Here is a 142,832-nt window from a genome sequence, read left to right as displayed (position 1 = left end):
TATGCAACAAAAAACTAGGCATACATTGGTCCAGTATTCTCTTGGATATCTGGGAAATCTGGGAGAGACACAGTGGATCCCAAGACTGTAAACACAGCCAAGAGAAGCATACTGTGAACCTTGTTAAGAAGTTCTTAAGCTACATATTTAACTTTAAAATTATATCCAAATTTTCAAGTTCTAGGATATTGGCTTCTCTGGAGACAGTCTGGTCATGTCATACTTTGATCCTTCATTAAGTTCAGAGGAAAGGCTACAAAAGGCAAGGAAAGCATTTTGTTCAATAGCCAAGTCCACATTATTCCCATTGTATACCAGAGTCCACTCCACCCCATTTTGAAGTGAAGGAAAGGAGATGAAGTGCATAGACTCAAACCCTGATTTAATACTGGAACAGACTCATGCACTTATCATGAGAGATACATAAATGCAAAGCTTACAATAGTGCACAGTGCACTGTACTGCAGTATGTGTTCAGATATAAATACAGTAGATTTTTTTTGGAAATACAAATAAGGGGAAACATACAGATACTCCGTAGTCCAAAATTCTAAATTTTGGTCATTGTGTGTTTTTTTATGATTGAGCCAATATCCAGCAAAATTAGATTTAGTGTCCTTGCTTCTTATAAAATTACACAGAGGCTGCAGCTTTATTCCTCTCCAGGACAGTAAAAAGCAATAAAATTCTTGCAGATTTCGACAGCAGGCAATTCAATAAAAGGCTATGTATATTTTATAAGTACAATAAAGACAAGTCTATAGCTGGATCATAAATGGAGGTTTGTTTGGTTGGTTTGTTTTCTGCATGCATCAGTGCTGGGGTCTATTTTCAACACAGGATGGTCTTCTCAGCCATCCCTTTTTGGGGAGAAGCAGAATGAAATTTATATTTTTATAATGTATTATTTAAGCTTTGCTAAAGGGATTTTGAAGTGTGTGTCTGTTTAAAATTTAAAGGTGTTGTGGAACTGAATACTTTCCTGTTCTTGATGAGTGCTATAAAATTTTACAGTTTTTTTGTTACATTGCAACACTTATCTGTCTTATCACTATGGCATTCCCTTTTTTATGAGAAAACAATGAATATTTGATACAGACATAATTATTTCCTAGACTTCCATCAATGCTCACTGTTTTTTTTAATTCTTCAATAATATAATGGGGAGATGAATAGGTTGTTGCATTTCTGATCAATAGTGTTACAATGCATTTAGTGAGCTTCTGTCTGCTGAAATATAAAATTTAATACAAATGTAAAACCAAAACTGACAACATACAAATGACCCACCCTACATAATTACAGCTGTATCAATTTTTTCTTCTCACTTAGAGAAAGAAATTTTAAAACTATGAAGAAGCTGATTAAAGAAAAAAATATCCTCCCTATTTTCCTCTGAGACAAGTTCTCCAGCACTGAAAATCAGCAAGAGGTTTATCTGAGCAGGGTCTGTGGCATCGAACCTCAAGTTTTCTGGAGAAGGAAACTTTTCTATATAACTGCACAGAATCCACGAGTACCAGTTTTCCCTTCCCAGCAGTTTGATGGTTAAAGTCTAACTCATACAGCAAAGTACAACCAGTGTCATCTTACTAGATGTACCAAGAATACAAACTTTCAGAATATATGAACACTATGGGACAGACCTAAAGACTTTTTTTCACCATTAGAGTGAAGCTAATCTGCTGTTGTCCTCATAGAATTGAAGAATCTTGTCAGGCAAGAAATATAGAGATCTTTTGTTTACCAACACAAAGTGATGCAGACTATCTCCATCTAAAAATCCAAACAAGTATGCTTTGGAAAGACACCTGTGTCAGCCTATCAAATGTCAAGAAAAAATTCCCTTTCAGCTCACTTATTAGAACATTGTGTTTCTTGTTATAGCAGAAAAGGTATGAAATCCACTGCCTAAAAAATAAATTATGTAAATGAATCACAGCAGGGAGTACAGAGGAGTTAAAAAAACATACTATAATAAAAAAAACATTCAAGGGAGAAAAATTACGGTCTCTAAGCTTAGATGAATGATCATCCATGAATTTGACCCAAACTTCCATAACCTCAGGAAAAAGTAAAGCATACAAACATTAGTTAATGCTGTTTCCATTTGCTTCCTTTGTAAAACATGAATTTTGATTTAATAAACTAGCCTTGACCCTGCAGCCCTGCTCCTGCAGTCAGTGTTATCATATGAAGACTGCAGAACTGATCACATGGAGGAAATCCAAAATGCTGTTCATGATGCACCCATGTTTAATAACAACTGGCACTGTGGCAGATTTTACCTTTAAAAACATGATTTAAAACATTTCAGAAAATGCTGGAAAGCAGAAAAAGGGAGCAAAAGTAGCTGTTAATTCCCCAAATCCTGAAAAGTAAACCTTTACAGGAGCTCACAGCACAAGTCTCAATGCTAATTTGAGAAGTGCTCTCTGTCTCTTAAGCATATAGAATGATTTTTCTGTATTTCAAATCATAATCATATATGACTCACACCACAATGCCCTTCTCCCACTTATTCCATCCATTAAGCCAGCTGCCATGTCTTGCATCCCTTTTCCCACAAATATTTCTGCAGGAACAACCTTTGTTTATTCATTAATCAGCCCCATGGGATTCTGACTCTTAACAGAGTCTGCCAGTGCTAATTCAATATAAATGCTGAGCCAATATAATATTCCAAATCTTTCACTGACAGCGTTATAAAAAAGAGCAAGGTTGTATATAATCAGTAAACTTGAAGAAAATTCAAGACTTCATGACTGGCAAAGGATCAGGTGGGATAGAGGACAATGCTTTATTATTAATCCTGTTTAAGATGCTGTATCACATAAATGCAAAAATCCATCTCAGCAAAGAATTTATTAGCTTCCAAAATTATGAGAGAAAATGAGGTTTGGATTGTAATTCTCCACCCTGACCTCAGAATTCTACTCCATAGTTCAGAGCTGTACCAGATTATTTCCATTCCAGTTGGCTTCTATTAGACATAACAGAGGCAGAGTCCATTTCAAAGCAAGGAAAGGAGAGGAGTCTGGCAGGTGAAGTATCAGCAGCAGCATTTGAGCAGAGAAGGTAGAAGGAACTTTCAAGACTCACTGAGATTCCAGTTTGCAGCATGAATTTGACATTAGTTGGGATATCTTCAAAACTGAGATATGCTGTTGTGGGCTGCATGTTCCTGCTGGGGAATTGTGCTGTCATAGCTAGAGGATGAAGCCTTTTGAGTCAACTATCAATTGTGTGTGTGTTTTGACTCTTTACAGAAATATCTCATTTAAAAAGTGTGAGTACATGGTTTCTTTCCTATCCAAATGCTTAGGAAAGCTACCTGGCAGATCAAGCAAGGCGCAGAGTTAATAGTATGGTAGTTTAGAGAGAAAATCCACAATACCTCCCTACAAAACTGGTTTGTGCAATCAGTTGTGGTGGAAGTCAGATGACCCTTGTGAAGCTATACCTGAACAACTTCTACTAGTAGGGAGCACTTAACTCCCCACACCTGGAGCAACTGAACTCTTCTTGTCTCCTGAGCCCGCAACAAGAGCTGCCAGGGCAGCCCCTGCTGCTGTTTATGCCACTGGAAGTTGAGCTGAGTTCTCTTCTGCTGTGAGTTGATTTCACATCTACACTATAAATCATTATTCACTTTTTGCAACACTTTGCACTTCTAACTGTGGGATCACACTGTTCTCCATGCAGGCCAAAACATATGCTTTGGTTAACTGAGTGCTACTTTGTCTCTCAAAACTTCCTTGCCCTACTGCTTATCAATCTTGTGTAGTGCTTTATTTGGCCATGTACTCTCATAATGCCTAAAAGAGACAACTACATAATTGTGTTTTGTTAAGCATTATCTTTCTCTTTTTTCATTTCTGTATTAAAGTTTTTATTAGGGTTTCCATTAATGTCGGAAGGATATGTACTTAATATGTGAATGTGCACTACCAGACCTGAAAATACAGTCGATAGACCAAATTCTGTTCAGATACAGTACTTGCTAAAACGGGGATGGCTTCTGTCCAGGAGAACTCCGTCAACTCCTGTGGAACAGCTTGCTCTCCCTCCTACCCCAGGGTTTTAGCACGTTCTCTCGCTCCAGTTCAGCCACAGAAAACCTCTATGGCTTTCGCTCAGGTGAGGTTTTCCGGGGCACGAACGGACAGCTGGGACAGTTGATTTTATTAATGAAATATTTCTGCCGCACAGAATCTCGGCTCCGGTTCGGAACTCAGCCGAGGCCGCGCACAGAGCAAGCCCGGGCTGCGCCGGCGGCTGCCGCCAACCGGGAGGGCCGGCCCACCTGAAGGCTTTGTGATGAATTTTAAAAAATGAGATACTGTCCTCCGTTTTCTTTAAAAATGTTAAAGATTAAGCATAATTAATACTACATTTTTATCAGTTTATTTGGGACATTTTTCCGCAGAAAGGCGGGGATTTCGAGTCCGGCCGGAAGAGCCAGCCCAGGCGGGGAGCGGCGCCCCCTGCGGGCCCGAGCTTGAAGGGTGCAAAGGCTCCAGTGTGGATCGCTGGTTGCGGGACCATCGGAACGGCTGCAGGACACTGCCCGAGCCCCGGCACACCGGGCACCTGTGCGGGACACGCGGGACGAGCCAGCGACTGCCGAGGACAGCGGCCTTCAGTTGTACTGTCTGGAGGTCCCCTCCTGGCACTGCCCACAGCAGCGCTGAGAGAATTGAGCTAGGGAGCAGCTGCGGCGCAAAGGGAGAGGAGAGCACAGGACAGCACAGGACAGCAGAGCACAGGACAGGACAGCACAGGACAGGACAGCACAGCACAGCACAGGACAGGACAGCACAGCACAGGACAGCACAGCACAGGACAGGACAGCACAGCACAGGACAGGACAGCACAGGACAGCACAGCAGAGCACAGGACAGCACAGCACAGGACAGAACAGCAGAGCACAGCTCAGCACAGCACAGGACAGCAGAGCACAGGACAGCAGAGCACAGGACAGGACAGCACAGGACAGCACAGCAGAGCACAGGACAGAACAGCAGAGCACAGCTCAGCACAGGACAGCACAGCACAGGACAGGACAGCACAGCACAGGACAGGAAAGGACAGGACAGCACAGCACAGGACAGGACAGCACAGCACAACGCGGTTCTGGGGTGCGGATCATTCCGCTGAGCGCTCCGGTGAAATGCCTCCGGCCGCCAACGGAGCCAGCAGGGGGCGCCGCCCCGCCTGAGGGCCCCTGCGCGGGCAGGGAGGAGAGGGGGGCCGGGCTGTCATCACGTGACCGGGACGCGGAAGTGCCCGCAGGAAAGGGGGGAGCTGCTTCCGGTGCGGGCCGGGGTGGGTGCGGGCAGGATCGGGGCCGGGGCCGCACCGACAGCGTCCCGCTATGAGAGAGACGCCGAGACCCGCAGGTGAGACGCTGCCGCTCGTAGTCCCCGGGACGCTGTGCGGTCTCCGGGCCCGTTCCGCGGCTCCGCTCTGGGGCGGGGCGGCGCGCGCGGCCTTCCCGCACCCCTGGTCCGCAGCTCCGTCGGGCCGGGTCGGTGTCCCCGGCTGGAGCGGCGCCGGCGGCTGCCCCGGCCGAGCCTATTGGCGGCTCCGCGCGGCCCCGGGAGGCGCTGGGGCCTGTCCGCCCCGCGGGCTGCAGCGATTCCCGGGCGGGCCCCGCCGCTGCGGCCGCATCGCGGGAGCCTCAGGAGGGATCGGTGTCTGCAGGCCTGCGCCCCGCGACGGGGAGATACTCCCTGCTAGCACTTACTAGAAGTAATTTTATTTTACAGCAACTTAAGTGTGACTTGTATGTTCTATTCAATGCTCCAGCATGGAGATATTTTTTTATTACTATTAATTGAAGTAGAAAGACTTTGTTCTTTATGAGTTTGGAGTAAAAGTGCAAAACAAAACAGATCGTAGGAGGGAGTGAAACCCCTTTTGAAAACCGGCTTGCTTGACTTTATATGGCTTTGCTAATTGAAAATATTTTACTTACATTTTTTCTGCATGAGAACTTAAAATACAAAAACGTCTGCTATCATCTGGAAATGTTTTTGTGGTGACATGCTGACTCCATGCTGAAAGATGGCAGTTTAGATTATCAGTAAAGGTATATAAGTTCTACAGGTATCCATCTTTAAATTTTAGTTGAACACATCCTGAAAGCTTATTTTTTTGTAGGCAAGTATTGAAAAATAGAATCTTAAATCTGAGAATATTCTGAAGGGAGGTAAGGAACTGCCTCTGTAAAGAAAATCTGATTGTTTCAAAAAATAGACATACTATACACAGGGTATAAGGTAACTTGAAATACTTAAATAATTATCTCAAATTGTTTTAAGCAAAGTGGTAAGAAAAAATAATAGTTGAACTGGTAGGTGCAGTATTCTGTTGCTCACTGGAAAAGTATTGGTAGCTGATTCTATTCTGAAGAGGGCTGGTGCTTTGAGGAAAAGAACTTGAGGAGTGCTGAAGACAGTCAATTTAAAGGTGTCTACTGCGATTATGTGGGTGGCAACTTAATGGAATTTGACGAAGGAAACCACTTGCTGCTCCATGGCTCTTCAGGAATCCCATAGCACTTAATTTACACATTATCAAATAGAAAAACTGCTCAAATTTAACTTATTTTAGCAGCTAATGTTGATCTTTCATAGTGGCATTTAAATTTCTCTCATTTCTAATTATAATAACATGCAAATTTATCTCAAATTCAATTTAATATTTCAAGTATGCATTTGAAAAAGTTGTATTACTGCTTAAAGGGGTGTTAACTTTGTAGTAAGACATCTGGATTATGTGAAAGTACAGATCTGAAAATCTGGGAGCGCTTAGCTGAGATTCTGGCATGTAATTGTTATGTTGTTAAAAATACACAAGGAACGGGCAGGAAAAGTTCTGCACAGCAAAGGTATCAATTTCTTGATTGACATTTTAAATTCTGTATTATTTCCCTAAAAGGAATGTTATAACCCTAACCCAAATATCTCAGTAAGCTCAGAATTAAAAACTGTATGAGCTGTTCAGTCTTTCAGTTTAAACAATAGGGAAATGCATGAGAAGGGCCATAAGCCTCATTCTTAGTGGGGTTCTGTCTGTGATTCCAGTGTCATCCTGTGAGTTGATACAGTTGCTTTTGAAAAACTGTTTTTAAGTGAAATATTTCATTAATAAAATCAGTATTTGTTGGGGGATCAATGAGACGATTTTGTTGGCATTTGAAATACAAAATCTTTCATATCCTGGTACAACTGTGGGGCATCCTGGAGTTAGAATTCTACTGTATAACTCCATGAAATAATGATTTCATTAGCCTAAACTCGTGTTTGAAATACTAAGTCTATCCCAACTAGATAACTTGCTGTTTGTAGCTGCTGTTGTAGTTGATGAGTCCTCTTGGAGAGAAGAGACACAACAAAATATGCTGGCATAGCAATTTATGGCCTTAGTACAGCTTTCAGAAGAGGGAAATGAGGTGGCTTGACAGAAATACAGCAGTGGCAAAAGGTACTAGAAAATGCTGAGCTCCATGTGAGTCTGTTAAGAAAAAGGAAAAAGCATAGAATAGAATGAAAAGGTCAATACTTGGCTGAGCAGAATTTCTAATTTTTTTTTATTTTTTTTTTTCTTGCAGCACAACACTAAATTTGTAATGCAATGGAGTCTGGGTCAAGCTCCTTTCGAGTGGAATTTCCAGATTTTTCTAGCACCATTTTGCAGAAGTTAAACCAACAGCGCCAGCAAGGACAATTATGTGATGTGTCCATTGTGGTTCAGGGCCATCTCTTCAGAGCCCATAAAGCTGTTCTTGCAGCTAGTTCGCCTTACTTCTGTGATCAGGTTCTCCTGAAAAACAGCAGGCGAATAGTTCTGCCTGATGTGATGAATCCCAGAGTATTTGAAAACATTCTTCTGTCTACCTATACAGGCCGGCTGGTAATGCCTGCACCAGAAATTGTTAGTTATCTGACAGCAGCAAGTTTCCTTCAGATGTGGCATGTAGTGGATAAATGCACTGAAGTGCTTGAGGGAAACCCAACAGTTCTGTGTCAAAAGATGAATCATGGCAGTGACCATCAGTCCCCAAGCAGTAGTAGCTACAATGGCCTTGTTGAAACCTTTGAACTTGGCTCTGGAGGACAGACAGAATTCCACAAAGTGCAGGAACTAAGGGATGTTGAAAATGAAGAAGAAAGCTCTAAAGATGAACTGTCATGTCAGCTGACAGAGCACGAATACCTTCCCAGTAATTCTTCAACAGAACATGATAGACTTAGCACTGGAATGACCAGTCAGGATGGGGAAGAGGGAACTAGTGATAGTGCAGAGTACCAGTATACCAGACCAATGTATAGCAAACCCAGCATCATGTCTCACAAGCGGTGGATCCATGTGAAACCAGAAAGGTTTGAACAAGACTGTGAAGGCGTTGATAATCCTTATGATGAACACCAAGTTTCTGAATCCATGAATGCCATCCAGGCAGATCACTCAATCCAGTCTTCAGGTGTTGAAGATTTTCACATAGGTGACAAAAAGATGGAAGCAGAATTTGATGAACAGGCAGATGAAAGTAATTATGATGAACAAGTTGACTTCTATGGCTCATCTATGGAAGAATTTTCTGGTGAAAGGGCAGATGGAAATATAAGTGCTCACAGACAGGATCTTATGATGGCAGCAGGCTATGGTGAAAGCATCGATATGGCTGCCGGGATTAAAGAAGAAACGTCTCTCACTGGATTCTCCCATGCCGATAAGCTCTATCCTTGTCAGTGTGGAAAAAGCTTTACACACAAAAGTCAGAGAGATCGGCATATGAGTATGCACCTTGGTCTTCGACCTTATGGCTGTGGTGTCTGTGGTAAGAAATTCAAAATGAAACACCATCTTGTAGGCCATATGAAAATTCACACAGGCATAAAACCATATGAGTGTAACATCTGTGGGAAAAGATTTATGTGGCGGGACAGTTTTCATCGGCATGTGACCTCTTGTACCAAGTCCTATCAGGCTTCTAAAGCTGAGCAGAGTACTACTGACATGAACTAAGACATTAGTGCTAACGTCTGTTTAGTAGAGTGTCACTGTTGGACACGAGATGATTCACACAGACACAGCTCGAAGTGTGATGAAAGAAGAAGAAGGTTTATTGTGTCTTTTCAGTATTTATAGATTTTCAACAACGACTAGGGATTGGATAGTCAGGTCACCACTTTCCCAACTACACTGGTTGTGAGAGACATCTATCAAAAGGCATATCTTTAATGGAATGTATAAACATCTATATTTATAGTTACTTTCCTGGGAAAGTGGCTAGAAATTATGAAAACAATATTGAAAGGCCTGATTTTCAGGGCGACATCTCACCCTTTTTGTCTTTTAAAAAAGAAAAAAAGAAAAGAAAGATTAACAGAGAAAACGAACAATATCTTAAACAATCAAAAGAAAAATAACAGAGAAAACAAACAATGTTCTAAACAATATCAGAAGGCTTTTAGATTCAGGGTGATAGAGTAAGAAAAATAAACTAATTATGCAAATAATGTCTGGTACTTGCTATTGTACATTTTCAAAAAAATAATTTTAATGAGTATGCTGGTATAAACAGATCACATGTATTTTGCTTCCTGCAATATTACTTCAGGTGTTCAGTGTGTGAAGTGTGTATGGTTAATCTGAAAGGTGCCTGCAAAATGAGGTCTGAGATTGTAATCACAGTAGTATTTAGAAGCCATCTTATATTTCTAAGTCATCTAAATTCACAGTTAAACTCAGCTGTAAATTGACAGAAATTGTGAAAATACTTAGATGAACCAGGAATTCAGGTAGTACTCCTTAATGGAAAAAAAAAACCTAAGATGACCAAACTGGGTTATATGATACACATCTAAATGAAGAAAAAAAAAAGATAATTCTACTTCAAGGTGAAGACTGCCAACATACTTAACATGTATCAGTAGGTAGTGTGCATCATTCAGTAGCCTTTGTTGTATTGCTTAATGAAAGGGAGTGGTAAAGGTGGTTTGGCTTTCCTTTATCCATCTTCTGTTTTTTAATTTATCTTCAGTAAAACAAATGTCTAATTTTGTGCTGATTTCTATTTAGAGTCTGTAATGCACTTACAGTTTATCACTATATAAACTTCAGTATATATTAAGTATACTTATCCTTGCTTTTCTAGGGTCTAATTCTGTACGACTCTTGACTTCATTAGATTTTAATTACTACATTGTGAGAGCTTCTAGAAGTGTGTGTAATAAGTATGTCTTATTAAAAAAAGAAAGACACCAACAAAAAGTAAGATGTAAAATTTGGAACTTAGTCAAAATAATCAAATATTTAAAGTGTAAATTTCTGTTCGAATTTTTGTGGCTTACTACATTAGCAAGTACCAAACTCTGGATTCATGAACTGACTTGTTATTGGTACAAAAACTTCTTTGAGAACTTCAATCTAGTTTTAAAAACCTGCTTTAGGAAAATTACATAGTCAGTGATACTTATTTATACTTTTTATTCTTTACTATTTGAATAGTAAGAACTATAATACAGATTCTTGGTACTGAACTACTGTGACTAGTGATCACAAGCAGAATTGTTTACCTCCTCAAATGAAATTGCTTGTGGAAAAAGGTAGGAAGCATGTGATTTGGATCTTCTAATGGTACTGCAGAACATGGTACCATGCATGTCTGAAGTTGGGATTTTTGCTGAAAAAGTGCTCATTCATGGAGATAGATGGAGGGAGGAGTGTGTATAGTTCTAAGCGATGCTGCCAGCTTTGCAGATTGAGTAAAGGCATCAGTTGTAAAGGTGACAACAGGATTTTGGGGTTGAAGGCTTAATGCATCCAATGCAAAAGCAATTGCTTCTTAGTAAGCAAAAGCTTCTTAGTAGCTTACTGAAAAATTATAAGGAAAGAGCCTTTAGAGTGTACATAGAATATAATAGAAGGGTGATATCCAAGCACAGTGCTGTTCACATGGGCAAAAATGTTAAACAGCATTAAAGACCTAAGCCTGTCTGGCCCCAGTTTCTGTATTAGGCACTGCTGTGTGCAGGATAATGTACTGACACAGATGCCCCTGTATGGTGAAGCAAAACAACACAAAGATTATTATACTTCAGATTCTTTTTTGAACTCCCAGTTATAAATTGTCTTAACAGACAACTGAACTGTATCCTGAAAATGAATGTCTGCTGCAATCTTAGAGTTTTCTACTCAGTGAGCTGTAATTACTGTATTTTCTTTACTGGCATTCTACTTACAAACTTTTTTTTTTTTTTAAAGAGGCTCTTAATTATTAATCTTCTAATGCTTCAAATATTTTTTCATATGGAATTTTGTTAAAACAGATGTTCCCAAGTACAGTGAACCCATTGCTGGCAATGGGCATGAATGATCAGCATCAGAGTTCCTGTTATTAGCACTTAATTAAACTTTACAGATACCATGGTGGCCATGTTTAACCTTTGTGATCAAGGTACTAAAACAGGGATTTCACAGTTTGTTCACTAACACTGTAACCTGCTTAATGTATAGAAGCACTTTGTATTTAAACAAAACAAAACAAAAAATCAATAAAACAAAAAATAAAACAAGAACACCAACAAAAACCAAACAAACCATAAAACTTTATAAGTATGTTTTTTAAACTTAGAAATTATATTCCCTCTATGGTTTGTTTACACACTCTTAACAGTCCTTTTTAATACTAAAAGATACTATAATGCTTGCCTGTTTACATGAGGGTAAAGGAAAGGGGTCTTGCACTCGGTGGCCCTATTTTTCCATTCTCCAAGGCCTTACTACATACATGGAGTCATTTCTGCAAGTACCATCATCACATTTGAAGGAAGGCATTAGAATCATAGAATGGTTTGGGTTGGAAGGAGACTTTGAAGGTCATCTGCTTCCAACCCCCCCTGCCATAGGCATGGACACCTTCAGCTAGGCCAGGTTGCTCAGAGCCCCATCCAACCTGGCCTTGAACATGTCCAGGATGTTTATTCTCATACTCATTTCAAGAATGATCTTGTATATTACATTAGTTCTCAGTCCCTTTCCAATTTTCACTTTAGTTTTGCATAAAAAGGTTAAGGGTGCCTCTTCCCATTTAACCATAAAAAAGGCTGGACAGAAACACCAGTCTGAAAACTGGTCAAAAAAAAGTCAAACTCAGACCATCCTACAGAGCTGCCAGCAAAACTGTTTCTTTTACCACCTTGGAATGACTTTTATATGGGATATTTAAAGGTTTAACATTACTTCTATTTGCAGTTAGATTACTTTGAAATAAAGCTTTAAAATCAAATGTACTGCGAGAGACACTTTAAAGATTTTATAACAGGTTCAGTAGATCGTATTCTAGAACCATGTCCTTTTTTAATGACTTCGCATGAATAGTAACTTTTTAGTATTTGCCTCTTGCTGTTTTACCCCACATTATGGCATTGTCTTGAAAGTCCAACACATATTGCTCCACTGATTTTGTAGCACTTGGCTTTCTGCTGTCAATTTACACGAAACAAATTGATTGCAGGAAAATATTGATCTGATTGTCATGAGATCAGGTTGAGAGGATTGATGATTTAAGGGCAGCTTGAGATACATATCTAAATTCCTTACTTTTGCATGTCACAGGTGAAACAGTTGTCTTGTGGTGTTTTTCTTGAACTCAGTTTATTGCCCTTTGTCAAACTTCTAATCACCATTTCAGGTACTGGGGGGGAAAGATAAAAAATTCCTTAAACCATCTTCCTCAGGCTTAGCTTAAGTCTAACACCTCCCTGCCTTAGTAGTCTCAGTTTCCTTTGCTCTCACCCAGAGTTGTATTCAGCTCCTGCCATTTCCCTTAGTAAGGTGACAGGTCACACAGGAGGTTGGGCTCATATGTACACTTGATTGTCTGATGCTCTTCATTTCTTAGTGGGTGTCCTCTGGTGCTCTGGGCTGGTCAGTGTCACTATTCATGGAGACACTGGGCCACAGTCCTTTCAGGGATGTGTCTGTTCCAGCTTGGTTGTTCTGTGGACCTCCGTTCTTTCAGAGGTGTACCTGCTCTGGCAGGGCTTAGCTGTAGGCCAGAGTTCTCTTAGAAGTGAATCTCCTCAGGCAGGGAGTGTGTCCTTCTATGACTATGTCTATACATGTTCTCAGTGACTTCTTCAGGTGTTTTCCCAAGAGCAGCTCTTCATTTTCTCCACATGTACCCAGGAGTATCTTCTACATGTGTCTCCCTGCACCTCTTGCTAGCAGCTGCCACTCTTCCTTAATTATGTTTAAGCAGAAGCATTATGTGCACCTCTGGTTGAAATTTTGGCTTGCAATGGATTGTTCACATCCATTTTTTGTGCAGGCTGAACTTCTTTTGACTAGCACAGGGCAGCTCGCAACCTGTAGCCACGCGTCACCCCTGCAGTCCCTGCCACTGGTGGCCAGTTGAACATAGCAAGCCAAGATATACAGATGCAGCTTCTGTCAAGCTTCTGATTTTTGCTAATGGAGTGGTCTTGTTCGAGGTACGAAAAATTATTTCTTATGTGTGGGGAGGAGGGAAGCAATCCATATATATATATATGTATATATAATAATATGAATGCATATGTATATGATGAATTTAATTAGTCTTCCCATATGCTTCATTACTTTTGATGATGTGGCTGTTGGCTGTAGTAAAGTGAGCGTCTTCTGAAAACCAGCAGTATTGTACACCCAGGTGGCTTTCAGACTTTCCTGCTGCTTTGAAGCCATTCATTGTCCTAGTAGTGGTGAGAAGACTTAATGATACTACAGCTAAGTTCCTTATTATTCCGTTTTGTAACTATGATGTTAATTACCATGGAATCTGTGTAACTGCCATTCTGAAAAATTTGACTGTTAGCAGGGTTAAAATCTGCTTAGGTGTATATCAGACCCTTTTGAGGGAGAAGGTTCCTATTTCACACACCAGTGTTAGTTTGCAGGGCGCTTTTTTGTTGTTTAATTTTTTTAACTTTCCTTGTTAGTTTTCTTGGTGAGCAGATAAACGCTAGAAGTTATTGTCAGTACAGTTTTTGGTCACAGTTTTTTTCATCTGAGGCGTGTCTGAGGTTGAGAAACCATCCTGTATCATAAGCAAGGCAGATGGTCAAAGGCTGATATATTGAGTGTTCCAGTATTATTGATCCTGAAAGAATGGAGGCACATCAGGTTTTGTAATCTCAAGACTTTTGCATGGGTGCCAGCAAGATGACCTGTCTCTGAATTATGAGAGTCTACAGCAGTACACTGAGTGTTTTACTGTAACAGAATTAGGACCTTTCTCAAAGCAACAAAGGAAAGTTGTTTTTTGTCTTTTAAATGCTTAATTGGATAGCTTGGCTTCTTTAGCTATTAGCTGTAAACTGTCAGTGGCCTAGGGGAAGATGCTGGAAAAGAAAATGGTATATTTTTAATGTGATTAAATTGCAAGTTCAGATTTTTGCTTGAAGCCTGTGTCTGTCAATTGCTGCTCCTTTTTTTTTTTTATTCATGGGATTCCATATTTCTTTCAGAAATGTAACTGTTTATGTAAGTCAAGTGAATCTTCCTTAATGAGCTATAAGTTTTTATTCTAAACAAGTCATTTATAATAGTAAATTTGCATCTCTTGATATTTTGTGAGATGTTATGCCTGTATTGCAGAGGTTGGATAGTTTTCGTCTCTAAATATTGCTGTCCTAATTGTACAGCATGGTTTTAATTTAATGTTACTGTTCAATATTTTCTTCTTATAGAAGAGTCCCATGCCCCTTTTTTTCTATAACATGTTTTAATAAATGTTATCTGTCAACTTTGTAAACGTTTTCTTAAGCTTGAATGAAAGGAAAGCATGTCTAGTACTAGTATTTAATATTTCACTTTGCCAAAATAAGTGCTCAAACAAAAGTACAAATCCGAAAGTTGTTGATATATAACTTTATTAAATATATAAAAAAGTGTACCTAGTAATGTGTCTTCTTGAAGTAATGATAACATGCCAGCCTAGTCTAAGAAAACATTAAACTAAAACCTGATTTTTATGACACAATAAGTTTGATGAATTTGTGGAATTGGACACTTTGCTTTCTTTGCTGCTTTAGGTAATTGGCTCCATGCTACTTCAAATTTGCCAAACGGGTTTTGTTGTAACTGTTTTTTGCAGAATGGTGATCTCTGAAGTTACGATAGAGAATGTACGTGCTGATAGGAAAATTCCAGAATACTCACTTCATAGTAGCAGCTACTGCATGTCCCAAAAGCCTCTTGGTGCATTGGAAGTAGGTACAGATAACATAGATTTTTTTTCTTGTCTAAGTATGAAAGAAATTTCATGCTATAAAAAGTATTAAAGATTAAGTTTCCCTTACCTACTTGTGAGGGTTCCTCCTCTCCCTGACTAAATTTAGGTACTCATACTGAACACTTGATTTTGTCCAGCCTCCATCCGCTCAGTCCTTGTGGAATTGTCCCAGCTGCTGTTTACTACCTTAGCAAAAAATCATTCTTATTGAAAGCACATTCAGTCAATACCTGGAGAAGTCAGTATTTGTATAACGCACTCATATGGTACAAGAAAATTAATTTTCTATTTTGGTACACATTTACTGAACATGGAAGAATAAGCCCAGTTTTCTGCCTGTTCAGAATTACTTGTTTGAGTGTTTTTTATCTGAGTGAACAAATACAATTTGTCTCTGTGTTCTTGAACTCTGTTATTTGTGCCCTGGCCAGGACACTTCCCAGGCCGCTGCTTTATCTGATCAGCATTCAATGCCTAATGTGTGAAGAGTGTTCTGTGTCTTAAAGGGAGAGAAAGACATACTTCCGGAAGACAGAATGTGGTGTCCAGTTAGACGGGGTGGGTATCCCAGCAGGACCTACTGGCACCAGTCACTCTGTTATCAGGTAGTACATGAATTGTCTGGTTCATAAACGGAATCCTTGCACTACCTGACCTACCAGCATATGCAGGATAACTAAAAAAAAAAAAAAAAAAAAAAAAAGCAAAAAGCGCATGCTTGCTGAAGTGATTTCTGTGAGTGACAAGGCCAGTGTAATAGAGGTGAACTTTATAATTCTTTGCTTAATAAAGGTGGCAGTTCACAGCTTAAGTGGGGGGTGTCCTCCCCCAAAACCTCCCTCGCTGCATCTGCGACTGCCCATCCAGGATATGGCTCTGAGTGCGCGTTCTCTTCTGGAGCTGCACACCAGAGTGTTCTCGGAAGAGCTCTCCCCGCGTACTCAGCGGCTTCAGCCAATGCTTAAATCCTTCTGCTTTCGTGTGGAGTCGCACTCCGAGGGCGGCTCCGCCCTAGCCCGGCGGCGGGGAGCGCCCGGGCTCCGCGCCAGGAGCGGGGCGGGCTCCCGAGCGGCCCCGGGGCACCGCCCGCTGCCGGGGCGTCACCAGGAAGCGGAACGGCCGCCAGCGGAATCAGTTCCGGGTGCGAGTGGCTGCGGGAGCGGGCGGGAAGCGGCGGTGGGAGCGGGCCGGGCCGGCCGGGATCCGCCATGTGAGAGCCGCAGACAGCCCCAGGTGAGCGGCGCGCGGAGGGCGCTCGGCCCCGGGGCGCGCGGCGCTCCCGGATGGACGGGGCCACGCTCGGGAGGGGTCCCGGCGCCCGCCAGGCCCCGCGGGGGCGGCGACCGCGGCCCGGCCGCCGTGGCTCGGTTCGGCCGCCTGGAGCGACGGCAGTGGCTTTGTCGAGGCGGCTGTCGCCCGGCCGTGCCTCGGCAGGAGCTGTCGCGTAAGCAGAATCGTTGCCTCTGGTGCAGCTTTGGCGTGCGGGGAGGGAGGGAGGGAGGGCGGGCGCGCCTGTGTCGGGGTCCGCTGCTAACCCGAGCGAGGCGTAAAATCCTTGGCACGGAGGACTGGGGCGGAACGAACCTGGCCTCATTCGGGGAGGTGCTTATTGCCAGGAGTTAGGGGACCTTTCAGCTGCTGCTGTTCCGTCAGAGAAGGTGTAAGTTCTAGTGAAACCCCAATCTGTAATGCAAACGTCTTTCCAAATCCCGGCAGGTGTGCACAGCATGCAGAATTGGAATTGGCTTAGAGTAAATCAGAGTTGAGAGTGAATTTGGAACAAGCTAGAACAGTCTCAGAAACATTAATGTGGATGAGCCTGGTTTTCAAGGGGAAAAAAGTGATAGAGGGTTAGCTGCACTGCAGTTGCTGCATGTTACAGAATACTCAACATCTGGATCAGAATGTGCCTGTGCTTCGTTGCCTGTCCACAGACAGCTCCAAACACTTCCATCTATCCCAAGGAGTGTGCTGGGAAAAAAACCACAAAAACATGCTCTTCACAGCTATTGTAAATCTACTGCAAAAAATGTTGCTGGTATCTAGAGAGCATCGTTCATCATCAGTCACTTCATTGCCTAAAAGAAACAGGAGCCAAAAAGTCAACAATTTGATGAAAAATGGCTACTGTGAAAAAAAACCCAACAAACCAAAAAAAAAAAAACAAACAAACAACCAAAAAACACTACCAAAAAAAAAAAACAGAAAAGAAAGTGCAGATTAAAATGCACAATAGTGATGAATTGTTACCCTGGTAGTAAATAAAATCATAATATCAGAAACTTCAAGAGCTTTCTTCTCACTTGTGGAAGTCTGGCTATATAAATATATATATATACACATACACTCAGTTTCAAAATATGGGCTGGAGATTTTTATAATGGTAATGACTTCTCAAAGTTGTCAGGTATTCAGAAAATGTGGCTATTTAGCATTACATAATGGAATATCGTGAAATTTGTGCACAAAATAAAAGTTTTTGATCATTACTTGTAAGATATTTCTGGTTTGAAGTGAATGTATCACCGTCGTGCCCCTTTGTTTATTTATCTGGCACAATCCATTTGTTGATACTGTTGTCATAAACACATAGAATAGTTTGATTTGGAAGGCACCTTTTGATTTTGACTTATCTCCAGTTTTCTTCCTGGTAATTTTTTTTTTGCATTCAGAAATAGATACGTACCTGCAACTACTGTTGTGGTAATTTGATTTCTAGAGTCAAGATTTAGAGATTATTTCTATTGAGGTTTCTAATTCTTAGGTGAAACTGTTGTTATGCATTGCTGGTGTTTCATTTTTGCCCTTTCAATCACTTCCACACAGGCAAGCAGTTGTGAGGAAGACAGTTAAGAGAATGAGGGACGAAGGTGTCACTTGGACTTCAGTTTCATATCTGCTTTCTTTGGATATTTGCTCAAATAAGAGTGTCCTTTTTTTTCCCTATACAATTCTAAATATTCCTACAATATCTCTGCTTCACCATGCTGACCACTGAGAATGAGTTTGCTGTGTTGCTGTTATTGGCCTGTGCATATGTATGCATGTCCATGTATGTACATACAGCTAAATAAATTGATTTTATTTCAATGCTAAATCATCCACTCTTTCAAGTGACTTTCTGTTCATCATGTTGTGAATCTTGATGAGATAAAATAAATCCATTTAATTTTTTTGATGGACAAACTGACTGTCAGGGGTTCCTGCTTTGCTCCCCTGGCAGTTAGTGAGGTTGTGTCCCATAGCACTGCCAGAGCTCTCACCTGCCAGGCAGGAGCTTTGCTTATGGCTTCACTGCAGGTGTTCAATACTTTGGGTAGAACCTGGCCTGTCTGGCTGCAGAGAAGGAATGATGACTTTCACTGGTGTTCTGATACCTATGGATGCAAGAGTGTACGAGCTGTTTTCTAGTGACTACAGTTCTGCCTGTATTAACTTGCTTCTGTTTCTGAGGAAATGAGCATTTCCTGCGTTTTTATGAGGTAAAGTAATGAAGTTTTAAATTGTTGTGTAGTTGTTGCCTAACAGATTTTATTGTAGTCCAAGCCAGACATGAAGCAGACTGACTTTCAAGGCTGTTTTCCAACAAATAATATGCCACATGCAGCTTTTGTTGTGTGCTTTCCTACAGATAATTTGGGCAAACTGCCTCTATCTTCCTTGATTCCAGTGGGCACTTTAGAGGAAGTGAAGAATTAATGCAAAAACCAATTCTGTGTATTTGCATAGTGTTGCTTGTATTATTAGAAGTTTGTTGTACTTCAGAATTATCTCAGTTGTTGGGAGATTATGTGGGCTTCTTACCCTCCTTTAGTTTTGGGGTTTTTTAATGGCTGCAAGATTAAACCCTGTTTTTTATCAGTGGGGTAGCTTACCCTGCTTTGGAGATGGGATTTTAGTACAGCAGCAGTCTTTTGTGGCACCTATTTAAGGCCATCCAAGAGCACTATATGTTGACTTTTAAAGGATAATTAATATTTTACTGTTATGAGAGGAATAAACTGGTAAAATGTTCTATGATCAGTCGCTTCAAGATTATTTCAATAGTGTCTTAGAGACCCCTCCTAGCCTGTGACATACTTGATGGCAGTTTTTCTTTGATACAGATAATGTTAATTAGTGTGGCTGTTGTAAATCTGAAGACTGATGCAAATGCAGTCTGAAGGGAGTAAGATTGATGAAGACTTTTGCCCAGAAACTTCTATGATCACAGCTGATAAGGCTACATTCCTAGGTTAAAATTCTCTTGAATGATGATACGTATTTGCAGTGATGTCCTGAGTTCTCGAACAGATGGTGCAGATACTAGTTCCTACGAAATGCAAGGGAGTGCACTGATTTATACAAATACCTGTTTATTTTCTTGCCTTTTCTCTGTATTCTGAGCAGTAATGTATGGAGGGAGTATCACAGAATCATTAAAGTTGAAAATCATTAAGTCCTATTTTTAATGTGGTGTGATCACCACATTGTCAGCCAGACCAGAGTGACATGTCCTGTCATTTCTTTAGCACCTCCAGGGATGGTGACTCCACCACCTCCCTGGGCAGCCTGTTCCAATGCTTAACAACCCTTTCAGTGAAGAAATTCTTTCTGATTTCCAGCCTGAACCTGCCTTGCCTCAGGTTGAGGTAATTTCCTCTTGTTCTGTCGCTTGTTGCCTGGTAGAGGCATTTTTGGTGTCATGGAGTATTTTGTTTTGTTTTTGTCTTAATTTTCATTATGACCCTCCTAGCTTTTCTATGTGTTTCTGTTCTCAGATGTGCTACAACAGTAATGGTTTGTAATGTGGGTTTTTTTCCAAGGATTCCTTGTTGCTCAGCTAATTTAAGAAAAAGCAAGGGATCTTCTCTCACACCTTAGTGTGAATTAAAATGAGTATAATATGTGTCATTCATCTGGTGGTGGGAACAGTGAATCATACTTCAGTGAGTGAGGGAAATTAAACAGGTGCAGATTTAGCAGCAGAAACTAATACTATGTTGGCAGACACACATCTTCGTGTTATAGTTATATGATGCTTCTCTGCTGCTACTGTATGATGTGAGTAAAATTAAATAACTAATGTGGTTTGTCAACATCTATTCTTGTTATTTAAATTAAATAAGAGTTTTCTTAGAACATAATTTTTAAAGGAAATTTCTTTTGAAATCTAATAAGAATTGTTAAGTGCCTGTCACTCTGATGTTAACAGGTTGCTTCAACGAACGCTTCTGTTTGAAGACATAAGGCAGTGATCCACTACTATTAACGCCATTTTGTGGACTATAAAACCCTGGTAAATAAGTGTAATGCAGATGCAAAGAGAATTTACATGATTCTTTGGAGTGTGACTGCATCATCTCCTACAGAAGTAGGCATGAGGCTCAACACAGAGCCCTTCTATGACCTAGTGAACCTGGTGTCCAGTTTTGGCCTGTGCCTTCAGCCACTTTCTTAGATACATAATAGCTATGAAAACCTTAAACACTTTGACCTACTTCTGAGGAAAGGTTAAGGGAGGACCTGATTGTAGACAGGTGCCCAGACTCAAGTTTTACAGGGCTTTGCCCTGCCTTTACACTAACTCCCAGGCAGGGGTGAAAGCTAAAGCAAGACGAAATGCATTACGTTTTAAAAATGAGTGTACAATGAGTGTACTGCTGTGAGTTTACAGAATATTCTGAAGTTGGAAGGGACCCAAAAGGATCATTGCGTCCAGCTCAAGTTGTCTTAGTTCTCAGTACCTGCCAAATGCAAGAGTTTACATATTGCAAATAAAACTGTCGTCATTCTAAGCTGTTGTTCTGTGTGACTATGCTGAGCCTAAGTAACACATGTTCCCTCTGCATGTGCTGAGGTACCATGGAAGGTAATGAATGGGGCTTCTGACTGAGGATTATTTCTTTTTCTTCATCTGTGCTAATTCTGTAAGGCACTATTGTGTGTTAAGTTTCATTATGACTGCTGATTAACTTCAGAGATAATTTTTTTTCTTTAGAGCATACAGTGGATGTGTCCAAAGTTAATATGTGCTTTAAAGTACCTTCTTGCTTCAGTTAAATGCTATGTGCCTGACCCCAAAAGAGAAGAGGCTAGGGTGATGTTTCAACTTGAAGGAAGCTGTTAAAAAACTGAGGGGTTTTTACTAGCCTTTTCAAACTGTAGTGATCGTCCCAGACTCTTTCAGAAATGTTCCAGCCAAAAATGCTATTGTCTTGAAAGTGCTGCTGTTCTGCCAGCACTGATGAATAATTGAGTATTGGTATGGTACAGTACCCTGCTGAACATTATTTTGGTTAATGTTACTAGAATTTTATTATGGAGCTGCTAACTTGATCCTATATACAAATAAAATAAAACCTTCTTATGTATGGGAATATAATCTATGGATTACTTTTATTTTCTAGATAGTGATATTCAGGTCTTTTGTGAATAAATAAGATAATTTTTCTCCTGACTCTTATTCACCAATAAAACATGGTGAGTGGTGACTGCTTCTCTGATGTGTTTAATGCCTGGGTTTTCCTCCAGGTCTTGCTTTCCCAAATTGATACAAGGAAGTTGGGATGCTCTGGTACTAACCCTGCCAAAATTACTTCAGCCTCAGTGCTGTTCCTGTTACAGTTCTGCCTACTCCTGAGTGGGCTGTCCATTGGTAGCCCGGTCAGTTCCCCTCTAGCTGGAGATTTAAGGTTGTGGCTGAAATCAGAAGACGGGTTCCATTCTATCCACTGCTGCTGTGTTTCAAAATTCTTGTCATTTAACCCCAGCCTTCTACAGATGTTTTCAAGGTCACAGGAAGCATGTATCTGCAAAGGAAGAAACTAAGGTGAAAAAGTAGTCACAAGAGTGTGCTGTAGCTTGTTCTCTTTGTTTTTTAAGAGCAGATGGGTATATAATCTTGTTGTTCGCTGCCTTTTAGGCACAGTGTATTTGACCTGTTTGCTTGAAGGCAACACTGTATGTTTCCTTGATCCCTATGGCAGGTTTTTACTGCTTTTCTGCTACACTGATGAACAGACTTACAGACCTTTAACGCCATCATCCTCTCCACTCACTGACAGGAAGTGCTGTTTACTCCTAGCATCTTAAGCCAAAAAAGCTTCTTTGTTTCCCAAAAGAAAGATGAAACAACTCTGAGAACAAAGATGTACTCCTTTACTTACAGATATGTATATGCATATGGAGATAATGGGGTGTTCTAACAGTCGTGATGGGCAGGATCACAGTGGATTCCTATCTCCTTGGTGTCCTTCTGGTTTCACACTTTGTTACGTGTTTTTAATGTGTGGCCATGTCCCAGGGACTATGAATTCATCTACAGATGCCATGATGAACGTAATTTTTTTTTTATCCATCTTCTTTCTTCTCAGGTGCCTATCCTTAATTCGTTCCTTCTGTCTGGATCAGTGCTAGTGGTGACAATTTATATTTTAATATTTTCTCCAGGATTAAGTTATCTATTTTGCTGGGTAGGAGCCCTTAGGGAAGTATGAGACAAAGAGGAACACCACTGTATGTGACAAACTTTCTGTACATCCTAGACTGGAAAGACAAATTACTGCTTCTGGGGACTGGTCTTTTGGTTTGTACACAATCCCTGACCCAGGTCCACTCGTGTCACTTCAAGTCAATAAAAATGCTTCCTCCATTTAGCAGAGAAAGTTAATCAGGAGCGGCTGATGGTGCATCTATGCATATCTAATAAGCCTCACAAATTAAAAGCTTCCTATGCATATCTAATAAGCCTCACAAATTAAATGTTTCCTGTGTTGGGTTTCTAAGAAGCTTGCTGCCCTGTCAGACACAAGAGAAGGTGACAGGTTGAGAGGGTGCATTTCCTCCCTAGGGATTCTTTAAGCTGCCTTAAAACTCCTATTTGTAACACAAACATGCATCCAACTGCTGGAAGTCTTGTCTTCTGAATGTGACTGGGATAGTGGTTCTCTGTACAACAGTCAGGGATGCTTAGAAAAGCAAAGTTAATCTTGCCAAGTAACTACCCCACAGCTGAGATAAGTTATGTGTTGTGCTGTTTGATTTTTGACTTATATCAGCTCACAACTGTGAACTGTTTTGTAGCTTTTTTTGCTGAATAAAAGAATTGTCCTGCCAAAGCCATCTCTGAAAGGGGTTACTGCAGTCATCACTTCTGGTAGCCATCTTGCAGTCCTTATTTCTCGCCTTAGATATAAGAGCTATAAAACATATTTTTTCTTGCTTTTTCATCTCAGCCAAAAAAACTGAAATGAAGTCCCATTTACCCATTTTAATGATAAGTTAGAGAACATGCTTAGCAAGTCTAACAACTTGATTTTGAATGTTCTGTGAGAGTTTTTTGCCAGTTTTCTAAGTCAAACATAATGTCCAGTCAGGAAGCTGGCTTTCCTGTGTCTGCTGAAAAGAAGTTCCATTTGCGAATGTTAGTTTTAAGTGAGGGTCAGCTGATAGAGTTCCAGTGCTTCCTTTTAGGATTTTTATCTATTTCTACCTGTCTATTTTCTTTTTAGAATACCCGAATTTTCATAATTTGATTTAAATTGTTCATATGTCCCATTACAGCATGTAACATAATAGAAAAAAAAATCCACTAGTAAGTATATTGTGATACATTGGATATGCTTCCTTCATCTGAAGTCAATGGATGTTGAGATCTGTTTGTTCAATTGGAAAAGCAGGTATGGTGGCAATATTATGTCTTTAGACTTCTGCATTAATAAGAACTAGAATAGCAATAAAAGTCTGAAGGTGCTTGGGTGCTTGATTAGTGCTCAGTCTTGGAAATGGAAGGTAATGTTGCGGATCGACATTCTCAGGCTGATAATGTGTGTATGTGCATTTTGCAGTAGTAATCTCTGAAAAGTGCTTTTCTTTAGCTTTTGTTTGGAACTCTATACATTTCTTTAAGGCCTCTCAGAATGACCTTTCCTGGTGTTTGAGTACCTATGGCTTTTAAGTTAGGTTAGAATTTAAATGTCAGATCATTCTAGCTAGGAAATCACTGCTGTGTCCGATGGGCTTCAAAGTTCACGTCATAGTTTGTTAAAAAAAAAAAAAAAATTACATAAGAGTTTATTTTTTTTTTTAATTGAAAGTGAATGGGTGGCTCAAACACTTTTCTTTCAAACACATGCGCATTTCTTCAAACACACACGCATACACATGCCTGTGACTTTTCCTTAGAAGATTTTTCAAACTTCACAAAGTACCTTCCAACAATCATCCTTGGGAAATTTAACAATGTAGTTCCCTGCAAGTAGCACTGTAATACCTGTCTTGACCTCAGGGTTCTGAAGTGTTTACTTTGCCTAGTGCCTATAAAATTGATATTCTTTTGGAAGGTGGATTGTTCTGCACTTCTTGCCAGGGAATGAAATTGCAAAGTTTCTTTGAGGACAAACTGTCCCAGCGAGACTGTGATGTATTCTGAGCATTGTGAATGTTGCAGAGGGGTAATTCAAATTATAGAAATGCAAGAAATGTGTAGATTTAGACTCTACTTTTTTATTATATCGGGTATTGATACTAAATGTTTTGTTGTAATGCACCTTTAACAGATCAATGTGGTGATTTAACTTAAACTTTGCAAGCATTTGTTTTTGAAATGGAAAACTCTGTATTCATTCTCTGTTTTAAATCTTCTAATTTTTCTTTCAGATTACTCTTTACGTCTGTAGAAATGGACAGCAGCAGTTTCATTCAGTTTGATGTGCCAGAGTACAGCAACACTGTTCTAAGCCAGTTAAACGAACTCCGCTTGCAAGGGAAACTCTGTGACATAATCGTGCACATCCAGGGTCAGCCGTTCCGTGCCCATAAAGCTGTCTTAGCGGCCAGTTCTCCGTATTTCCGTGACCATTCAGCATTAAGCACCATGAGTGGCCTGTCTATATCAGTTATTAAAAACCCCAATGTTTTTGAACAGTTGCTTTCTTTTTGTTACACTGGAAGGATGTCCTTGCAACTGAAGGATGTTGTCAGTTTTCTGACTGCAGCTAGCTTCCTACAGATGCAGTGCGTCATTGACAAGTGCACACAGATACTGGAGAGTATCCATTCAAAGATTAGTGTTGGTGATGTTGATTCTGTCACTGTTGGTGCCGAAGAAAATTCAGAGAATCGCAATGGCGTTAAAGACAGCAGCTACTTTGCCAACCCTATTGAGATATCTCCTCCCTATTGCTCTCAGGTGCGACAGTCAACAGCAGGCAGTGATCTTCGGATGGAATCTACTCCAGGCAAAACTCTGCGTAGTCGTCTGCAAGAAGAAGGGCATTCAGACCGAGGGAGCAGTGGGAGTATCTCTGAATATGAGATTCAGATTGAAGGTGATCATGAGCAAGGAGACCTGATAGTAAGGGAAAGTCAGATTGCAGAGGTGAAAGTTAAAATGGAAAAATCTGACAGGCCAAGCTGCTCTGATAGCTCTTCCCTTGGTGATGATGGATATCACACTGAAATGGTGGATGGAGAGCAGGTGGTAGCAGTAAATGTTGGTTCCTATGGGTCTGTCTTACAACATGTTTATTCATTTACCCATGCCTCATCACAGGCTACAGGTGTGTCAGAAACCTTTGGAAGCCTGAGCAATACAAGTCCTTCAAGGTCAATGCTGAGCTGTTTCAGGGGGGGCCGTGCACGCCAAAAACGAGTACCTACAGGTCACTTGCATAGTGATGTCCAGGGCTTGGTGCAAGGGGCTGACAGTGAATCCATGGTGAGTAATCCAGGATATGAAAATAGTCCACGGGAAAGAAATGCAAGAGGTCATTGGTATCCGTACAATGAGAGGCTAATTTGTATTTACTGTGGCAAATCTTTCAACCAGAAGGGGAGCCTTGATCGACACATGCGATTGCACATGGGAATAACTCCTTTTGTGTGCAAGTTTTGTGGGAAGAAATATACCCGTAAGGACCAACTTGAGTATCATATTCGTGGTCACACAGATGACAAACCCTTTCGCTGTGAGATCTGTGGAAAATGTTTTCCTTTCCAGGGTACACTAAACCAGCACTTGCGAAAAAATCACCCAGGGGTTACAGAAGTGAGAAACAGGGTTGAGTCTCCTGACAGAACAGAAACATTTGTGGAACAGAAAGTAGATAATGATGCTTCAGCTTCTGAAGCCATGGATTCTAGTATGGAAATTCATGCAATGTCTAACACATCAGATTAAAATCTTACATCTAAGTGAAACACAGAAAAGCACATTACTAATGTATTTTTAAAGTATTTTATTCTTTCAGTAATCTTCAATTACTGTGTACAAGTGTAATAACCTTTTAATTTTCCTGACCTTCTGGAAATCAGTTAGAAATGGTTTCTGGAGAAGACTTCAGAAGTATTTTGTTTTTTAAGGAGGATGAATTGTTTGTGGTTTGTTTTTGAATATTTGAAGATGCTCAGAATATAAAGACAGTGTACTGAGGAAAGGCTAGGAAGAGTCTGCTGAAGTGTCCCTGCTGACTGATCTGGTGAGACACAAATGCCAATGGAGAAAACTAGAGTAAGATTGGCAGCTCTACTGAATGCTCAAAGAAGCTGTAATTTCCATTTATTTCTTAAGTCCTGTTACCGGTAATGAGTTAAACAGCAGTGGAAGAGAGAATATTACGGCTTTGATTCCTCTCCTGTCACAGTGAAATCTGTTCACTCTTACTAACTGGTTTTGGTAGTGAGTCTGTTTATATATATAAATTTGCTTTATATATATAAAATGCTTTCACTTTCCCTGTTCTGGTTGAGGTGAATGTAAAAGTATGTCAAGGCTTATACCATATGCCACTCTGTCAACTGTTAGGACTCCTCTCTGCTTAGGGTTTAGAACTTCAGACTTTGGGAGGATGGTTTTGGTTTTAAACCTGTTGTTTGGTTTTCATTTTATTAAAACTATTACTTTGTGTGCAAAAGTGAGCAAAGTGAATTACCTTGTTTTAATAGCTTTGCTTTATAACATATGTAAACCAAATGCCATAAACCTATTAAACTATGGTTAAATTGTTTAAAAGTTTTGTTAGTTGTCTAGAATGCAAGCTGGACAACCTGTGGTGCTGACCTTTTTATATATATAGAGATAGATATATCTATATATATACAGATACATAGACACACACACACACACACACACACACACACACACATATATATATATATATATAAAAAATAATAGCAAACCTAAAAGTAGCATTGTGGTCTAAAACGTGTTTTTACTGGCCTCAGAATCTACCTTCATTTCGTACTGTAGAACCATACCAGGTAATTAAACTTAACTTCATCACTCTTCATGGTTGGTTAAAACATGAGAGAGATGTAGTTTAAACCACAGTATTTCCAAGCAGTATTTTAATAGATCTCTTCACAGAGAGCTGTTTTCAGGTGCACGTTGACTTCCTACTTAAATCTCCAAGTGATCTGCCAGCACTTGGAATTTGTACTTTTTTTTGTACAGAAAGACAAATACTGTATGGGAATTTTGAGCAATATGTTATTTCATGTGTGAGTATTGCAGAGTTGCTATGGCTTCTCTGTTTTTTCAGTGTTTTTTTTCTCTATAAAGGAGCTACCAACAACTTTAAAAATACTCTAAATCTTTTTTTTTCACCAAATGTATGTTTTTAATATGGTGCTAACTTCATAATTTAGGTCAGTATAATATATAAAATGTGAAACATAGTCACAATGGTCAAGAAAAAAAAATCTCCAACAATAGACAAACAAAAGCCCTCCCTACACAAACCAACACCCCCCAAACCCCCAACCAAACAGGAAAAACAAAAACACACAAAAAAATAGAAAAACAAAAACAAAAAACACAAAACAAACAAAAAACTGACAACAAAACCCATACCACAAAAAAAACAATAGCTTAAGAGACCTCAAAAGCATGGACTGGCAAACACTACTGTTTAACGTTCTACCTGAATTCTACTTGATGAACAGAATTCATTATTAAACTAATCACATACTTCTTTAGAATACAGGTTTTTATACTGGTTCTTACGTTTTTTTAGCTGATACTGAAAATACATTTGTGAACGTGCTGTTTAACTCCCAAAAATTAGAAAATAAAAGCTAATTTCTAAATTATTGGAAAGAAAAAGGTAGGTTTGCTATCACGTAAAACTTTTTGGCCCCTGTGAAGCTGGGGCGTATTTGTGCAGTAGCTTTATTAAATACACTAGTTCTTAATATTGTGACAGTCTGCAATAAGAATTAGTCTCTCAAACATGGATTTACAATATAACCCCCACCTGCTTTATTGGAGCAGTTTCAGTTAAATTGAGTACGTCATTTGCTTCTTTGTCCTAAAACTGCCTAAATGAAGAGGCAAGGGGCAGGGAGATGTTTCTCTCCCTGAAGCAACAACAGAAATTTCGTTTCCAGTAAGGGAAGGGATAGTCTATGTCTAAGGCAGGTAGTCTGTATGTTTACCCACCTAAAAACATGGTGTTTCTGATACAGTTTTTTCCTTGAGTGTTTAAGTAATTAAATGCAAAAGGTGTGTTTTGGTAAATTAAGTTTGAGACATGCAAAATCCAAGAAATGTACAGTTATTCTTAACCCTTTATCTTGAACCTGTGCTGTGGTGCCTTTGGTGTGACTTTTTCCCTGGAAGGATGACTTGAGGATAGCAGGATATGGGTACAAATTTATATTTCTTGAATTTCTCTGTGTCACAATCTTAGCATTATTTGAATCTAGTTCTTTGTATTTGTAAATGTATTAAAATGGTTTGAGTTTACCAAAGAGTGACTTATCCAAAATTGTCTCAGACAAAAGCAAACAAAAAAAACCATCGCGTTGATTGTATAGGTTCAGGTTCAATACATTGTAACAGACTGTTAAGGGGCAGGAAATGATCCGTTTTTCTAGGAGCCGTGATTCAGCAGTGTGCAAGTCCTGCTTGCCCCAGCTCGGGCGGGGAGTGCCGTTCCCTCCGCAGGCGGGCAGCGTTCTTGCCTCCAAGCCATAGTCCAGCTCTGCGGCCCAGCAGCGCCCCGTGCGCGGCTCTCCCGGACACCGACGTCACCCTTGGCAGCAGCGGTGCCACTGTGCCTTGTCACATAGTGGGGTGCCAGAATCAGCGCTGCCACAGACACGAGGTGTCATGATGGAGTTTGTGTCACCAGCCCACCGAGCAGGAGGCCATTGCTTTAGCAAATGGTGGAAACCTTGTGCAGTGTCTGTGCGGTTCTCAGCACAGAGCTGTTACACATTTCATTTACAATAAATGCAGAAGTCAATAAAATATGTGAAGAAATATTTGACAGCAAAATAAGTAATGAAATTATACAGGCTGGTTCATAATTGAGTCTCTTGTTAATCTACCTTTTTAATTCTAGACAAATGTGAAAACAGTGACAGTGTCCTTTCCTCTAGATGCTTAACCCAAACTGTGAAAATAAAGGATTTTATACCTTTGCTTATGTTTCTGGTTTAAAACCATTATTTTAGTTTTCTTTATCAATTATCTTCCATATTATTTCTTTTAAACTTGTAAATACATTTAGAAAATAGCTTTGTAAATACTTACAGTGTATTAAAAGTTCAGTTTGGTCACTAAGGCCTCAAGATTGGCTCTGCTTTCTGAGTGTGAAATCTTTCTGTAGCATAAAGGATACTGTCAGTTCACTGTCAGCAGGGTAGACTGTAGGGCTAAATTGAAAGTTCTAATGCAGTCTTCCCCAGCATAGATCCGTGTTGTATGCTGAAGCCTTTGGTTTACTTCTAGACAAAACAATGAGGCCTCTTAATATGTTAAGGCTGAATTATGGGAAGAAGAACAGGAATAAAATCAAGGGCTGGGAAAATATTGAATAAGCTTTACCTTTAAATATATATATAATTTGAACTTTTGTATTAGTTTACTGTGATTCTTTTATTGTAATTTTTCTAAACAGGTTTCACATGAAACCATTGAAAGGGACTCAAATATGCAACACCTAATCTATTTTCCAAGGGAATTTTACCCTTGAATGGTGCTTTTTGACTGGTCAGGGTTATTTATTAAATTTTATATTTGAAAGTATTTGGGGAATTATGTAAATCCTTTATATGAATCTCTTTATTTCATTAATTGTAAATTTCATAATACTCAGTGATTAAATTGGAAGTTTAGTAAAGTCATTCAAAATGTTCAAACTTTATAATCTGTGTGCATTTTACATATATTTTATCAAGTGCCAGAATACTTGTATTTAATATTGTAGATTTAATACTACTTGCACATCCCTGTGGCAGCATTAACTTAAGTTACGCAAGTTTACATTAAAAAAATAAAAAAAGCTAAACGAATAAGTAAGCCTGGGACATGTGTTCCTGTATTTCTTCAGGGGATGTGAAGCCACGTATCACTGACTGAGCAGGTTTGCTTTTTGCTCCTGTAGTTCGCTCCTGCTATGGCAGATGCAGAACTGCTGACTCCCATTCCCACAGGCTGGGGTTTCAGCCTTTGGACTCAGCCCAGGAACCTCTGGTTCTAGATCTGGTTGGAGGTAGAGCTCTTGCACGATTTTAACAGTGTTTGTTTCTGACTGAAAATTTGTATTTTTAAATAACTTTTGTTTGTATGGTTATTTTTCAAGATGAATAATTGAACAGTTTGAATGACTTGACTTGGTGTCATTATCTTGCAATATAAACCAGGAACCTCACACCTCCGCACTTCATCACCACATGAAGTAAATGAAGCTAGCTAAGCTGATGCTGTAAGAATTAGTAACTTGCCATTAAGGATTATTTTACAGCATGAACTTTAAAATATTTATTCAAATGATATTTTACTCTTGTATTCACTTTGTTTTTAGATTTGTGACATGAATATTTCTGTGCTGCTTTATTTTGTTCTGATGAGTTTGTTTCTTGCTTGTAAATAGCTTTTTTTATGGTATAAAGTCAATCGGAATTGCTGTTTGTAAATTAAAATGCTTCTAGAGCAAATCTATGGTGTCAGTGTCTACATTTAGATATTTAATTACTAAGGGGCTTACATTTTAGGTGCTATTTACTGAAGTGTTACGAGAAGCATTTTAATACTGATCTACCAACTAGAAATCAGAAGTCTTTAGAGACAACTACTCTTGAAGTTTCTCTGTTTTGGCAGCATTAATTACTTAGTTCTGGACTAAGATTATCATTTGCATTGTGTGCTCCAAAACCTCATCCAATTTTTAGAGCAAAATAAAAAATCCAGCCAGGTGGTGGCAATCTATCCATGCCATTCCGAGGCAGGTCTGTTGAAGAGGGACACCCTGCTTCATTCCTACAGCAGCAGGTTTGTTTTATGTTCTGCCACATATATCAGTAGGGCTGATGCTGCTCCCAGCGAGTGTAGGTACACTCCTCCTCACCCACAACCTTGAATTTAACAGGAGCAGCTCCAGTGCAGCTGTAGGCCATGGTTGTCTTGACTGGCAGTGGGATTTGGAGTTGAGTGGGTTAGTCCCTGAGTCCCTGTTGGTGTCAGAGTAGCTATTCCAGCAAAACTTCCCTTCAAGTCCCCTTGTAAGGTCTGAAACTTCAAGGAATGCAGAATGGAGTAAACAAGACCTGACTATTAGGAGTGGGACAAACAAACTGCTGCACCGGTATCCAGGCCACGGACATGATCAGGTGCCTGGAGCATCTCTGCTCTGGAGCCAGGCTGAGAGAGCTGGGGGTGCTCACCTGGAGAAGAGAAGGCTCTGGGGAGACCTCAGAGCCCCTTCCAGCACCTAAAAGGGCTCCAGGAGAGCTGGTGAGGGACTCTGGATGAGGACCTGGAATGCCATGACAAGAGGGAATGGCTTCCCACTGCCAGAGGGCAGGGTTAGATGGGATACTGGGAAGGAATTCTTCCTTGTGATGGTGGTGGGGGGAGGCCCTAGCACTGGGTGCCCAGAGAAGCTGTGGCTGCCCCTGGATGCCTGGAAGTGTCCAAGGCCAGGTTGGAGCAGGCTTGGAGCACCCTGGGACAGTGCAACGTGTCTCTGCTTATGGCAGGGAGGTGGAATGCGATGAGATTAATTCCCTTCCAACCCAAATCAGTCTGATTCTATGAATGTTCTGAAATACCTGAATTTTTCTCGTCCTAGCTGGCACATCTAAATTCAGCATCAAGGAAAAAACAGACACAGAGATTGGATACTTGTTTTAAAAGTGCTATGAAATACCACTTTCAGCAAAGCAGAAAATAGAAGACAGATTTTGTGGAAGTTTTTTTGAGACAGCTAAGGAAAAAAATTGTTTAGGTTAAAAAAACAGTTCTGTTCACCTGATCTTTGTGCACATGCAGACACAGGCCCCATTGCTTAACTTTTTGTAATGCAAATTTCCTGAAAAAAGTTTGAGGGGAAGTTAGAATAGCCAATGAAAATGACATACAGAGTTTATACTCTTCCAGCAATAATTATGCAGAGAAAATGAAGCCAAATCCCATGGATGCTACGTTTCATGAACTATATTAAATAGCATAGTACATTTGTATTGTGCATGGGTTTAGGAAAATTTTAAATTGAATATTATGCCAAAAGTCAGTTGAATTATAGAAAGAAACATTTCATTAAAATTTAGGGAAATTATATGGCTGATGACATTGTCTAAAGTAACATTACTTGTCTATGCATTTTTTCCACCAGAGGGTGCTGGCTGATTTTAAAAAATATGTTATGTAGGGGTCATTTAAGGCACTGTACATAGCAGAAGCCTAAAATAGGAACAAAAAAAAAGAGATTTGCAGTCTTCATTATGACACCTTCAAGAGAAGGTGCTAGGTGATTCCATTGTTAGCAGAGCAGTGTTTATACTCAGGATTTCAGAGGCTGTCCTGCTGTGCTGCATGAGACCTGTAGAAATATCAGTAACTAATGTGTATTTTTCAAAGTCTGTAGCCCATAGACTGCTGTTTTAATGTCCTGGCACGGTGATGCAGGACAGAGCAGAAAGCATTTTACCAGAGAATTCTGTACTTTTGCTCTAGTGGGAACTGATGCTATAAGTATTAGAGGAAAATGTGCTGCTTGGCAGTACACCAATAGGATAAACTCAAATAAGAATAGTATATTAAATGATTGGAGATTCAAATGAAATTAATTTTCTATAGCCTCTCTAAGGGGGAGGGAAGTGTAGGGAAAATACCTTCTGCATAGTACCTTTGGCTTTGATATATTTATTGGTGTTGTGAGCATCAGGATTTGTAAGCAGATCTCAAATCTAAGTTATTTTTATAGTTTATTCTCAAACTGAAATTTTCTGCCTTGAAAGGCAGGCTCATACACAGTTGTGATATCTGAAAATGTTTAAACTGCTTTGAGTTTGATAGGCACTATAAAACCTCTAGTAACCAGGAGATCAGAAAGACACCTTCTAAATGTATTCTGCTCATCATGCAGTATTTCAAAGCTTCCTCTGCATACCCTCACTAGAATTTTGTTCTCTAATATGCGAACCTGCAGGCCAGCCTGATGGGCTGGGTGGAATATTGCATGTAGCTACGAGTCCACGGAGCCAATGTTTTCCTGTAGTGATGCCTCCAGTGTAGACACACACACTGTGCCTGAAGGTTGCTTTTAGAGAAGTTGTAAATCAGAAAAGGGAGCTCCATCCTTCTGCCTCGTAGCTTCAAGTACCACTCTCAATTACCAAGAAGCCCACAAAGCTCTGTTTGATTGCCTTGGAAGAACACAAACGCTCAGTGCCCTGCAGTATCATCACCCGGACCCGAAAGTGATCCCGGCTTTAGCTTGGAGGTTCCGAGAGGTTTGTCGGTGCACGGGGAAGGGAGAGCCATAGCCCGTGCTGCGGTGAGGGGACGCGAGCGAACGGCACTTCACTGACTCTTGTCCGGGAGCGGCCAGAGCCGCTGCTCGGGGCCGGGCTGCTGCCGGGAGGGGCGCTCGGGCTGTTCGGAAGCTCTGCCCGGACCCCGCGCCCCCGCCGCCCTCACAGACCCGCGTGCGCAGCCGCGCTGTGACCGCCAGGGGGCGCGCGGCGGGCGGGCGCGGCCAAGGACGGCGCAGCAGCACCTGCGCTCGCGCGCTCCCGCCCCGCCCGCGCCCATTGGCGCGCGCTCCCGTGCGGGGAGACAGTTGGCTGGCGCGCGCGTCAGTCCGCGCGCCCCGGCCCCGCCCCGCGGTCCCCAGCCGGGCCGGGCCTCGTCCTCGGCGGCGCTGAGGGCGCCTCCCCTCACCGAGAGCTCGCTGGGGGTATCGAGCCCCGAACAGGTGAGCCGCGGACGAGCCCCGCGTGCCCGGCAGAAAAGGTGGGACCGGCCGCCACATCCCTTCGTCCCTCCGCCTTCTGCCTTCCCCGCTCCGGGCGTGTGTTGCGGGCGGAGCTCTGCGGCGACGGGCCCGGACGGGCGCCCACCCTCCGGAGGCGCCACTCGCCGGAGGCCGGCGGCTCCCGGCCCCGCGAGGGGACAGCGTGGGCCGCTGCCGCAGCGCCGCCCGCTGTGGCGGCTCCGGGCGCCTCCTGCGCGGGGCGCGGCAGGTGCGCGGGAAGCGGGGGGGGGGCGCCGGGCTCTGGAGGGGCTGGCGGCGCTCCCCCGCTTCGAGAGCGCCCGACCATCCCCGGGCCTCTCTTGGAGAGGGCCCCGGGCCCATCCCCGCCGGGCGATGTCGCTCCGGCGCGGGGCCGGCGGTCGCCGCGGCCCTGCCCGCGCGCGGGGGGCTCCGGAGTCGGCCCGGGGCGCTGGAGCGGGGCGGGCACGTGCGGTCGGTGCCGCGCGGCGCCAGTGCGGGCGAACAGCGGGAGCGGACTTGGTACCGATATGGGGCGTGGGGGGAGCACAGGGAAACCGCCTAGGGTTGGCCACGTCCTCCTGTGTCTTTCGGAATAAATTTGAAAACTATTTGCATATCATGTGGATGAAACCGTGAGGGTCTTGTTAAGAGGCTTGACTGCGGTCTGTTTTCAAATCACTTCAGATAGCTTTTGGTCTAGCTTCTGCAGGCTTATGTCAGCCTGGGGCTTTGACAGGTAGTGGATGGAGAAGGAATGGATATTGAAATTCTTGGTTAGAGATGTACATCGTGCTTTCTGTCTGTGGTTTGTTGGTCTGAACCCAACAAAATAGAGCAATAGAGCATATGGCATATGTGTTCTTGTCATGCTAATTATTGAAAAAATTGAAATGTGTTGGTGTCTCTGAAGTACAGAAGGATATTCCTTGCCTCAGAAATCTTATCTATGAATGTTGCAATCTTTCTTTTACGTCCAACTTTGACAGATATTTTTTCTCTTGTTGATCATTCATGCCATGCCTTGTAGATATTCTTCATGTTTGTGAAGGACAGGAAGCTGCTGTAAAGGGCAGAACTACACACACTTGTTTGTTCATTTTCTGTATGTTGCCCATCTTGCATGATGTAGCACCAGTTTGAAGAAAAGTAACTACAAAACATTTTCAAACCTAGTTATGTTATTAATTTTTCTGTTTCATTACCTTATTTTAGTGAAGGGAAGACATCTAGAAGTTCAGGTGCATAGTAATTACAAGGTTTGCCCTTTACTAAAGTGGCACACAATGCAGGGCAGACAACAGGCATCATGTCTGTAATTTGATTGAAATGTGTAAGTGGATGCTAACACGTTTAACTTATTTTGATTCTTCTATGAACTAGGATTATTTGCTCGCTCAAGGAGTGCCTACTGCATGAGTTTTGGATGTGCCAAAAGAACACTGCTTTTCCAGCAAAAGATAGCTTGCTTTGATGCCAGTTGGAATTAGATATAATTATAGTCTAGAAGACAGACTTTTTTAAGGTGGAGATTCCCTAATGATGAAAGGAAAACAGAGACTGTAGTAGAGGTATAGTTGTAACACCAATTGATCTGCAGTGTTTTTTACCTTTATCAAAACAACATGGACTTTAATGGGGTTTTCATGTCAGTCTATATAAAACAAGCTTTGAGATTATTTTCTTCTCATTTGATGCATAATTTTATTAAACATTATGTTTTATAAAAGTTGGTATAAGGCAGAAGAGGAGAAAAGGGAAGGGCTATGCCTACTATAAATGTTACCAAAATGAGTTACCTAAGCAGTACTTTTCTCGGGTTTGTTGCTGATCATGTTTGGTGGAAGAGCTATGGCTTGTGTCTGTTTTGCTTTGTTTAGTTAAGCCTTGAAGAAAATGGTGTGAGGATGACTAGCATTTACAATTCATAAAGCACCTTGAAAGAAGTGAGTGAAACCAATAAACATTATGTGTTGGCTTGGACCTTGTGTTGATTGACAGTGAGGAGGAGTTACAAGCACAAATTCAGAGTATATTTAGCTATGAAATTTATAATAAATTGCTCTTCCCTCTGTGATGTATATGTAGTTCTTTTGAGTTTGAGAATTTATCATATACCAATGGAACTAGAATGGGGAACTAATAATGAAAGCTGTGAGGGAGAGGTAAGAATAAAAATACTAGAGTGCATGTTTCAGATGAGGAGTGCCCAGTTTGAGAAGAACTGAGTTGTAAAATAAATGTCACTGTAATCCTGTTTCCTGATGTTTACAGGAATGTTATGCTTTTAAACAAGAGATAAAACTGCTGAAAAGCCAGAGCTAGACCCAGCAACAGACTAATGGAGGTGTGCAGCAAAATGGGTTGAGAGCAGAGCTGCCTTATTCCACCGTAAGTATGCAATCGTATTTGAAGTCACAGGTATTTAATATTTTCACTTATATTTGATAATCAGAGATCACAGAAGTGCCTGTCAATTCTCTTCTGTTTAGGAAACTTGAGTTGTAGTAGTATTTTACTGTAATTTGAAGGTACATGTTTCTTTTCCTGTAACTGTTCCATGAAGCTTCTTTTAAAATATAACTTCCCTAAACATATATCTTCTAAGTTATTCAAGTTTGCAGACTTGTTTGAAGGGTAATGACTTTTGAAGGAGGACTTCTGCTGGAGAGAGCACTGCCACTCTGTCTTGATATGGAACTTTGATGTAAAGATTTCCAGACACGGATAAAATTCCAGTCTATGCAAAGTTCTTCAAATGGTTTCTAATTATTAGAAACCCTTACTGTATTTCTTGTCTTAATTTGTTTAGGTAGCCAGATGGAGATCTTGCTACTATCTTTACTTAGTAGAATGCCACTTTATTGTATTTCTTTGGCTTATACAAATAATGTTGATCATACTATTACTTTACTCCCTGATGCAGTAAGTAATGGTGCAGATAGAAGAATGGAGACAAGAAAACACTTAAGAGTAAATTTGTAAATAAAATAATTGGTCATTAGAGTGAACTCTGTAATCAGTGGATATAGTAAAGATGTGGGACATAATTAGAAGAATAGCATGGGACATTCAAGCCAGCATTGTAAGCTTCCTACTCATTCATGGTTTTAGCAGCTGAGGATCCTGTGAGATTTGAAATAATTTTTGACAGTCTTTTGTTAGGATATTTTGCATACAGCTCTTAAAGTAGAAAACGGAGACATTGCATTGATTATAATTTTGAAAAATAAGACAACCGTATTTTTATTCAACTTGTAGAATGTGAGCTTACTATTTTGGTGTAGTGAATGCCACAGATGTCTTTGTATCCAAGTTGTCCTATGACAGTTACTTTGAAAAGCTGAAATTTTAATTGTTGTAGGGCAGCATAGTGACAGCAAAGGGACTGATGACAGTCTAGTGTAACATGTGAGTAGTCAAGTAAAACATGTCATAAATGCATGACCTGCGCATTAGGTGTTGTTTTTAATGTACTGTTAGATATAATTCAAATCAGTTGTGTATTCATAAAACCCAAGAGTTTAGGACTTGGATTCTGAAGTTGTTTCTTAAACTCATCACAGCAGCTGTTTCTCTACTCACAGTCAAACTCATTTGAGTACATGCACTGGAGGGGTGGAAGCAGGAGAGTTGAGAAAATTTTAGAAAGGGAAGTCAACTTTGAATGTGCTTTTTCCTGAATTAGACTTGATCTATTGGCAGCTATTGGAAGACTGTCAAGATTCAGTTTTTTTCAACCTGTTTACTCAGGGACAATGCATGTTATTGAGGAATAGTTATTTGCTTGAGTGATTTCAGTTTATGGTCAGCTGAATTAATCCACATCCCCATGTTATTTCTGTTACATTTTTTGTTATTCATCATTAACTATAGTAAGAAGTTTCTCAGAAAAGGATGTGCATGAAACTGTTCATATGAAATTGTTCATAGTGTATTTTATCTATAGGTGGTACTGTTGCCTAAAGCACAGTGAAATATATTAGGGACTTCTGAATGGATACTGAAAATACACAAGCGCTTACTTTGGAAGATCTGTAAAAAGCCATCGCATTTCTGTGACTAATCATCTGTAGCCTAATTGCTTTGTTCTTAATAAACTGTTAGTTGGCAAATATTATTTAAATCCAGGTTTTCAAATACTCTAGAATTTCTCATGTTGTGCAAAATGTCCACCAAGGTCTGATGTTTAATTACTTGAAAAAGACTTTTTGAAATTAAGAGATTTTTCATATAAAGCAGTATGACTATTGACACAGCTCAACTGTCTGGTATCATATTTGTGTTTGTAAACGAAGTGTGTGTCATAAAAGGGCTCAGAGTGGCATACAGATAGTTATTTTCTGAAGGAAGTGGGGTTCACATGGGTAATTTCTATAATTATTCTAGGAGATATGATCCTTTTTCCCTCCACTTTCCAGGAATCATATGTGAGGGGTTGAGAAATGGGGTTTGAGAGAGGTGGTACTTACTGGATGGGGCACAAGTGAAGATACATTGTGTTTGTACTTTTAGGACAGGATGGATGCTGTCAAGAAGTAATTGGTCTTGCATCAGTGTTGCTCAGTGCTTTTGAGGTTTGTGTTTCTCTAGGTTAGCAAGTATCCACCTAGCACTCAGCAACTGCTACTTTGAAAGATGTAAGGAAATTCTCTTCAAATCCTTTCAGGATGGTTTACTCTGTAAAATCTTTGTCTGCAATGACAAACATTTTCTAAATTGTGCAAGCTCAAAAGGATTTTGAAATCCTTTTGCATTTGCTTCTTTTTTTTTGTTTGTTTTAATTATAAGTTGTGATAATGACCTAAAAGAAACCTAATGAGAGGTCAGGAAAAGGTATATAAACATCTAGGATACAGAGAACAAGCAGTGTATTGATTTAGATACTGTGATGGTATTTGCATTTTTGTCTTTATTACCAATAGAAGAAAAAAATGAGGCTTCTCCTCAGCCACCACCCTGCCCTTAAGAGAGCTGAACTTGGACATGATGTAGATGGTGATACAAGTTTCACATCAGTGACTGATTGCAAGCAGGGGGCAAAAATATAACCCTGTTACCATTTCATTCTGTTTTCATAATAGAACCCATTCTTCCACTAGTTAGCTGTGCTAACATACTTTTGTTTGTACTCTATGCCCGCAGCATCTGAGTATGACTTTGTTCTTGGTTCTTCAAGGAAAGAAAGGTTCTAGTGGTGAACATCTGGAAGAATAGTTTAGGAATGAGGAAAAGGAAAATTAATGCAATGATGAAAAACAATTCAGAACTGAATATGAGCTCTGTATGGTGTGTTGTAAATGTGTCTTTAGGCTGGATGTTGCCTGGGGATGTAGTAGTATAGTGTTGGTCTTGCTGAAGGTAAAAAGCAAGATTGTTTTAGGTATTCTTCATTCCCTTATCTTAATCAATGCCAGTTAACCATTCTGATGTCTGATTCCAAATTCTGAGAGGCATATCCTCTGAGGAGCAGCTGAGGGCTTTGTGATTATCTAGTTTAGAAAACAGGAATCTGAGCAGCAACCTCATTGCTTTATGCAGCTTCCTGAGAGGGAATGTGGAGAGGGAAATGGTGATCTCTTCTGCCTGGAATCCAGGGACAGCACATATGGAAATGATTCAAAGCTGCACCAGGGGAGGTTCAAACTGAACATCAGTATGCATTTCTTTAGCTGGGAGGGTGCTCAAATACTGGAACAGGCTTCCTAGAGATGAGGTTGGTGCCTCATGCCTGTCAGTGTTTAAGAGCCTTTGAACAGTGCACTTAATAACATGCTTTAACTTCTGGTCATCCCTGAAGTGGTCATGCAGTGAGACTAGATGATCATTGTATGCCTCATCCAACTGGAACTAATCTGTTCTAAATTTATTGTTTTAAAATAAACCAAATCCCTACTGGTTACTTCTGTTGGTTCAAACCAAGTTTATCAGTGTTGAGGTAGGGCCCTAGTGCACTTTGTTTTCACTGAACCAGGTGTCCAGCTAAATTGAGAAAGAACAGTTATCTTTTGGTAGAATGCTGAAGTATATTTTCTTAAAAGCATGTTGCAGCTCTCTGTTCATGATTCAGTGGTATTAGGAAAACCATAATCAGCTAAGGAAAATATTAAGTAAATGGTTTTTCAACCAAATCAGTGAAGCCAGTTGACTTATGGAGTCTGGAATGGCTGAATTAGGGCTGGTAAGAAACTCAGTATTTTTCCCTCCAATGGTAAAATCAATAAGAACAACGGTCATCAGTGGTTGCTGACATGGTTATTTTTTTATTTGCTGAAAGCAATGTGAACAGTCAGTGACTTCCTTAGATTGCTCTGCTAGCATTTAGAAATTAGAGCACAGGGACTTTGTTTGCCAGAAGTGGTTTTCTGTGTTTAAGAGTCTCTGAGTTTCTTGTGAATTGGGTAACTAGTACTGAGACTGAACTTAAGGGCACTTCGACTGCATTACATGCATGTTACTAACAGCAGTATAAAATTGGCATTTTTCTTTCGGAGAATGTTGCTTCTGTGGCATAGATAACAAGATTTTACAAATGCTGCTAAAATAATGGCTCTAAGGTTTACTTCTGTGCTTGGTTTTGATGATGGTATTTTTGTGGTTTTTTTCTAGTTGTTTTTGCACTGTCTTCAGTTTTGCTTCAGAGAGCGCTACAAATCTAAATGGGTTTATCAAATTGGCAAAGAAGAACAGACAATCTCTGATGATATGTATGTTTGCATCCTGATTTATCCACTTTGCTTCTGGCAGCCTATGAAGGAAATCTACTGCAGTGTGCCTGTGAACCTTCCGTGCAAACATAGAAGGTGTTTTCTTAGTTTTGACTTTTAGTATTGTTTGTGTAATGCATCATTTTAATGATTAACCTGAGAAAGTTGAAAGAAATTGTATGAATGAAAAGCTGTGAAAAGAGGCTAGTCTGTCAATTTATGTCATTTTAGTGACTTTTTGCCTTTTATTGCCAATATTTTGGGCCTTTGATAAGTTTTAGAATTTCAGAATTTTTAATCTTGTTGTTGTGAAATATGCAAGGGGAATATTGTTTCAGTATCTTTCTTTATGTTGTCTGACAGCCTCTTCATACTGTCGGCTTAATATTAGCTCCTGTGTTACTTTGTGTGCAGTGGTGCTTTCTGCAGGTGAGGAAACACTTCAAATGATCAAGTGGACTTGACTTAAAAGGATAATTGATTTCTATGACTGTCATGAAGGTAGCAAAACAAGTGGGTGTGTAGAGAAGTACTTTTTCACAGATGTGAATCTTGGAGAAATCTTTGCATATAGAAGAAGCAGTGCATTTTTAATGCTTGTGTTATATTTGGAACATTTTGGGGGGGAGGGTTAAGGCAAGAGGAATCTATTTTGATCCTGTCTAGAATGAAGTTTCTAGCCTTGCAAGATTTATGTATGTGCTGAATGTTGAAAGGCAAAAGTATACTAGTGCTTTTGGGTTTAGGTATTAAAGCATTTTTGTCTCACTTTGATATAATGAACATTAAAACTTGGTGTAAAACTGAACTTGAGCATGGTACAAGTTCACATACAGGATTTTTCTTTCCCTTTCACAGCATTATTGATTCCTCATGCCCTGGAGAACCTATTCAGAAAGGCAGGGATGGAGGACACAAGAATATTTTTGTGGCCTTAATGTAAATGCCACATGTTAAAGAAATTACATCTACAGTAAGTAGATTATAAGTGGAATTACTTTCCACTTGAGGATTGTAAGAACTATTAAGAAGAGCAACTCCAGACCTAGAAATATTTAGCAGCCTGTTAATGCTCAAAATGAGTTAACTTTATCAGAAGAAAAGAAATTGAATCTTGTCTTGTTTAGCAGAGAAGATTTTGGCATTATTTGAAGCAATATTAGTGACTTGTTTCATGGGAGATCCTGGGAAGAATTGTCTTTATAGGAATGAGAAGTGAAGACCTCATCATTCAAAAGGGAGTAATATAAGAGATTATTTTTATTCTTAGCTGTTTGCTTTTTCAGAATTTTTCTATTGGTGTGATCAGTGTTGTGGGAGAGAATGTGAGGATGCAGGGGGAGATGTGGCAATATCCCTTGCTGCACATGTGAGCAACTACAGATTTTGCTGGAAGAGTCCATGCATAGGAATCAGTGGCAGTGCCTGCCATGGGCTCATGCATGTGTGCTGTGGGGAATGATGACACAACCATGCTGTTTCCTCAGTTAAAGAGAATCAGACCTTCAGCTGACCTGCTAGTTCTGTAAGCAGTTTGTGGTAGTCTGTGGTTTCTGAGACTTTGTCCTGCCTAGGAGGGACTTTATATAAAACCTAATTCAACATAAATGGCAAATAATACACTTTTTTTCCCCCTGCATTTCTTGAGTTGAGTGGAGGTTAGGGGTAAGGACTTGGCATGGCTTTAGCAATATTCAGTTGTACTCCTTCAGAGTTGGTACCTGGAAAAGAGCATCTATCTCCTAAGTTCTTTGCTCTGAGAAAGAAAGATTAAATCTCTTGTATTGCTGGGTTATTTTCTCTGTGTGTTTCAGTTTTTTTATAAATTTTATTTATTCCACAAATAATTTGTTTTGCAGGAATTTCTGTTTTCAGCCAGTGCTGGCTGAGCTGAAACTTCCTGCATCTTGTGGAGAGCATGTATAAAAGGAATGACCTCATGGCCAATGTGATGGTCACCTCCGCCACTCCAGAGGTACAGTTCCTTGGGTTTTATTAGCTTCTGTATCAAAATGGAAATTTTGGCTTGTTTCAGCTTTCACAGAAGTCCTTTCCACTACTGGTAAAATACCACACCATTTGTAAGGCAAAGAAATAACATGGCAAGAGAGTAATTGTAGAACACTCCATGGCTTCTGGTGTTCACAGCTGTGTTTTTTTATTGTTGTTGATGATGATGATTACTCACTTTGTTTAGTTTTAAATAACATTTTTGACCTGTTACTCTGTAACTTAGAGCATGTATTATTAGTGAGCTCAGAGCAATGTAATCAAAATGGAGTCAGTCAGAAATAGAACCCAGAAATATCCAGCTGCATTTTTTCCTTTTTTTTCTTACTTTTTTTCTTACTTTTTTTTTTTTTTTTCTTCTTTTTAATTTACTGGTCTGCTTGTGAGAAAGTGCTCTAAGATTTTCTTCATTTTAATGTTTATGTCCTTTGGAGACCAGGCAGCTCTTTGGTGCTACTTCCAAAAGCTGCCTCATTCTGTGTTGAGCTGCTGTGCACAGTTAATGGCTGTTTGTCGCTCCATGACAGCCAATGGAGCACTGCTTGGGAATTAGCTGCTGTACTTTTTCTAGTTTTTTGCTTTCATCTAATATTATGATGAAATATTACTAATCAGCAACAGTAAAACTTGTCCTGTAAAGTGCACATTTTAAATGTGGGATTGGAGAAACTCTTTTTCAGCTTTAAGATGGACAATAATACTGCATATGTATTCCAAAGTCTTGTGCACCTGGATTTATAAAGGAGCATATTAATAATCTGTTATATATTTTTATTTTTGCTTTTCCAGACTTAATCAAATCTTGTGACAACCCATTTCAGTCTTTCATTGCCAGTTTTTTTGTTTTAGCACATTAAATAAATGAAGATCCATAGTTTTTAATAATTCTACAGGATTTACCAGATTGTTGAATATATAATAAACATCACTTATCTATACATAATTCTCTTCACATTCATATATTTTCAGTGCTTGTAACAACTGCCTTGTAACTAATTATTTATCATTGTAAGGACATTGCAAGCCCCTGTGCTTGGGCTTAATGTCTTTGGAGTGAGGAACAACATCAAAAATCTTTTGGAAGTCTAACAAGACTATTAATCTTGATCCTTTACTCACTACCCTCAGTAGATACTGAGGCAGTGCTTCTCATTTAGAGCACTGACTTAGCACTTTCCTGATACAACATAATTCTGTGTTTCTACTAATTCCCCTGTATTCCCTTCTTAGGTTTCACCTGTACAAATGTCAGGTTCTCCTAACCAGTAGTGTGCAGATTAAACTTCAGAATGTGTCAATTTTCCCATTGTTATAATGTTGTGATTAGAGCATCTTGACTTGGATCTACCTACTCTTTTCTTTGTGCGTTTAATTTTAAAAATCCTATGGAAAATGAACCTTCAAAATCTCAACACATTTCCTTTTGTGTGACAGTTCTTTAGTTTAGTCTATGATTTTTGAAATGGCTTGCTAAAGCTGAAAATGTCATACAGCTAAAATTTTATGTCATTGTAGTTTTTGCAGAAGGAAGTTGCAAGCATGAGTGAACAGTGCAAAACTAAATTCGATAATTTGGTGTCAAACTTCTTGAAGTTCATACATTTTCTTGTCATTGCGTAGTATTTTTGCACATATTTATTTCCTGATTTGTAGATGAAATTCATCATTCTGCAGATAAGCCTACTATTTTTTCTTTGTAGGGTAGTAGCAGCTCAGATTCTCTGGAAGGGCGAAGTTCAGATTATGCCAATAAAAGCTACGATGCAGTCGTATTTGATGTGTTGAAAGTAACTCCTGAGGAGTTTGCTGTAAGTACAAATGTTATTTTTGCATTTAAACTTGTATAATATTCAGGGCTAGTAGAGTACTAAAAAATACATGTAATTTTTTCTCTTAAAAAAAACCAAGTCTTTTCAGGAACACTGGAAGTTTATTTAAAACAAATTTCTACCTTTATCAACTTCAATGAAATAAGTCTGTCTTGGGATTTAGTCATTTAGTCCTGACCTGACACAGCATATTTGTTTTACTGTATAAAGTAATTTGAATTTTTTTAAGTCTTTTAGGAGATCCTAGCATAGGTTAGTTCTGGTCAGTGAGGAATATGTGTATGGTTTGTAGTTACTAAAGGACACATGGAAATACATCACTATCAGCTCTTGATATTACATGATATAAAATTCTATCTTCATTGCAGAGCCAGATAACATTGATGGATATGCCAGTATTTAAAGCTATACAACCTGAGGTAGGTTTTCTTAAACCATCTGCTTACATTTTTGGAATTCAGTGCCTGAGGAAATGTGATGGTTCAAATTTTGTTCAAGAATGCTCACCTTGCAGAACACTAATGTTTTTCTAGTCATATTCTCTGTTAGCATTGTGAATCTGTAATCCAGCATGAGTTACCTTGGTTTTTCATCTGTTGCCAAAGGAGATGACTGCGTTTTTCTGAAGTCTTCTTGTCTTGTTTTGAGTGGTGGAGTGTTTCTTCAGGATAAATTTATCAAGTGTAAAAGTTCTCTGTTCTCCTTTCTGCTGCTGTTTTTCAATTCATCCCTGATTTCAGAGTTTGACTAATGCCTCTGGCCATAATCTCATTTTTAGGTTGCATCAGCTGCTTGATAAGATTTTTAATTTGTGTGATCGTTTTTAATATTCAAAATAATAAATGCTGGGAATAAATCATCCCAAACCCTTAAAAGTTAGTGTATTACTGTCTTTTAAGATTTTAACCTTTAAGAAAGACACAGAAGGGAACTTGAGGCCTGATGAGGAAAAGCAGTCAAAGGTAACATAGACATTTGAAAATCAGTAATAAGAACCTGAGAAATGAAGAATAAAAATAGTTATCAGAATGTAACAAATTTGTGTAAAAATATGATGGATTTATTTACTGCAAAAGGTACAAGAATCATGTAATTCCTGCTTCAGGTGTTTTACTATAAGAACATGTGCTTGTGTCCATTGTGGCTTGTCTTCTTGTCCTAAGGCTGGAATATCATGGTTATATAAAGGGCAGCTCCTGCTCCCCCATAATGTCAGCAGAACTGCATTTCTGACATCAGTAGGGGCAGTCAAGTTTAGAAGGTTTTTAGTAGAAGCTCTAGCCACCTAATTTGCTCACTAACAAAACAAGTCGTCATTTATTATAATGGTTCAGAGAGGTTAGCACACTTGTATTTTGAGCAGGACAAATTTTTTATTTCCTTCCTATGCTATCTGTTTTCTGTCCTTCCTGTCAGATATTTTTTTTTTTCTCCCCAAGAACACCAGGACAATTTTATAGCTGAAAACACTTTCATGCTTCCAAAATTATGTGTGTGCTCCAGGCAACTGGGGAGACTTTTTTTTCCTGTGGGGAAAAAAATGGCAAACAAATAACGCAATAAGAAATTAGCAATACCCATAGAAAAATCTGCTAACAAAAAACTTTCGCTATGTACAAATTGATATACAGCTGCTTTTCCATGAGGAAATTTTATTTAGACAAATATCAGAACTAAATGGAGGGGGTTTTTATTCTAACTACCTTTGCCAAAAGCAGAGGTAGTGTTGTACTCTGAGGAGATGAACGAACTAAAAAATAAAATACAAAATTATAGATGTTCATTTTTAAAGCAAATTTTGCATTTACTTTAGTTGCTATGAAACCTACTCCATAGAATTTTACAGCAAAAAATACCCCAAAGCAGTTGACTTGCTCTTTTTCTTTTCCTTTGTCATTGCTTTATTTTGCCTTTTGGAAATGAAATTTCCTGAAGGGCTGTTCTGGCAAATAGATGTAACTCACTTAGGAGTGATTAGAAGGAAAACTATTTTATTTTCAGCTTTTGCTAGAATATAGGTCGTTGAATATGTAGCAGTTACCATGAACTATTAGCTGTGAATCGTGCTTTCTGATTTTCATTTTATTGGAATCATCAATATCGTTTGTTTGCCAAAAATAAACTACTTTTTCTATACTGAAATTTTGCCAACTGTAGGACTAGGTTTTCAGGCAATAAATAGTCTGTGTATTTGTCATGAACCTGCTCCTTGCTATTAGGTAAGTTATTAGACTAAGAAAGTTCACATATTCTGGTTGAAATTTAAGGTTAATCTTTTAACGTGGCCTTATGCATGGATGGAAATACCTAAGATTTTAGAGTTTTGGTTGCTAAGTCTTATCTCAAACACACAAACATCCTTTAAGCATGGTATTTGCTGAAGCTTTTTCCTGCTCTCCAACAGCTAGTACTGAAAATCACATCTGCATTTTATTTTGCAGAATTTAGAAAGAGGATGTCTAGTTAACAATTCTTTGTTCTCCAGCAGAAATAATTATGCTTAAGTTATAGATTTCTATGTAACTTTATTTAGATTTTTTTCCAAGTCCTGAAATTTCAATCTCCACAAATTTCACGGTTTTTCACACTTGATGGGAAAGTTTCCTGTGACTGTGTGCATTGAGGAAACTGCCAGCATCTTTCCATACCAAATGAAAAAAAAAAGAGATGAAGTGTAACTCTAAAACACGGTATATTGAAGCAGTATTAAAAAAGTTGGTGGGGGCATTTTGGATCACTCACTTTTATCAACCTTCCTATTTCGTCTGAATTTTAAACCTTTTTGCCATACACAGGATTTTCCATTGTTACTCACTAGTCCTCTTGCAACTGCTTAATATCCTTAGGTTACTGACCTCTTCCACTTTTCTGACAAAGGTAAATTTTGCTGTCCTTAGTAGAGTGTCTGAGACTTTTTTTTACATGTAAACATATGATTTCTAATATCATAAGACATGGACTGTTCATGTGGAGAGCCTATGTCCTGACATAAGCAAATTCGCATTTTTATTTACAGAAGTTTTAAGTGCTGGAGAGGGGGATTCAAAGTATGTTTGGAACTGGAAGTACTTTTCCTGCTGCTCACACAGGCATGTACAGATGTCTAGAGTATGTTGCATTTATCAGCATTACAAAGTGCTTTTCAGATGCAGAATTCTCTTTGGCTGACTCTACCTTTTTATGTGAAGGTGTCTAAAATTAGTAGTGTATGTTTGGAAAGTTGAACAACATTTTGATTGAAACTAAGACTTGTGGTTCTAAAAACAGAAGGCTGACTTAGAACTAGTGTTAAAGGGAACTCATTTCTGGTTTTTAAGGCAATTTTTAAATGTATTTCCTAGGAACTAGCCAGCTGTGGATGGAATAAGAAGGAAAAACACACCCTCGCGCCAAATATTGTTGCCTTTACTAGGAGGTTTAACCAGGTATATAATTTGATTACTGTCATGATCAGGTACTGTTTGACAGTTGTCTTTGAGTATAAACAGAACTGCTCATGTGAATTAAAACCTACTTTTCCAAACGAGGTTTAAGATTTTTAAATGATAGCCCCTGTTTCCAATTGTTTTGTCCACATTTTCATGTTATTCCTCTAGACCATTTGTTCCTGATTATTAGTTCCTAATTTGTTTTGCTGTTGTGCAACATTAGCAATTTTGTTGCCTTTTTTTCTGGGTTTCACTTGCCCATTCAGTTATCTTGGTGCTGTCTTCTCTATCTCTTATGGTGGTAATGTTTCAGAGCAATTGCAGTGATTACAGATGAGAGTTCATGGGATCAGAAGTCTTTTGTTTCCTTACCCTGTTTTCTTCCTGGAGCATTGTGAGAGTTTGCAAATATTTAATCTAATTGACTAATAAAGCCCTTTTTTTTTGTAATAAATTAAAGTTGCATGTGTTTACAGGTCAGTTTTTGGGTTGTACGAGAAATACTAACAGCACAGACCTTAAAAATAAGGGCAGAAATACTGAGCCACTTTGTGAAAATAGCAAAAGTAAGTGCAAATTTCTTACACTATAATTCAAAACCATGATTTCTTCTTGTTTGTTTGTGCACTACTCCTGTGAGCCCTTGTTGGATTGCAGAGAGTTACAGTTGTTTCAGCACATCTGTTATGTTGTACCACGTGAGTAAGATAAAAGTATGAGAACTGTTCTTTTCCACTTGGTTAGATGAAATTACCCAGTTCAGTGTGACTCATCTTGTACCTCTGCCTACCAAGTTTAAAAGTGGTTTGGGTTGTTGGTGACCGGTTGTGTGTTGGCAACATCAAATGTGGTTGTAAATTGTTCTGGTTTTTTTCTCCCTCCATTTTCAAATTTAATTTTTATGAAAAGAAATTTCTTGCGTCTAAAATAGTTATTGTGAGACTTGTTTGGTATTCCTGCTAGGAATACCAGTATATATATATCTATATATATATATACACCAGTATATATACCAGTAATTGCTGGTATAAAGCACTGCTGTTACAGATCAGTTATTTTAATGAGTTTGAGCACTGCATTTTACTCTTCACTTTAAAATAAACAAACAAAATTTAAAATATTTAAAATATTTACAAGCTGTGGTCATTCTGTTTTATATGACCCTGAGTGACACAGCACTTGGATCTAAGTCCCGAGTGCCAATTTTGTATGTGTGAAATTGTGTGTGTGTAGATAATTAAAATAATATTTTCCATGTAGTACAAAACAGTTTTTGTGCTGTGCATATTTCCAATCAATTTACTTAGTAGTTTTGTACTTACGGAAGAAAATTTATCTGTGTAAGTTACTGGCACAAAAAAATACTCCAAGTAATAGGAGAGTGTTCGACTTTGTAAGTCCTTGGTTGTTCTTAGAAATAAAAGTTGTGGTGCCGCACGTTGGGCACCACCTGAAGTAAGCCCCCTTTTGTCCCTCCCGAAGTAACCCTGGCTAGCTGTGTCGAGGGGAGGGCGGGGGGGTTCTTCACAACCAAGATAAAAGACCAAAGGGCTGCTTTTCCCTCCGGGATAACGTCAGATATTTATTCAGGCTCTGATCCGGGAGGAAAAAGAGAAAGAGGAAACATCTCCCGGGCATTTTCAAACCTTGGGAGAGGGGTGGGGAGACATATAACACCAACCAATTGGATAATATTTCAGGGACAGGGAGGGGAAGGGAAAAACACGTCACAGCTGCAGGGAGGGCTTACACAAAAATTAAGGAACGCCCAGGAATGTGCACTACCACAGTGGCGTTTGGGGTTTTTTTTAGCCTGAACAAGGGGGAACACTGCCCTCTTTCCTTCTCTTGCCTTTTTACTTTTCCTGCTTTTCCCACCATAAAGGCCAGATCTTCCTTAAATGCTTCTGAGCAGTGAGTAAATGGATCACTCAAGGATGAATCCAGCCTCTATTTAAGCATTACAATGAAGCTACATGGCAGCAATTCTCATTTTTCTATTTTACATTTTTATGTTTGTTGTAGCAAGCATTATCATCTTGACAGCTTTATTCCAAAGTATTATCTGCCTGAGATCATTGTATTTTGAGTAATTGTCAACACACAGAGTAAATTTAAAGTACATTGAAGTGAGGTAAATTTTTTCATATAAAACAGATTACAAAGGCAAACGATGTGTTGTTACTTCTGAGAGGGTTGTCAACATCTTTGTGTAATGTTTCTGCTTGATTAAATCTTTAATTTCCAAAATTACATGAATTTTCAAGAACAATGCATCAAATACTTTTTCCTATTTTATGTTCCTGAAGGAACAGCCTTAGTAAACAAACTGAAATCCAGTGCTGTTTGGATTTTCAAAACTGAAATGCCTCTTATATTGGTGGGTATACTTGTAAAATTGGCGACTTTTAAAGTGGTCTTAAGAATCTTGCACATGACAGCATTGGATAATACTTTGTCTGTAGTTAGATGGAAACTTTGTATTTTATTAATGAAAAAATCGTGGTTTATTAATGCAACTTTGATATTAACCAAGCCTACTTCCCTTTCCAATGTGCTAAAAGCTATTATTCCCTTTTTACAGAAGCTTCTGGAACTGAATAATCTTCATTCTCTTATGTCTGTGGTGTCAGCACTGCAAAGTGCACCGATCTTCAGGCTGACCAAAACTTGGGCTGTAAGTGTTGCCTTGACCCTTGTCCCTTCTGTTTTGTTTGAATTCTGAGGTTCTTTGGAAATTTGTCATTTTGTAAACTCTGGAAGAGGATGCTTTTATGTTCTTGTTTTTGTGGTACTGTGGTAGCAGAGGTAGTGGTCTGTTAAATGTTCTGTGAAAAGCAGAAGAACAGCTGCATCTATTTTCCTGTAAATTTCCTGTTTTCCTGTGTGTTCTAGAAGCCACTGGTTATATGCTCAAGAAGGCTTCTGTTGATAAGTAATCTTAGAATACCCTTGTACAGAACATGTATCAGTGTCCCCTTATCCAAAACATAGTGTGTCATTTAATACATTACCTAAAAGGAAGAAAAAAGGCATGTTACAAATATACCAGTATTAATTTTGTGATTATTATCTGATGCATTTCAGTTTTTATTTATTTTAGAAATGAAAAACATTGATAATTCTATTTTCAGAAACTCTGTCTCTGGAAGGCAGAATTTCTTAGCAAAACTTAGAGTAAATTTAAATATTTCTTTAAAGAGGAATATGCAGTTATAGGTTATTTCTACTGTATGTAATATTTAACTAGAAAAAGGTTTCGGTAATTCTGATCAATTAAGTATTCTACACACCATGGATCACATTGACTGTTCAGCACTTATAAAGATGGCTATACTTAAGTCTTAGATAAGTTTTTCAAGCTTTTAAAATGCTTGCAGTTATTTTTTAATTGCTCAGAATAAGGTTATGGTCTAATAAAAAAGTAAGTACCTGATATTTTAAGCAGCTTGTTGAAGCTGGAAATAAATAGGGAAAATTGCTTATGTATGAAATGAAGTATGTGAGTAATTTGACTTAGACCTAAAGAGGTGCCAGGCTCTTTGTAGGCACAGTAGTTCAAAAATACAATACATTGCAGTGGCAGTACCTCAAGCAATTCTCAGTGCTGCTAAAAAGAAAACAGCAATATTGTTCTGATGTAATATATTTTTATTCTTTTTATGTTATTTTTTTTATTAACAGCTAGACTTAAAAGCTAAGTAGTACAGGAAATGGAATTTTCCAGAGGAAAAGATATGTGAAGGAATGTGCTGTGGAGCAGCTGTCTGTTGTCAGAAAGGATACAATGCAAGAAGACAGTGTACAGTGCCATAATTCTCCACTCACTCCAACTCAATTGGCTTTTAAAACCATCTTAAAAATATTGCTGGGATTTCTTAAGCCAGCTGAAACAGGAAATGCATTCTTATAGCTACAGTTGTGTATTTTATGTTTACTTTTCAGCCCCCTGTGACTAGGATTTTTGCAGTATCATGCATTTTGTTATTCACAATCATATTTGTTTTTCTAGTTTTCTGTAATAAGTCTAATAAATAGAAAACACGGATTTAATATCACAATTATTTACTTTCCATATACTTTTTTCTGAAAAGTTTTGTCATACACCTAATAAGGTACTGTTGAAATGGCACAATTTGCATTTATTTAGAGCATTTTCCATTGCTGTTTGTACTTCTAAATTCAGAGGATTTTTAGCAACTTTGCTAAATTATGAGAATGTTGGTGACTGTATTAGAACACACTTTTTCTCTAAAAATTTAATATTGCTGAGGTTATTACTGACAAATTAGTCAGAAATAATGATAATGTTTTTTAATAGCTTAAGATCTACAGTAAATTGTAGGTAATTTTTTTCTAACAGGTAGTGTCCCATGACAGGTAGCACATTTTCAAACATTGTGTTGCTTTGGATGGTGATGGAAAATTTAATCTTAATGAGACTATGCTTTCCTTTACTCTGTGAAATTCAACAAGTTATTGATTCCTAGTTTTGTGTGGATTTGTCTTTGAAAATTTTATGTATTTTCTCCTTTTTCTCTGTAGCTTTTGAATCGGAAAGACAAGACCACCTTTGAGAAGTTAGACTATTTACTGTCTAAGGAAGATAATTACAAAAGGACACGAGAGTACATCAGAAGCTTAAAAATGGTTCCAACAATTCCATATTTAGGTGAGTGTGAACAATTACCTTATTTATCATTGACAGACGAGTGCTAATGTACCACGATGTGCACCTGAAGAGCACTATTTTGTAGAAGAATGGTTCACTCCATTTTATATTTGGAAAAATTAGTTCAGCTTGAGATTTTTAGGCTATACATATGTTTACATACTTTTGGAAGGACTTTTTCTCTCAGGTGCTGAATAAATATATGTGTATTTCAATGCAAACATGTATTAAAAGTGAGACCTACAGTTAAAATACTGTCCAGTCTTGGTATTGTCTCCTTTTCTTTTGTGACATGCACCAAGTAGCCATTTGATGAATTGGTTTTATGGTGAATATTTCACCTGGAAATATTTCTGCACAAAGGTTATTGTTAATGAAAATGGTCCAATATAATGAACTGTTTTCTGGCTTTATCAGTGATTTAGTAAGATACTAAACTGCAGCTAAAAGGAATAAATATTTTTAAATTGCTGACCCTGGATAACAAGAGCTCAAGAATTCTGCTTAGCCTTCCTGGGCAGAGTTGTTGTCTCTGTATTAGTAACCCCTAAATCCTTGGTAGATCTGCCTTCCATGAACACTTGCACTCTCACTATGAACAAACATAGACTTGCATGCACAGCCCCGAGATGTCAGGATTTCTTCAACTCTGTCCGATACCACATTCTTTTATCTGAATTGAACATGGTAATTTTTACCTTCACTGGATAAACCCTACCTTGTTCCTTACACAGCTTGAGGCTACTCCTGACATTATGGACTTAAGTCGTTATTTGTTGCCTTCACAGTAAATCTTCAATTACCTCTCTTCTAAAAGGAAGAGTCTTTGGATTACTTGATAATGCCTTGTACAGATGCCACTTGGCATCCTTGACAACTTGTCTGGGCAGTGTTTCAGTCCTGTATCCATTTTTTAGGGGAACAGTATGCACATGAAGTGTACTACCTGCAAAATTCAAGATAAAAATGCATATTGTATTTTACAGTTACTTCAGGAAGCTTTTTGTGCTCTACTTAATAATTTCTGACCTTCTATTACCTCAAAGTTTAGCAGCAATCACAGAGTAGCAATCATGCTATTGCTTATTGTAATGCTAAGATTATGCCTTTATTGGCATTGGTTTGCTTTTCCTTTTTTGTATTGAAAGTCAGAATTCTTTTTTCCCCTTGTATGTAACACGGTATGTAGATTTCCATCTTCTGTTTTACTGTTCAAGCAGTTTGTCTCATAAATCCTTCTGTAAGTCCTATCAGTCTGCCCTTCTGTTTTCTCCTCTCAATTAGTGAATATCAATAGTAGATTTTTGTTCCTGTTAATTCCTGTTTTCAGATCACTTATGAATAGGTCAAGCAGCATGAGTCCTAGTACAACTTGCTGTGGAAGACATTAAGCACTGCTTATGTAAAATATTTCTTATTTAATAAACTTGATGGCCATTCCTAATGGCCATACTTTATTGAAAACTTGGTATGAATTACTGAAACTGCTTTGTAAATAATTTCAGGTTTGAATGAATATTTAGCTTATCAAAGGAGACTGTTCAATTGAGACTTGTTTCAGTAAATAAATGTCTTCTCAAGGAAGACAGCAAGACAGCATTACTTACAGAACAGCTTCTTTATTCTGTTTAAATGAACAAGTAGACCCATAGATGATTTTAGCAGTAACTACTGAATATACAACAACTGAATGAGAGTGACAAGGTGTGAAGATTTGCAGAGTTCATGGGCATCCTGTTTTGTGCTTTAGAGCCTCTTGTCTCACTACAAGAAAGTTACTTAGTTGTGAGAGAACAGTTCTTGTTTCATCTGTGGAAAACTGAGATTGTTTGAAATGAGCTGGAGAACATACTGGGAAATAAAAACTGCTGCTTAAGTTTTCCAGGTACTCTGGTTTATAAAATTGGCTCACAGCCTTGTGTAAGAAATGTTTTAATACTGTCCAGTTATTAAAAAATCACCCCAAACCACTTTTGTACAAGATTTAAAATATTTCTGAAATGAACATGCGTGTTACAAGCCTAATAAAAGACTTGGATAAAGAAAGTGAAAGGAAAAAATCTGCATGTTTCCTTCCTAACCCAAGTTCAGCATTGAATCTGAAATTCCTGATGGTCATTAGCCAGTCTCCTTGAGACTTTGAATCCCCCAGATATTGTATCTTGTATTTCATACACGAAAGACCCTCTCCCTGCTGATGGCAAAGACTAGGCAGTGTTGCTGTTCTTGTAAAGTAAAGCTTTCCTTGCATTGCAAGGGGTGTAGTTGGACATTTTGTGTAACCAGATTCATACAGGAGACAACTGCTGGTATGTTTCCAACCTCAGGCTATAATATGAGATACTAATATATTCCTTACTGTGTTTAAAACTACCATTTAAGCATCCAATAGTTTTGTTTTCAGACAGGTCTTTCAACTTTAAAAAAGAGACCTTAAAAAAACCAAAACAACAAATCATGAGATTGGCAAGGCTGTGATGTGGACTGTTGGAAGTGTTTAGTCACAGTGTGATTTAAGAAAAAATAGCAGTCACATTGTTTTGAAAATTCATGAGTGTAATTGCTAGTTACAGCGTTTTCTTGTCTCATTGGTGGTGATCTTTTAGGTTGTCTCTGTATGTTGCAGAAGAAACAAAGTCATGTATGATCTCATAATCTATAGATTTGTTGCGCTGTTTTTTATCTGCTTGGAACATGACAGTGGGGGTAATTCTGAAAACTTTGAATGATAATAGAACAGTTTCAGGAAAGAATTCTTTGGAAATGTGTATACAAAATAATGAGTTGTCTTCTGAGGTAACATCAATCTTATGACAGTCTTTTGTCTAAATGCTATAGGTGGAGCCCCACTGTTTGATTCCTGATATGTAGATAATGTATTAGTTTGACAGCATTTTTTTTTCTCTTCTGAAAAAGACGGAGATATTTAAAAAATTTAGAAGAGCAACCTCAGTTTCCTATGGCACTTCTTGAAATGGAGGCTTAGAGGAGAATTGAAGTTAGAAATCTTCTCCATAGTGTTACAATTCTCTCTTGTATGAACTCACCTAATTGTGTTTTTGCTAATGATAGGAAAGTGTATGATATGGGATTTTTAGACTGCAGTGTTGCCAAGGATGTATATTTGGGGAGCAACGAAATAATGTAATTTAAACCTTTGGAAATAATTAGGGAAATGGGAAAAACTAAGGTCTTTCACAGTTTGTCGTACTACAGTAGGTGAACCTAGTACAAACTGAGTTCTGTTGTGTGAATTTTTTAAAAATACAAGCAGAGTGAAATTGGTGATTCTGCCAATGTACTTGCCAATTAACTTCACAGTATAAGTTCCATACCCCAAATGTTTAATTATTTTTGATACACCAAGCTGTGTTTAAAATAATTTTATGCAAATATGCAGATTTTATGTAAAAATTACTAAGTTCTGTTCTCACACATGGTATCTCCAGGTAATCATGAACAGACTTCTGTGCATTATCTTTTATAACTACGTAGATGAGTATCTAGGTAAATAACTCACCTTTTAGATAGAAAGGTTAAGAAATATGATTATTTTAACAAAAGACTGTCAGCTTGAACATGGGTTTAAAGCCTATTATGAGTGTATACTATAAAGATGTATTTCCAGCCATATGTCCAGCCACAGAAGAACAGCCATTCTAGGGAATGCCTCATTCTTGAGATCTGCACAATGGATAACTGAAGTTCTCTGCATTCTTTCTTCAAGCCAAGCATGAAGTAGCCTTAATGCTACTAATTGTAAGAGCACTGCAGCCAGGCTTTAGGGCCAATAGGTGCATTTCTTATTTCTAATCTAAAATTTAAATCTTTTCCAAAATTCAGTAGACAAACCCATGGAAGATGAAGTTTGAATACCGTTTGAAAAATTTGGCTGTTTTGTATAACCTAAAAAAAGTTGTTCCTCCTTGGGCTGTGTGGAATTCTGTATTTTTCTCAGCTGAAAATTGTTTTGGTTTTTATGTTGAAATATTTAAACACTTCACACACATGAACAGTGGTTGTGTATCAGAGTTTGTTTGAATCAGAGGCAGACTAATGTGAAGTAATCTGAACTACACGATGAAGTCTCAACATGTCAAAATAATATTTGTTACTTTATTAAGGGTTATAATATTACAGGGGTAATCTAATATATTAAAAGCCCTAGTTTCAGTTGTATACAACACATGCTACATCACACATCATACTGTGGTAAAGATGTGATGAGGTAATAAGGGAAAATATGCAAACACACACACAAATGCTCAATGTCATACAGGCTGACCAAAAAATATGTTGAACTTGTAGAGGCTTTTATGCTGCCTCTTTTATGCATTCTTTAACTTGTATTTTTTGTAGTAGTTGCTGTTTTTGTAATGGGTGTGCTAACAATCTGTTATAGAAACCTTTCTCAAAAGAATATTAGAATTCTGCCAGTCTGTATTTCATAAGTGTGACTGACTTCTAAATATAAATGAGTAAATCTATTTAGTAATTTGACAGTAATGTTATAATTGTGAAATATGTTAAAAATAACTTATTTTTGCTACTGATAAGTTCTCTATATAATTTTTAACTATAGGCTAAGGCTATTAAATAGCTTATAAATTGGTATCCATCATTTGCCTGCAAAGTTGGATAGACCCTTTAATTTATATCCAGCCATTTCTGGTTACAGAGGCTAGACAGCAGGTAATCACTGAAGTCAGGTTCAAAATACTGTAACAGTTGAGTAGTATAACGTGTTGGCTGTAGAGCTTATAATACCTGTTATAAATCTGGGTTAATTTCCATATGCAAGTAGCTACTTCATTTTGGTAAGAAAAATAATTTGTGTTTTTAATCTAAATATTTGAATTAATGATGAATTTTTATAGGAGCAGATTATTTAAATGCATATAGTGAAGGGAAAAGGCCAGATTTATCAGGACAATGATTTGAGTATCTGCTCTCAAAACAGAATTACATAGTGCTAACTTTATTCATGGTAGTTAACAAAGTTTATGTAATCATCATACTAATGTACATATGCCAGCTATATAGTTCAAAGGATATGATTCCTGTGTCAAATGATTGATTGCTTATAATAACAATAATAATAATAAAACTCTTGCTGTACAGTTTGTAATATTTCCTGTATTAGAGAATATTTATACATAACATACAAAAATACTTAGATGTGGTGGCAATATTTTTATCATCCAACTTAATTTACAGGGAATAAAAAGCAGGAAGTTTATCTACAGTTTTCATCTAAACTGCAAGTTCTAATAGTACTAGAAGGTGTTATGAATGTTATTACAGTTCCTTTTCTTCAGCTCTTTTTCCTGGGATGATTCTTGAAAATATAATACACAAGCCCTCATATCTTATCAGTAAATGTACAGTATCTTACATTCCTCATTTCTGAAAAGATAATTTCAGGTAATACCATAATAGCTTTTTATGATTTTTAGAACAATAAAGCAAACCAAGAGAAGAGTTATTTCAGTGAAATGTGTTAGGGTTAGGTCTTATCATCATAACAACTTTCTTTAGTGAATATGATCCTCCCCGGAATTCAGCCCAGTAAACACCATCCTGATATCGACTGCGGTAGTGTCCTCCACGATACCAGACTCCATTGAGATTTGAGTGAGCACATGCATTGTACCACCATCCTCCCTTCTGGTAATGAGCACAGTTACCTGCAAAAGAAATCTCCAGTTCAGGCTGAGAAGTAAATGAAGAATCTTAAAGCAAGAAAGCTAAGTACAAAACTTAGTCGTTTTTTTTTGGTTCGTTGTTCTGGGCTTTTTTAGTAACTGTATGTTTACCATGCAGATACCCTGTGGTACAAACTGAACTTAAGCTTTTTCAGGAAGCAACTAAGTACTTAAGTTCTACAGATAGAATTCTTCTTGTTACTTTCTCTTTCCTGAAAATCAGTGTGTGTTACTGTAGCAAATAACCCTTCATAGGATATTTTACAGACCCTTGTCTAGTGTAAAAACTTTTAGTTTTGGTGTTAGTATGTATAAGGGTTGACACATCAGTTTGTACTTCATAAGGTAGTAATTGACAAATACCTTTTAAAGTGATTTATTTATTTATTTATTTTATATATATGTAGGACCATAAGTATTTTTCCTTTAAAAAAAAAGATAAAAAAGGCAGGGGCAGGAATGTAAAGGCAAAAAATGACAAGGCAGCTGAGAGGAACCTCCTACCTGTATATACATCGTGGTCTCGGTCTAGCGTGGTGAACTGTTTGCCATTGTGCCAAGTGAAAGAATCTCCTGCATTGCCATTGTAGCGTCCCAGTCTTAGTTTGTAGTACTCACTCTCAGGCTCCAGTCTGAAGCTGGCATACTCAGCAAATACTTTTCGACCTGACCAGTCTTCCATTGTTATGAGTAGTTTGTAGTTGCCTTGATTTGTTAACCAGTAAATGTTTTCTAATCCAAGCCAATATTCTCCATCTATATTACCAAATCCTTGCTGTAAAGGAAGCAAGAGAAGCATGTTAATATCCTGCATTTGTGTTAGTGGTAAATCCAAGTGTATTCTTAAGTAGAAAACTGCAGTAACTTATTTTATAGAGACTTCCTCTTCTGGAAGGGTAAACACACAAGTTCTTTTTCAAGTAGGTTCTTGGCCAGACTTTAAAATCACCCTTTAAGTTAGCTTTATCAGTAGGTTTCAGAGGGTGGAAAACATTAATCAACTCTCTTGTCCTAACCTTGTATGTCTCCCAGTTCCTGAAAAAGTTGACAGAACCATCCAGCCGTCTCTGAATGACAGTCCAGCCGCCAGGGTCATGCCGTTGGTCACACCAGACCTGCATCAGCTGGTTTGTGTTTTCTGGTTTTACAAGATAAATGGAGCTTGTATCATGGCCATCTTCTAACGCTTGTAGACAGTCTCTCCAGGGCCCTGTGTCAAAACAGAAAAGCTCTGCATCAAACTGCTGTTGAGCATTTCTTTAATGCAGGGCAGTATCTGAGTTGGTAGGTTTTTACACTAGATTGGTTTCACTGAATAGCATATTTGCTTTTCCTCTTACTAAAGGATCAGTATCCACCAAGTGTTTTCAAACAGATTCATTTATTGTAACTTTATTTCTGGAACATTTCACAATGAATTATTGATAAAGGTAGATTAAAAAAAAAAAAAATTAAGGCAGCTGTACTGCTATTTTTACCATCAATTATATCTTTGAAGAAACTAAATATGAATGACTCCATAGATGAGCAAGAATTTCCTTTAGAAAACAAAACAGTAAGTTTAACCTTGGTTTTATATTGGAGAAATTCAGCTTTTTAGATCCCGAAAAGTGTCGCTGGCACAGACATTAACAGTGGAAGCAGCAGCATAAATTCAGACTGTAGGTCTTACTGCTGCCACCTTAATAAATTACAACATAACATGGAATTTAAGATTTATTTTTTTTTACATGGAATGCTTGTGAGAGAAACTTTATATAAATGAGAAGACTCTTAATATACTTTGCATTCACATAAATTGCCGATAACTCAGTCTTGTTTTCAGAAAGAGAATGCATTTTTTCCCTTCAGTTCAAGAGAGTCCATAAAGAGCTTATGGTTTTTGAAAGTATCTTATATTCCTGATTTTTCAAGAAATTTTCTCCAGTGGTAAGACAGAATCTGTTTTAATGAGTCTGAGAAATTCAGATATAAATGATTTAGAGTCTGTGTTGATATCTGCAGATAGACTCACCCAGCTGCTTTGATTCCTGAGCAGAACAGTGAAGTCAACAAGAATCCTCAGGATTAGAGATTAGAGCCCCTGGATTGATTCTTCCTGCCCACTGAAGGAGTAAGGCTTGTCAGATCTTCTGACTAGGAGCCTTACTGAAGCATATATTGCTATCAAGAGCAATTTCTGTTTTCAATTATTTCAGTCCTATGCTTTTTCATATTTCACTGTCCAACACTAGTAATGATACTCAGGAAATGAGTTAGAAATAAATTAGCTTTATAGAAATTATCTCAGTGTTTTGAAGACTAAAGTTTTTTTGGTATTTTTAACTATTTTAATTAGCAAATCAGTGTACAGAGAGGCAATCCAAGTCTTTGTTCTGTGGCCAGTGCTGTGTTCTTGTTGCCTCAGTCATAATCAGAGACTGTACCTGGAGCTGTGCTTATAAACCCCTTCTCCATTTCTTCTCTAACTGATTTCTGGTAGTTAAGATGTAGATGCCATGCTCTGTCACACAGTTGCATGGCTCATTATGAGAGGTGGGAAAAAAATGTTAATGAGCACTAATAATTCAAATTGCTCTGTTTTTTTTATCATAATGTGTATGTCGTGGCACTTACTAAAAATAAAAAAATAAAGTCATTATTGAAGAACTCCTAAAATAGTCAAAGAGCTTTGATTTTGTCTTTGTAAAAATATATATTTAGCAGTATGCATTGTAGCATTATACTGTTCTAATCTTGAAGTTTCTTTTATGGCATGTGGTAGTGGTGCTCTAGTGCACATGATTCTTTTTTCTGAAAGTGATTTAAGATGAACTATTAGAAGTATTTCAAAGTAGAATTTGCTACTACTTTTCCATAACAAGCCTTTTTTTGTCAGATAGTAACTTTTCAAAATTTTAACTAGGGTATTTTCCCTTGAAAAAGCGACACCCTGACTTTAAGGTAGGTTATTTTGATAAAACTGTCTCTAGGGAGTTGCAGAATCAGAGAAAGGCTTGGGTTGGAAGGAATCTTAAAGTTCATCTCATTCCACCTCCTTTCCACAGGCATGGACATCTTCCACTAGACCAGGTTTCTCCAAGCCCCATCCAGCCTGGTCTTTGACACTTCCAGGAACGGGGCACCTACCAAAAAAGCCAACAAAAAAACTACAACCAGAAAGCAAACAGTGTGGACAAAGTTAATAGTGAAACTGAGACTAGTAAGAGTGTAGTAAATCTGTTATTAAGAGAGAGTACTGGTCTACTGCTTTTTGAGAAGGGCTGTCAACAGATTAATAGAAGACACTATTTTTCTTGTATTTTCCTCCAGTTTTCATTGCACAGGTTGGCTGTGATCAGGTGGTTAGTACAGCCAGGAGTTTTGGCTAAGGTTGGGAACTCAACACATAGTTGGAAAGTACTATGGGTGGATTTTTTCCAGTGTCAGGGCAGTTGTGGTGGCGGGGTTTGTTTGTTTTGTAGGATGTTGTTTGTGGGTGTCTTTTTGGTTTTTTTTTCTAGTTCCCTCCAGACTCCTGACTAAAGCATCATTTATGGCATTAATTTTAAGGAGGGGTTTTGTTTGAGATGTGCTTTGTGAATGAACAACATTCTGGAGGATGAGGAAAAGATATTAAATGTCTCATGACTGAAAAGAAATATGAGGAGAGGGGAAGGAGGATACCCTGGAAATAAAAGCTTAATTAGTTTAACTTCAGTGGTTGGAAATTTACTTGAACAAATAAAAAGCTGCAAGTGAGAAAATGAAAGAATATTATGATCAATTTGTGCAGAAGAATATGAAATTTATTTTTCTGGTAAGTTATGTGATCTAGGGAGAAGAAGCAGATGTGAAATCTTATCTTAGGATTGTGGACTGCCAAAGGGACCTTTGGAGATCAGTGTGAAAAATTCCTGGATAACCAGCACCTCCACAGGTGAACTACAGGCTTGGGTGTTCTACAGGCTTGCAAACTGGTTCAGAATTAGCATTTTACTTTTCAAAAGCAGGAAAATGTATGAAGATAGATTAGCAAAAGTACTGTGCACCTGAAGTAACTTTTCTGTTCTGCTGTTTGATAGTGAATCCTCAGCTCCAGTTTAAGGACTTGAAAGCACAAGGAGGATGTGGACCAATTAACAAGTTTTCAAAGAGTGTAAGGGAACAAAGGGGAAAGGTATTTCACTTCCAGAAAGATAGGGGAATACTGTTCCAAGCTTGAACCTACTTTGAGATTCAAGTAAAAATGCAGTTATTAGAGAGGCCATGGTGTGTTGCTCCAAAGGAGTTGTAGTAGATCTGATTTTCTTCTGAGAAATTTTCCTTATATAGTACATCAGAACCATGATATTTCTGGCAGAGGTTTGCGTGCCACAATACAGGCTTTGGTGCACTATCTTTGGGAATTTGTGAAAATATTGCTTTGTAGCAAAATTTTTTAAAGACTTAAGAGACTCAGTGGTGACTTGCTCAAATTTCTTTCATTGTGAGTATTTCCACAGAGAAACAATATGGGGGTGGTTTGGTTTGGTTTTTAACATGCCACAGTTGCATTATTTGATAATCCTAAAAAGTTTGTTGATGTTCTTTGGAATAGTTTGCATATAGCCATAAAATATATTGAGTGTAGTTCCCCTGCATTACTCTATTTCACTTAGCTCTGAGTTCAGAGATCTGTGAGTCTCTTATCTTTTTTTGTGAAGAAGGTATGTGTTGTCCACACAGTGAAGAGGAAACCTTTCTTGTATGGAACCCATACCTCAACTGTTTTGGGTTTGGGTTTTTTTTTTCCAAATGTGGGACCATGGTGAAACTGAGTTCTTTACCTGGTATTTTGTTATCACATAGATCAGTTGATCTCTAATGTGATATCATCATCAAATCATGCTTGTGGCAGAACTCCTATGACTTTTAATAAGGGCTGTATAAAATCCCCTTATTCCACCACTTGCTTCCATTCACACCTGTTTAGAGCACAAGTGCCCCATATAAGCTACAGGGAAGATACTTATTCTTTTTTTTAATTACACAAGCACATTATCAGATGCTGTATGTTGTAATAACTTCACACGTTTACACAGTGTCAAACTCCTTCAGATGTCGTGAACTAGCAGCTCAGTCTTGAGCAAAGGTAAATAAAACTTAGATGACTTGATTAGTAAGTTTTTTCTGAAAGTCCTTTATCTCATACATGTAATATAAATGATGGGTTTGTCTTGGCAAAGTAACATGAGAAAATTCTGTGAGTCTAATGTGTCTGTATTAGACATTCACAGTAATTTTTTTTGCTTTCTGCGTTTCTACTACAGCATGTATGTAGAATTTGCTAGCTAAATAAATTCTGATTTCATTTCTGATATTAAAATTAAAATGCTGCCCACTGCATATTAGCATAAACTAATGTAAATGTATCAATAATATTACTTACCGGATGGTTTATCAGTTGAAGTTGGAATACTAGTAACTGCAGGCATGGTTGGTAAGGTAGGTGGCAGAACCTTTAAGTTCTGATCACTTTGAATCTCATTAGTAGATATCTGGTTATTAATGCGATTGTAAGTAGGAGGCTGGTACATTTTCATTGGTGGTTGTGGAGTTTGTGGCGGTGGCTTTATTGATGGCATCCTTTGACAATGTTCTTCCAGCTGGGCAATTACTATTGTCTGATTATTGGCAATTGACATCAAATGTTGATACTTGTGCTCTAAGTCTTTGTATTTGTTTGCAAGCTGTAACATGTCTGCAGTTTGGTTCAAAATCTTATTTTCAAGTTGAGAAAGTTCTAAGGCATTATCCCGTTTTCGGATAATTTCATGTAGTAGCTGCATGTAGAGTTGTGTGACACGAGAATTCATATTTCTGCTCTCTTTTCTTAAGAGTTTAACTTCATTAACAATTCCACCATCCACCTCTACCAGTTGCTGGAGAGTTTCTATTTGTCTCTTCTGTTTAAGAAGTTCATTGTTAAGTAACTGTAATTCTTGTTTATTTACCCTGTTTTCAAGCAGAACTTCAGGCTCCTTAGAATTAACACAAATGGCACCTGTCACTCTCTGCTGAGGTACAATAAAGGTGTAAGTGCATTTGTCCTGTGTGTCACTGGAACGCTTATATCTGTTCATATAAATGAATTCTTGAGCCTTTTCCTTTTCATTGCCTTCAAATTCCTGTGTTTCACTTGTAGTAACTCCCACAACAGTTGCTAGCATTAAACAGATGAATCCTCTTGTCATCATGATACTCTAGTTCTGGTCAAATACTCTTCTGCAAAGAACTTCCTAAAATCTGTTTTAAAATAAATTTAACAGTAACAAGTAAGAAATCAGTGTGGATTTACAAGTGATAATCTCTTCTAAAACTTACAAAATAGTACCTAGAAACTGTGTACAAATGAGGTATTTTTGTTGTCCAGCATCAACTGTTGACTAAAGTGGACATTATGGGGAGTAGTTGTACCTTTCTATGGTAAGAGCTGTAATTACTAGCTGCAAGTTCATCTAAAGCCTGCCAAGAACCATAAGAAAGTAAACAATAAATAACAAGGATTTGAAGAGTCCTTTCTTCCAGGCAAATACCACAAGTTTCCAAGATTGGCATTTTCATTTAAATATTAATTACACTTTCCATTTCTTAGAGTTAGAAATGCAACCTTTAAATGTGAACAGAATATAAGTTAATATGTATATTAATGCTGCTAAAAGTTCTAGGAAAATCAAACTGTTAATTTGCAGTATTTTATAACTGCATATACATTGCAGGAGATACAACTTAGGTGACATGTAACAGTTTTACTTTATTCAGCTGTAATGAACCTCCATTGCTTAAAAAAAAAAAAGGATAAACTTGTTTTACATTGCTTCCTAATAACTGTAAGTTAAAAACTCTACTACTCAGATATTATAGGCAGTAAAATCTGTTACTTTTCTAGACTAGTAGAATTTACAACTGAAACATTTACTATGACTCTCACTGTCTTTACACTCAGCCTAGTCATCTCATTTCAGAGTCCCTTCTTGAAAGGAGAAAAATAGCTGCATATGTGCCTTGTGGACAGTGATGATGCACAATGATGTAAATCAACTGGTACTGTCCACTGGCATACTGCAACAGTTGCCCTTTGGTGAAATTACCCTAATTTAGTTTTCCATGCAGATTGATAATTCAAGGTGGACAGCTGAGGCCTTCATAGTGTCTCAAAAAATAAGTCAATACTAGAACTTTGTAGGCAACAGTAGACTTGGAAACATGGGCTTAACATTGTCACTGCTGCCAGAAATCCCCCTGTCACAGACCACTCTCTTACCTGCTACTTGAACAGGACTTTGATGTTGTGTATTTCTAAAATTTTTTTGGTTTTGATTTTTAATACTTGTGTATGTGCAACCTAGGTTTCTTAAATAAAATGAATGAAAAATTCAGTATGGAGTTTTTTCAGTGTATAAAGACAGGTACTTTTTAACCAAGGTGGTGTTTCCATCCTGTTTTTCTTTGCTTGTAAAACATTTCTCATGAATAATCATTCAGTATTTAAGTATCTATCACCTTACTGTTTGGTCATCTTTAGTACAATAATTTTTTTAAATTACATGAAATGGTGATAACAGCTGTGAGAAACTGGAGTGAGTCCAGCTGAGTATACACAGCATGGGTAGCTGGAGGCTGACAGACATGATGAATGAAGAGTAGCAGAACAACAAGGTTTATGTAGCCTCCAGGAGACAAGGTAAAGAAACTACTTCAACTACTTAATGGGTGTTTGTAAAGAAGATAAATTCTTTTGGAAGTGCACAGTAAAAGTATATGGTGAATACAAATTACCTCAGGAAAAAAAAGTTGGTTTAATTAAAAAATTGACTTAATTGTGAAGGGTGACTGAGGACTGAAGCAGTCACCCAAATAGGTGGCAGAACCTCCATTCCTGGAAATACATGAAGTTTTGATCTAGGTAAGGCTATTAGCAGTCTGATCTAATGTTGAAACTAGAGTTGCTCTACAAGACGAAGATAAGGTCCCATCCAGTCTAGACTGTTTTATGATTCTAGGCAGCTGCTGACTTTAATTTCAAGCTAATGATGGATATGCATCCTTTATTATTCATACTGAGAAGAGATAGGGTTGTCATTTGTATTTTTCTGGTTTTGTGAAATAAACCATAGGTGTTTCTGTAAAAGATTCAAACAAAGTGACCAGGTCTTAATCCTTCTTAAAATTTTTGGTACATAATTTTGCCTCAGATTCTTATTTGGAATAAACTCATTTTCATTTTGCAAGTAGAAGGGAGTTGTGCTGTACAGAGCTTTTCAAAAATCTTGAAAACATGTCAGATGAAAATCTGGAATTTGACAGAGTTTCTGTAAGTAAAGTAATGCTATTTGGAGCCCTGGAAAATAGGGAACATAAATTCACCCCAGACAGCTTTAACTTGCATAATCAGCATTTGCACAGCAGGTCACACTTGGAAATCCTGGCAGTTTTCCAGGCCTCGTGTTCCTGCGCAGATGACTGGTTTTGCAAATGTCTCTTCCATATAGGTGTAAAATAGTTTTATTTTGTTGTTAGAATTTTAATATCCTTTTTTCCTCCCTCTAAACCTGTACTTATTGTGACCACTGAAAAGAAACTATTTTTTTCCTCAGAGTTCATGTCTGTCTGTTACAGCATCTCCTATCTTTGAGTATGGCTTTAGGGCACCCATACTTTTCTGAGCTGAAGAAAGAGCAACATCTAACAGATTTTTCTCCTGATTTCTTTAAAGAACTGTGTAGGAAAATAATGGGACAGAATTCATCAGCCTCATTATAACATATCATCTTAATGATCATCTGTTCCTACTGCCTAACCATGTGCGTGACCCCTCTCTAGGAAGCCTGTTCTAGGGTTTGACCAGTGGTTGCAGACGGCCACCACTGAATTACATCAGCATAATTAGACCATGCTGAATTGTTTCTCTGTCATGATCTTGCCTGCATTTCACCTTTTCTAAGATTCTTATAAGAAAAATCAGTGGAAGGAAAATCACATTGTTTGTACTGGGGCATTCTCTAACCAGAAACAAGAACCATACTGTCATCAGCTCTCCTCCTTCTTGCAGTCTGTATATGATAATTTTGTAAGCCTCTTACAGTCTGTACTTGTTTGATTAAAAAGAAGTGTTTAGAATGAGGTCTATTTGTTGCATATTGTGAAGGACTACATGAATAAATGGGATTCCTTCCTTTCTGCAGTTGGATTAAAACAAAGTTCACAACATGGTCATTTGAACAACTCTCAATGATTAATCTTTCAGGGACAAAAAAGCTTGCTGGAATGGAGAAAGTAGGGAGGGAAGCCAGAGAAACAATTCTGAGGAAGGATTTAATGCTTTTTTAGTACCTTACTCCTTGCATAGCAGAAAATCAGAGTCTTACATTACATTAGGATTCCTTCCCAGGTGAGAGGAAGATCATATCTGATGTCTAGGACATTAACTTTCAGTTTTCTCCTGTGCCCTGTACTTGCTGATAGTTCTTATACTTAACTGTTGCCGTCACTTGCTGATTACTCAGTTTCTTCCTGTTTTTCTGGCTCCTTTCTCCTTGACCTGTGACAGTATCTCTTCTGCTGTGGACTGGGAGGAAACTATTACTAGGGCCATATTTGTTCCTAGTGAAAAATTCCACTTGGGTAGCTGTAGACTTTTCAACCTAAAAGCAAACTCGCAGGGCTGGGGCAAATTTTCTTAATTACTGGAAATTCAGCATTGTCTGTCTCTTGTCCTCATGTATACTTGACAAAACTTTAACACACAAGCATGCCAACAAAAAACAGGTGACTGAAGCATACTTAAAAAGAAATTATTTTGATTAAACATCAAATGGAGCTTCTAATCAGATTGAAGTAATTTCATTATTTCATTTCTAGATTCTGGTTGTTCAAGATGCGTACTTGGAAAAGCACTTTTCATGGCAATTGAGTTGAGGCAAACTTGTCCTAGTGCAGATGCACCAAACTTCAGTTCTGTCTATGCCTGCCCTACTTAGCAGTATATTTCACTTTTTATTCAGGCAAAATACTTTTTTTTCCTGTTTGTCTTTTCCAGTGTAACTGCATTTGTATGAAAATGTTTGGCAGCATTGTTGTGTGGCATATAATTGTAGCAGCTTTATACTCCTAGCCAGCACAAGTGCTTTAGTTAAAATTTTGGCCTGTATACCAGGTGTTTGCCTATCTGTGTATATAACTGGAAGTAGGTTTGCTCATTCATTGTTTACCCAAGTAAAGATGTTTCCATGATCTGGTGACAAAAGAGGAAATAAACTTTCTGGAAGGGATGTTTCAGTGTTTGATTGCTTTTTCTGTCCAGAGAAAGCAACATAAATAAAATATTTCTTTGGCTTTGCTTTAAGACATTTTTCTGTCCTGTATTCTGTCTTGTTTATATGAAGCTTTTCATTAGTCAAAATGTATTAACTTTTGATTTTTACAAATATCTTGAAATTTATATTTCTGTATATTTCTGAAATCTGTATTTCAAGAAGATTTTAGTATTTTACAATATAAAATTATACAGATATTTTGCAACCTATTGTTTAATTATTGTCATGATCCTGAAATTATAAAGGTAAAAATATCTCTACATGAAAAATATTACTGTTTGGCAAATGTTCATTATTGTTTTCAATCAGCTTGCCTTAAGAGGGAGCATTAGAGGTAGCCATGTCAGCACTATGGTCTTTCTGGGTTTCAGCTAATTACAATATGCATCATATTGGATAATCCAAACTGTATAGCTATTTTCGTTATTTGTTGGTTTTGATGCCATGCCTCGTAGGATCTCATTTTTACTAAAGAGACTGGTTAACTGTCTCTTTCAGCTTTTATGAAATATTTTGCCTGTGGTATTCTGTGTACAAGTGAAGGTCTATCTCCATCAGATGAAAAATATGACTTATAATAACAATCACAGAATCATTTAGCTTATCTGAAAATGCTGCCAGTAGCTGTTCAATGCTATGGCTGTTTTTTGTTGAATGAAATTTGTTCATCAAAGAGACTCTTGCCTTATTACTCTGGAAAGAAATGTGTACATGAAAGCCTCTGAGTGTATATAGTGTCAACATTCTCCCATCTAGGTCTCAAGTGGTTTTGCAATGTTGAGTCTTTCAACCATTGAGAGATGGGCATTTTGTGTCTAGGAGTTTATACCATGTCCTTTTTATACCTGTGCTTTTCAGGGTTCTACAAAAAGTAGAGCTAAAACAGCAGGATGACTACTGAATGGTGGCCGAGCACTGAACTTTATTATGTGTTACTTAACATTACAAGTAAGTTTAAGGAGGAAAGGTTTTGATACTTAAGACATCACCTGTACTGTAGCATTTTGGAAAAGTACAAAAGCAAAAAAAATATCTGTGTGAATCTTGTGTTGAAAATCTTAACTAACACAAATGAGAAAAATAATTGCCTGGATTTCATACCAGAATAGAAGTTTTGTATCTTAAATTGCATTATTATGGGTTATTCCTACAGATAAGGAACATAACAGATCCAAGTACGTAAAAACAATAGAATTGCTTCTTGCTGCTGCTCTTGTATTTCTATGTGTAGTAAACTGCAACAAAGCCAGAGAAACATAGGTGTGACATTGTGATGCATCGATCTATGGAAAGACAGCTTTTGAACACATGATACATGACAGTCTCTCTACTCTTGGAAACTCCTTTACAGAAAAAGCAATTTTCTGTGCTAATACTCAGATGTTATAACAAGAGCATTTCTGGGGACTTGAGTAGCTATTTGGATTGCAGTATAGTTGAGTTTGCTGCAAAGATAAGAAAAAACACTACCTGTTTGGTTTGTAGAACTGATAGTGAGAACCTGGTATATAATGCAGTCAGCAGCAAACTTTAACAAGTTAGAGAAGATTTTTAGTGGCTTTTATGCTGCAGCTGAGGAGCTAAGGAGGCATTAGTTTACTGGGCTATGATAATTATTGTAAACAAGCTGATGTATGGGGTTTCCTACGTGACTTACTCTTAAGCAGAATGCTCAGAAACTGTCAAAATAAAATAGGATTCTCCATTTAAGTCATTGTATCTTTGGGATAACAACTGTTGTTTTTACAATAATCATTGTCAGTCAGCCTCCTTAGAAAGACTCCCAGAGTATTACACACCTTAGAAGTTAATTTCAGGATTGTGGGGGTCATTTTTTTTAATATTTCACTCCATTTTCTGTATAGGGTTTTATTTTTGTGGTGTGGGTTGGGGTTTTTGGAGGGGGGGGTTGGGTTTTTTTGTAATAGGTGACTTCCATTTAATTAAAGAGTGGATAGGCTAGGTCCAATACTCAGCATTTATTTTTGTCTCTATAGATTGCTATGACTGAGGAAGAGCTTACATTCTAGAGGCTCGATTGTTAAGAGTTTGTGTAGGTCCAGTGTGCCAGAACTGAATGCACTGTTAATAACTCTCACATATCAAAGCCTTTTAGAATACCCAGATAAGTGAAAAATGCACATGTAAAAAGGATAACACACACACTTTTGCATAACACTCACACTTTTTGAAATGGTTGCTTTGACTATGAGGAAAAAAATGATAATGTACATACAGATGAGCTCATTTGGCTATGCTAAACCACTGTTACAAAATTCAGCTCTGTGGGTTAATCAGGTCTTTTGTTATGATAATATTTAATAAAATGAGGCTAGGAGTTTTTGATGGGCTGTCTTTTCCTCCATACCTCTGATATGTTCTGTGCAGAGTCCTCAGGCACTGAGGCATATAAAGGAAGGCATGTTCACAAAAAGCATAGTGTTAGCTATAACAGCATTTAATCTCTGAAAGATAAAACTGCTGTATTTTATTGTGAATTCATACATAATTTGATAACTCTGCATTTTAAAGAAGAAACATGAACAGCCAGCAACACATCTTCACTGTTTAATACTTTTGTCTTTGATATTAAAAGGTGTTTTTAGATTAGTGCAGTTTTACATTTTTATTGCATTATAAAAACAAATGAAGCAAAGGTGTTGAAAATATAAAATCCAGCTATGAAAAGATTAGAAGGCTTGGTTTTGCATTTTTTAAAACAAATTTTAGGTTTTTGCTTCTACAGAATCCTTTGATAGCCAGTGTTTGTGGATTTACAGTTAGCTGGCATGTTCCAGGCACCAAGCCAGTAATACAATCTGGATTTCACAACACCATTGTGATAAAACAGACAAGCATGAATTTTTTGAATCTGCTTGCTTTTCTACTCCCTGCCCCTTGTCTTAGAGCTCATGCTCTGTTTTTACTCTTTCACACATTTTCTTCCATGGAATTATGTTCATTTATCCTGTCAATTATTACCTCTCAAAGGCAATCTTCAAACTTAATATGAAGTTTGCTCTTTTCTAAGTGGAGGGAATCCCACTGCTGCAGGGTTTCTTTTAGAATAAACTCACACCTTGACTTTTAGATGAAAAGTATTGCTGTGAAAAACTTAGTGATTTTGTTTTATTTTGTAAAAGGAAACAACAATTCACAGTGAAAATACAGCACAGTAATATGTACACCACATGTATTGAAAAAAAAAACTTAAAAGTTGGGCTTTAAGTTTTAAAGTAAATACATAGGAAAGGGCTGACACATAGTAGCATGTACTGTTAGTTATGAAAACATGATACTAAACAATGGAAAAATTTAACTCCAAACTTATGGCAGAATCACTTTTGCAGTTTTGCCACTAGTTACTTGCTTACACTGTAAAAAGTGCCACACTGGCATTAACCAATGAATTCCTTTAAGACACTTGGTTCGAATACATTCTCTTGTTAGATTTTCTGCCCACTTAAAACTGAAATTTTAGTTCAAGCACCAGTTTCATTTTCTTAAAAGGTAATACTATTTCTAATGAAGGGAATGGAAGACTAAAGCAACGCTTTGGAACGAGAGTATCTTCATGAGGTCTTGGAGAACTTTTGTTTTGAAATACTATCAGTTGCTGCAATGAAGTGCTGAAGATTATGTATCTTTTGTTGCCATGTAACTTTCTTCAAGTTTTGGCAATAGCTTCTTTAGTTACAAGAAGTACAAATTTTCTTCTTGATTAACTAGAGTTTTAGTTGTTTGTGGATTGTTCTTTGTGCTTTACTAAAGTTTTGTCACAGATGTGGAATGTAATTACTGAAAGAAAGCACTGCTTTTGTTGTTGCTTCCCTTAACAGCGGCCTCACCTTATTTTCACTTAATCCAATCACTACCAGAAAGTGCTCATACTGTGTGTGCTCATATGTGTGCATGCACATTGTCCATAATAGCCTTTAAACAGATTCATATTTTAATAAATGTGACTCATTTTACCCGTGAAAAATAGTAGTTAGATCGTGTAATAGTTTGATGCCTACATGAATGTACTCCTAAGTGCTAGTTTCTTTTTTAAATTAAGTTTTTGTGAAATACTTCAAATATTTACTTTATAGACTGTTAAAGTATCAGAAAGTTTTGTATTTCCCTAATCAGACATGAGTGTAAAAACGACTGACTGGAGGTTTCATAATTTTTAAGTCAGATAGTGCTTTAGAAAATAGTAAAAATTATTGGATGGCAATTTTAAGAAAGTGTGAAGATCGAAGTTATGTGCAAAAACAAGTAAGATTTTTTAAAAAATAAAATCGTATTACTGAAAATAATATTAAGGCTTTCACTGCCTGGCACGTAATGTCTCAGCTATCTTTACAACTTTTATTTTAATGTGTGGCGGATTTTTGTTTGCGCTCGGGGGTGTTTTTTGGTTTTTTGAAGTCAAAACCCAGGCTTGCTGCTTTACCTTAGGGAGCAGTCCTACTTTGATAAGCTTACATTGGCTGGGTGGCTCCGTACAGCGGGAGCTGCTCGGCCGGCAGCCCCGGCAGAGCCCGTCCTTACCTCGGCTGTCGCTCTGCTCCTCGGCCGCTCCTGTCAGCAGCTGCCGCCGCGGCCCGACCGCGGTGACATCGCCTCGGCGAGCCGCAGTCCGCGTGTGCTGTGCTGGGACCAGACGGGGCGGACGTGGGAGAGAGGCGCCTTCTCTTCCTCTTCTGCGCTTTTCTTGCTCGGGACCGTTCTGGGCTCGTCAGCCCGCGCCGCCTCCGAAGCGGTACCTTCCCTCGGCGCTCCCGGCAGTCCCTTCAGGCGGCCCGGAGCAGCCTCATTTGAACCCCTGCTCTTTGTGGCAGGCTTATCCTGGCCGGGAAGGGGGAGAGAAGGCGAAGCAGCGGCGAGCTGCGGGCGCTGGTTGGACGGGCGGGCTGCCCCCGCCCCCGGGCCGCCGCGGCACTGGGGCTGCCGGGAGGAGCTTGGTGCTTCGGCCACCCCGGCTGAGCCCTCCCCGCCCGGGGTGCGGTACACGGCCTCGGGGGCAGCCGAGTTCCAGCCGCGAGAAAACGCTAATGCTGCGGTTAAGGGGGAGCTGGGGAGACCGCGAGGAACGCGGTTCCGCTTTGTTAAATCTAGCGGCAGTGAGGGTGTGTAATCGCGGGACTCGGCCCCAAAATGTCGGGGGGCAGGGGGGGGGGAGGCACTTCCTGCCTTAGGATCTCGTCAGAGCGCGTTCAGGGATGTAGAGATGGATGTTCATCCCCGGCACTTGGGCCAGCGCAGCCAGCAGACTCAGTGTACCGCTGAGGGGCTCCTTTCTTAGTACTTCCTAGGTCATCTTTGTCAGACAACAACTCGAAAGCAGAAATAACGGACAATAAAATTGTTCAAATTCAAGCAAGCTCTTGAAACATTCTAATGCAGATTGAGAATTCATCATTTCGTTGAACCCCAGTGCATTTTTAATGATTCTTCATACTTGTCCTGGTAATCTAAAGCCTGTTTCACATTTGAGTGCTGGGAATTCATGCACTTTTCCTAGAACCTCTCTAAAAATTTGCTATTATGGAACTCTCTGTGTGTAGAATGTTTTTCGTTACTAGCTACTAGCTCCAGGTTTAAAAAAGATTTGTCAAATGAATGGATGTAGAATCTGCCTTTCTAACTTGTTGGGAATCCTGCAAAGAAATTAGCAAAATTAGAAGTGAAACTTTGCAACATAAAAATGTTACTTTTTACTACAGTTTAGGAAACCGAGTGGTTGTTTCAGTCCTTGTATATTATTGACATCATGAGAAAGCTACATCATATTGTAACAATGGGTTTGTTTGCAATTTTTCAGTCAGCTTCGAAGATATTTGGATTTTGTAGAATTGGAGGAAACCAATATGAGAGTGCTTGAATTAACCAGAGGACAAATAGAGAGGTTTAAAGATAGTGTATTAAAACTATTTCTGTTCAAGTTAAAACATGAACAAGTGGTTGTTATTATAATGATAAATTATTTCCATCATAAAAGTGAATGTCAGAACAAAACTCACATCTAGCTATATTACGCTATCAATTCAGTATGCCTTAGGCTTTTTATGTTTTTTGTACCTTTCCTGTATGGCCCGTGATTCCTTTAAGTTACTGTTATGTTAATTATTTTCTGTTTTAACTCAGAAGCTTATTCCATTCTGTTCTAAAGAGAGAGGACCGCTGACGGGAGTGGCCATTTCAGTGCTAGTTAGGAGCATAGTCTGGATGCTTCGGATTAAAGCAGTCCAAAGCTTTTCCAATGCACCAGTTTTATACTGAAAAAGATGGCTTAATAGAACCAGAAAGTGATAATTCTGTTTATTTTTGACAGATTTAGCAATATTCCCACTAAACTTTCTTTCAACATGTGTATGATTCACACTCCTTCCTTCCCAGGGTGCTTTTTCAGCCTAGGATACACAGAGCTGCTCAAGGGAGGGGAGTGGGAGCAGGAAGAGCGAAGGGAGTGTGTTGCCATGAGTGTTTGTCAGGATATTAGAGTGGTTGTTTCCTGTCGTCATTTCCTGATTGGTTTCTCCAATTCCTAACTACTTGCAGAGCTAGATAGGTGGTTCTCTAGCTGGATTACTACTTGGATGGAGTATCTAGTTTTCATTTTAGAAGGAGCAGTTTTACATTCTCTGCTTTTGCAAGAAAAAATTTTTATTATTCTGCAAGAAAATACAGGTTTCTAACTTGAAGTTATGCCCCGCAGCACTAAGGTTCTTGAAAAAAACAATTTCCTGAGGATGAGGTTGTTTATTTAGGCCAATATTTATAAACTATCCACAACCACTTTTAAGCTCTTTAACATATAGTTCAGGTCCATTGATTTTAGGGCACTTATTTAAGTGCAGTTAAATGCCTAAAATTTTCACTTAGTGAAGGAGCCTAGAGACTTTTCTTGTGGTGTATTTTTTAGTCATTAGCCTTCTCTTAGAGGTAATTACATTATAAATAAAATATTTGAAAAATCAAAAATAGCCAAATGTGTTTCTTTAACTGTCCTCTTTGCTGAACAAGAAACATATTTTTACACAGATCAGCCTTTTAATTGAGTGCTGAGTGCTTTTTTGTCTCTTAAAAGCTGTCTAAATAACCTGTTCCTATAAGATTTTGTGTATAGGTTATTCCAAGTAGCATATGACAAAGCTTATTTTTTCCACTTGTTGCAGTTTTGTCTATGGGGAAAAAGAAAAGTTGTGCCCACTTGATAGATGACAGGGATCTTTTATTTGGATGTGCCAGGTGTTTGTAGCATAGCTGAATTGTTTGGAAAACATTAGGTGTTTGCTCTTTGGGAAGGACTGAAAAGAAAAACGGGATTTGCCTTTGTGTGGGCATTCTGGTACCAAATGGGCAAACCTTTTCCTTGGATTTGTAGTACTGTGAAGTGTAGTTCACTGTTTTTTTAAGAGTCTTTAGGCTGAGTGTGATTTTCAAAAGATTTCATAGTTGATTTGTCTTTCATACTGAGAATCTCAGCAATCAGCTTGCATTAAAGTCTGTGGTTAGAGAATAAAGCATCCTACTAGCAGAAATGTACTAATATTATATCTAATATAATGTGAAATCTGACAGTTGTCTTCAGCAGGGTAATGCAATTGGCAAGGAGTGGTTTGAAAGACTTGGCTTTGACAATAAGTGAAAATACTATAAATCATCTGGTCATAGAAATTAACTTTGAGTCAGTGATCAGAAATTCAAGGTAAGCAGAAAGAGATAAGAATGTGCCAATCTTAAAAAGGTAAACTTCGAGAAATCAAACAGATTGTTTTTCCAGACAGAGTACAGTTCAATTGCTGGATTCATTTGCCACAAGATCTTCCGAACCCAAAAGTTAAAAAAGGAAAAGTGTTTTTGTAAGAATAGCAGGAAAAAGAAAAAAATTATGGATCCAGAGAAAAAACATTGTAAAGAAAAATTACCAGCCAGACTTAAACCTAAAAGTGTTTTTATAAGATTTGTCTCAGGAAGTCCCTAACCACCACTTGCTGCTGACAGGAAGCAACATCTGGAAAACAGCTATTGTACCTTTGCCTTTTTTCTATAGTCTTTTTTGAATCATTTTTTTTGCCTTTTGACATTGGATAGCATATGTTTAAAAATGTTAAAATGCATCATTCTTAAGGCTTCTGTAATGTATTTTTGTAAAATGTATATCTTCTATAATGTATTTTTCCTGATTCATGGGGAAAGTATTAGGAAATAGCTGGGTTTCAGGGAAAAAATTAAAAAAAAAAACAACTGACAGCATTCTGGAGAAGATCTGATTTCTTTAGGAGGAAAGCTTTGGTAGAAAGTTCCAGGCAGCTTCAAAATGTTTTAGCCTGTTTCAGTGGATAATGAAATGGTTTGCCCCAGTCAGAGATGATTCACGGTACAGCTTCTTGAATGTAATTCCAGTTGTGTTCTTGGTAATATTTTCTTTCACAAACTAGTATCTTACTTTTAAAGTTGCTTGGGTTTTGCTGCACTTATTGATCTGTTTTTCTATATTTGGCTTCATTGCTGCAGTGACAAATGTGGGATGATTAATTCCAGTGGTTGAATAGGATGAGGTTACTCAGGAAGGACCGTGGGATCAACATCAAATTTTAATTTTGTTCAGTTGATGTTGCTGAAGCACATTGAGCTAAAATAAGGTGCCTTCTCTAGCTCTACATTTTTATAAGGTAAATTTTGCTTATATCTCATGATAAAAGAGATTACTTGAAGTCCTTGCTTTATTCATAGTTAAAATCAGGATCTGTTGTCTGCTTATACATACAGAGCCTTCCTGCTGCAGCAAATTAGTCTGTATAACTGCTATGCTCCAAACTTCCCCTCAATAATAGAGATGCAGGTATAGGCTAGCACATTTATCAAACTTGTCATAGAACAGTAGAGTTGTGACTTGAAGAGACCCCTGGAGATCATCTGGTCACCTTCTGTGGAAAGCAGGGCCATAAGTTAGGTTATCCAGTGTCTAGTCAAGCCGCATCTTGAATATTTCCAGGAAGAAAAATTGCCATCCTCCTCTGGGAAACCTATTTCAACATTTAAGTGTACTCACAGAGTAGAAATTTGCTTATATGCAGATAGCATGTCCCCCATCACTTCTTGACCTCTTGCTATCACTCTGCAGAGAGTATTTCCATCTTCCCTGTGATGGCTCTGTAGGTACTGGAAGAGCAGTTGGGTTCCCTTCCTGCCCCTTCACTTCTCTAAGCTGAACAAACCCAATTCCTTTAGCCTTTTTTCCTATGACAAGCTTTCCAATCCTGTAATCGCCTTGACAGCCATCTATGGGATCATGTTGTAAATGCATAAAGTGTCTCTTGAGACATTTTGTAATGAATACATTTCTGTATTACAAATCACATGGTGTTGCTTTAGCAAAGGTTTGTCTTTTTTTTTTTAGAGTATCCAAATCCTACCAAGGTTAACCAGTATATACATTTGGTTTTGTAGAAAAATTTTCCAGCCCTTAATCCATGGAAAATATCCAGTCTTCTTGAAACCAGTGATACCACAAAACAGTTGGCTTTTTTGCCTATGAGCTAATCTCCTAACAATGGTGTCTTTGGTTTTACAAAGTGCTGACTGTAGTAATTTGGACTTTCTACCACATAGTTAATTGATAAGTTACTGTCCCTCTGTCCTCTGCTTTGTTTAGTGTGATACAACCACACTACTGTATGTAGGAAAATGCATTCATAAATACAGTTTTCTACAAATTGGAAACAGATCCTTGTCTCTTCTTGGCTCTCCTATCAAACCAGTGTCATTATTCAATTTGTGAGGAGTGAAAATGGAAAATAATTTCGTTCCGTAGTTTCTCTTCTATTACGTGTGCCACTTACTACTTGTCTTGCAGACCCTGCTTCCTGTACTGGAGGAATGCTCTATGACCAGGCATCTGTGTTACATGGCAGCCAATGTGCATTCAGGGACAGACTTAACAGAGCACTGTGCATGAAAGGATACATCAAGTATGCAGTAGTGGTGTGGTTTAACCCCCTATTTCTTGGTTTGTTAGGCCTACTATTTTACAGTATAGTTTTATATTTGTTATACAAAAAGTTTAAAAAAAATAAAAATAAAAGACACTGTTAATAATGATGCAAGTTTTCAATCTTTATCTGCACAGAATTTTTTATGATGAGTTTTGCAGCAGTGTATATTTGTGAAACAGTTTTAGGTGCTGTAAGTTTTGGATTATACCTTGTGACTGCAAATTGTCATAAACCCACAAAGAGATTTGATATTCTGAATGGTTAAGAATAGATGATGCTGCTCAGGTCAAAGAAATCTGTGACAGAACAGAAAACTTAAATCCAGGCTTTCTAACTTGCAGGGAAATGCCTTAGAAAACAGATTTCTCTTTGTTTCTGTTACTGCTATTTAAAGTAATACCTGCCCAGCTTTTCTCATTAGTATAATTTTGTACATGTGATTTACTGGACTGAAAGTGTTTTGTCTTTCATAGCATGTTGTGTCAGTCTTTCTTAATGAGGAACCAATTGCACACCGAAGCTGTTCATGAACATTTTAAAGCTTACATGCTCCAGCTCAACTTCTTCAGAATTAAGTGAAACCGAATAACCTTAGTTTGGGAGTACTTTTCTTAAGACCTGTTTGTTACTACCCATCAACTCCTACTGTTTATCTACTGTTTATCAGTACTATCTGCCTCAGTGCTGTTTTCTCAGAAGCCTTGAGTACCGAATAAAGAAAATAATAGAAGCTTAACTTTAAATCAAGACACAAGTACATAGACTTAGGTTTGCATCCTGCTGAACACTGCAGTTCTTCATAAATATTTTTTTCAGTAAAATTTAGTCTTGGAAATCGTTGTCTGGCAGATGGAGTGCTCAAAGTGTGCTGGCCTGGTGGCACTGACTGCTACATCTGAAGTTCACTTTTTTGCCATTCTAATGTTTCCATCTCTTTAAACTGTTACTAATATTACTGCTTTGTTTGATCTCTCCAGTAGAAGTTTAAGAGCTTGGTGTTACAAGTATGGTTTTCTTTTTGCCAACTTAAAAATAATTGGTCCCCTTTACACAGGGTGATTTACATTAATAAATGTAGTCCTGGATTATTTGGCCAGGCTTTCCTTAGCATGTGTTGTTACTTCCATGGGACTATAAATGAATGAACGCTGTTGTCTGCCTACAATATCCAGCTGCAAAATTAGTTCTGGTGACAATGGAGAAAAGTGAGTATCACTGGAAAATGACACTTGCCTATGGAAGAAGCTGCCTATGAGCTCACCCTCTGGAAAATATCCCAATGGCCTCACATCCTAGCTTTTTTCAGTGCACAGTAGCACAAATGTGAGCCAAAGTTTGAAAAGCTAGTGCTGTGTGTTTGCTTTGGCATGGGGCAACCCTGAGGCTTTCCTTTGAGAAATGGGTCTTGAAATCTTTTGCTGACGGGAATAATTTTGTCATTCCTCAGTGCAAAATAAGCTGATTCTTATCTATACCTACTATCACATCATATTTTGAGAAGAGTTTAAAATATCACTGCCCAGATTTAAAAGAAAAAAAAATCATAAAAATCTAATTATCCTTCTTGCTTTAAAGGAAGAGAGGGAGAGGAACAATATGGAAAAGGTGTAGCTTGCTGTGTGTTGTTTTTATATTCTAGCATATTACATTCAGTTTAATTTTTTTGACATCTATCAGTTCAGGTTTTTTCTTCCTGCACCCCCACTACCTGCCAAAAGCCCATTTCCTTACACTTTTATTTGGAATTTACAGGGCTTAGGCTAACACCATTTAATCCTTTTCAGTGCTTGTATACCTTGTTGGTCCTCATCTGTATGTTGTCCTGGAAAATAGATTCTTTGTCCTGAAAAGTGCTTACAACCACTGCTACAGAGTGGAAGTGTGTTTATGCCTTTAATATCAATGAGAATAGCTTCAGACTTGCTCAAAATAGCTGGAAAGTGGCCTTGACCCAGGCTGCCATAAGCAAGTTGCATTGTAAAGGCTGTGAGCAAATAGAATTTTTACAGCCGTAACTCTAACTACGTTTTGATGTGCCACTTGACAAGAGCTTGACAAGAGTGAAGGGCTGCTGTATGGAACCTCAGTCTAGGTAGGATCTCTAGGCCATTGCAAAACCTCAGCTCGGGGTCTCAGGATTTGCTCAATGCTAAACTGCTACAAAGCTATGCTAATACTAGGGAAATTGGAGTTCATCCCTCACTCTGAGGTGAAAGTGCCTGGTCCATGCTGGCCTTGTCTAGGTGTTAGGATCTCTCAAGTGTGTGGATGATGGCTGAAGCAGTTCCCAGTGTGGCTGAAACCCTTATTCAGATAAAGTTGAGAAAAGCTGAAAATAATAATTGAGGTTGTTTTTGCCCCTCTGAAATCTGAGACTGGGATGTGGAAACAAAGCAGGACGAAAGTGCTGTTTATGTTTCTCTAGTATGATATGTGAAATCAAGTATGTGATATAATAAACTGGTATGATTAATAGCTTATCTTCACAAGAGTGAAAAAGGACAAAGAAAGAGCAGGTATTGCTGCCCTTGACAAACTTGTAGAAAATTGTCTTCTAATCACATAAAGTCCTACTTTTTTTTCTTTTTACCTCTCTGCTGTTGTATATATTTTGATATTCTAGGAAAGCAAACCCTGATTACTCCCTCTTCCTTTAAACTCTCATATCCTTTAGCTTGGGAAATTACTCTAGCTGAGAAAAATAGAATCACATCGGCATACTTAATCAGTAGGTCCAGTGAGGAAGCCCTTGAGCCTACTAGGGGAATTTCTGGGCACATGCCCTGGAAGAGTCCACCACAGACTTCAAGAAAGCCTGAGTGGTTAGGATGAGGCAAAATGCTTCTCCCATGGTGCTATGAACACTAGGTAAATTTATCTCGTCCCCTATAGTCAGTGACCTTTGCCTTGCCTCTGTGCCCCAAGACTATTGGCCCCTGACCCTATACTTAACCTGAGACACTGCAAGAAACTGGGGTCTTTCTGTCACTGGATCCCTTCAGTGGGATTGCAGTAAACCTCTCTGGAATACGATACAACAGACCCTTCCCGTCTTTCTTTGCTGACCTGTCCATGGTGTGCGTGTGAGTTTTTTTACAGTGACTGCCTGTGCCAACCTGAGTGGCTTTCTCAAGAGATGCTTTGGACTGGTAGCAGTAACAATATCCATACGCCATGCTGCTACAGTCCAGAACTGCAAACTAGTAATACAAATCACAAAAACAGAAGGGTTTTGTTTCATTTTGTTTCAAGAAAAGAGAACAAATAAAACAATCACTCAAAACATTTGTAACTTTTGATGATACATCATTCTGTCATTCTAGAGGTAGAAATGTGTAGAGAGAGAAATGAGGATAAATTGAGAATGGTTTTTAGAAAATGCTTTTTGGGGTAAAAGCAATAAATACCCCAGGTTACTCTTAAGATAAAACTTTTAAGGTAGTCTGAGTCATATGAACCTCTGCTTTAGAAACTGTGCTCATATTTATGAGATATATTACTTCTTCAAGAGAGGATTTTTAATATGGGAAGAAAATTTTTGAAGGACTGATCTGTGTCATTGTAGAAGGTTAAACTAGACTGTAAAACTTGACCTGTTTTCTAAGCATCTTTTTTCTTTAACCCCTGCTTGACTGGAAATTCCCATTGGTTTGTATGTTGTTCACTTGTTAATCCAGCTCTATTCCACTCATTTACAAGGTCTAAATGTCCCTTTTTGCTTTAGTGGGGTTATTAAATTACCTTTGGTCACTGGAGCACTCTTCTATTTATCATATCAGTGGGTCTAATGGGCATATATGTTTCTTTCATAGTCCAAATTCACAGATTACTGGGGACTTGAGAGACAGTTTATGGCTTTATGGTTTCCAAGCAAAGCATTTAACAGTTCATAACAAACTGAATTTGTTCTGGCTTGTTGCCACCTCTTTGTCTGTCTCTTCAGTCTTTTCAATGACAGGTCATATGATTTCTTCATTCATTCCTCCCTAAGCAGTATAAGGCTTTTCCAGAATGCATGAATGAATAAGGTAAAAACCTAAAGAAATTGGGTATTGCAGCCCGGCTAAGGCTGGACATAACACAGTGTGATCCAATGAGCAACATACTGATCAAGATGGCAGAGATCTGAAGAAACAGATATGTGGTGAGCTCAGCTTGAGTGAGAAAAAGTCTTGCAAGAGATTTTCGTAAAGTATTCCTGAGTCTCAGGGCAGAAAAGTTAATGGAGATCTTCCACACTGGTGGCAGACAAAGGAAGCATTGCAGTGGTCTCTGGTCATGGGAGCCAGCAGCATTGTGTCTCCCCACTGTCAGCACCACTGGCTGGGGCAGCTCTCACTCTTTTTTTAGTGTCCTTTTTGTGATCCTGCAAATTGCTCATTGTAGGCAGTAGCCTAAGTATAAAATGCTTTTCTGTCTTTTTAAGGGGATAGAACTCAAGCATTAATTACAGAATTTTTCAAAATGCAAATCCCAAGCTCTCATTTGTTTAATGGGCCCAGATTGCAGTGGGGGTAAACAGCTTCTGGCTGCTATATTAATTAAAAATTTTGCAACTGTTTCTGTTTGAAACACTAGATGAATTGGTTGATTGATTTGTTTGTTTCAGGAATTTATCTCTTGGATTTAATCTACATTGATTCTGCATATCCTGCTTCAGACAGCATAATGGAGAATGAACAAAGATCCAATCAAATGAATAATATTCTCCGAATCATAGCTGATCTGCAAGTATCCTGCAACTATGGTTGGTAAATTTTGTTATGCCTATCAAGCCTTGACTAAAATTACTTTAGTGCAAAATTGTGGAAGCACATTTTGGCCCTGAGGGAACACAAGAGGCTAATGTTGGTAGAGTTGAATGCTAGTAAGTGATGTAGCTTCCACTACTGTGTAGCTTCAGTCTTAGCAGTAAATTGGGCAGATAAGCATGTACTCTAAACTGTAAGAGCTGTAAGAGAGGTTGTGTAGAGTTTACTGTTACATGTGGGGTACAAATGACATACTTTCAAGTTAAGCTATTGCATTTGGCTTATATATTGTTTCCGCCAGAGGCAAAGAGAATTATTGTAATATCTTCCCTTTACTTTGCAGTAGATATGATGTCTAGAGTGTGGAATGTGTTTGTTTGGCTATCATTTTGTTGTTAGCGTCCTGGTGATATATTTACAGAATGAAATACAAATATTTCCATCAATACAGCAGTTGTTCAACTGTGCTAAGATTTTGCACGGATGTTGCTCCTGGATGAAGTCAGGAAAACGAGGGGTTGTTTCTTTTTGTTAACAGGATTGTACTCTAAAAATAATTTCTACAGTTCTAGCCTGCTAGTGAAGCTGTATATCAAGAAATGTGCTGGTTTTGGTGTCTTAATGAATACTCAGCATACTCCTGGTGACTTAGCATGACTTTTCATTGCTTAAATGTATAACAAGCTGAAAAGCCTAGAGTGCAGCTAAACAATCAAATTCAGAAAATTTAAAAGCTGCCGTTTTGGAGAGCTTAAAAAAAGAAAGATTGGTAGATTGTGAAAAAAAACCAAGTTGAGATGTTAACTGTGTATGCTTAAGTATCCAGCCCTTATCCTTTTTTGTCAACTTTGGTATTTTAGAGTATTTAAAGGTAGAAACTAGACATAATAACGTATGATACTGATCAGCTAGATTATTCAGGTGTCATTTTCTTATTGTGAGTTTCATTTTGTCTCTGAATACTTTGGATGATAAAGAAACCTCATTATTTCATTGACCCTTTCTTTTTTACAGTTTTGGTAACTTCCTGCAGTCATATGCATTAATTTTGAGTGCTTTTGTTAAAATCTAGATGAAAATTAAAATATAACCTTGAAACAATATTCTGGGATAGTGGCTGCCTTTAAAACAGTTACCTTTATGAGAGCACAGAAGTTAAGTTAGGTTACTACAAGGCATGTTCCTGTCCATGTACCATGTGTCAAGAGGTTTTTCTGTCATTCTGAACTTAGTGTCTTTCATTCCTGGTATTCAGCATTGTAATTATTAATTAGTTATTTAATAACGTTTGTCTTCTCAGTTCTTGGACATATGAGACCCACTGATGCCTATGGCTGTAGGCATTGATTTTCCCCAGAACAATGAACAAAAAAATTCAAGCAGGTTTCACAGCAGATAATTTTTTTCCACCAGCGAGATAACATCTAATAAAATCCACCAGCCCTCATGATGATGAAATGCATCTGTATTTTCTTTAATAACTGAGAGCATCACTTTTGCTCAGTCAAGTCTTTAACACCTTTTTAGAGTCAAAGTAGTATTTCTGCCCAATTTATTTTTTAGGGAGGTTCCAATTCTGTTTCCATGAAGGTATCGTAAGAACCAGAAAAAAAAAAAAAACCTGAAAAAATAGTAATTTTGGATGACATAAATGTTAATGGTTTTTGTTTGTTTGAACACTCCACAGATCATCTCACAACACTTCCCCATGTGCAAAAGTATTTGAAGTCTGTCCATTACATTGAAGAACTTCAGAAATTTGTAGAAGATGACAATTACAAGTAAGTATTGTTCTTTTCTTCAGGCATTGGGAAATTTAACAGAACGATTACTTAGTCATTAATTTTATTAAGAGCTGAACCAAAAGCCCATGGCTGAAGATGTTTTAGGGGGTTTTCTGCTAAGTAAAATCCAGAATGACAGTCTTTCTTTATGACTATAAGCAGATTGACAAAGTGAAATATTCTAGTGAAAAGCAACAGTTCAGAATAGATGAAAATCTAGTCTTTATTCTATGACATGATTGTGTTCTGGGAATTTTGTTCAGTAACACTGAAGTCATCTCCAAGACGTCCAGCATTGACTCTGCTATTATGACTAATACATTAAGAGCATCTACCAATTTCAAGTAATTATTTTTAATAAGTTAATACTTATGATTTGGGTGTTTGAATTTTGGGGGTTTAAGCATGTTAAAGCAATGTTTACAAAAGACTTGGAGAAGAGTTAACTCACAGAGAAGTTTGAAGCAGATGCCAGAGAACACATTGGTGAATATGTGAATGTGCTCTAGTTAAAGGAAGTGATAATCCCTGGCCAGTAATTCTGAAAGAACTAGCAAAAATTAAGTCATAGGCTAAGGAACCAAGGTTTTAAATAGCTCAGCCAACCTAGATGCAATGCTATACAATTAGCTGTTGACAAATAGAGTAACTTTTTAGGTGAGCAGAATTTGAAGTATTCAAAGCAAATGTATGTTCAGTAATACAATGCTAGTATAAAATGTTTTAGCATATGTTTTAGAGAGCAAGGTTGGTAATGAACTTCCTTAAAACCAGTCTCGTTACCAGTTCTGTTAAATACTTCAGTTAAGAACTTTGTATCAGAATTTATGTGTACTTAAGACTGTTTGCTAATAAAACAGTGATCCAAGGGTTCATTGAAATAGAACTTGGTTTGGCTATCACAAAGGAAGAATCTGATGACTAAAATGATAGTGACACAAACCCCAAAATGTTATATAATTGTTCTAACATTGGTTTATGGTGTTGATCAGTAGATAGCTCTCACAAGTGAGATACAGCCATGAAAGGACTAATTCATCCCTACTGCTTATCAAATATACTGTTTCTATGAAAAACTAGAGTTGTTTATACTGCTTCAGAAGCAGCTGGTGAGAGCTTGCTAATAAACATGGAGTATGTTTATTACACTGTATGCAATTTTAGGATACATATGTGTGTATATTACATTGTATACAATTCTGGCCGTACGTGCTTGCATGTTTGAAGGTTTAAATAAATGCCAATACAATCAGATAAATAAAATCTGTCTTGTAACAGCAGATGTAAAGAACTAGGTTGGATTTTAGCCTAGGAAAGGAGAAGTTTGGATAAGAGAATCACAATGTATAAACACAGCTGGAAGAAAATGGGGAGGGTAAAAAGAAATTTAAATGAAATTGTAATGATATCACAAGGATAAAACACATAGAAAATATTGGAATCTGAATGTTAAAATATGGTTTGTAACTCTCAGAGTAATGGAATTATGGAACCTCTTCTTATTTGGAGTAGTGAGACAAATGATTAAATAATCTTAAGTTGAAAACTGATCAGTTAATGAAGTGAAGGCTACCAGTTAGTGTTTGGGGGAAAAAAAGAGCATATTTAGTAATCAGAAGACTCTGCATTACCAGTGTGGGGTCATCTACAAATGTGTATGAAGAGTGACCTGCACCAACCATTTACATTTTGCTGCAATTAGTGCCGGCACTGCTGGCATATAGATGCAACCTCCTGCTGAGATGGAAAAAAGGTGTCATCATAACAGAGACAGAACAACCCATGTTTTAGCATAACATGAGTCAGACAATTTGTTTTTTGGATTTTGAGTATAGCTGCAGTTGGTGGTAACTCCAGCTGTTCCTCTGAGCCCTGGCTCCAGCTGAGAGGCATGCAGGACTATACCTTGACCAGATCTGTTTATAGGAATTCTTGTGATGAATGCCTGTGGAGCTTTGCTTTCCCTGAGAGAATAGTTCTAAAAGAAAAAGCATTCAGACAAGGTGTTCTTTTGGAATGTCTCAAAGTATTATCAGGGCCTGCTTCAAATAGAGATAAAATGTCTAAAATTTGTCCCCTTGCTTAGGCTAAGCTTCAGCAAAAGAAGCTGAAAGCACTGGGTCATTCACTGCAGAAGCTCATGCTTGGTGAAGATTTGAGATGTTTGTGCTTTTGTGTCTGGTTGATCACAGATACTAAGAGTAGTGGTGTTTCCGTAGGAAAATAATTTGGGGGGAAAAAAGAAAGTATTTAATGTTTTCATAGCAAAATTTATCTGCTCGATGGAATTAAAATTCCTGCCAGAGTACTGATGGTAGAACATGCAAATACTTCCTTTACTCAGTCTCATGACATTGTATATGTTTCACACACACATTGTGCAAGAGATGCACATTTACCATGAGCAGTGCACACAGCCTTTGAAAAGGTCAAGAGTCCAAGACTTTTGTTAAGAGTAGTCTGTGATTTAAATCTCAGTGTTAAAATTTAACAAATGATCATTGTTTACTTATTTCCCACACGCTTCTGTGTTTCATTAAAGTTGTGAAGACAGAGAAAAATTAAACTAAGTAGTCATTGGTAAAGGTAAAGAACTGTAATTAGTAGAGGCTTTACAACACCTGGATTGAGTTAAATAAACTGTTCATGTTGTTCAATTTGATTTTTAGATGGCCATTTCCTGATGATGCAACAGTGTTAACACCATGTATACAACAGCTTATCTGCCCAACAAGTGAACTGTACCATTTCAGAAATAATTAATTTAACAAGTGTTTTCCATAAGCATATGATACCATAGCATAATACTTGTAAAAACTAGAAGCAATTCCATTTTAAATTTGAATGTTAATGTAACTTTAGCAGCAACCTTGCTGATAATGTGTAGTGAATATTTTAACAGAAGGTGGGCATGATATATTAGTAAAGGCCTGCCTGCACAAACCATCGTTTGGAATAAGTCGTGATATTAAAGGCTAAAGTCCTTGAAACTCTCCTGCAGGTGAGAGAATAAAGCAAAACAATATCCTTGTGTACAGGAGAAAAAGTGTAAACCTGTGTGTATTAGCCAGTAGTAACTTGCTTAGCCCACAGACCCTGTAAAACCCTATAAAAGGTGTGCTAAAGATAGAAATAAACGGCGTTCACTTTTACTTCTGTGAACGGTCGTGAATAGCTGACAGTCTCTCAATAATAATGCTTGAAGATATTGACATGTCTTAAAGATCATGTAATACTTCTTTGGATTTAGTTATTTGTGAGATTAATTCAATCAAGGTTAGTGGTTTTCTTTCCAAGCTTCACAAAAAGGAAGCAAGTGGAAAGGAAAAACTGGACTAAAGTCACAAAAGGTGTTAAAAAGAGGGAAAGATTTGAATCTTACCACAGGAAAGTTGCTGCAGCTTATATGCATTGGAGAACTTTGATCTCTTTCTACCATGTTTGTTTCATCAAAATAAAACTTTTTTTTTTTTAATTAATTTAAATTCATCAAAACTCATCACATCTAGCCTTAAAGAAAACTCTCATTCCTCTTCAATTTTTGCACTTGGTAAGAAATTTTTGGATTTTGTTTTGATTATTTGATTTCATATTTTCCTCTCAGTTTCCCTTAATGGATCCTTAGTTTCATAGGATTTTCTGGTCCCATGCCAGAAGAAACTGTAAGCCTCAAAAATGCGGAGAGTACTGAGTTTTTAGAGTGGGTAAGAATATCTTCCATCTTTTTCTTTGCAGTGACTGCTCTTTTTGAGCCAGGGACAGCATTAGTGCTCTCTGCAGAGCACTTCTTTGGCATGAAGTGCAGAACTATCTCAGTACCAGGCTGTCAGGGAGAGATGCTTTGATAGTTGTCCTAAAACGTATTGGCAGAATCCCAACACACGTTTTGCCAAATGAGAACCTCAATTACACTGGAAAGGAAAATATGGCAGCCACTTTATATAAACAAAGCTTTTCTCTACAATTTTTTGTGACAGTTCAATTGCTTCCTTTAGGTTTGTGCTTGTCAGCAAGTAGGAATGCTGCAGAAAACCTCTGACAATGATGTCATGTTCTAAAAATAACAGATCTTTCTTGGTTAGCTTGTATACTGTTTTCTGCAGAAGCTGCTCAGTTTTAGCAGTATGTAACATTGTGGCACAATGCCACATCCCCTCCTAACCAGACATACCTTGCAGCCATTCATATAAATTTTTTTGCTGACCTTTTGGCATCATTAGGTCAGGCCTTATATTTTCAGTTGTTTTTTGAGTGAAACCAGTTGTTATTTGTATTATAGTACTATTTGTCTGGACAGGACAAGACAGGACAATCAGGCTTCTATCTATGCCTGTAGTTTAGTTCTTCAAAGCATATTAGGCAATATAGTAATAAGATGACTTACAGAAAAATTAGTTCAAATTTAGGTTCAGAAAGGCAAGATGCTATGGGAAAACATTAGGGGAAATTTGCAGGCAATTAGAAAGCTATACTGACTCATAACAGCGCAGGTGAAGTCCTAGCTGTACCACGTTAGTTCCAGTCCAGTTCCAGAACTGGAATTAAATGGCAGGGTTTTAGTACTTATATTATTAGTAATGTAAGTAAATGTAATTTCCCAGCTTCGTTGCCCTTTTCTGGGCATGCCCAAGTGCCTCAATTTCTTTCCTGCAGTGAGGTTCCCAGAGCTGGATCCAGGATTCAAATTTTGGCCTCACCAGTACAGAGGGGCAGTCACTTCCCTAGACCTGCTGGCCACAGTACTTTTGATACAGGCCAGGATGCCGTTGGCCTTCTTGCCCACCTGGGCATACACCAGCTTATATTCAGCTTCTGTTGACCAGCACCCCTAGGTCCCTTTCTCCTGGACCACTCTACAGCCACTCTTTCCCATCCTGTAGCAATGCATGGGGTTGTTGTAACTGAATTGCAGGAACCAGCCCTTTACCTTGTTGAACCTCCCATTGTTGATCTCAGCCTGTCTCAGTCAATCCAGCCTGTCCAGATCCTTCTGCAGAGCATTCCTACCCTCCAGCACATCAACACTCCTACCCAAGTTAGTGTCATCCATGAGCTTACCGAGAGTGCACTTGATCTTCTTGTCCAGATCATCAACAATGATATTAAATAGGACTGGGCCTGATACTGAGCCATGGGGAACCCCATCAGGGACTGGCCCCAACTGGATGTGGCACCATTCCCCAGCACTCTCTGGGCCCAATCATCTAACCAGGTCTTTCCCAGTGAAGAGTGCGCCTGTCCATGCCATGGGCTGCAGCCTCTCCAGGAGAATACTGGGGGACACTTAGGTACAGTATCCTTACAGCAGAAGCTTCCAGCAATCTACTGTTGCTTGACCTACTGTCACAGGACCTACTGTTTAAATGTTAGACAGGCAGCCCAGAATGTTCCAGCTATGCCAGACCCATCTTGTTTGGTACACAAATAATGGTCAGAAATGCCCTAAGGAGCAGCTTTGAGGGCTGCACTGCTTTGTTACAACTAACATGATCCTTGTTTCAGCAAAGAGGAGTAAGTTTTGTTCAGCTTCCTCATGGAGCAGTTAAACTTCTGTGTAAGACTATTCTTTATCTTCATTCACTTGCTTGATATAAGAAAAATTGTGTAACAGTTGCTGTACTGTCCTAGCAATAGTTCCATCCTGTACTTGGAGAGCATACTTCCATGAGAGAGAACTATGATGTTCAAGACTGACTCCCTATTTTATTTTCTGCATTGTGTTAGGTTCCTCTTTTCCTGCTTACTGGGGAGGTTACTCTAAAATGAGCTGAATGGCCCAGTAGCAGAGTGTTATTTAAAACTAGGTTGAAATAGAGGTCTGTGCATCTTACTTTCCAGAGCAAACCTGCCTTAACATGTTCCAGAAAATATTTTGAGTATCAGGCTTAAAAGAAACAGAAATTGTTCAGTCATCTTTCTGCTATCCAAGAACAAAGCCTTCACATACTCTTCCTGTGCCTGTTCTGTAGAAGCTTTGTCTTAGTTTAATGGTAGATTGGTGTTTGTTAACTCAGCAAATCTCTATGCTGATTTTTTACCTAGAGATTTTACTTTTAGCTTTAGTTTCACCTTAGATTGTTAATACTAACTCCTCAGTTTTGAAATTTCAGTTTCTTGTGAGCAGTTTCTGAGGCTGATATCTAGGATTTATCCTGACATGTCTCTTAGCTGAACTCTTGCAGTATAATTTTGGAATGTTGAAATTGTCAGCATTTGGACTATGCACTAAAACCAGTCTTCCTTACTATGGTAAAGCAAAGATTTGTTTTTTTGAAAATAATTCCTGAAACAAAAAAGAAATCCTAACAGTACTGTGATATTAGATTAATATAGTGACTTCTGAGATGAATTTCTGATGATTCACAGCAGCAAACACAAAACAGTGTCTTTATGCCTTATGAATGGTTTATTAGGCATGCTGGAACCAAGGTAGTTTTTTATTTAAAGTAATGCCAGTGGACAACATTGGACAGTCAGCTGTGAGAATATTGTTAGGTGTGTGAGGATACGGATGGTGCATGTTGGTGGTAAGCACATCAGGTCCCAAAGTCTGCAGTGATCTCTTGAAAGTATCACTCTAAGCCTCTCAGGGGCCACAGATCCTGGCTCCAGGTGTCCTTTTCGGGAGACAACTGAGCATGTGTGTGCATGCATGGAACTTGTGCTTCTCCATGGAAAACAGCGTCAGAGGAATTGCAAAATTGAATTTGGGTGATGACAAACAAGCCAGGACTGGTTGAAACTGTACTGACTGTCAGTATCTCTTCTTTGAAATAAAGAATACTTTTGATTGTTTCCAGCCTTCTGGAGGAGAGAGGAAATAGAAGAGAAGGTGGCTCAGGAATGACATCTCATTGTCAGAATATATTCCCTTTTCTCAACAGTTTAAATATAACGTCAGCATGAGTATTTTATATTTACCAAAATATATTTAGGCTCGCATTTATTTGTTCTTCTTTTAATACATCCTATATTTTTGTAGGTTGGAAATAGATAAATTGGATTCTAATTTTTCTTGAAACATTGCAGAATTCTGGCATCATGGAAGTCGACATCCAAACTGTGAGAGACTTACGGCTAAGCTTCAGAGTGCAGTTTAACATAACCGAACAGATAACCAACATTATCTAACTTCACATATTCTGGGGAGATGACCAGTGGAGAGTGATGTAATCTCATTTTATAGCACTGAAGACTCATCTGTTGCTGTTAGTGAATTTCTAAGTGCAGCACACAACACATGTGCTTACTAGATGGTATAATCATAGCACACGTCTCCCTAAAACCTTGTTAAAAACATAAAGGTGTTAGGTCTTTCTTCCTGTTGTTATGTTCCTCTTTTCTTCCTTACAAGAATAATTTTATACAGACAGAGAGAAATAGTCTAGTGCAAGTAGTTGCATGGAAGTTGATCTCACTTGCTTTTGTCATTAAAGAAGGTGTAAGAATGCACTTGCCTTAAATCTGTTAGCAGGTCATAGCACTTCCTCTGATGTAAATATTCCTAGGCAGTATTTCACCTGTGCTGTTTTTCAAACATATAGGAGTTGTACTGGATCCAGGAGCTTGATGTGCAGTAAGCTGATGAAGTCTGTAAAAACCGTGATGTTAGACAAATGATTTCTGGCCTTATCAGCTATGTGAGGCAGTCCTGTCATTCTTGCTATAAAAAAATATGTTATTCTGTAATAGTTATCTGAAATTATAAACTGGACCTGCTTAATGAGCATAATTCAGTTCAGCATGCTTAGCAATAAATATGGTCTCTAATCTTTACATTCAGATTTAAATTCATTTTATTCTAACCAAGCAAAAAATTTCCAGGAGGAATGCATTACAGATCACATCACTGTAAAATAAAGAAGCTATTGGCTTGCGTGGACTGAACTACAATCATATCTTTTAGCAGTGGACTTATTAGATGAATGTTTCCATAGTGAACAAATAAACTATGGCTATTGTCACAGAGGACTAATAAAATGGAGGACCTTCTGTGATACAGGGTAAGAAAAGAGCTTCAGAGATGAGTTTGTCAAAGCTGGCAGAAACTAAAAAAGCCATTTTCACGTGTGGGAAAAGACCAGTAACATCTCCCTTGTACAGACAGACACAGAAGAAATTGGCTGTTGTGGAACAGTGATGGGTTATCTGAAGGAAGGATTATGTGCTTCCCTTTGGAGAAAAACTGTGAAACAATGTGAAATGCCTGCTTTGCCTGGGAGTTTTGGTTTGTCAAATATGGACTAACCCAGTAAAATGGGCTTAATACCCAAATTTCTTTGGATCCTTTGGATCTATGCCTATTCCATTAAAATTTACTTCACGATGTAGTCCTTCGTGCCTTTTTGTCAGACTGGTACAGAGCAAAAGACCCATGAATGTCAAAAATGCCTAAACTTGAGAAATGGCAGAAGTCATGTGCTTTGGGAGATTGAGATTTGTTGGAGTGCTCAGAACACAAGAGTGAGTGAGTACATAATAAAACACATGGAGCAAGGCAGCATGGCATATACTACTTTATTCTAATTACCTTCTTTCACTATTAAGTGTCACTTTGCCCTATTAAGCTTCTTTTCTGTAAGTCACAGTAACAAAATAGCTATTTCTGTGTGCACATTTCAACATGGTAACTGTGAATTCACTTTCATGTTTAGAGGGAATTAAATGTTAGGTTTGTATCTAAATTACTAACTTTTTGAGTTTTTTTTTTTCCCAAGGTGAAAGACTGTATGAACTTGCATTTTTAAACTGAGAGAGAGAATCAAATAATGATTTCTCTTTCTGCTTTCATAGACTTTCCTCACAGTATCTTTCTTGGTTCTGACAGGTAGAGATTTACTTAAAAAAATTATTGTTTTGTTACATCACAGAATAAATATCTACACTTCCAAGAAAGTAAAATTACTAGTTAGCACTGCCAAAATAATTACTTCTTCAATTTCTTTCAACTTTAATTGAGAAATTTTTTTTGTTAATTTCTCTAAAAACTTGTTTTTCCAGATTATCTTTAAGAATTGAGCCAGGTAACAGCTCTCCTCGACTGGTTTCCTCCAAAGAAGATCTTGCAGGTATAAAACATCATTTGAAAATTTGAGTAAGGAAATAATTTTAATTACAGAAATCCTCCACTGAAGTATATGGGAAAACCCAGAGGTACATCAGTAGTATGAGTCAACAAGAAAGATTGCTGACTTGTATAAAAGCAGTCCCAGTACAAGGGTGTTTGCCAGTGTTGGAACAGGTGTCAGATTGTGGGATTTTTTTTACAAATGCTTACATTTTTGTCATTATTTAATAAGTGAATAAAAAAGAGCCCTCTTGCAGTACAAAACATACCAATGCAGTGAACAACACAGGAAATTCTCCTTTGAGGTTTCTGTGTGATCACATACATTTGAGACAATTTCATTGTGGAAAGCAAGACAAAAATTTGTAGCAACAATAGCTTCTAGCAAGATCTGAAAAACAAGAGTATCATCCATATGTTGACAAAAACTAATCTGCTGTTTCTTGCTATGACCAGAATAAACAAACATCAGGCTGTGTGAAATATACTTCCTGTTATAGGAGCCGTTGTCTCAAAAGCTGTTCTGTTTTAACCTCTTGAACCTGAATGGCCAATTTTCTGTCTCATTATGTAAAACCATGTGTGAATGTAAAAACTCCAAGTCCAGACCACATCTGACATGCAGTTTCAATTGGCATTCAAAATGTCTTTTTTTTCTCACCAATGAAAGTAAAGTAAATGAGAGAAAGAAGAAGGAAGATGCTAAATATAAAACAAAGAAAAATCCCATGGGTTTTTCCTCTGCCTTCCAGCTCTTTATGTTGGCTGCTGTCAAGTGACCAGTCATTTATAGGGAACCTCTTGTTTGTCCTAGTATTGTGATTGCTATTCCCAGAGTCAGATAAACATTTGACCTGGTCTTCAATTTCTTTAGGAAGGTGCTTTCCCTTTTCCTGCTTAATGCTCAGTATTATTAATTGCTGTGTTAAACATAAAGAAATAGTTCACAGGATATTTTTTTATTAACCAGATGAGTTCAAAAGTAGTTCTTTATGAATGCTTTCTTCATACAGAAATGCATTTGGAAGTTAACTTCCTCACAGGAGCCATCACACTGTTGTTCTCTGTATCTGTGTCTGGAAAGGTGTTGAGAAGGCTTCTGTTAAGCAGTGCCCACTGCATCAAGGCTATCTCTCCAAACCCAACCCCCTGCCAAAAAGACCGGTAGGCTGGGGATGGGCAAGAGGTTGGGAGGGTACATAGCCAGGATGTTGATTGAAGCTGCCCAAAGGGATATTCTATACTATATGACACACTCATCAATAGAAGTTAAGAGAAAGGGGCGGGGGGTGGGGCAGCGAGGCATTTATTATTAAGGTGTTTGTCTTCCTAAGTGTGCACTACAATGCTTGGGTTAGGCCATGGCTGCTCACTGCCTACTGATGGGAAGTAGAGGATAAATTTTTATTTTGATTTCTTTTGCTTCTGCACACAGTCATTGCTTTCAGTCAACCCACCACATTGTGTCACATTTTCTTTTGCTTTTGTGAGGATTTGCTTTTTCATACTAGAGACTTGAAACTAAGTCATTGTCTCTCATATGATTACATATGTAAAGCAGACAAGTAAACTTCTTTTGTTTTCTGGCTTTTACTTTGTATTATTCACATCTGTATGCTCAATCCTTGGGCTTTGATGTTAACACTTCATTTGTATGATTATGGAATATAATTTCAGTCATAGCAGCATAATATGTGATCATCACCAATACTCTGTAATTCTTAATCAAGGGCTGAGACCTTATTAGAATTCTAATGGAAGGCAATTAAAAATACAGTTCCAAAATTGGAAATGAGAACTTTAAATTTGCCTAATCCAGGCAAGGAATACAGCATGATAGTGCAGTGAGCTCAGCTGGAGTTCACAAAAAATGACTGGGACAATGTTTAGTATTACCTATTTCATTGAATATGTGATCCTATAGTAACTGGCAGTATTAGGAGAGGGTGAATTTTCCCTTCTGAATCATGAAACAGCGGCCTTAAGTGCTCTGTAAGGTTGCTTTACTCAGAGTGAGAACTAATGTGATGACTAGAAAACAAGTGCTGAGTAATCCCTATTGCTCCATTCTTCTGTTAGTATTTCCTTCGAAAGCTTGACCCTTTTTTGGACTGCTGTATTTCTTGCTCAGCTAGAGAGTTCTCGCTTACTGCCAGTTGGACAATGAATGCCATCAGCATTTCATAGTACCCACAGGAATTTTTCAGTGAGCTGCACCTGTGTGGCTGAAAAAATGCTACTAAATGGAATCCAGTACATTTTACTGAAAACTTTATTCCTGGAGAAGGTTTATTAAGTAAGTTAGCATGAATTCAAATTGAAATTTAGCTAAGCATGAAGGCAATAATTTATTATTTATTTAACAACATTAAAAAATGGGAATATAGGCATATGTTAGTCTTCAATAATTCTGAACTAAAACACTCAAATATTAGTAATGGGATATTTGAACATGGAGAATTAAAAATAGCACAATTACAGGTATTGCTGTCAATTTTATTTGGATTCAAATTATACCTTGAAATTAATTTCACTTCGGACATTGTATGCCAGAAGTAAGTCCTTTGCAGTTGGTAAGCTATAATGATAATAGATGATCTCAAAATACTGTGTGCAGTAGTTTAATGTTCCAGTCAATAGTTTAAGGCATGGGAGTCTGATAATAATGATTTAAAATTAAAATAAATGTTCTTAGCTGATAAGGTCAGTCATCAGTTCAGTTGTCTCGACAGTCCAAAAGTTAATACCTTACTAATTGCAATAAGTCTAGTTGAGTTCTGCCTGTGACATGCTGCCTCCTTAGAGGTCAGCATGTGTTTCCGGGGACAGAAAAAAAGCTCAATGTCATTGGTAATGACTCCAAAGTCTATAATGAGATTAAGTGCAGAGAATAGTGTCATGTTTGTGTTCTAAAATATAATTGCATGTGTTCATGATGGAAATGGGTTTTACTTGCCAGCGCTGTGAATTTATCTTCTACACAGTTTTCTGTCTTTAAAAAAAATATTGACAGTTTACTGTAGCCAGAGACATTGTGGGTTTCTTTTTTTCCCCTTGAAATATCTGTATGAGTGTGAGGCTTAATAAAAACAGTTAAATCCTACAGCATTTCTATTTGCAAAGTGCTGGAGAAAACCATGTGTCCATTTTCCACTTATTTTGCCAACTAGTTTTCCAATAAACTCAAGCAGGAGGCAGGCATCTGATTAAAGTGACTGTCTCACAAGCTATGTTTCGTATATTAGTGGCTAAGAGGGTCTCATTTAATTAACAGACGTATATTGTGAATAGTGCTTTCACAGGAAGATTTCATGTCTTTATAAAGCTGCAGAGATTCTTGTCCCTCGCAAGTAGCATTTAAGAAGGAGCTTTAAGCAGTTTAGTTGAATGCTTTCAGGAACAGTGTGATTCACACAACTTCCTTGGCAGCAACCTAAGTCTGTTCATTCTGTCTTGCTGTGGCTTGAGAGAGAGAGAATGTAGCTGGAGAGCTTATAGTAAGCTAACTGTTCACAGTTTCTAGTTGAATTAGCTGTAAAAGACATCTGTGTTCCTGCAGTGTTACCTGAAAGGTGCTTGTCATTTATGGTATGGCTGTTAGGTTGTTTGGGAAGGTATAACTCAATACATTTTCCCAGAACAAAGGAAAATATTTAATGCAATATATGGTAAATGTAAGCCTTCTAAGCAACTGAAGTTCCTCAGAATTTGCACACTAAGTGTAGTGTGAAACTAACATTTCAGTAGAGAAATGTTCTGTTATGGATACTCTCTCTCATCATGTTATTTGGAAAAGTTCAGGGTGCAGTGCTAATCAGAACAGAAAGTGGTTACTCATTCTCTGGAATATAGCATATTTATTCTGTCTTGAAAAACAATATAAAAAAGTTAAAATAATGGTAAAATAATGACCATATCCAGAAAATTGTATCTAATACTAAGTGACTCAAAGACCGGTCTTAACAATTCTGTGATTTTTAATAAACCCCTTCATTAAAGTTAACACCTGGCATTAGATTTTAGCATCTGCCAGGCCTCTGCTGTGGGTAGCCCTTATTTGGGTGTGTTTGTTACGCAGCAGCTTGGGATGGATCCTCACCCCGTCCTTTTTCTTTTTTTTCTTTTTGTTTTTTTCCCCCAAGTAGGTCTTGGTGTAATTCTTGAGGGGAGAATAATTAGACCAGAGGTTTTATGTTACCATCATACCAGGAATGTGGAGTAATTAATCTGAAACAGGTATATTCTCCTCTTTGTTACTGGGGTAAACCCCATTGTGCCAAGCCCATTCAGCTTTGACAGTTAGCTCATAACAAACTTAGAATATATATTTTAATTAATTAGAAGAGGTCAATTATTGGATGTAGAGTATGCGATATATAGGAGTTGAAAATGTAGAAACAGAAGGAAGAAAGACTGGGGATAATTGCACATTTGTGCAAGGGCACATACCCTCTGAAGTAGCTATACTACATTAGTGATATCTCTACAGCACTTCCAGCATTTTAGAATAAAAAACCCACACACCATCATTTTCCATGTAAACACTGAGTTTGACATTTAGTTTTGCCATTTGTTTTACTGGTTGCTTTGGCAACCAATAAATAATTTGTACTAAGTGCTTTAGCAGCCAGTCATTCTGTGGAAATGAGGATTGTCTAATCCATGTGCGAGTTCTTGGTCACTGTGTACCATGTCTGCTTTTCTTACAGAGGACTTAGGATAGAAATGGAAGAATTAAGTTTCCTTCACAAAAATTTACAGATCATCCAGAAAACTTTACTCTTTGGTTTACTTTCTCTTCCTCTGTGATCCTTTTCTGAGAAACTTTTACAACGCACTGGAGTATTTTTGAAACAAATCCATACCAGACAAATCTGTGGATTCACATGTTATCAACCACTAAATCCAACTGGAATTAGTGTGCTGTGGGTTTTCTCTTAACATACCAAAACCTCACAAAAATTGTAGAAGGATGTTCTGTCAAATGTGAAGTTTCCAGGGAGAGAATGATTTTGCTCAGTTTTTAACTTTATCGCTTTCTATTACTTTCTTTGACTTCCATTCCAAACAAGTCTAATGTCCTAGTTCATTGATGATTATTTTAACTACCAAGCCATTATTCTGAGGAATGTTACAAATATAGACCAGCCAGAGGACAAAGGACTTTTCTGCCTTGTTTTTTGGAGGCTTAGTTGGTTTGGTTTTTTTCTGGTTTTTACTCTTTTCTCACAGCAGTCACCTGAAATTATTTCTGTAAAACGTTGGGGGTTTTTTGATGAATTGGTTCATCTGTTTGGTTGAACCTAAACTTCAGTTTTCCTGCAGCTATGCTCTCACAATGGATATGTCTTCATTGCCAATGTTGATGTCACCCAAGCCCATATGCTGCCTTGGAGATCCAACTGCAAAAACTTGAGCATTTTTGCTGAAGTTGTAAGTCTGGGGTTTGCGCATTCCACTGGTGCAGAATAAGTGACACAAATGCTGACAATTAATGTTTCCATAAAAGGGGTACTTGAAAATATCACTTCTATCCAGGAAGCATTTGAAGGAAGTACACTCAGGTGTGCTTACTGTGCAGTCAGAAGTATATGTGTGTGTGAGTGTGAGTGTGAGTGACAGCTTTTGGGGAGATTGAAGGAGCATGGGGAGGTGCAGCCAAGAATGCAGATTCTTGGATTTAGTTTGCTCTTGTCTAAGAAGCAGACATAACATATATGTCTCTTATATGTTGTATGCATTAGTAGCCTTTTGTTGAATTGTAAAGAATACTCTGAAAATTAAAATTGTTCTTTTACAATAGCCATCATTCTAAATGTAATTTTCTATGTCATTCTTTATTCAGTGCACAAAGTTAATCTAAAGTTATTTATTGTGTGTTTTATAACTAGATCTTTCTCTTTGAAAGTTTAAATTATCACACTGGTTACAATGGAAACAGAGTAATAAAAATTTACAGTGAGGATTTAATTAGAGAGTCTGTGGCTTGGAATGTCTTTATTAAGTTTTAGAAACAGAGCTGGTAAGTTTTACATCTTAACTGCTCACCAAAAAATAGTGAATAGTTGAGACTGTTCTATCTTCCTGTAAAATCACTCAGTTCTTCATCATATAATATGCTGCTCATTTTCAGTTTTTAGTTTGCATATCTAGTACTGGTATATTGATAGCTTTTTAATGGAGAAAAATTGTGAACTGTAACTCCCTCACCCTGCTGCTTTTTTTAAAAGCTCTGGAAACTGTAAATGTTCACATGTTTTACTGAAGGATTGCAAAAGTTACATTCATTTGTAACATTTGAAGGATTATTCATGGAAAAATTATGCAAAGGAAAAAACAGTGAGCTCCTTTGGGATATGTGTAAACTTTTCCAAATGTTCTTGCCACAGATCTAGGAACAGCACTCGGCTCGCTCTGATGAAGTTGTCTCACGTTCCCTAACGCAAACAAATTTTTAATAACATTTTTATATTTTTATACATCATTCCTGTGCATGTCAGCATAATCTTGAAAATGATGCTGAGAAATAATGAAAACCAAACTAACCCTTGTTCATGCCAGCTGACTGGAAAATCCTGCTAAGAGTTCTTTGTCTCCATGAAAGGCAAAATAACAGAATAGCAATCATGGTAACAGTATGCACTAGGAGTGGAGCCAGAAGAGTAAAGACAAGAGTTAGCAGTAGCAGATGACTTCACTTATTGGAAAAAAGGGGCAAAATAACTCAATCCCAAATGAATTTAAGTATTGGAATTTTGTTATCAGCAGTATCAGGCATAACTTCCCTAGCTAATTGCTCAGCAGTCTGGTATGTTCATAAACATCCCTTGGTCTGTGCAGTTTTCATCAGTATCTCACTGCTTACCCTCTTTGGCATCCTTCTTGGCATGGGCTTGCTTTGTCTCTTACTCCTTTACAGAAACGAGGTCATCTGCCCTCAGCCCCATAACTCATGCTGACACTCACTGCACCCCAGATTTCTTGCTGAACTGAGTGTAGCCAGCTGAGGAGAATTCTATAAACGTCACCATTCTTCTTCATAGACATTTGGCAGCAGAACAGAAACAAAGACTTTGTAAAGATGTTTAAGTTCAGATTCTTAATACCTCAGCACAGGGCTAACAAAGCTAAACTGTATAGATTTCTTTCTCTTATCTTGAAGAAGAGGAAGATGCAGAACTATATTGAAAATGCTCAAATATTGAAAATGCACAAATGATATTTCTGTTTTCATCTGATCCCACAAAGCATTCTGTCTTCTGCCATTGGGATCTTCACTGAAGACACCTAACTAAGAATTTGAATAAGTCACAGAATCACAGCATAGTTTGAAGATACCACAGCGAGTCATCTAGTCCAAGCTCCCTGTTCAAGTAGGGTCATCCTACAGCACATGACACAGGATTGTGGCCAGATGGTTCTGGAATACCTCCAGTGCAGGAAACTCCACAAGCTCTCTAGGCAGCCTGTTCCAGTGGTCTGTCAACCCAAGTACATTTCCTTCTTTCACAGGACTGATGCAAGCAATTGTGATTGCCATATATAATAGCAAAGAAGCCAAGCTGGACTGTTGTCTTAAGTAGTAAGACTCTTATACCCATTTCTATAAATTCTGTCACCCTTGACACATCACACCTTAAGCCTGGCAATATTTTTATGTGAACTGAAATTTTATTCCCTAATATTATTTTCATATTATTTATAATATTCCATAATATTATATTATAATCTGAGATGTGGAGTACTTTTAGACATTCTACATCATTTGTTTTAGGGGAAGGGGGGCAGTTTAACAGACTTTTTCTGTTCTAAAGCCATTCAGGTAATAAAAGCTCTTACTTATATCAAGCAATTATCATCTTTATAATGATGAATCTTTAAATAGTTTTGTGTTGCAATCATATTAGAGTAAATTTCAGTCCATGCTCCCTAAAGAGAGGGAGAAAAAAAAGGGAGTATAGAGGGAAAAGTCTCAAATAGTTAATTCTTGTTAGATAATATCTCTTACTCTTTGTAGGTTTTGATAGTAACATTTAAACGTACCTGGAGTCAAATCCAGCCGACTTTCGTTTTGTAATGGCTTGATTGTGTCAGCACTGGACTTGTTATTTTGCTGTTCTTTCTGATAAAGTAATTTTGATGCAGTCTCATGCTTTTGTTTTGTTGTATATCAGTGTTTTGGAACAAAATTAATCAAACTGCTTTCAGGTCTCTGATTCTCCATGGTGAGAAACTTAAACGTTTAAACTATTATATGTTACAAAATGTAACAGTTATTTCTATGTGTGGCACAATGTCTGTGTGAAAAAGCACTGCACTGTACTGGTAATCCTTTAGGCCTGTGCCTTAAGATTGCTACTCTTTCACAAGCTGTGTTTTCAGTAGCTTGTTAAAAATAATACTTTAATAGCATTCAGTGAACTTAAAAGAACTTAATGTCACCCACTTGAAAAAAAACAATGTAAATCAAGCTTGAGGACTGGCACCAGAAACACCTGAATGGCACAGCAGGAAGCAATATAAAAATGAGCAAATCCTGCAGGCAACTTAAGGGACAAGTCTTAGAATGGGCACATTAGCACTGAAGTTTATGCTGAGTTTCAAATTAAACTCTTGCTGAAATGCTCATAATTTTCAGGGAAATTCTCTTTTAGCTGCCACTGTCTTTATCATGGGTTTCAGTTCCAATATATTTTAGGCTTCTTAGCAGGTAATAAATACCTCAGTAGTCCTAAGTACCTCCTGTTCACAAGTTGATGGAAAGGCACTGCAAATAAAGCATGTAGAGCAAACTCCTTTTTTTGGGAACCTAGTCCATCAGAAGAACTGGAGGTTTTCAAACTAAAGAATTTGTAATATTTTCTGAAACTTCTGAAGGCATTTGTTTTGTCTCTGCATAAATTTTAATTTGTAATGAAAACCTGTGGTAAAAGATTTAAATGAAATGTATATTCTTGCTACTAATGCAGCAGATAAGATTTTTCAGACCTAGTGGTGAAATATGAATCCATACAGTTTTTTCATTAAACAAGGCAACACATAATTGCACTCACAGTCATACTTTTTCTGTCCTAATTTGTGCTTCACCTCTGTGGCAGAAATGAAAGATGAACTACTTTGGTTTTAGGGAAGAAGCTTCCAGTGTTGTGTTACAGTCCAAATGGATCAAAATTTTAGTTGTACGGGCAGCAAGAACTTTGTACTTGGCCCCTCCAACATCCCAGATGTGTATCTCTAGGTGAACCTCTAGATGAAATAATGACTTAAAGTTCATTTTTTAAAACTGCACGTGGCCATTAGGTATAAGACCTTCTCTGAAGCTGCATATGCCAGTGACTGATGCTATGACTGTTGTGTTTCACAAATTCAGTTGTGTGATGGTAGCAAAGACAGGCAGGCAAAAATGCTGTCCTGATGGTTTATATGAATGAGGCAGAAAACAGGCTTAAAAACTGTTTTGTCTTTGTTCTACTAAATTGATGGTCTGATGAATAATACTACTGAAGGTTCCTCTAACAAATTTGTCCCTCCTTCCTCTCTGTATTGCTAAAAGGAGATTTGTCTTTTTGCTTGTCTTGGGGCTCCATTATTAATTAAGCAGCATAATGAACTGTTTGCTGCAATGTGCAGAACACTCTGTGGATTAAATATTTCCCCTTACTGCTAGAGAAAACACTTTGCAATTTTTCCTAGTTACAATCCAGTTCATGGTCACATTCCAGAGTCTGGGCTATGGGAAAATAAAAATACAAGTAATTTGGAATTAATTTTTGTATTTCATACAACTTGTTATAAGTCTATATTGCAAAGTGAGTATGGGCAAGAAAGCATCTTGCATTTATTTGTATCTTTTTTTTGCCTCTTACTGGGACAAACTCATTACTGGTTCTCCTATTTCTTCCTGTATCTTATGAATCCTCCTCAGTTCAAGGCAGAGGAAGTTGATATCAGGGTAGAGAGAGTAGCCTATATTACAAATAGAAGCAGAATGTCTCAAGTAGGGAGAGATCCATAAGGATCATTGAGTCCAGCTTCCTGCTCCTTGCAGGGCCACATAAAACTGAATTATATCACTAAGATATGCCTAGTACTCTGACAGGCTTGGTGCCATGACCACTTTCCTGGGAAGTCTTGTCTCTCAGAACCATTTCTGTAAGAAGTTCATGTTCACATCCTGTTGTCAAACTGTGCCGTGGAATGTTGGTGTATTGGATTGGTTTTGAGGTTTTTTTTTCTCTTTCAGTTTATTACTTATTTCATGACAGACACTTTTGTAAAGACTCTGATGATGATTGTACATGGCTTTTCACGTCACAAAATTTCTTCTTGCGTCAACTTCTTAATGGGTGGGTTTTGGTTAGAGTCCAGAAGCTGGCTAAGCTGAGGTTTCTGGAGCCTCCAAGAAATGATTTTTGTAATGTAGAGGGAAGTCTGTTCTCCTGCTACCTGGACTGTCCCAAGGGGAAAGATGTGGGTCAGATGGCGACTTTCATTACCACTGTTCCCACTTTCATCACAAGCACCAATGCCACAACTAAATGTTTAAAAGTGAAATCTCAGCTGTTTGCTGTGAAGCCAAGAAGAGCCTGGCATTTACCGAGGATGATGATAGTCCGTGTTTTCCACTGTATTGCAAATGTCACTGTATTTCCATTGTATTGCAAAACCAGTTTGTCTATGTTTTCTGTGAGGCCTCATAAAACCTGTAAATTGAGAGGAGGAATGATTGCAATGAGACATCTCTAGAGCTCCTAGATGTTTGAGTCTGGCCATTAGGAATATGAAAAGCCCTTGATTTTTCTTACATGCTCAAGCTGTGAGTCAGTATGAGCAGATTGTTTACAGTTTATTCACAACATGAAGGTGTGAACAAAATTCAAAACACCTGTGAATGTTCCTGTTCACACCTGAAGTACAAACTGACTTTATGGCTCTGCATATTTACACTTTGGCATAGTCAGCTGTTATAAGGATGCCAAGAGTTTTTTTAGTGCATTATTAAAAGTATGAGCAAAACTATTTTAAAAATTACTCCAGGGAGTTCAAGATAATGGAGATGGATTAATAACAAAAATGGATGGTGTAGCCCTAACCCTAATGTGCAAGAAACAGTGCTTCAGAAATGGTGCCTTTTGGTTATCTGTAAAAATTAATTTTAATCAGTTCCTAAACACACCAGCCAATTAAATTTCTGGGATTCGCATCAGTTCAGTGTTAAATAATCTCTGTCTTTTAGGTCCATCTGAGCTGTCAGCAATTATGAAATTCAGCAGGAGACCCACATGTCCTGATGCCTCGGTAGCAGCAAGTCTACCTACGCCTCCCGTCCCAAGGCACCGGAAGAGTCACAGCCTGGGAAACAAGTGTGTAATCCCAGCTATCTCATGCTTAGGCAGTTACATGTGTCATAAAATTTTAAGATAGCAGCAGAGAACATGCTAGCATTTGTCCTTTCCATTTCTTGTATTGCAAGAGCGTTTTAGGCTTTACTATGTATTCTCTAGGTTTTCTCTTGACACTTTGTTATTTTTGCTGACTCTATTCTCTGCTAGTGCCAGACACTGGCAATACTTGAAAATTCCTTATCCGCTTTGGTCTCTGGATTCCTGATGTGTCTCCTTTTTCTGGGTTTCTGCTTTTGCTGCCACCAAGGATGTTCAGGTTTTGTATGGACAGGAGTCAAAACATTTACAAGTTTCCAGCTGCAGAAATTTAATAATTGTTACTGACAAAGAGAAGTAAAATCTGAAACTCATTTTGGTAGTAAAGGAGCATATGTGAAGTAAGTGGTAGTGTATAATTGCCTTCTCCTTAATATCCTGCTGATGAGGCAGAGGCTGAGTGGAAATAGTGCGAGCCAAGGATTGCTGTTACATGACATAAGAGGGGTTTAACGTTTTTCTCGTCTTCCATGTTCCAGTATGATGTGTCAGTTGAGCGTCGTGGAGAGCAAAAGCGCCACCTTCCCGACAGAGCGGCCGCGGCACCTGCTGGATGACAGCGTCCTGGAGTGTCACAGCCCCACGCGCGGCCACCCGCCCGGCACGCGCCTCGCCAACGGGCTCTCCAGAGGTACCGTGAGCCCGTCCCACCGCGCTGCAGCCTCACACACGGCTGAAAGCAGAGAACTAGGAAGATCATTAGTTCCCATGCAAAGACTGATTATTTTAATGGATGAAAGTAGATAAGGACTGCTGCCTGGTTAATGTTACCTCAGCTTTCCTCAATTATCTACTGATGCTTTTGGTAAAAGTGGGATGAAAGAAGATTGGTTTTGTAGATGCTCCGTGTGTGACACAGTGTTCATCAGCTTTTACCGGGGGAAAAGTGGATATATATTTTAAAAGCTACCTTTACACAAAGAAAGCTTTAATTTTAACTATATGTTTTAGAAGATGGAAGAATTGTTTGGCAGTACTCTCTGAGACTTAGAAAGATAAAATGAACACGTTATATTATTATAATTAATTAAAAATTATTATAATATCAGAAAAGTGATCAAGAATCTGTGTTCTAAGCAAGAGAAAGTCACCTTTTAAGAGACTCGGGCTATTTCTAGAATAGAAAATTCACTGTGAAAGAAAGCACGTTACTTGACCAAGTTAGACACTGAGATGATCTTTGTATTTCTGAAAATATAGGCACAGCTCACTGTGTTAAAACTGAGCATTAGAAGATCAGTCCTGGGAAAATTAAAACTGAGCTAAATAGTTGTGCCAGAAAAGGAGGGACAAGTGGGTGGTGGGCTTGAAGGAGAAATAGGAACTTTAGTTATTAATATCATCATATATATATTTTATTAACTCCTAGCAGCAGCATATAGCTGACATATCCTCTACTAGAGGTGTGTTGGTGTCTTGAAAATAAACCATGACACCATACCTAATAACTTTAATCGATGGACATTATGGTAGAAATATTGTCTTGCAAAGGAGCTAGATTTTATGTACCTGAAGTGCCTAGCTTCTGAAGTAGAAGCATGATGAAAATTAAAGTAATGGTATGCAAACACAGCAGTAACATAAGTTAAGTGAGATACTGTAAATAGAGTGGCTCATGTAAGCCTCTTCCAACTACAGGTTTTACCATGAACTCTAAACACTTCTTTTTCAAAACATGATTTGAGTAAGCGGTGTCCAAGGTACTATATAAGAGTATTCTGGTGATCCACATACATTGGCTTTGTATTTTCCCATGGGTGGTTTTCTTACTCCTTCTCTGTACTACTCTCTTTCTAGATAGCAGTGAAAGCTCAGAATTTAGTGAGGAGCTGCCGTCAGGGCTTGAAAGGTGAGTTAGTCTTCATGTACACTCACTGAGCACTCTACAGACTTAGCTAAGAAATTCACAAATGATCCCTAACATAGGTAAGCCCTAAATCAATAGTTACTTTTATCAAATTATTGATTAGTTAGGAAAAAAATGGCAAACATTTTAAAATAAAGCACTGTAAAGGTATTGAACCTGAAAAGATTGGGAGCTATCTGTCATGTTTACCAAACCCTAACTGTTGAAGTCTCGAACTAGAATATCCCTCATCAGATATTTGCATTCACAAACAGGGGTCGTTTATATGCCACGCTGGGGCCTAACTGGAGGGTACCAATCCGGAATTCTCCTCGGAGTCGAAGCTGTGTATACAGGTACAGTTCAGGGTCTGCCTCTTTCATTGTATGATGCTAAACTTCAATTTAGGTCTTTATGCCTTCCTAGTGTAATGTATTTTGTGTCCAAATATCCTTGTATGACCATAACAATTTATGAAGTCTCCCCATCCTGCTTGTAAAAACTCCTATTAATGCTAAAGCAGGGTTTTGGCCCATTGACATGAAATTCAGTTTAGCTATTGATTTAACTAATGATGTCTGGTTTCCGTTTTGCAGAAAACTAGGCTTTACTTAGGGTTTCATGAAACCTTTACAGAAGCAGATTTCTCATGAAGGCCATCTTTGACTCATGTGAGTCAACAGTGCTAACTGCTTGTGTTTGGGTTCTATCAGTTGTATCTCTTTCTCAGTGTTGTATGTGGGAAGTTTTATGTTCATTCTGGAAAAGGAAAAACTATTGTAATCTCTGTACAATAAATAACTTATTTTTAATAATTATTTGATTTATTTTTATGTAGTTTTCCCAACTGTTTTCCAATTAGGCAAGGTATTTTCATTTAACGTAAAATAACATTTGTGGGAACTCTTACTGCCAAAACTGTAAGCCAAAAATTTCCAGAAATTCAGGTAATTTCTGTAATTTACCAGAATAAAAAAGAAAATTGCCTGTTTTCCCTTTGACTCTGGGTTTCAGTATTTATTCTGTTTTATTTCTTATGTCTATGCCCCCAGAACAGAACCTTCTTGAAAGATCCTGGTTCCTATTTGATAGCTAGGCTAGGGAAACACATATTCTAGAGTCACATGTTAGATGACACAATATACATAAAGCAGTGCAGGATAGATGTATTTGGAGCTAAATTATATTACTTACTTAATGTCCTTATTTTTCTGCTCAAATACATAGAGGAATGCTTTGTCTCTCCAGCCCAACAGGTGCATGCAGCTGCACAGCAGGTGGTTCCACAGGAGTCATTACCATGGAAGGGCCGTTAAGAAGAAAAACACTGCTCAAAGAAGGCAAGAAACCTACTGTAAGTGATTGTAATTATAATTATTCCTACAGTCCTAATTCATTAGTGGCTGTTTTAATTTTCAGGATTAGATTAAACCTGCAGCTTGATACCACACAAAACAATGATTTAATCAATTGTAATTTTCTGATCAAAGTTGTTATAACAAGGTTGTTACCTTTGTGTGTCATTTGTTGTACAGCCACTTTGCTTCTCCCTGCATTTGCAAGTCATGTTTCTAGCTGTGACAGCAGAGCAGGAGTGAAGCAACTGTGTAATTAGCAAGTAGTGTTGTGAGGGCAGAAATAAATCTTGAGACACTGCCTGATGACCCAGAGCACCCTGATACTTTCCAGCTAAACAACCCTGACAAAGGCAGATATTGCAGGATGGATAATGTCTGCATTACATTTCTGTGACAGGTTGTAGATTAATAACTTTTAACGAGTTTGTAAATTTGTAGATACTTGCAGTGACACTCATAAAAGACAGAAGAAGATCTTCAATACAGAATTTTCAAGGGAGGGTACAAATTCAACTGAACATATTTCTACAATATATTTTGGTGCTTCTATGGTGCTGCATTAAAATGGAAAGGCTGCAGGGCAGCCATCCGTAAGACCAAAGTCATGGCAATTCATTTTTAACCTGAATTCAGGGGTTTCACATAGTTCTAGTCCTATGCATTTGATAATTTATTTGTTTTCTGTAGAGTTGATTGATGTATTTCACATGCAACCCAGTTCAGTTCAGAGCTAGAAGATGTGAAGAATTGCACAGTTATCAACTCAGTAATTTCTTTTTTTTCATCAAGAGTCTAAGATCTGTACAGCAGAAGGCAGAACACTATTCTTCTCTAAACAATCAGTACTGATACTTTTATGAGATACCCAACTAAGAAGGACTGTATTCTCAGGCATCCATCAAGATTTAGGTAGCTAGGCTGATTTACACAAGGAGACACTCTTTATCTTCATTCCTTGTTTCTGAAATTAACTTCGGTAGCACTTGGACTTGCCTGTGAATAGATTTTTGAAATGTCAGAGATATGCAGCATTTTTCCTATTTTTTTTTTCCTTTTCCATTCAGCTCTCCTCTTGGACTAGATACTGGGTCATGCTTTCAGGATCAACTCTTCTGTACTTTGGAGCAAAAGCTTTAAGAGGCACTGAAAGAAAACATGTAAGCTTTAAATTTATTTTAAAACCAAATATTGAATACTCATAAGTAGATCTGGAAAGGCATCCAAACTGTATTTTTTGTTTCAGGGTAAGCCATATTTCTGCACAACTTCTGCAGTAAAAAGTTATTCTCTGCTACAGTCTCAGCTATCACTGACTTGTGTGTCTTTTCCAGTATAAATCTACACCTGGGAAAAAAGTCTCCATTGTGGGCTGGATGGTGGCACTGCCTGATGACCCAGAGCATCCTGATATTTTCCAGCTAAATAATCCTGACAAAGGTTTGTATTGAAAGATAATGTCTGCATTACATTTCTGTAACTGGAAGTAGATTAATATCTATTAATGAGCTTGTAGATAACGGAACTTGCAGTGGCACTCATAAGAAGAGGGAGATCTTCAATACAGAATTTTCAAGGGACGGTACAAATTAAATGGAATGTATTTCTACAATATGCTTTGGTGCTTCTTTGATGCCTACGGGGAGATTCCTTTCTTTTGACAGTTACTGTAAGTTTTGCAGAAATTCCTCAGCCAATATGAGATTGCAGCATGTCCATGTGTCTCCAGACATTGTTCTCCAAGTCTCTGAATAGTTTCCTTAAAATCAGTGTCCAATCTTGACTTACACTGAGGCCAATTAAAATATCAAACCATTTACCAAAGTCTGCTAAGCAATTATTACTTTTTAATAATTAACAATAATTAATTTTGCAGTGCCATAACTCTTTTCCCTTGATTAAACTTCAAAAACTTCAAAAAATAAAAAAACTCCTGGAGTTATTTTGCACTTTGAGTGGTTACTTACAGGTTCTTGAGGCTTTCTTCAGTTTCCATGTTTTCAGCTTAGGTGCTGGATATGGAGTCCCATATACTGTGTGAAGTGCATCATCTGGGTGTTAACTAAAATGCACAAAATATTTGATTGCAGGAAACAATTTGCAGTAGGACATTGAAGAAAACTAAGTTTACAAATATGAAAAACTTTATCAGAAGCCTTGATGAGAAGAAAGCCAGGATTAAATTAGATCTGACCTGCGGCGTATGAATGATGCACAGTCTCCAGTTGTGGTATAACCAGAAACATTTATTAAAAGTGTATATAGCTTTTATAATATTTTCACTATCAGATTAGAATATCATGTGCCTGGATAGCCAATAACTGTTCATGCGTCTGCTAACCAATAATATAAGGGATCACATTCCTAATATTCACATCAGTCTTTTTTTCTTTAAATCAAGTGCTTGTATAACAATTCTTTTCTGCAAACTACTGAGGTTCTGATGCCTGTTACAGTTTAGAAACTTTATTACATCTCTCCTGCCTTGATGAATAGTCCTTGTTCTTCGTAACCAAATGGTCTTTGTTCTCTTATTAGTAAGTGTTCTTTGTTTTCTTGCCCCACACCGACCTACATGGTATTTTCTGTGGCTGTAATTTGGCCTTTCTGCCTATGAGGCTACATATGTTCTCATACTTGTTTCACCCAAGAATTGCTGGGCAACATGCCTCACATGGGCTCTGTTATACTAGCAGCATTATGTTTGAGCATTTGAGGTGCAAATTAATTTAAGAGTTTACTTCAGGACTTTGGCTTTTGCACAGAAATCAAAATCCTTTGAAACTATATGTCTGTCTGCAAATTCAGAGTCGTTTATTTTCTTATTTTTGTAGGCAATGTTTACAAGTTTCAGACTGGTTCAAGGTTTCATGCAATATTATGGCATAAACATTTGGATGATGCGTGCAAAAGCAACAAGCCTCAGGTAAGATTATGAAAAATATTTCTACCCGCTTTTTCCTATTTTCCAGAAAATCCTTACTAGAAAAGGTACCTCTTTCAATCTGTGTGTATACACATTCCTGTGGGGAAAGACATAATTCTTCATTCTGTACACTGACCCATTTTTTCAATAAGAGAAAGAAAGATTATTTAAAATTAGAGAATTCAAATCAAATCAGGTTTTGTTCCAGTGTGGCTATTAGTTTGGTTACCTTAAGAGCATATAACCTCTAATCTCAGTTGCTTCAAGCAAGATAACCTCATCTCTTCTTTAGAAGGGACTGTCTTATGGAAAATTAAATCAACCATACTAGGAGGGACTCGATGATCTTAGAGATCTTTCCCAAATGTAATAATTCTATGAGTAATTTACAATTTCTTCCAGGTACCTGCTAATCTAATGTCATTCGAATAATTTCCTCTCCTACCTGGTGTGACTTCAAGTGCCAAACTGAAGAAACAAATTGTTATTCTCTAAGGAGGAAGAGGAGAATGGTTTTCCTGACATGAGCGAGCCACAGATATTTCAGCACTTTCCTATGTAACTTGAAAGTGATTCTGACACAGCTTTTAAAAGCAGAAATTGAATGTTGTCCCTAGGACCAGATAAAGTCTCATGCACTGAGTGAAAGCAGGCAAGTTAGATGGACAGAAGATAAATCCTGACTCCTGCAGGATTGTAGAGCCCTCACCTATTTGTGGTCAGAGACTGCATGAACTGATATTTGACCACAAACTGAGCATCATATCTTCTGCCTATTCTTTTTTAAATGGTTCTTTTTATTGTTAAGCTGCTTTGTGTGACTGAAAAATATTTGGCCCATGTTGGGTTTCAATTCTTTCTAATGCACAGAATGATTGACAGTGTTAACTTGCTGCAAAGTGTCAGTTAGAATAGAAAATTGTGGAACAACATTTTTATAATGTAAGTGCACTGAGTTGCTTAGAAATGTGGCTGCCTCAAATTTTCTATCAAATCTCTGGACAATTCTGCTGTTCATATTTGAGCTATTTGGAAAAAATGTATTTTGGCATAGGACAGTTGGTCTTTTTTTTTCATTCAGTTATTTTGCTCAGGAATACCCTGGTAATGGATTTAAGGCTGTTTAAATTTATGTTGTGCTGAAATTTGTCTTTCATTCTTTTACCAGTGGCGTAGTTGCTTATAAATTTGGTGTTTCAGTTCAGTCTGAACATTGTTCATTTCAAATCCCTCAGCACAAGGAAGCAGGTAATCAGGTGTTATATATGACATGGTCCTGGCTCCATATCATTGTTTCTGTTCTGTCCTTCTGTGGATGACTTGGCTCCACTCAATTCCAGTAAATGCTGCAACTTCAGGACATAAGTACTGGTGGATTGTACTGCTATTATAAAATCATGGTGGCAGTGAAAGACTATCTAACAGTGGAGCACGTACAAAGAAGTCTCCACATCAATATCCAGAAAACAAATGAACAAACAAAAGAAGTATTTCTGGGCCTTCCCCTCTGAAGGAACTCTCTATGGTGTGTTCCTGCTGTGCCCTGGCACTCCTACAGTCAGAATCCTTTTCTGTTCATACGTAAAATTCATCACTTTTTCTGTTTGAAACTCTTTTGCCATATAGCATCATTATTCAGACTTCTTCAATCACCAGAAAACCTCTTCTGACTTTCCTAAGATTGCATAGAGGAGAAATTAACAAGTGAGCCTCTAGCTTACAAACCAGGAACACAGTAGAAGTTAGTTTAAGTGAACAGAATCTCTACTAGAACAAGCTAGCATTAGCAGTATGTATTCTGTGGATTTCCATGTTTTTCTACATTTTTATTTTGAAACTTCTCTAACAATAAGGAGAAAAAAATACCTGTGTTGTTAAATGTAGGTCAAAAGTAAATTTTTTGTTCTTTTGAGAGTTCATGTTACAATCCTGAAAGCATAATACATACCAGCTTTTCAAGAAAACCAGTTCCTGATGACAACTGTATTTAGATCCTGGGACATGGGAAAGTCTATGTAAAGTTGACAAAGTTTATTTGATAACCGAGGAACTGTGTGAAAAGAGTGGTAATGCAAAATGTATATTTGTATAGTTCTTTTTTTTTTTTTTCTAATTTAAGACAACTTTGAACTAGGAAAAACATGGTTATGTGCAAGGGCAGAGCATCTAACACCATTAGAGATGGTGTAGAAGCTTTTGAATGTGTTAACATCCTGTCACCACTAAATGATTTCAGACTGTCAGACTATGATCTAGTCCAAATTATTCTGCACCTGTGGATTTTTGTGATTAGTCATCAATGAGATTAAAGACCTTTTTAGTATAGCACAGTTGTGAAATTGCTGCCCGGTACTGAGAAATTCAGATTGATGGCACTGAAAGAATACAAGTAAAACATCTAAAAACAATTTTAAATTAGTCTTTAAGTATTAAAGAGTTTGTAGCTGCTGATTAGAGGTGTTATGATGTCATTCTAGTACTTCTATGGTTAACTGAAAGCTACTATTGAAATACAATATGTTGCCTATCACTACTGATTATTATAGCATTTTCACAAAAAAATATCACAAACCATACAAGTTTTCCTCCATCAAAGAGAACAACTTCAATAGTTTTGTAAAAGTAAACATTATGTCATAATAACTATTTTCAGAATTGTGGCAATACAATAACTGTGGGTAATATTATTAGTTTATTAAATGTGCAATCTTGATGTAATTCAGTGCCAAAATGCATGTTTTTTCCAAATAGCACTAAAATGAGGCAAAGAAACTAGTTTTCAAACTGAGACTGACTTGTCACATTATAATGTTAATCAATTTCAACATTTTGGTTTGTTTTGTGTGGAAACTGTTGCACTATTTTTGGCTGTGTTTTCCAGCAGTCCACTGCATGCCATTTGTGTAAAGGATTCTTTCTATAATTCTTGTGAACTGTCTCACCTGTAAGAACTCTGGCATTGGAATCTAGGATTTTGGCAAAGTATTTTGTTACCTCAGTCTTGTATCAAGTTGCTGCATTTTTCAGTTTGTTACATTGATAATAATGATTGTTTTGCTAATTAAATACTTTAATGTAAAAACAGTTTGTTTACTACAACAGTAATAGCATTTGGTTGTAAGTTTAAAAATGTGCAGGGTATGTATGCTGTTGACAATAAAATATTCTGAAAAAGAATAGTAGAGATACAGAAGGAATGTTTTAGCTCAAAGGCAGCATGTATATTTCATTTGTGAATGAATGGTAATATAATTGAACAGACTTTATAGAGCATACTGTCTAGTCATTTAGTAGTATAAATACAACAGAATCAACATTTTTAGGATAAAATTGTAAAAGCCTCCAAATCTGCAGCTTTTTCTAGTGAGATGTGGTAAGTCCAAAGAAGTAGAGCAAAGTTTACATTTCTTTGCCCTTGAAATTTAACTCAGCAGGTTTGCAGATGACACCATACTGAGTGGTGCAGTTCCCACACCTGAAGACTGGGCCTGGACAAGCTTGATGGGGCTGACATAATTCTAATGAACAGATAAGAACAACTCTGCTGAGAAGGACTTGGGGGTGCTGGTATATGAGAGGCTGGACATGTCCTGGCCATGTGTGCTGGCAGCTCAGAGGCCAGCCATGTCCTGGGCTGCATCAAAAGCAGCAGGGGCAGCAGGTGGCAGAGGTGATTCTGCCCTTCCACTCAGCTCTTGTGAGACCTCACGTGGAGTGCTTCATCCAGCTCTCAAGTCCTTGGTATAGGAGAGACATGAACCTGTTGCAGTGGGTCCAGAGAAGGGCCACAAAAAAAATCAGCTGAAGCATCTCAGCTATGAAGAAAGGCTGAAACAGATAGAATTGTTTCCCCTGGAGAAGAAAATGTGCCAATGAGGCGTTATTGCCACCTTTCAGTACTTGAAGGGAACTTACAAGAAAGACGGGGACAGATTTTTTAGTAGGGCCTGCAGTGATAGGGGAAGGGACAATAGTTTAAAATTAAAAGAAGGTTGATTCAGGCTAGATACATGAAAGAAATCTTTTGCAGTGAGGGTAATGAAACACTGGGTTGGCCAGAGCCGTGGTGAATGCTCCATCCCTGGAAGTGTTCAAGGTCAGGTAGGACAGGCCTCTGAGCAACCTGGTTGAAGATGCCCCTGCTTATGGCAGGGGAGGTGGACTATATGATCCAACTAAACCATTCTATGACTTTATTTGCTATGCAAAGTAAGTAAAGTCCAGATTATCACTGGCAATGAAGGTCCTTTAATTTCTGCAGAAACATCAGTTCATGAACAGTTGTCTGAGAGAAAAATGATGTGAAGATGATAGCAAAGCAAGCTAATATAAAAACGTTACTTCTGCAGCTGAACAGGAAAGCATATATCCTTTTCCTGAAGTTGACTCCTTTTCCTGTTATTCCCAAGAAACAGGAAGAGTGTTTAAATACTTTCTTATTACTTAGCAGTCTTGGGAGTAAGTCAGATCTATACAATTTTCCCTCAGGATTATGTCCAGTGTTTCATTGTAAGTATTTTATAAAGAAAGCATCTGTAAGTGTCTCTCATATCTATCAAATGGTTATTTTCACTAATAGCATCAGTTAAAATGGGAAAATTGACTGGAATTCTTCTCCTTTCCATAGGTAGCAAGATAGAAAATAAACAAATTGAGCATGTTAGGAAGGAAAATTAACAGTCACAATATCCCAGGTTGACACTGTTATGGAATCAAATTGCAGGGGGGAGAGAGGACTACCTTCTGCATTGCTGTATTTCATTATGAGGTAACGTGCTTTTGTCATACAATACCCAAAGAACTGAAGAGTCCGTTAAATGCTCATTATGTCCAAGCATCTTGTCTTGTAACTTGGGAGAGAAAAAAACTAAATGAAATATTAAGTAACTTTGTTCCTACTCTGTTTGCAAGGCTGTGCTAGGTGTGCAAAGGAGGGCACTAGCACACAGTGTTAGTTTTTCTTCAGGAATAATTCATGGTTAATTGTGATCCATTACTCTGAAGATCTGTCAGTCAAATTCAGAAAATATATCTTGGAGAGCGTTTAAAGAAAAAAGAAGTCAATGTGTACAGGTCTCAGTAGACCCCAGATGTAAGGGCGTCTCAGATAATTATATCACAAAGGATGGAAACACCCATTTTGCATCAGCTAAAATACAGTGGTCCATAAGAAAGTGCCCATAGTCATGAACTGGATGATGTATCCTTTGTATTTCTTTGACAGACTTTGTCTGTAGCCATATTCTTTCTGCCAGAAATCAGGTTTTAGGAAGAATAGACTGTGGTGGGAGAATTATTTGGTGTTGCAAATGATTACTTGCTTCAGATGATCCACATTTTGGGTTTGCAAGCATGATGTAACTGAACATAAAGCAAACAAGGAAGGCCAGAAAACAGATTTGTTCTAGCACAGATATAGAGAAAAGTTCATAAAATTCTGCAGAATAAGAACTGCAAACAACCATCTAGCTGAATTATTTTAAATACAATTTGTTAATGATACTACTGTCTTAATAAAATACAAAATATAATTTGTGAATGCAAAGGAACACACAGGAATGCTTGGAAACACTGAAAGACAGTTGTAGTAAATGTTTTCCATTTCTTGTAATAATACAAAACTAGAAAATAAAGACACTCTGTGTCTGAGATCTCTATAACTGAAACAAAGGTCTGTAACTTATGGCCTTTGGCACTAGAAAAGAAAATCCCACCACAGGACTCCTACGAATGCCAACCTTGTATTTCATTGTAGAAATGATTCAGCGATCATGTCTATCTCTAAAAGCAGACAGGACTCCAGTTAACTACTGGATTTTTATGGTTGTGTAATTATCAATTTCCCTGTACTTTTTTGTTTTAATTGACTTGCATTTTGAAAATATAATGACTAGAGCTTGTGTTTCTCCTTTTCACACAAGTTAATTTGACAGTCGGGGTCGAATCCGGAGACCTCTTCGAGAACAGTGCACCACTGCTGAGGTCCTTCTTTTGCACTTATGCGGTCTCTGCCGATCATTTCCAGGCTGTGTGGGAGTGTTCCCCCGGAGCACAGCATGTGAAACCCGGGTTATCAGCGCTCTAGAGCCGCTGGCGTCCTGTTCTGCGGCGGGGTGGGCAGGCCCTGCTTCCCAAAACGCTCGGCCGGCATTGACGCATCAGCGTCCATTCCCGGTCTTAGATGGGGCGTCCCCGGCCGATGCCTCGGGGAACCTGGAAAAGTGGCCGAAGAGGCCAGAGGGGCGGCTGGAAGTCTGCGGCCCGCCCGGACTTCCCTTCGTCCGCGACCGACTCCCCGTCGCCCGCCGAACGAGACCCTCGGGGCCGCTCGCCGAGAGCCGGGGCCGATGGCGTGCACAGCCGAGGCACCGCTACGGCTCGGAGCGCCGAGCAGCCGCCCCGAGGTACTGCAGCCGGGGCAGGGTTCCGCGGCGTCTCTGCGGCCAAAGCCGCCGCCGCCTGTCCGGGCGGGACGTGAGGGGACCGGGCGCTCCCGCCGGCCCCGGGCCGCAGGAGCGTGTTGCGTTTGCTTCTGTCGGTACCGCAGAGAGAGCCGGCTACGAGGCGCGAGCATTCCGGTAACGCCGGCTCAGCTTCGCACAGCTTCGGCGGCGGGGAAGGGCGGGTGCCGCGGGACGGGGCGCGCTGCCGGCTGTGTGCCAGGGTGGTAAACGGAGACCGTAGTTGAGGTCAGGCAGCGGCACCTGCTCGGGAGCCTGTAACTGGCAGCGCTCACAGGAGAAGCGCGACAGATTCGGGATTTTATTTCCACACAAGAAACAGGTGATCAGCTGTAGCATTATTTTTAAGTAGTGGGGTTAACCACCTAACGGTAAATTAAAGGTATATATTAATTATCAAAGCCACGTTTTTCTGAATCTCTGTCTGAATACCTACTAAGGGTCGAGTTTAGATTTGACGAATGCAAAACCTCTCCAAAGCATAGTTCCACTGTGTGTTGTGGGTTAATCCTGGAAGGCAGCTCAGCCCTCACCCTTGCTCTTGAAGTGGGGATGGGGATAGAACCAGACAGGCAAGCGTGGGTTTTCCTCTGGGCTTTGCCTGACATAAAGACACTTTAAAAGGTAAAGCAAAGCTGCATAGAAAACAGAATGTGTAATCTATTCATCATGTCCCTTTAGCCGGCACGTTTCTAGCCATTTCCAGGGAATCAGGACTTCATCAGGTTTAGCAGTGATTTGGGAAGCCATATGCTGTCATGTTGCATGTTTCCCCCTCTCCTTCTTACCCCAGCTTAGATGGCTGACCATGGCATCATATGATGTTGGGTGGTTTGGTTCAGCAGTCCCAGCTGTGTTCCACGCAAACTTCTTGTGCCATGCAACTCCTGGGATGGGAGCCACAGGAGAAACAAGAGATGGCCTTGACTCTCTGTAAGTACTGTTCAGTGATAGCTAAACATTGGCGTGTTTGAAGCACTTGCTTTGGTCACAAAACACAACACCCTGCTAGGAAGAAAATTAACTCAGTCCCAGCTAAAAAAGTACAGTGTGAAAGAAAAAAAGTTGAAATAACAGTCTTTTAAATGTCACACAGTTTTTATTTTGCCCAATCTGTTTCATATTTCAAAAGACATGAAGTTTAAGTGTTTGCAATAGGAGGAGTTTGGCTTAGGGATGTACAGCACATTATTAATGGAGAAGTTTCTGAGTGTATACAGGGAAGTGTGGTGTTTGTCAGTTCTAATGGCACAAAATAAGTAAAACAACTGTATATTGACTGTATAGTGTTGTATGACAACACTATATATTGTTCTGACTTAGTGTCTTTGTATTTAGAATAGAAACAGACAGTTTGAATTTTTTAGAGTAGTATTTTATTAGTGGAAAAATACTGCCTTCAGTTTAATCCTTCAAACAATGTGCTCCTGACTTTGACACACTAGTATCCTTCCTCTCTTATAAGATCCAAAGAACCTTTCTGAAAAAAGGAAGCTATCAAGAGATTGGCAACAGGCATCTGAGATAAAGATGGTAAATGATTGTTAATATTTGTAATTCTTATTTAGGCACCAGTGATCTGTGGTTTTGCTTTTGACAAAAATCATAAACAAAAGGATAGAGAATAATTTTTTTCAAAAATTGTAAGTTTTGTAAGGCTGTGTTTTCAGTGGGGGGTTTTTAGTTAGACCCTGGATAAGCAAGGATTAGGTTGTTTATTATTCTTATACTGCTGAAGCTAATACTTCATATTAGCAACTGAAACTCGGCACTCACCTCTTGTCGGTTGCTCTTTACCCTTACCCTAGACTTAGAGATAAAAGTAATAAGATGAGAGTTATGAAAATCTTAATGCAATGTAGACATTGTCAAGATACTGAAATGAGCAACATAAAAAGCCTTCAGCTGTCTCCGTGCAAACAAAACAAATTACAAAGGAAGGTCACAATGCAAAGAGTATGTGAGGGAGATTAATTATTACTCAGGAATGACTCTTGAACTAAATTAGCAATTGATACCACCTTTTGGTAAGAACAGTGCTAGTTGTGGGGGGTTTCTAACAGAAAGATGTTAGAAAAGATGATCTGAAAATAGAAGCTAGACAGCAAAGGTGTAAACAATGTCCAATTTGAAGGTGATTAAAAAAAACTCCATTTCAAAATTCTAAAAGGACAAGCTATTGGAAGAATCTATAATGGGAGATTAATAAATCTGCTGTGAGTGTAGTGGTACAATGTGGCTTCAGCATGAATAATTCCTTGGTTTAGGATGGGGAAAAAAAGAAGATTTAGATAGATGAAAGTTTGTAGGTGCATTCTTGGTCCCATACAAGGTTTTAGAGTAAATTTTAGGACTATGACCAATGAAATAAGGAGAAACAAGATTATTTTGAGCAGCTCAATCTAGTGAGAGATGTCTCACCTACAGCAAGTGGATTTGAACCAGATGATATTTAAAAGTTCTGTCCAACCCAAGCCATTCCATGATGCTAACCGTGTCAAGAGCTCTTTATTATGACCTTGCTGCAGAAGAAAACACATTGTGTAACTGCACTTGCTTGGCTGATTGGGCAGATATATTAATTGTTGCCTGATGACAAGCTCAGATGTATCTGTGCAATATGTTGCATCTCCAAAAAATATCCTAGCATGCATTGAGAAAGAAAATTTCCAACAATGAGGGCTTGTTAGCTGCCACATACAAGTGGATAAGGTCTTTTCTAGTCAGACATTTCTAGTCTCCTGTACTAGAGAGTAAGGGAAACTGGGCCAACTGCACAGAAACGATTGCTGAAGGAAGATTGTTTCTTATGACATGGTTTTACCTTGCATTCAACTGTTTTGTTGAAAGAAAAGGTAATGAAGACGAGGAGGTGATATTACTGTAGTCTATCAGGGTGGTGGGGAGGAAGAAAGCCTGTTTATAGTTAAGGAGAATACTGCAAAGTAGCCATTGATACCATTAGCTAAATTTAGTGTTAAAGCAAATATGCATAATTTGTGTCATGGTTAGTTGCATATTAATTGGAATTAAAAAATGCGAGATTGAAATAAATTGTTACTATAAAAGAGACTCATTTAAATATACTGAAAGCCATTTTACCCTCTCTGTAGTGAGGAAATACAAATGTGTTCTTAATTACACTGTCTTTATGTATTATATGACTACATATTTGTACTGTTTATTTCAGGAGTGCAAAATTAATGAGTTGTATTGGGGAAACCATGAATTTCACTTGTCAAATAATTACATATTTCATTTCTTTAATATTCGGTGTTCTGATGTGTCTTTGAGTTCTTGATTTTGCTTTTTCTTGGCTTCTAGAACTTGCTGTTGTTTCATCTCTCTTACACAGTTCCTAATCAGAATCTGTATCTGCATGTTCCAACTAAGCCTATAGCATGTTATGAAAAATTGTTTGTCCAAGAAATACAGATATATATATAGTGTATTTTTCTAATTCTTTTTAAGTATGTGTGCAAACTGGATTTATATTAACATGCAAGATTAATTTTCAGAAGAAAATTTAAGTAGCCTTAAAAAATTGATGAAAAATGTTTGATTTGCTTCAACAACTCACTTACATACTTGTAATTTTAATTAAGTTCTTGCAACACAACTCTGTGCTTTGCTCAAGAGAAGGAGAACTTGTTTTTCTGGTAGGTGTGGCTGCTGTTACTGACATTAAAAGAGCAGCAGCTGTGTGAAATAAAATGTGCCAGGAAGGGTCTTAGGTATTGTACCAGTTTTTTTTTTCTCTCAGTATTGTTCTGTATTGAACAATTATTGCAATTTACCTTAAAGGTATTTAAGTTTTTATCTGTTTAAAATAAACAATTAGTAGATTATTTTAGCAAAATAACTTAAAAGTGAACGGAGGACTGAACAGAACTTCACTCGGCTATCTGCTTTAAAAGGTACCTTTTCCTTTCCAGTGTTTGCTGTTCAAAACACAGTTGAAAATATATTTTTTTTTCTTGTTATTTATTGCTAGCAAAAGTAGAAGAAATAACAGGTAATAAATTTAGTTTGTTATTTAGTGTTTCATGTTTCTTTAATTAAAAAATATTTATTTTGTAAGACAGACCAATATTTTAAGTATAGGTAAAACCAAGGGTAAGAATGCTAAATTCGACTTCCTCTATGTTGTAAGAATGCTAAAATATATAACATCCTTGGAATAAGAATGCTTGGGGGAAACCTGTACTTTAGAACATTTCATAAAAAGACTTAAAATGTTTGAATTGTTTTCAGTCACAAATCTCCAGCGGGAAGTCATATGGCAATAGCAGACTCTTACTTTGTATTTGAAGTTCTGCTCTCAGTTTTAAGGATTTATGGGGAGGGCTCTCCGTTTCAGAGATAGAAGAGTCAGTGATTTCTGCTACTCCTTTTCTGCTTTGTGCCTAGTGTGACGTAGTGAGATTTTTGGTGCCCCTATGACTCTTGTCTGAAAAACAATTTATTGGGAGCTAGCAAAGGCTACTATAAATCACATCAGCCTTGGTATATGGGACATTTTCAGGGGTGTATTGTGACTGTAGTTCTCCCTAGTTCACTTTTTCATGAAAGAGCAGTTGTGAAAATATTGTACATTATTTTGAAGGCATGGGTAATTATTTTTCACCTTCTAGAAACATTTTAATCATCTTGTGCAATAACATCAGTTCATTCCACGCTGGCATTTTACTCCACACTTCCTGCTGGCAGTTGGGGAAACTCTCTTCTACCTATCCAGTTTTCTGATCCAGTTTTCTGATATGAATTTGATTAATCTGGGACACTTTTTTCCCAAGAATCTCTCTGGTACAAGCAGGCATTTGAGGAGACTTGCTGTCACTTTTCTGTTTATGGACCATATCTGAATACCTAACGATGAATTTGTAGAGAAAACTTTTGTCTAGGTTCCACTTGCAGAAATGAGTGCTTCAGAGTGCCATAAATTCCACCCACTCAGGCATTAACACTTGCTGGCACAAGTGCTGCTGAAGACTTCAGACATCCAGGCACTGGGGACTGCCTACCTGTTCCTGCAGCAGCAGGAGTTTTAAGCCGTAACCCCCAAATTGTGCCAGGAGCTGAGCCAGCATTAATGCAGTGTGAGGTCCAGATCTCTCATAAGCGTTAATATCAGATAACCTTTCCTGTAACTCCTGCCGTGTACATGGCTACGTAGGGTAGAGTGGCTAATTGAGACTGATTTTTATACCTGCATAGATTTCACCTGCCTTCTGCTGGATTGTATGAACTGACTTTCCTCTGTGTGTATGGTCTCATCTGTGGTGATCTGCACGTTGGGTAACTCATAAATTAGTGATTATATCTGGACCATTGTACGTAATCCCCACTCAGCATGTTTATTATGAACTTGATTAATTCTATATACTTTTAATTTATCTGTCTCTAGCTTGTCTGTGAGAAGTCTGGTTGAGTTTGTTTTTTTTTAAATGTAATTTACATACACACTGTGTAGGTGGAAAAAAAGAAAAGCTTTGCTTTAAGAATTACTGTCCAGTTATTAAATTGGATATTCTAAAATTTAGATTATTAAAAAAAAATACTCCTTGTATTGCTATATATAGATCTCTTATGTTATTCTGCAGATCCCTCCACTGTACAGAAACTGCTCCACACATCTGACAAATAAAGGACTGTCACATACAGTATCTTACATATCATTAAAGATGTGTTCTGTGACTGATTTTTCATAAAAGCACAGTCTCTGAGTAAGTCAGTGCACCATGATAGAGACTTGCCGCCAGTTTGTTTTGTGAAATTCTTTCACAATTCTTTGAACTGTGAAATTCTTGAGCAATGATCATGGGTCAGTATTATCATGTCATACGATGTCTTTTCTTTTCTGCAGATGCGGCAGCATAAAGTACAAGGACAAAGAAATGTACATGCACATTTAGATACATACAAAATGTTGTGTGCTGGGAAAAAATCTTACTTTGCTGCTGCTGTGTGCATTATTACTTTAACTTCAATGCTTGCAGTTTCTTATCTGAGGTTACAGGGACTTTCCCATCAGCCAAAAGTAATTCAAGAAGGCAGAAGATGTAGAGGGAAAATTGCCAATAGCACAATAACAGCATTAAAAGATAACAAAACTTTTATTATATCCCCATACTTTGATGACAGAGAAAGCAAAGTCACTCGTCTGATTGGGATTGTTCACCATGAAGATGTAAAACAACTGTACTGCTGGTTCTGCTGTCAGCCCAATGGAAAGATATATGTATCAAAAGCAAAAATTGATGTTCATTCTGATAGATTTGGATTCCCTTATGGTGCAGCAGATATAATTTGTTTGGAACCTGAAAATTGTGATCCAACACATGTATCAATTCATCAGTCTCCACATGGAAATATCAACCAGCTGCCAAGGTTTGAAATTAAAAACCGCAAGGCTGAGACCTTTTCTGTTGACTTCACTGTGTGCATTTCTGCCATGTTTGGAAACTACAACAATGTCTTGCAGTTTATACAGAGTATGGAAATGTACAAGATTCTTGGAGTACAGAAAGTGGTGATCTATAAGAACAACTGCAGCCATCTGATGGAGAAAGTCTTGAAGTTCTATATAGAAGAAGGAACTGTTGAGATAATTCCCTGGCCAATAAACTCACACCTCAGGGTTTCTTCTGAATGGCACTTCATGGAAGATGGAACACACATTGGCTACTATGGACAAATTACAGCTCTGAATGACTGTATATACCGTAACATGGAAAGGAGCAAGTTTGTGGTCCTTAATGATGCTGATGAAATAATTCTTCCCCTTAAACACCCAAACTGGAAAACAATGATGAACAGTCTTCAGGAACAAAACCCGGGGACTAGCGTTTTCCTCTTTGAGAACCATATCTTCCCAGAAACCATATCGTCTCGTATGTTCAATATTTCTTCTTGGAATACTGTGCCAGGTGTTAACATACTACAACATGTATACAGAGAGCCTGACAGGAAAGATGTAATCAATCCCAGGAAAATGATAGTTGATCCACGAAAGGTGATTCAGACTTCAGTCCATTCTGTCCTACGTTCTTATGGGAACAGTGCGAATGTTCCCATGGATGTTGCCCTCATTTATCACTGTCGGAAGGCCCTTCAAAGCGACCTTCCCAGAGAATCTCTCATCAGGGATACAACACTGTGGAGATATAACTCATCATTAATCATGAATGTTAACAAGGTGTTATCTCAAACCATGCTGCGAGCTCAAAAGTGAAACCTTGGTTATAAGGAGTGAAAGTGGAGCACTACCTGTATTGTGGGAAGACAGAGGATATCCTTTAAAGATCATATTAAATTGATTTCCCCACGGAGTTTACATTTTGCTGCAATTATTTAGGGAATCTATAGCAAAGCCATGAATCATTTAATGATATCACGGATCAGTGCAGATTGCAGTATTTCTTCTGGCAAATGTACAATTTGTTTTCAGTTAAAACAATAATAAAAATCAGTATCTGTCAACTGATTCAAATAATGCAGGGCAGTTTTCAACCTATGTACAAAAAGCACAAATACAGTAATTTGATTAAAGGTAGCATTGCTTAATTCTTGCAGTTTGTATGTCACTGGGTACCAAATTTGTATGCATCAATTTGAGTATAGACAAATAATTGAGCACAATCTTCCTGTAAAAAAATTACCCCTTATGTTCTTGGAAATAGTGTATGTTAAAGATGTGATGGATAGTAACACTAAACTGTTTAGTAACACTAAAACTGTTGAAGTTTTGCTGATAAAAAATGTTTTGTTCAACTGGGCTTTGCAGACATGTAACATTGAGGAGCGATCACACCTGTTATGAATTATTAAAGTGTTAAGTGCTGAGTTGTGTTGGAAAGCTTTTAATAGAGGCAAGGGATACAGATTGATATTAAATATGATACTTTTGTGGACTTTAAAGAACCTATTTCGAGGAGGGAAAATAGATGGCCAAACAACTTCCATGAAACTTAATAGTTTGTTGGGTTTTTTCCTGGCACCTTGAAGCCTCATAGGAAAATGTTTCATGAAATTTAGACACAAGTTGGATTTTAGTCCTTTATGTGATGGGTAAGTTAAATTATACTGTTTCCTTGATAGGCGTTAAGGGTATAGAAGCTGCATTTTTTCCAACTTCTATCTGGAAATACTGCAAAGTAGTGACTTTTGCTGAAGTCGGATGGAAACCAAAGCAAACCATAAAAACCATTTGCTCACTTCTGTTTTCACAGTTTCAGTTTCATAATTTCAGTTTCTGTTTGATAAGCCTCCAGAACTACATGCATTGCATATGTTGTGGTGATATAATTAGAACCTTCCTACTGAAGGCACATCTGAAGGCAGCGATAGCCTGACACTCTGGTGTCTGACAGAGAGAAGAGCATGTCTGAGCAAGTATGCTTTTTAAAATTTCTACATTAATGTCATGCTTTCATTCATTTATCTACTTGGTAGTGGCACATACCTGTGTTCTTAAGGAGCTCTGTCACTAGTGGATTAGCATCATTAGCAGATGTCCAAAAAGAACTTTTACTGTGCTTCACAGTGACTGCAGCATCTCCCAGTCTGTATCAACAAACTTGCAGCTATATTACTATCTGAAATGCCTGCTGCTGTCAGTCATACAATCTCGTGTAGCAACAGGTCCATTTAGAATTTCAGACTCGTTGTTTAAAAGGGGCATCTGAAAGTCCAAGTCCCTGTTTACAGCATGGTGTGTTTAGGACTTTGGGAAGGCTGGGCAAGCTGTTCCAGTCTTTAACTTCACTGTGGAGAATTTCTCTTGTTGTAAGAACACTGACCATTGCCTTGCTGCATGATGCTGCAATGAGTCTGACATTGTTTTCTTCATAGCTTACTAGCTGGAGACAGTAGCAGTGCCTCCCCATCCCATGCCCACCACCTTCCCTTTCCCCACTATTCTTTCTGGAAGGCTCAGCTTGGGTCTCAGTTTCTCAGCCATCTTGTGCTCCACCTCTCTGTGGACTCTGCATGATTAAGGTCACTAATAAAAGTAGTTAATCAAGTTTTCCTGTTCTGCTGATTTGGAAACAAGGACATTTCTGTCACACCTCTGTTTAATCTTTCAAAGTTAATGCAGCGCTGTATAGGTGGCTCCTTCAGAAGAAGCTGTTACTGCACACATAACAATACTGTTACGTTACTCCTACATTAAGAATGATGAGAACTGGGTTTCAAGACAAGTTATTGAAAACTTTCTTTTTCACGGAAGCTTTTTTCACTTTGTAGTGAGACAACAAAAGCTCGCTTTTGCTAGCTGATCATTTACACCCCACACAGTGCAGTTTGAAATGAGAGTTGTGAATTTGGCTTCTGGTTGATAAAATCCTTGAGTACAGACAAGATTTTTTCAAAATAAATTGGTATGCATAAATGTGGAAAAACTGAGTGCTTAGAAGTCGGGCGTTGTATTTAAGAGACTGCTCCACTTGTGCCTTCATGCAACTCCGACAGCATCACTCAAATTACTGATTCTTGCATATGAAAACTCCCCTTCATTGGTATAATTCATACTACATACATTTGGGAATCTTGGCCTTGATTCAGTATTAAGTATGAAATCAGGTCTCCTTGAATAGTGTGAAGAAAAAAGTCACACTAATAATGCTACTAGATAGTTTTGTCTTTTCAAGGGGAGCTAGTCTTCATGAAAACTCATGTTCTTAAGTTGTGTAAAAAAAAGTGACGGAAGGGAAGGCGCGGGAAGGTGCGGGAAGGTGCGGGAAGGGAAGGTGTGGGAAGGTGCGGGAAGGCGCGGCGTGGGAAGGTGCGGGAAGGTGCGGGAAGGGAAGGTGTGGGAAGGTGCGGGAAGGCGCGGCGTGGGAAGGTGCGGGAAGGGAAGGTGCGGGAAGGTGCGGGAAGGTGCGGGAAGGGAAGGTGCGGGAAGGTGCGGGAAGGTGCGGGAAGGTGCGGGAAGGGAAGGTGTGGGAAGGTGCGGGAAGGGAAGGTGCGGGAAGGGAAGGTGCGGGAAGGTGCGGGAAGGGAAGGTGCGGGAAGGTGCGGGAAGGGAAGGCGCGGGAAGGTGCGGGAAGGGAAGGCGCGGGAAGGCGCGGGAAGGGAAGGCGCGGGAAGGGAAGGTGCGGGAAGGGAAGGTGCGGGAAGGTGTGGGAAGGTGCGGGAAGGGAAGGTGCGGGAAGGTGCGGGAAGGGAAGGCGCGGGAAGGTGCGGGAAGGGAAGGCGCGGGAAGGGAAGGTGCGGGAAGGGAAGGTGCAGGAAGGGAAGGTGCGGGAAGGGAAGGCGCGGGAAGGGAAGGGAAGGTGCGGGAAGGGAAGGTGCGGGAAGGGAAGGTGCGGGAAGGGATCAACTTAAAGCATTTCTAAAGCATGTGATGTAACAGCTTTTAAGTACATGTCAAATAGCACAGAAGTACATGGACAAGTATTTGCTACTCAACAATTATCATCAGATCATCATCAGATGATCAATAAGGCTTTTTTCTACCCTCGTGCTTTCCTTCAGACTCTTGATTTGTTTTTTCTCCAGACATGTGGCATTCTGTCATTTGCCCCTGCTTTTTAACTCCAGATGTAGCAACTGTTTTTAATACATTATATTAACTGCAACTTTTGGAGAAAGTGAGTGGCTGGTAGACATCATTTAATGCAAGAAAGTGACTCTCTGTAAAGACTGAAAATTGCCTTCCCCTTCATGTGAACTAAATTGTGTTTTAACACAAACTCTAGGAAATAAGGACTATAAAATACCAATCAAGCCATTCTGAGTTACTGTTAGCAAGGATGACGAATATGTCAGAGGTTCTCCAAGGTTGATCGCAATTGCAAGCTCTATCAGATAGATGAAAAGGTGCATCACTCCTGCTGAGGACAGATCATACTGACATGTTCCTGAACTTACAGCATCTGATCCTATTTAATTCTTCTGTTTCAAAGGTTTTTAAAGCTACCATATGGAAAAACATTTTGAAGAGAATGATTCTGGAGAGAGAAAGGGTTTGCTATTTTCTCATTTTTGTTAAGCAGCCATGCACTGTAACCAGTATTTGCTGTTACACGTACAAAAGCTGATGGTTCTTAAATAGTAGCTTCACCTTCTGTTTCAACAACAAAAAAAAGGTCAGAAGTCAGGTCAAGCACAACTTGATTTCAGACTTGACAGCAGATTTGTATGGTTTAAATATTACAAGCTATACTTCAGAGCCCAAATAGGTATATTTAAACATGAATATAGACAAAAATTTGTGGTGAATACTGTTAGCATGCTGCATTGCATTATGTCCAAAACAACCCACTCCCAAATGCCCAAATAAAAGTAAATGATTGTGCATTGCATGATGATACCATTGGGTGTGCAACTTTGGTTCATGCAAAGTCTTGTTTTATGGACACACTGCCGATAGGCCATATATTCCTCAAGATTCTGTATGTGTGACCTTTTCAGCCATGTTCTTTCCATAACACCAAATGGATACTATGGTCTGGCATACTGGTGGCAAAAACCAAGCCCGTATCATTTTGGCCATTTAGTCCATTTAACCAAGACATTTCACCAGCCAAAAAGCTTGAACCTCTCTTTGACTTTCTATATTCTGGCAAAGGCCAGCGGCTTATCAGTTTTTCTGTCCTCAAGTCCATTATATACAGGTATCTGTTGTCAAACAGTAGAGCAAATATGTCTCCAAAGCCCAGCAACGACACATTTGAGAAGTCTGGAGGTTTGATAACCCTAGAAGACAAGAAAACAGTATTAGAATCTCCCTTAAAATTTAGTCATGAGCTTGAATTACTAAACTAAATCCTGTGTGTCTACAGAAAATGTGTCTAAACTCATCATTCTGAAATACTTTAGAAAGAACTGGATGCAAATCTTTCAAATTAAGCAACTGAACACTTAGCTACAATACGGCCTGTGGTTTCAGTTCTGACTTTGTGCTTTCAGGACAGACTCATCTGAACATAAGTAAAGGCTAAGGTTTTAAAAGGATTATTCTGCAGAGCACAAGAAAAATATTTCCACATACAAACAAAAGAGCAAATCTACTTGTGTTTTACAGTAAATTTCCATATGGATTTCATGCCTCAATATCTTTAAACTAAGAGGTAAATGCTGTTACTATTCTTTTGATCACTCTTCTAAAATGCAGAAGTGAAACATAGACATGCCTTGTTGTGATAAGCAGGTTAGATAAATCATCCTTGTCCTTAGAGTGCTGTTTTACTGATGTTTTATGTTAAATTAAGCATGGGGAGAAATAAAAGTATTTTCTAGTTCCCCAACACCTTTATGATGTCTTCCCTTAATAAGTAAAATTTGGAACAGAAACTGAAGACTTGAGTCTTCCACAACTGCCTGCACGTTTGATCATAGCATTACATAAAGCAAAGAACCGAGACACAGAAATGTGTGGGGATGAAAATGTTATCAACAGTAAGAGACTATCTTTTGTTTTGAAAGATGGGAGGGTAAACTAAGAGGTGAAATTACTCAGTTATTCTTACTGATACTTCTGAAGATCTTTCAAATATCCACAAATACTCAGGCTATTTGAATTAAAGAGTCTGCTAGCGGTTCCAAAATGCATTTTTTTCTTTAGTAAGTTACTGTCTTTGATGCCACCATTTCCTACTCATACAGCCTGATTCCTTCTGTGGAAATTGAATGCCATCATGTTTATGTCATACTATATTAGGAACAGAGATAGTGACGACATAGAGTCTCTAGCCTTAGCTGCAAAAGAGAGCACTTTTTGTTCTTCCAGATCTTCTTTTAATAGTCAGTTCCAAGAAGGTCCAAAAAGGTAAACCTCTCATTTGCCATCAAACCAACACATCACCATCATTGGACAGTCAGGAACAACACCCCTTGACAGTTTCTTGCAAGTAAACAACAAGGCAACAAACAACACCTGCAAATGTTGTTTTCCTTCTCTAAGGATTGTTTGGATTCCTCCTTATGATTTCTCAGGCCAGAGTGAGAAAATTGTGTACTTGACTTTCCCATAGGCTCAAGATAGTGCCTGAAGGCTAAAAATCTCTTACTTGACCACTGTTAGTCCCCACATGTTTGGTCCCTTACTGCAGTCTGATAGATTTCACTATCATTCCACAGCATTAGCAGATCAATAGTGCTATAAGGAAAAATAGTCTTTTTAATTTCTTGTCCCATCAAAGGACCCCCAGAAATGCCTGCTTGGTTCTCTGTCCAGCAGTCCATGGTAACATTAGCTCTGGGTCACTACATTTTCACATTCACAACTACAGTGTTGCAGTCTAGTGTAAGTCTATACTGAAACACTTCAGCTTACAGAATGAAAATATGGAAGAGAACTAGTATGTGGCCAGAAACCAAAACAGCAGTGAAACGATTCATATTATCAGATGGCAAAATTAGAATTAAAACTGCTCAGTATGTGTAAAGCAAGATGTTTACAGAATTTTTATCAAGATTCTTTTGGTCCACATATAAAGTAAGTTATTGAAACTACTATAATCTACTTCTTACTCATTTAATGAAGACTGAATCCTAAACTGAATTATTTACCTGAGAATATCATAGCTGGCAAAGTCCCACTGGTATAATCCTAGTGCTGAACTGCACACTATGTATTTACCATCAAAGTGCAGTCTGGGCTGTAGGGAGATGCTTCGGTCCTCAGAAACAGACAGTGTTTTTAAGCACTTGCAGTTTATTTCCCTTCCAATAGGCCAAATCTACAATTAAAACACAGTTTAAGGGCATAAAAAATTTGCATTATAAACTGTTACATAAGTAGAGCAAGCCTCGCAGTCTCTTTTTAATAAAACAATAAGTAGTAATAATAATAAATAATATTAAAAATAATAAAAAATACAAAAAATAATAGGTAAATGTGTGCATGAGTTTTTTTCAGAAATATTTATCTCTTTCAGGTAGGAACATCAATTCTTCAACTGACTTGTCTTAGAGTGTTGGTGCAGCATGTGTTGTTTCTAGCCTAAAAAAACAGTGGAAATGGGTACTTTAAAGAATTGGGGGGGGGGGGGAAATCAACCATCCAGTTGGGACAGAAATGTAACAGTGTTTCAGTTACAAAGCACTTCTATAGCCACAAACTTACAGCACTCTCCCACCCCGAAGTCCCCAACAGTAACAGTATTTGCAGTTACCTGCCTCACTGTCAAGTTAGCACAATATGCATGACCTGAAAGCACTGATTCTTTGCATTACCATTCTTGTAGAGCTATCATTTAAAACCAAATGCTAAGGCAAGCATTGAAAAATTAGTTTCCAATGAGTTTCATGTTCTGCACACAGCCTCTAAAGCAGGAAATGTGGGGAAAAACTAAAGCCTTCTATTATTAGTATGCTGCAGCAAAATATTCAAGGTTTTTGTTTCTCAATATACCAAAATAATATATGCATGATATATGTGCATACCTTGATTTCATACTTATCTGCACTTAGGAGAATATAATCCCCAGGACTATGCATAAGTGATTTGACTTTGCACTTCTGCAAAACGACCTGTAATTGAAGAATGGTAATGATTTATGTTGATGCTGTTAAATAAACAAATTTTCATTTGTATTTTTCACTTCACTGACCACCTGCATAGTGTATCCATGTATAAAGGCAGTACGAATACTTTTAGCAACAGAAGGAAAACTACAGTTTACACTCCTCTTGTTCCTACTAGTGACAACTTACTGTATTAATAAGGAAACATACATATTTCACCTGTACAGTCACACCCCCCACATTTCAAGTTCTGAAATAACCAGAAGAAAAATATTGTTTCATGCTCAGATTTTTGTTATCAAGATCATTAGATTTTTTTACATAACTTTTAAAGCTGTATTCTTTTTAGAACCAGTTTTTATTCAGCCTTTGAATCAAAAGGCTGCTTTCTAACATTATCCCAGCTGCTTTGGAATTGAAGTATCTTCAATGGTCTGAAAGGTTTAATTACAGCTTAAATATTTTTTCTGTTGAAATGTTTTTTTGCAGTATTTCCAGATGTTTTTCAAATTCTAAATCTAGTTTCAGGATTAGGAAATAAAAATTTGGAATGCTACAAATTTAGTGCAAATAAGTGTGTGAGATTAATTATAAATCAATATTCCCACCTTAGTGACCCATTCTGTGTGTCCAGTAAGGGTATTCAGGCACGTTCCTGTTGATAAGGCCCATACTTTCACAGTGAAGTCTGCAGAGCCACTGACCAGAATATCAAGTTCGTCATTGTAATCCACACTAAAAACTTCAAGCAAAAATGGAACTAAATAAGGAATATCAGTCTCTAAGCATGCATTTTTCTGTGAGACACTAGTAGCCTCTATATGAATTTAGTAGCTTCTAAATTCATATGCAACTACATCTTTAATTGTTCTTGAACTGTATACATGAATTGTTACTCTGAATGCCTAAATTTACATTGCAAAATTACTGGGTTTTTTTGCCTAAATTAACAGCGTGTATCTATATCAGTGGTTCCTTTATGGCTGAATTATGGCAAAGTGCAACTTAAGCTAGTTCCTATTTCCAGAGTTTTAGTAAGACGATTCCACAGGATTAGTACATTTTATAAATACAAGGGAAAAAAAACTAAGCTGAGCTGAGGATATTTCTAAGTACACAACAGAGAATTTAATAATGAGGGCAATACAAATACATATTCCCAGGTCCTATTTTACTCTTTGCTTTAAGCTCATGTCCAGTCTGAGAATAGAAAGAATGGCCATGATCATGTATGCCCTGCTACCTAAGATTTGCATTTCTTTGAGACTTGAAGCTACTGAAATAGCCATGGCATTTATTGTTACTTACATGCAATTGCAAAACACTACATGGCTAAGTTTTGGCATATTCAAGGACAAGTGTATATCTGTTCTGGTCACTTCCTCTGTCAAGAAGAACTGTGACTCAGGTGACAGAGAACAGAGGCTGAATAAACAGAAAAAGCCAGTGTGCAAAAGCTAACTTATATTTTGTTTGATGATGATGTACGTCATTTCACTGGTGAAATTACAATTTTAAAATTTTCACCTACCTGCACCAGTATGTCCTCTAAAATGCTGTGTCTTTGCCCCAGAGCTCCATTCCCAACAGGCTACTGTGTTATCGAAAGATCCTGTTACAAGCTTTTGTTCATCAAACTTCACTGCAGCACAAGTGTGTGTCTGGATACCATATATGCACTGACCTGTGCTTACATCCCACAGTTTTGCAGACAAGTCATCTGATCCTAGAATATAAAAGAACAGGATAATTGGAAGATTGGTAGGTTCTAGCACTACTTCTGACTGACAGTGTCTACTGAAACAGATGCATGGAAGTTTCACATGACACATCACTCTCAGGTTTGCAGAGCCACTGACTATACTGCCAGCTTTAGTTTCTTTCAGGAAGGAAAGGAGTCCACCAAATCTTGAAACACAGGTGGATACCTGTGCTTGGGCCCCATATCCTGCCACTTTCTTTTCTCTACCTGAAGCTCCTCTTTTAAAAACTGCTAGCTTTGGAGAGCAAAATAAAACCCTGTACTATTTACACCCGCTTCTTCTCCTGGGGGTTTCAGTACAAAAGCTGTCAGACAAGTTTTGACAATGCTGTTTTCTGTGTATAACATTCACTGCTGAGTAGGTAAGTGAAACACTGGCTAGATTCTAGTTGCTGGCTTATAATAAGCATCCTAATGTACCAATGAATTAACTGAAGTTAGTATTCCCAACTTAGTGTACAACATTGTCATTCCAAATGATTGGAAAATCCTTTGAATATGCTCTGTCGGTGGTTCATTGTAACTGTTATTATTCTTTCATACTAAGGCTTCATATATGTTCTGTTTGTAACTTAAGTTCAAACTAAAATCTTGAAGTCTGTACTCTTCAGGGAGGAAGATGAAATTATGTGCAAATCAGACTAGTAGCAAGGTTAAATCTAGTTTTACAGCACTTCATAAAGCACTTACGTTAAGAACTGAAAGTGCTTACAGCCTTGTTTCCAGGAAGAAGATACAAATTTTTCTTCCACACTTGGGGAGACACAAGTTCTCTCACATCTCAAAGTCCTTTTATTTGAAAGCTATCATCTAAGAGGATAGCTAACATATCTGAACTTCTCAAATGGGTTTCATTATAGTAACAGCATGATCAAAATCATAGAGAAATCTGGATTGGAAGGGCCCTTAAAAATAATTTAGTTCCAACCACCCTGCCATGGGCAGAAACAATGATGCCTGCTGTTACTATTTCTTTATCCAACAAAGACATCGGTCTCCTTGTTTTCTTATTAAAGTGACCAATGAGTTTATTAGTACACCAGGTGTTTCAGAAATTGAAAAAATAAGTAATTTTGAATCATCATCTATAGTCACACTATGAAAACAATCTGTCTGGTAAAAGAAAAGCATATTGTCTTTAATCTTGAGGAGGAAGAGAAAACAAAGAATTTTATGACTCCGAAGTTGTCTGTCCTTCCTACCTGTACACAGAAGTCCATCTTTATAGTAAAGTGCATACACTCTGGCACTGTGTCCAATTAAAGAGGATGTCTCAAAGGCTTCGTGGTCCTTCAGTTGCTTCATCCTTAAAATAGCTTTTAGGTAAACCTTCTTCCAATGTAGAGGATCCTGAACAGAGTCGTCTATCTGCCAACCCAAATTCTTACAAGCAGTCTGCCACACCTCTGTACAGGCACTTATAACCTTGTTCCACTGCTTAGAGACGAGGCAACATGTGAGTAAGGTCTGCGGATCAAGCCATTTTAACAGATAAAAACTAAGTTCCAATGGAAGAAGTTTGAGGAAGTCCCTCTTGAGGAGAATCTCTAGATTATTGGAGAGGTGCCTGAGCTGGACTGCTCCACTCAAGCTAATCAGGTGATCCAGAGTTTCATTTTTCTGCAAGTCCGTCAGAGAAAGAAATGCAATAGAAATGTTATCAAGCCATGCTTCAAAGTCCTTTTTCTCCATAAGGTTATGGAAAAATTTACCTGTGATACATCAAAATACTGTATTAGTTCCGTTCAGAAAATAAGGTATGAATCACATCTTTATTACTGGTACATAAGTATTCCAAATGGCATGTTAACACATAAATTTAAGTGACCAAACACATTTTAAAATATTCTTTAGGTTAGGACTAAGCATTTGCATGCACCCTGAACTACAATTTGTTCTACAGCAGACTTACAAGTAAATTGCACGTAGCTAATGAATGTTAGCATTCATTATGAATGTTTACATATTTCTTGTTTTAGATAACACTTTCAGATTCTGAGTCCAATAAGGTAGGGGTTAATTTAAGTTTTAAACCTATTACAGCAAATAAACACAGTCTTAGAGTTTACCCATGGATAACTCTGATAAAAGGAAAAAACCAAAGCACATAAGCAGTGATAAGCTAGTTACTAACATAATTTACTCATATCTTTGTCCTGAACTATCTTAAATACAAAGCAGGTAACTAGTTAGTTTTTAAACAAACTATAAAGTGATGTCTGACACACTGTGTTGGAAGATACGTTAGTCGTCTTTCTTTTTGGCCCATGTAAAGACCTGAGCTTGTCCATCAGTTTTGACGTGTCTGCACCACTTTGACCTAAATGCATAAAAAAAAGTCCTCTTTTGTTTTTTTTTTCCTTTCCTATTTTCTCAGTTTATTTCCACTGAGACTTAACTGTGAAATTGAATACCACCTCCTGAACTACATCCTGTATGCACCTATACTATCCTATGACATCTCAAATTCCTCCAGTGCCCTGGGACTACTGATTAACAACATAAACATCTAACAAATGTTTATCAAATTTAAAAAGTGGTTAAAATTTACAACAGTTAAACAATATAACAGTTAAAATAAAACAAAACTTAACAAACAGTTAAAAAAATAATATTTATTTATTTTCTCTGGAAAGTCTAATTCATTAGACAACTGTCTTAGTTTCACAGCACTCCCAAACTTTAAGAATTGAGGTACCTGAGTGGGACTCAATAGTATGTTTATTTCCATACAGACATTTTACCATCATAGAAAAAGATCTTAGAGTACACCTCTTAAGAGTACATAGGAGTATAAAAAAGTACAGTCGTCTCTGTAAAAGGCTGCATATGGCATGCAACTGTTGGTAAAACACACAAGAAGGTTCTGGATGTCAAATGCACAAAAGCAGCTGCTCTTGTTAAGTCACAAGTTCATTACAGTAGCTTTTACTGGAGACAGCACTTACCAGCTTTCCTCAGCACATACGGCAGTGAATATAGTTGCTGTTCAAACAGGCATGTGTTCTCTTTAAAACAAGTGAAAAATTCTAATAGGGCGGCTACGAATAAGAACTCCGTGAGCCCCAAGGCGTTTGTTGTATTCAATACGTGAAACTAATACTGAAATTAGGGGCTGCTGTGAAGCTGCTGAAACCGGTGCTCGAGCCTCTTTTCCAGGTGTTACGCAGCCAGCCCCATCCGCTCCCCCCGCCCGCTCCCAATATACCTCCACACGCAAAAAGCACAGCGAGGACCGCAGACTCAGCGCCGCTGCTGCCGATAGCTCCGCGTTGCTCACCTCAGGTAGCAGCCCGGCGCGGGGTGTCCGTCGGCGGGCAGTCGCCAAGGCTTGCGCGGACTCCCGGAGCCCAGCACGGCAGGGTGCTTCCCTGCGGCCATCTCTCCCACCTCAGGACCGGCTCTCAGCACTTCCGCAGCCCGCGCCACAATCTGCGGGCACCCGCGACAGAAGGGTCACCCTCACGACGAGACCAGGCCTCACGACCACCCGGTACTGAAGGGAGGGGAAGGCTGGGCCGAGCCCGCGCCGGGCTAACCGCCGGCACCGGAGAGAAGGCGCTCCCGCACCCGAGGCTCTCACGATCAGGCGGCTTCCGGCGCATCCGAACGTCATCAGTCCCCGCCGCCCCGCTCCTGCCGCCCGGCGCTGCTCCGAGAGGCGGCCCCGTGGAGGAGAGGAGGGGCGGCCCCGTGGAGGAGAGGAGGGGCGGCCCCGTGCAGGAGAGGAGCGGCGGCCCCGTGGAGGAGAGGAGCGGCGGCCCCGTGCAGGAGAGGAGCGGCGGCCCCGTGGAGGAGAGGAGCGGCGGCCCCGTGCAGGAGAGGAGCGGCGGCCCCGTGGAGGAGAGGAGCGGCGGCCCCGTGGAGGAGAGGAGCGGCGGCCCCGTGGAGGAGAGGAGCGGCGGCCCCGTGGAGAGGCGCGTCGACGTTTCCCCTCAGGCGAGATATGGCTGCTGAGGAATCTGGCTGCCTGCTGCTTCACGCCGCTTCCGACTCGTACCCGAGGTTTGGGCAAGTTCTGTTTGTTAAGAATATTCTTGTAATTATTATGATGAAAAATGCACTAGCGTTTATCATACTAACTTAAAATCACGTGTTCTCTCTCCTTCTGGAAGAGGTACGGTGTTAGTAAAATCACGCACAAATCTGACGTGAAAACCGCATCCCCCTTACTTGATTAATTTAGACAGAATTTACTTTTTCCTACTTAACTTGCATTTATTCTCTTCACCATGTAATTGCAGGGTTTGCCTTTTTCTGGGGTCCAGCTCCATGGTTGCTGATACCTGAAATCTCCTTACTTAAAGAGAGAGGAATAGTGAACGCTGCTTGTGTGTTAACGAACTGGCTTATGGCCTTCTTAGGAACCCATCGAATTTCAGGATGTTATAGTAAGCATCATTAATTACTCTTTATTTCTTCAGTTCCTGTGTTTTTTTTAACCTGGTGTACTGACTGTAATGGCCATGTGAAAATATTAATTGTCTTGGGGCCAGTGTCTTTTTCTAAGATGTAAAATAAAATCCAATTTTATAAATAAATAAATAAAATTTCCTTGCTGCACTCTACCTTTTCGTTATGGTGCATGTTACCGTGAAGAAGTGCACGATGCAGCCTGGGTAATGTTAGTTTCAGACTGCAGTGCTTGATGTTTGTGTGACTTATTTCTGGGATGCATGACCTCAGAATTAAGTCTTAATCCCAAATGGAGATGAATTCTTGGCTTTCATGGATTTAAGGTTTTTTTCATATTGTCAGGTGGCTAGGAATACATTTAAATCACAAGAAAGGTTGTATCTCTTACAAGAGAATATCTTTGATACTTCAGAAAAGATGATTGCTTTTTCAAAAGGAATTGCAAAGGCTTGGAGACAGTAAGAATACACTTTACCAGAAAGGGAGAAAAACTGTTTTGTAGTGTTAGTTTACAGAGTAAAGCTCTCCAAATGAAGCAGGTCTCTGAAAGTCTAAAAGATGCCTGGAAATGCAAACCAATGCTAGATTATGGCTTTTGTCAAAAATGGGTAAAGCTTAAGACACAAACAGCAATCTCATAGTTATGATACAGCACTTCAGAAAATTCAAATGGAAAAAGCAGTCCTCTGTGCTACATCCTGTCTTTTTGATTTCTTGTCTTTTTACTTTCCAAATTTGAAAGTCATTAGTCCTGTGTGTGTGAAAGAAACGGGTGGGGTCAAATTTATAGTTTATTACAGATGAAGGAATAAATCATGTTTCCTCTTCACAAATGTGATAAATAGCACTTAAAACAGTTTCAGATGTGATAGGACTGTTTCTGCTTGCATGTTATATCTAAAATACAAACCATACGTGCTATCGTATGACATTAAAAATAATGGTAATACACCAGCATTTAATCTGATTACCATCACCAGTGATAAAGTCTTTGATCACAAATGTAGCAACAGTCTTAACAATATGCCGTTATTAAATTACAAAGCAGTCTGCTACCATTCAAAGACAATTAAACTGACATTCCAGATTGATAACACTCTGCATAAATCTTTAAATAACATTTTCCATTCAACCAGGTAAATACGTAATAGAGCTATAAATAAATTTGCAGAAAATTATCTCCCTGTTCTCTTCAAGCCAGGTGCTAGTACCACTATTTCCAACAGCAAATAGGAGTCAGTTACAGGTCAGCAATAAAGTGAAGCAGCTAAGCAGTATACAGGCTGGTGAAGTTGCTGTGCTCAACTAAGACAAGTAAAAATACTTTCTAACCTGCATGCAAGTACAGCTGTTCACTGCATAATCTCTTGAGCCATCTCATATTGTTAATATTAGGTTCCCAGGGTATAATTTAGTCCTTCACAAAACCAGATTAAGCCTGAGAAAACAGTGCGTTAACAGAATAAGCAAGCACTGTGCATATGAACCATGACATTGAATTGTTAACAATGAAAACAGTGTGATACTCATTGCCATACACAGAAGGCAACAGAAATTATTCTGCAATACCTTATCACTTGCTGATGGGATTTTTCCTTCCCCTGCCTTTTGTGATCCCATTACTTTAAGTTCCTATATATATAACTCAGGATTTTTAATCCCTGAAAATTTATGGTAGAAATTACAAATATATATACCTATATATGTATATATATTGAAAACCAAATCCATATGAAAAGGGCTATGTATTTCAAATGCAGACTTAAGTTAACAGCTCTGGAAAAGCCACTACATCAGCAAGCACAAATTATAGACCCACATCTTTATGAAAACGTATTTGAGCTAGCCATTGCTAGTTAAATATACATAGTATGGCAGAAAATATGTCAGGAGTAGCAACCTTAACCACATGTAACTAGTTAGGCAATAATGTTACCCAGTCCCTGCCCTCTTAAGCACTATTTAAATATTAATTCAGTTGACTGTCACAGTACTAAAAAAATTCAGTTTGAATCTATCAATTACAAGTACTTGCACATTTATAGAAATAATCACATGAAGGCAGAAAACAAACCTGTTATTCATTCCAGGTGCGTACCTGTGTGTATGTTATGCATTGAAAAACAAAAGCAAACAAAAACAAACTAAACCCCCAGCCAACCAAATCCGTCCTCAAAAACCTGAAAAAAATCCCGACCAACAAAATCCCTCCTATGCCACCAGCCTCAAGAAACCACACCAACCAAAACAAACAAGAATCCATGCCACATCACCAAACCAGTAAAGGACTATAACTAGAACAGGCCTTACTTCTTTACAAACCAGGAAACTGAATGTATGCGTGCATTCACTGAACCTAGAAAGCAGTTCTCTTGCTACCATGAATAGCCATGGCACTTTCAAATTGCATGTGGGTCTTTATTTCTTATTAGAAGGAAGTACTTTGTTACTTTCAAACACATGTAAAATATTTAAGTGTACTGCATTGTCACTAGGATAAGAAACTGGACAAAAATGACTCTTAGCCTGTACTAGTTTCTAAAGCCCAAACTGAGCTTTAGGGACCTTGGGAACGGTTCATCAAAGCCTCAGCCTTAAGGGCTCCATATTGTGTGTGTGTGTATGTGAAAGAATTAACTTAGCTCGTGTCAGGGGGTTCTTGAGTCCTAGTCACACTTCAAAGTTGTGGTGATGGTTTATATGCATGCTGTAATTCAAATGCAGGACAAAGATGACGAGTGGCTCAAAATGTTTCATATCCATTTTGAAATGGTGGTGCATGGGTGTGTGTATTGGACTAGATGATAACACAGTGGTCTCCTCTACCCTCAACTATTTTGTGATTTCAGGCATCATTATCTATGCTGGTGAGAATGCACAAGAACAATCTAAATTAACTGCCTGTACAGTCTAATGGTTGCACCAAGGTAAATGACAGTGGTGACCCATACCATTTAGACAGAAGGAGCTAAGAGGCCTACCACTGCCAACAAATCCAGTACATAAGGATAGAAAGTATTTATTGCAGAAACTTAGCCAAGAGTCTAGAATGGGCCTCCAGTTAAACTTAGCTTGATAGCAAGTGTTCAATCTGGTAACAATTCTTCCTTCACAGAAACAATTCCTTCCATCCATCTGTAGCAATATTTTTCAGTTTTCATATTAAAACAATACCCATCTTACTAGTTGTAGATTCAAAGGTTATCTTTTCTCCTAACCATGAGCTGGTCAGCCAGCATCAAGAATGCAGCCTACAGGCAGCTTTAACATCCAGTGTGAAAGGAGAAAGGGTTGTGCCTACAGTGGACACGGCTACAATTTGTGCCTAAGACTACTTTTTAAGTTTTAGAGAGTATATACATGCACATGCTGGAAAAACA

At 38.3% G+C, this 142,832-nt stretch overlaps 6 protein-coding genes across 23 annotated transcripts; 4 read left to right on the top strand and 2 right to left on the bottom strand.

The window, feature by feature from the left end:
- Positions 1-4,913: 4,913 nt before the first annotated feature.
- On the top strand, positions 4,914-10,161 carry ZBTB43 (zinc finger and BTB domain containing 43). Its single transcript, XM_058853349.1, has 2 exons — positions 4,914-5,402; positions 7,619-10,161. The coding sequence occupies exon 2, from the start codon at positions 7,642-7,644 to the stop codon at positions 9,034-9,036; it is 1,395 nt and encodes a 464-aa protein (XP_058709332.1). The 5' UTR covers positions 4,914-5,402; positions 7,619-7,641; the 3' UTR covers positions 9,037-10,161.
- ZBTB34 (zinc finger and BTB domain containing 34) lies at positions 8,730-31,213 on the top strand. 4 transcript variants are annotated; one of them, XM_058853347.1, is made up of 3 exons: positions 10,482-13,508; positions 15,152-15,270; positions 24,929-31,213. In XM_058853347.1, exon 3 carries the CDS (start codon positions 24,951-24,953, stop codon positions 26,448-26,450), a length of 1,500 nt encoding a protein of 499 aa, XP_058709330.1. In that variant the 5' UTR covers positions 10,482-13,508; positions 15,152-15,270; positions 24,929-24,950; the 3' UTR covers positions 26,451-31,213. The 4 variants fall into 4 exon arrangements, 3 of the variants coding, with proteins under 3 accessions (XP_058709331.1, XP_058709330.1, XP_058709329.1); XM_058853348.1 differs by lacking the exons at positions 10,482-13,508; positions 15,152-15,270 and adding an exon at positions 8,730-8,848; XR_009279152.1 differs by lacking the exons at positions 10,482-13,508; positions 15,152-15,270; positions 24,929-31,213 and adding exons at positions 16,436-16,522; positions 18,116-19,308.
- Positions 31,214-34,367: 3,154 nt separating this feature from the next.
- Positions 34,368-115,505, top strand: RALGPS1 (Ral GEF with PH domain and SH3 binding motif 1). Of its 10 annotated transcripts, XR_009279223.1 has the most exons (24): positions 34,368-34,473; positions 36,766-36,882; positions 41,101-41,294; positions 42,057-42,171; positions 43,058-43,173; positions 44,909-45,016; positions 45,406-45,456; positions 48,379-48,462; positions 48,942-49,031; positions 51,050-51,142; positions 53,011-53,137; positions 83,778-83,915; positions 85,607-85,700; positions 94,704-94,771; positions 106,007-106,133; positions 106,691-106,842; positions 108,009-108,060; positions 108,333-108,413; positions 109,306-109,411; positions 110,480-110,572; positions 110,747-110,852; positions 111,503-111,642; positions 112,247-112,338; positions 112,741-112,760. XR_009279223.1 is itself a non-coding variant. In XM_058853923.1 (23 exons), exons 5-23 carry the CDS (start codon positions 43,117-43,119, stop codon positions 112,768-112,770), a joined length of 1,749 nt encoding a protein of 582 aa, XP_058709906.1. In that variant the 5' UTR covers positions 34,368-34,473; positions 36,766-36,882; positions 41,101-41,294; positions 42,057-42,171; positions 43,058-43,116; the 3' UTR covers positions 112,771-115,503. The 10 variants fall into 10 exon arrangements, 8 of the variants coding, with proteins under 8 accessions (XP_058709906.1, XP_058709911.1, XP_058709907.1 ...); XM_058853923.1 differs by lacking the exon at positions 111,503-111,642 and having other exon boundaries at positions 112,741-115,503; XM_058853926.1 differs by lacking the exon at positions 111,503-111,642 and having other exon boundaries at positions 34,373-34,511; positions 112,741-115,503.
- ANGPTL2 (angiopoietin like 2) lies at positions 57,234-74,192 on the bottom strand. Its single transcript, XM_058853931.1, has 5 exons — positions 73,719-74,192; positions 64,253-65,109; positions 59,859-60,052; positions 59,347-59,617; positions 57,234-58,824 (listed from the first exon to the last, which is right to left on the bottom strand). Exons 2-5 carry the CDS (start codon positions 65,058-65,060, stop codon positions 58,625-58,627), a joined length of 1,473 nt encoding a protein of 490 aa, XP_058709914.1. The 5' UTR covers positions 65,061-65,109; positions 73,719-74,192; the 3' UTR covers positions 57,234-58,624.
- Positions 115,506-118,324: 2,819 nt separating the features above from the next.
- Positions 118,325-129,760, top strand: LOC131586753 (uncharacterized). Of its 5 annotated transcripts, XR_009279225.1 has the most exons (4): positions 118,325-118,742; positions 119,642-119,732; positions 124,944-128,526; positions 129,072-129,760. XR_009279225.1 is itself a non-coding variant. In XM_058853932.1 (3 exons), exons 1-3 carry the CDS (start codon positions 118,520-118,522, stop codon positions 126,031-126,033), a joined length of 1,404 nt encoding a protein of 467 aa, XP_058709915.1. In that variant the 5' UTR covers positions 118,325-118,519; the 3' UTR covers positions 126,034-128,665. The 5 variants fall into 5 exon arrangements, 4 of the variants coding, with proteins under 4 accessions (XP_058709915.1, XP_058709916.1, XP_058709917.1 ...); XM_058853932.1 differs by lacking the exon at positions 129,072-129,760 and having other exon boundaries at positions 124,944-128,665; XM_058853933.1 differs by lacking the exon at positions 129,072-129,760 and having other exon boundaries at positions 118,603-118,742; positions 119,593-119,732; positions 124,666-128,665.
- Positions 129,761-130,132: 372 nt separating this feature from the next.
- On the bottom strand, positions 130,133-138,453 carry FBXW2 (F-box and WD repeat domain containing 2). 2 transcript variants are annotated; one of them, XM_058853936.1, is made up of 7 exons: positions 138,317-138,453; positions 136,239-136,748; positions 134,806-135,000; positions 133,883-134,016; positions 133,194-133,280; positions 132,318-132,487; positions 130,133-130,502 (listed from the first exon to the last, which is right to left on the bottom strand). In XM_058853936.1, exons 2-7 carry the CDS (start codon positions 136,726-136,728, stop codon positions 130,214-130,216), a joined length of 1,365 nt encoding a protein of 454 aa, XP_058709919.1. In that variant the 5' UTR covers positions 136,729-136,748; positions 138,317-138,453; the 3' UTR covers positions 130,133-130,213. The 2 variants fall into 2 exon arrangements, with proteins under 2 accessions (XP_058709919.1, XP_058709920.1); XM_058853937.1 differs by having other exon boundaries at positions 132,388-132,487.
- Positions 138,454-142,832: the final 4,379 nt, after the last annotated feature.

This window comes from Poecile atricapillus, chromosome 20 (genome assembly GCF_030490865.1).
Source record: "Poecile atricapillus isolate bPoeAtr1 chromosome 20, bPoeAtr1.hap1, whole genome shotgun sequence".
NCBI classification, from domain to species: Eukaryota; Metazoa; Chordata; class Aves; order Passeriformes; family Paridae; genus Poecile; species Poecile atricapillus.
Note: the sequence above shows the minus strand (reverse complement) of the source record. Positions and strands in the feature narration are given on the sequence as shown.

Excerpts from the sequence above, each read along its gene's own strand:
- ZBTB43 (XM_058853349.1), top strand. The coding sequence starts at position 7,642 with ATGGAGTCTGGGTCAAGCTCCTTTCGAGTGGAATTTCCAGATTTTTCT.
- ZBTB34 (XM_058853346.1), top strand. The coding sequence starts at position 23,912 with ATGGATGTTGAGATCTGTTTGTTCAATTGGAAAAGCAG. Across the intron at positions 23,950-24,928 it reads TTGTTCAATTGGAAAAGCAG|ATTACTCTTTACGTCTGTAG; the intron begins GTATGGTGGCAA and ends TTTTTCTTTCAG.
- RALGPS1 (XM_058853925.1), top strand. The coding sequence starts at position 43,117 with ATGTATAAAAGGAATGACCTCATGGCCAATGTGATGGTCACCTCCGCC. Across the intron at positions 48,463-48,941 it reads TTACTAGGAGGTTTAACCAG|GTCAGTTTTTGGGTTGTACG; the intron begins GTATATAATTTG and ends ATGTGTTTACAG. Across the intron at positions 108,061-108,332 it reads CTGCCGTCAGGGCTTGAAAG|GGGTCGTTTATATGCCACGC; the intron begins GTGAGTTAGTCT and ends ATTCACAAACAG.
- ANGPTL2 (XM_058853931.1), bottom strand. The coding sequence starts at position 65,060 with ATGATGACAAGAGGATTCATCTGTTTAATGCTAGCAACTGTTGTGGGA. Across the intron at positions 59,618-59,858 it reads GGAACTGGGAGACATACAAG|CAAGGATTTGGTAATATAGA; the intron begins GTTAGGACAAGA and ends CTTCCTTTACAG. Across the intron at positions 58,825-59,346 it reads AGACCACGATGTATATACAG|GTAACTGTGCTCATTACCAG; the intron begins GTAGGAGGTTCC and ends TTTCTTTTGCAG.
- LOC131586753 (XM_058853932.1), top strand. The coding sequence starts at position 118,520 with ATGGGGCGTCCCCGGCCGATGCCTCGGGGAACCTGGAAAAGTGGCCGA. Across the intron at positions 118,743-119,641 it reads CGCCGAGCAGCCGCCCCGAG|CAGTCCCAGCTGTGTTCCAC; the intron begins GTACTGCAGCCG and ends GGTTTGGTTCAG. Across the intron at positions 119,733-124,943 it reads AGAGATGGCCTTGACTCTCT|AGAAAGCAAAGTCACTCGTC; the intron begins GTAAGTACTGTT and ends CTTTGATGACAG.
- FBXW2 (XM_058853936.1), bottom strand. The coding sequence starts at position 136,728 with ATGGAGAAAAAGGACTTTGAAGCATGGCTTGATAACATTTCTATTGCA. Across the intron at positions 133,281-133,882 it reads ACACAGAATGGGTCACTAAG|GTCGTTTTGCAGAAGTGCAA; the intron begins GTGGGAATATTG and ends CTTCAATTACAG. Across the intron at positions 132,488-133,193 it reads CAGATAAGTATGAAATCAAG|ATTTGGCCTATTGGAAGGGA; the intron begins GTATGCACATAT and ends TTTTAATTGTAG.